The sequence below is a fragment of the Gordionus sp. m RMFG-2023 genome, chromosome 3, assembly GCF_954871325.1.
Source record: "Gordionus sp. m RMFG-2023 chromosome 3, tfGorSpeb1-WG-v2, whole genome shotgun sequence".
Taxonomy (NCBI): domain Eukaryota; kingdom Metazoa; phylum Nematomorpha; class Gordioida; order Chordodea; family Parachordodidae; genus Gordionus; species Gordionus sp. m RMFG-2023.
The window spans coordinates 18,542,163-18,686,341 of NC_088777.1; the positions used below are offsets into that span (position 1 = coordinate 18,542,163).

The 144,179-nt window shown below is 26.3% G+C and overlaps 4 protein-coding genes across 10 annotated transcripts; 3 read left to right on the top strand and 1 right to left on the bottom strand.

The window, feature by feature from the left end:
• The first annotated feature begins 6,739 nt into the window (after nucleotides 1-6,739).
• LOC135925883 (lateral signaling target protein 2-like) lies at nucleotides 6,740-37,375 on the top strand. Of its 2 annotated transcripts, none has more exons than XM_065461439.1 (14): nucleotides 6,740-6,837; nucleotides 22,499-23,071; nucleotides 23,997-24,149; nucleotides 29,879-29,931; nucleotides 30,635-30,724; nucleotides 30,807-30,896; nucleotides 32,010-32,111; nucleotides 34,635-35,278; nucleotides 35,456-35,673; nucleotides 36,078-36,239; nucleotides 36,423-36,483; nucleotides 36,640-36,746; nucleotides 36,793-36,908; nucleotides 37,255-37,375. In XM_065461439.1, coding segments are annotated over exons 1-14 (2,406 nt in total). In that variant the 5' UTR covers nucleotides 6,740-6,801; the 3' UTR covers nucleotides 37,256-37,375. The 2 variants fall into 2 exon arrangements, with proteins under 2 accessions (XP_065317511.1, XP_065317510.1); XM_065461438.1 differs by having other exon boundaries at nucleotides 36,793-36,841; nucleotides 37,255-37,352.
• Nucleotides 37,376-41,702: 4,327 nt separating this feature from the next.
• Nucleotides 41,703-73,653, top strand: LOC135927698 (lysyl oxidase homolog 3-like). Of its 4 annotated transcripts, none has more exons than XM_065463867.1 (10): nucleotides 41,703-41,840; nucleotides 50,757-51,441; nucleotides 61,319-61,497; nucleotides 61,754-61,843; nucleotides 63,902-64,096; nucleotides 64,388-64,547; nucleotides 67,987-68,127; nucleotides 69,480-69,597; nucleotides 71,874-72,126; nucleotides 72,431-73,651. In XM_065463867.1, exons 2-10 carry the CDS (start codon nucleotides 50,814-50,816, stop codon nucleotides 72,551-72,553), a joined length of 1,887 nt encoding a protein of 628 aa, XP_065319939.1. In that variant the 5' UTR covers nucleotides 41,703-41,840; nucleotides 50,757-50,813; the 3' UTR covers nucleotides 72,554-73,651. The 4 variants fall into 4 exon arrangements, with proteins under 4 accessions (XP_065319939.1, XP_065319936.1, XP_065319938.1 ...); XM_065463864.1 differs by lacking the exon at nucleotides 41,703-41,840 and adding an exon at nucleotides 42,481-42,522 and having other exon boundaries at nucleotides 72,431-73,653; XM_065463866.1 differs by lacking the exon at nucleotides 41,703-41,840 and adding an exon at nucleotides 47,788-47,805 and having other exon boundaries at nucleotides 72,431-73,653.
• Nucleotides 73,654-81,996: 8,343 nt separating this feature from the next.
• Nucleotides 81,997-120,506, top strand: LOC135927163 (probable global transcription activator SNF2L2). Of its 3 annotated transcripts, none has more exons than XM_065463109.1 (28): nucleotides 81,997-82,105; nucleotides 82,149-82,302; nucleotides 82,343-83,398; nucleotides 90,050-90,241; nucleotides 94,723-94,987; nucleotides 97,168-97,486; nucleotides 99,407-99,580; nucleotides 100,683-100,928; nucleotides 101,366-101,586; nucleotides 102,482-102,663; nucleotides 103,790-103,907; nucleotides 104,954-105,174; nucleotides 107,097-107,238; nucleotides 107,559-107,682; nucleotides 108,354-108,482; nucleotides 109,758-109,967; nucleotides 110,266-110,391; nucleotides 110,576-110,709; nucleotides 110,957-111,099; nucleotides 111,332-111,519; nucleotides 111,644-111,890; nucleotides 112,281-112,384; nucleotides 113,936-114,052; nucleotides 114,462-114,572; nucleotides 116,296-116,491; nucleotides 117,773-117,896; nucleotides 119,389-119,596; nucleotides 120,083-120,506. In XM_065463109.1, the coding sequence occupies exons 1-28, from the start codon at nucleotides 82,055-82,057 to the stop codon at nucleotides 120,332-120,334; spliced, it is 5,754 nt and encodes a 1,917-aa protein (XP_065319181.1). In that variant the 5' UTR covers nucleotides 81,997-82,054; the 3' UTR covers nucleotides 120,335-120,506. The 3 variants fall into 3 exon arrangements, with proteins under 3 accessions (XP_065319181.1, XP_065319182.1, XP_065319183.1); XM_065463110.1 differs by having other exon boundaries at nucleotides 82,149-82,245; XM_065463111.1 differs by lacking the exon at nucleotides 90,050-90,241.
• A 16,975-nt stretch (nucleotides 120,507-137,481) lies between these two features.
• Nucleotides 137,482-138,598, bottom strand: LOC135926781 (clarin-3-like). The gene is made up of 3 exons (XM_065462713.1): nucleotides 138,256-138,598; nucleotides 138,030-138,215; nucleotides 137,482-137,989 (listed from the first exon to the last, which is right to left on the bottom strand). The coding sequence occupies exons 1-3, from the start codon at nucleotides 138,596-138,598 to the stop codon at nucleotides 137,670-137,672; spliced, it is 849 nt and encodes a 282-aa protein (XP_065318785.1). The 3' UTR covers nucleotides 137,482-137,669.
• Nucleotides 138,599-144,179: the final 5,581 nt, after the last annotated feature.

Genomic DNA, 144,179 nt, shown 5'->3' on the forward strand with positions numbered 1-144,179 from the left:
TAATTGCAGTGTTTGAAATTATTATTTTGTTTTTTTTCCTAAATCTCTATAGCCAACTAAAATTTTTAAAAATTGTAGATTGTTATTTAAAACTATTTCTTCAAATGTTTAGCTGTAAATTATATCCTTTTCTAGAATGATAAGGCCACCAGGCTGCAATTTTCTTCCCCATCTGTGTAACCCAAATTTATAATGCTGCCTTTGTTTTTGGGAAGTTACATTTCTTGATTTTCTTAGTTGCGTGTTGTTAATTTGTAAGGTATTGTGATAATATGGCTCTTTTATTTGATTCCGTTTTATAAATTGTAGAAATATGGCAATAAAATTTTACTATTTTCGTCGATGTTACCAATTTATCAAAATAATTATCTTATCTAGCACGTTGGTCATAGACCTGCCCTAAATGAGCGAACGTGAATTTTATGAAGGCCCACCCTTCATAAAATTATGCCGATTTTTTTTTCTCAAGGATACCAACAAACCTTGTACCCAGTTGTAGTTTAACTAAATGAGTGGAACTTACCCTTTCCGATATTGTAATAGTAATTTAATAATTAATGTTATATAGAAATATATATCTTATCTGTTTTTTAGTCTTGAATAATTATATTCATGATAAGGAGTGAGTTAAGAATATTTGAATCCATAGACATCAAAATTTCATTTCATTTGTTAGGTTATATTCTTCCAAAAGATGAACAGTTACCATCTTGGATTGAAATCAGGTGTTAATAGGAAAAGAAAAAGGAAAGATGTAATCCCAATGGTAAATTTAAAAATAATTTTTTAATAATTTAATGCTAATCTCCAGTTCAAAAATTACCGCTTCGCAATTATCTGATATTTCGTAATTAACTTAAAATTATAAAAATATTTTAACATTATGTCATTGTGGATTTATATAAAATGCAGAATTATTCTCGAAAAAGTGTTAGCACTAAAGCGATATGCTATTAAGCAGTTTTCACTGCATAGCTTAAATTTTACCAACCAATTTATAAAATTTTTAATCGTAAGTAAATAATAATTTACATAGACATAGTAGAAATCTCCATACATTTATTATATAATTATTAATTCAAAATGATTCATGTAGTTAAAAAATTATTTAAAATAGCCTTTAGCACATAAAAATTTATTCGAGACAAAATGAGTAATAATTGATATGGGGATTAATTGATTATCCAATTAATATTTCAATTTGTAAAAGTTGTTTTAAAATTTGATACATGAAGTTTTTATTAAAATAACAAAGTCCATTCATTCATAAACTAAATATTTTGGGTTTTATAAATTAAAAAAATTAATTGCTTTCCTATTTATAAACTTTTAATCACTGAGCTTATCTGGGTTGATAAATTTTAAAGTCTAGGGCTTTCTTAAATATTTTTGTTTCAAGCATATGTCCGTGCGAGCTGGCATAGTGAAAGGTATTTTTACAGGCCTCTCGAAAATTTAAGATATTTTAAAACCTGATTGTTAACCTAATTTTTGTCCTTCCTTATTAAAAAATGGCCCTCAAAAAATATTATACAGGCCGGTGAATAATAATTACAGGCTTCAGAAAATCCAGAAAAAAATTTCTATAAGAATCAAGTTGCAAGTGAAAATTACTCAACCACCTTAATATTATATTTAACCTGAAACTATCTTCAAAAATCGGTAAAAACATTTTAATTTTATATTTTAAAATTTTATTAAATATAAGCGTTTTATTTGATAATTAAAAAAACATTAAATATTAATAATATTTATCAGAAAAACTATGTAATAAAAATGTGTAATTGATTTAAATACAGCCCTAAAAAGTTATAAAAAAGCTTATTTTAAAATGTAAGTTGCAGTTTTTGATATAATAATTGCCTATCTTTGTAATAAAGAAATAATTATATTTTTTTAATTATAATATAAAATTCCAAGTATTTAATAGAGGATAAGGCAAAGTTGCTGCTAGCAATGATAAAGTCATATTGTTATTGATAACCATTTTTAGCCGATTTGGATGTTGACATGAGATTTTATCCTACCGAAATTAGAATTTCTATATAGAATAAATTGTCAATTAAACCAACCAAGGTATGACCTAATATTGATTGATATTTCATAGTATTTATGGTTCTGTCCACAATATATAACGTCTACTGCCCGTTTAATCTTATACTGCAATTCACATCATATTTTGTGGAAATTTCAATGTCCTTTTATAGCAACGAGTACCAAAAGCTTCCGACAGTGGCTTCGCTAGCAGAGGGCGTAGGGGCTCGAGCCCCCTGAAAAATTTGCATAGCCCCTTGAAGAAATTTTTTTTTTAATGACTCATTAATATCCCCTTGAACTAAAAATAAATTTTTTTGATATCTCCCTGAATGATTTCTTTTATAATTCCATTAAGTAATATATAGATTTAATTTTATTATTTAGAAATAATTTTTAAATTTTTATTAAATGAATACTATTTTAATTATTAGATTAGATTAATACATATCAATTATATTTTCACTATGTCAGCTTGCAATCAAATTATGTATTAAAAATATAATATCAATAACTCACTAATTAGTAATTTAGATTTAACATAAGTTTAATTGACTTTTATTATTTAAATTATTTTATAACCCTAATTAAATAAATATAATCATATTATTTGAAAATTAACAAATTTAATATTGTAATTAGCCGAGTTCAAAATGACTAATCAACTGTATATTTATTTTTAAATTAAATTATCATACCTATTCCTAAAAATTTTTTCAATTTCCAAATAAGTATAAGAGATTTCTTTATAAAAAGTAAATAAATAGAGATATAGTTTATAATCCTATATTACACACAGTTAGTTATAAAATATAAACGTATTTGACAGTTATATAATATATTACAGTTAATATTATAGTAAATAATTTTACTAATAAATGGTTTTGATAATAGATATGATATCAATTTGCATTCAAGCATTATACGCCATCTATTTGGTTATATAATAATTTAAAAATTAAACATTTTATTATTCATCCTGCAATAGATGTAAAAAATTTGATATCTTTTCTTCACTTTTTTACGTGTTTTTAGGAAAGCTATTTTTTTCTTTTTCGAAAAACAGTTTTGAGTTATATTTTTAATACAAGTATATTTTTGATATTATTACAAACTACTACTATTTTAAGATATAATATACGTGCTGCGACATAAAATCTTAATTTTTTTATCATATCTCCTTATTTTATAGTTAGAAAATGTTTCATTTCTAATATGGCATTACTGTATAAATAACTCCAGGCTTCAATATATTTGCATAATTATTTCTTCCAAAGATTTTTAGTGTTTATATTTTATCAATTTATCCAACATAATAAATTCTGATATAAGTTTACATCGTGAGTGTCATGGCTATTACTGCAAATTAACCAGTATCTATTATTTGTGTTGCTATGTAATTTAAGATTATTACAACAACGGCTGAGAGCATATAATTGCATATTTTAGATAAACAATAACCGTCAACTGTGTAGTCAAGTCATTTAAATATCATTTAAAATGGAAGATAATCTTTTAGAAATTTAATATCTCACGATTATTTTCTCGATTATTAATCTAACTTCCATGATGTCATCTAAAAGGAAGCTCTAACCACCATATAGTTTTATGATTTTGATTGGTCGTTTATACTCTCTTCTTCAAAAATTGTTGATTTGGTATATCGCTATAAATTTTTCCTTATTAATTTAATATATAAAATATTGTCTAAAATAAACAAAGAGTTATATTAGTTTGATAACCTTTTGTCAATGTAAGTTGCTAAGAATTATATTATTGCATTATGTGGTTTTTAAAACCTATAAAATGAGGCATATGTATGAATTAATTAATCTTTTTTATCACTTGTAATTCTTTAGACGCAAAATTTTTTTTATATCAGCAATCGAAAATACTTTATACAGTAATATATAGATTTTGTATTAAAAAATATTATTTTTAGAAATGTCTTGTATGGTTTTAATTATTTATATGCCAATTTATTTTGTATGCATAATATAATAAACAATGACATTAATACTATAGACTGCCGATGGTAATGCTAAAATCAAATTTGAAGTGGCAAAAATTGAAGTGACTGGTGGCCATTTTGTGTTTGTATCTTTTACGCAATGACATTAATACTATAGACTGCCGATCGTAATGCTAAGATCAAATTTGAAGTGGCAAAAATTGAATTGAGTAGCAGCCATTTTGTGTTTAGAGCTTATACGTAAGAAACATATGAGATTTCATAAATTTCAGGTTTAATTTTATTATATATTATATTTATAATCCTAATTTTTTTACTAGATGAATAAAAAACATTTTTAGAGCTTTATGGTTATACTATTTTGATTATTGCTTAATGTAATCAAAAATTAAAATTAGATTTTAGGCAAAAATTTAACAGAACTGTACTTTTTTAAGGGCATAAATCAAGTATTATAAAATATGTTATTTAACTTAAATATTTATAGGTCAAGGAAAAATTATGGTGATTATTTGTAAGAAAAAACTACACTTTATACCATATACTTTTAGTTATAATAATACATTTATTTTATTAGAAATAAATAATATATATATTATTTGTATTTATTATTGTAAAAATTTATAAGATTATTTTATTTTTCACAATATACATATTGATTAATGATTTTTGTACTTTAGTGAATTAAATTTAAATAAATATATTTAGAAATGGATAGTTATATTTATTAAGGAATAACATAATTCAAAGCAAAAATAAAATATAAAAAGACTCATAAATTATAAAATATAACCTCTTTTTATTTGCTAAAAAAATAAATACAAAAGAAATTATATCTAAATTTTATTTTATATAATTCATTTATCAATAAAATCATATATGTTCAACTTTGTTTTTGGAGTAATTTCTAAAATTCCAAATCACATATTAAATATTTTCATAGCAAAATCTGACATAATAATTTTTACAAGAAAAAATAGGTTATTAATATAAGCTGCATCTTTAGATTTAATTCTGAATATTTAATTTGAGATATCATACTTATGAAAGAAAATTTTACTTCCTGAACAATATTTCTGGTTACAGCCATATGCACTACAATATATTATCATTTTCTTAAAATATAAAAAATATATTAAATTTTATAATAAATTTCAAATCATATATCTTTCCTCACTTTGATTTTTGTTGTTGAATAATATTAAATTAATTCCTATAAAAAATATTCATTCTAACTTGATAAGATATATATTTGAAAAATCTTAAAGATATTAATGAGGTATTAAAGAAAACAAGAAATCCTTACTTCTCTAGATATTACAAAATTTTTAACTATATTCTTATTACTATACAGATTTTATTTTATATTGATTAAATAAAATATTAAAAATATTCATTAAGTAATAAACTGCAAATGTTTATAAAATGTTTTTTATTCATCTAGTAAAAAAATAAGATTTTAAATATAAAATATAATAAAAATAAACCTAAAATTTATGAAATTATCATATGTTTCTTACATAAAAGATCCAAACACAAAATGCCCGCTACTCAATTCAATTTTTGACACTTCAAATACATTAATCGGCAGTCTATAGTTTTAATGTCATTGCTTTTACGAAAGAAGCATATGATAATTTCATAAATTTCAGGTATATTTTTATTATGTTTATATTTATAATATATTTATATCCTAATTAAACACCAATTTATTATTTACCTTATATATTATAGTATATATGAATCAAATAAAGGTCACTACTGAATATTTAACTTGAAATATTTCTGCTCTTTATTAACATTTGTAATTTATTATTTAATAATGAATATCTTTTATAAGAATTCAATTTAATATTTTTTAATTACTAAAAGATTTAAAATGGTAGTATATTGCTGAGGAAGCAAAATTTCCTTTCATAAGTATGATATCTCAAATTAATTATTCTTTTGTAAAAATATTTATGGCAGATTTCCTATGAAAGATAAAATATTATTACAAAAGTGGACCCATGCTGTGAAGAGAGAGAACTTCAATGTAACAAAATATAGTAAATTATGTTCAATTCATTTATTCCATCTGTTACAAATCATGTTCAATTAAGAGAGGGAGCAATACCATCAATTTTTAATTTTCCAAAGCATCTTCTAAAAGTAACAAAATAATGAATAATAAATTATAACATGCAGGTTTCCTAGAAGCCAGATTAATTCAAAAATACATGAATATTTTTTTTTATAGAAATCAATTCTATATTTCTTTTGTATTTTTATAATTATGTCTTTTATGTTTTATTTTTGCTTATAATTATGTTGTTCCTTAATAAATATAAACTATCCATTTCTAAATATATTTCTTTATTTAAATTTAATTCACTAAAGTATATAAATTAATAATGTAAATATATATCATGAAAAATACAAATAATATATATTATGTTATATTTACATCAAATAAAATAATTGTATTATTATAATTAATATGTATCGCGAAAATAAAATATTAATCTTATAAATCAATAATAAATACAAATAATATATATATGTTATATTTTTCGTAAATCAATATTATAATTTAAATAAAGAATAGCATCAAATGAATTGTATATAAAGTACTTAAAGAAATTTAATTAGATTCTTAGTGAATTTTTATTTGTGCCTATTATCCAATATGATAAACCCAATGACAATGTCATTGTTTAAACCATTCTTTGTCACAAGGATTTGTATACCTGTCTAATTTGACAGGTTTGTTACACGTTATCTTTTTTTAATACAAACTTTAGTAAACGGATGAAATGTTTACAATGAAGAAATGGCTTATTAAGCTTAAAGTAAATTTTTAACAAATAATTTATTTATTAGATAATTTTAAAATGATCTAAAAAAATTAACAATTATTTAAATTTGCTGAACATAAAGGGGTAAATAAAAACAAAAACATTGCATGTACCAGTTTGGTATAATTATAGTAATTCTAATATTTCTCTAAGAACACTAGTATTAAACATATGCTGTTGACACTTTAATAAATTGTGCTACAAAATCTTGCTGGACCAAGCTGTGGTAACATAATAAAATATAGACCTGACTTATTGCCCAAAAATATTAATGTATTTTCTTTCCTATACCTCCTTTATTACCTGATTGAATATCACAATATATAAAATCAATAAATAAAAAAAGTTTAAAAAAAATTATTTTCATATCAGATTTTGTAATAAATAGAATAAAATAGATAAATATTGAATTGTCAAAGTTATTGCTCACAACATTAAATTAGAGAAGAAGGTAAAATATTTAAGTTTGTATTTCTTCCTTATCTTTTTTCAAATTTGCTATGGGCAGGCATGTGCTTAAAAAAAATATTGTTTTACTGGTCTCTAGCTGGTGTCTTTGTAAGGTAATTAGCATCATCTCTAGACCTTGCCTAAAAATTCCTACTAGTCTTTAGATGTGTATTGCATTCATAAAACTGATGAGGCAACTACTACCAAGAATATTTATAATCTAACTTTGTTGTTGCATATCCTTTTGAAACATGATATCTTAGATATATAATATAGATAATCAGACATCTATCCACTACTGAAATACAGTCACATTTATGACTATAAAACAGACTAAAAAGACGAAAAATTATTTTTAAATTAAAAATTTTTATATCAAATATAATTTTTTAAAAAGTGAATTTTTAAAAAAAATTACTACCTAATATCCTTTGAAAATAAGTATTACTTATTTATATATTCTTTTATAATATCTTTGTGTGCTTATAAATGCAAAAGAAAATTGCTGAGAATGCTTATAGAAATCTAAGAAGAAACATTAATAATAACCCTTTTATTACTCTAGCTTATGAATTCATATAAAACTAAATGTTGTTCAGTCTAACTCTTTTTAAGAAATATAACATTGTGATTAATATGTCCCTTTTTCTTTTTCTTTTAAATTTTATAATAAAAGTAATTATATATTTTTTAGGGCTGTGCTGATCCACATATTTTTCACTGATCCAATTTGATATTGGTTCAAAACCGATCCAATATTTATACTAATTTTTCACCACCCCCCTTTGAACCAAATATAATTAAGAAATCAATATTTTTTATGCAAAAAATTGAATTATGTTTTATTTAATTTTTTTACTTCTACAATTAAAGACTATAATTTTTATAAAATTACAATATAATAGATAAAAAATATATATAATTTAGTATCAAAATTTTTCCAAATATTTGTTTTATTAAGAATTGCTGATATTGTTGGCTGACATTCAGGGCTATTTTTTTAAAAATTTGATTTGTTTCTTCTAATATTTCTCATTCTTTTTGTATTAGCTTTATGTTTACGGATATTGGTAGTATTAAATGAATATTTTATTATTCCTACCCGTGAAATTAGAATTCCGCAGATAACACATTTGCAAAATTATCTTTGTCTTTTGTAAAATATTTCCATAATTTAGATACCATATTTAAAAAAATTCTTTTATTTAAAGTATAAATAATAAAATTGGCGTTATTATTTAAAAAGATTTAAAATAAATAAAACTTTGGATGTTCCTTTCTATTTTTATAAAAAACTTTAAAAATATTATAAATCTATTTAAAATAAATAAATAACAATTGATTTTCAAAATTTTGATCAGATAAACAAGAGTGCTCAATATCTTACATTGTGCTAAATACATGTTCAACTGGCGAAGATAGGAGGGTTATATTATATTTAATAAATAAAAATTTAATTGAGGGGATTTATTAAAAATTAAAGAATAAACTTTATTTTAAAATAGTTCATCTTCAAAAGATTCTTCATTCAGATCCTCATCAATGTTTTTTTCTCTTTATCAGATAATAATCTGGTATGTGTGTTTTTCTAAAGTAATCAAAGTCTGGTTTTCTTCGTCAAGGTATTTTCTAGTGCTGTAAACATTTCAAAAAAAATCGAACGCGTTCACGTTCATGAACCGTTCAAAATTTTATGATAAATTTTTTTAAAATTTAATTTAAATAAATGTCTTATATTTTATAACACAATATATTAGCCATGTTAAAAAATAATAGTTTTATTTTGATAATATAATTATAAATACAATATAATATAGCGAATAACGACATTTTTATTTATAAAAAATTTTTCTTATTAATTTTTAATAACAATTGTTTTTCAAAATTTTCATGATAGGCAAGAACGCTTGGCAGTTAATACAGCATTAGCTATACTAAAAACGCGCTCTACAGGGGCAGATGTGGGGATTGCAGTATTATACTTAATAAACAATTCTTTTAAAGCGGGGAATTTATTAAAAACATTTAATATTTTCTCTTTTGCTTCAAAAAATTGTGATAAGTAATCATCCTCCAATCTGTCCTCTACTTCCTCGTCAAAAAAGAAGGATATCTCGGAATTAACACTTCTTTAATTTTTATTTTTAGGATTTTCAATGCTTTTTTTCAATAACACTATAAGTCTATTTTTTATCTGTTCGTTCTGCAGGAGTTTTATCCAAATATTTGATGTATAATTGCAGATAGAATATTTTGATCTTCAAATATTTGTTTAAATCTTTAAAAGAAATATATGTAATTAATCTGATAATGATAGGGTTAATACCTTTTATTAATCCCATTTAATATTGCTTCTATCAATGGCTGACCATATTAGGCCACTAATTTTTTTTAACTTTAAAATAACTATCATTTTAGTTGGTGTCAAATAGCCCAAATGCATTTTTTCCTCACTTTCTAAAATAGTGAGCGCTGTTGCAATAGGTTCCCTGATCTTTTTTAATATTTTAAAATTTATAAAAAATTTTATTAGGACTTACCAGGCGCGTGCGAAGGAATTTAGTCGGGGGGGGGGATAATAAATTTTTTTGAGAAATATTATTGTTATTTAAAAATATCAAGCATACATTTATTAGGACTAATAACTATTTCTAATACACAATTTTAAATTATATGAATTATAAAAAAATTATATATATAAACCGGCACATAAAAAATATAAAATAATTGTGAATTAAAAAATATAAAGAGAATATAATCACCACATGAATCACTTAAATGACCCAAAATAGAAATTTGAATTTTTTGAACTTCCAAAATTTATATATAAAGTATAAAAAATTTAAATGTTGGAAATATAAATATTAATACACAAAAAGTTTAGGAATAATTGTATTTTGTATTACATTTACAATGTAAAATCCAATCTTCGTTGGGATTGGGCTAATTTTTCAATTACTCATCCTTGCTTGGCGTCAAATGCCTATAAATATTTAAAAGATCCAAACCATTCAATTCACTTTTAGAAGTTGTACTTCTTAGGTATGTTTTTCAGAGAACTGCAGGTCCGGTTCCCGTGCCGGATCGTATTTTAATTTTTACCCGGGCCGGGTATTTTTTAAAAAAAAACACCCGAGCTGGGCCGAAAAAAATTAAAAAAAAATTTTATATATAATCCTTTTAATACATTGGGAATATAATCTAAAATGTGTTTGAAATTATACAAAGTATCCATAGCATTTTTTTGGACTATATCTTAGTTAATCTTTTAAACCTAGTTATTCAGTTAACAAGGCATCAAACAAATATTATTTTTTTCTATCATCATCTAAAAAGATTGGGAAGGCTTTTGTGAAAGTCTATCAAGTTCATAGAACTATTCGTCCTCTAGTCGACTCAATTATATAATTCTTATTCACGACTCAAGTTCGAAGTCTAAAGTAAAAAAATGTACAAAACAGAACAAATATCTTAATTAATAATGATAACTAGAGGACGAATATTATTTCACGACTTGAGTTCATAACTCGAGTCGACTTAAGTTCGTGACGCGAGTTCATAACTCAAGTCAGTTTGGGTCGATTTTTTTGACCCAAAACAGTTTTCGGCTAAGTCGACTCGACTTAACACTAGTGGAAATAATATCTGCAGCTTGGTAAGTGCTGCATGATGAATTAAAAACCATTCATTTATTTGGATTATAGTTTTATAATACTTTTCTACTGATTTTCTACAAGTCGAGGGAGACAAATATTAAACACGTATAGCTCTCCTTTTGACTCAACAATAACATAAAATTGAAATTCTTCATCAACATTAGCCTTAATTTCCTTGAGTTCTAATAAAATGCTCTCCGCTATTCTCATCTTAATCAAGTCAATGCCATGTTTTTGAAAAGTATTACATAAAATAGTTGTATAATTAAATAATACATTCTAATGAGAAAAAAATTTGAAATAATTATTGAATCCAATAATTTTCTTGCTTCCAAGGAAATATTTCTTTCAGGTCTTTGTGATATATCAGTAATAGCATTAATAATCGGCTTTCCTAACTCCATAAAAGCTGTTACTACTTGATGGCGGAGATTCTATCTCGTTGGACAAGCTTGCACTTTCTTTTTCCCTGTTGGACAAGGAGTTTCAGAAAAATTATTATTTTACTAGAAGATAAATTACGCCACTAGAAATTTGAAAATAATAGGTAAATATTACGCCAATGAAAACTTGAAATCGAAATTAATTGATAAAATAACTTAATAGATGAATGCGTTGTTAGGGAGCGCCGCAACATTTTTTCAAAAACACCTGGAGCTCCCTTTTTAAAATTGGGTAGTGGGAGCTAGCTCTCCTTTAAATTTAAGGTATAAATTAAATTATTTTTTAAATATTAATAATGTTTGTTAATTAAAATTCAATAAAAATGAAATTTTATTTTTAAATTTATCCATTAATAAATGTTGAGGCGAGTTTTATATTGGTTTTTCATCTAATCATTTTAAATATTAAACATCAAGTTTTTCATTTTTCTATTAAAAATTTTTTGGGAAATCTTGTAAGTCATATTATTCATTTTATAATAAAAAATAGTTTTAGATATTATGGATTTAGAGATCATAAAAAATATTTTAAACTTCTAAAAGATATTGATCCAGATGATCAAACAAATTTAACGGCAAAATGCCTTTTGTGGTTAAGTAAAAGTATTTCATTTTCAAAAGCGAGCAGCTTCAAATCTAAAAAAGCATTTTAAAGTAATCTTTCTTTTAAATACAAAATGATAATTATATTTTTTTTATTTTTGAATAATTTTTTTTAAAATGGTTATAATTATTTTTGGGCAATTCATTATAGTTGAGCCTGGGTTGTTAGATATTTCTTTTTTAAATATGTTTTAATATTTATTTTAATTTTCTCATTACTTGTTCAACCTCCTTTTTTATACCTGAATTAAAATATATCTTTATAAAATACAATACCCCGCTTCCCTCTAGTGCTCCTGTGTAGCGCTTATTTAGTATTGCAAAACCGGTATGACTAAATACTGAATTGCTAAAATGAATTGCTAAAAAGCAATTAATCATAATCAATCAAATTTTATTATGTATATTTTATTTAATAAAAATTTTTAAAACTTTTTTTAAAATATACTTAAATTATTTTTTTATTAAATGAAGGATACAGATTAAATATCATATAATATATAATTTTATTTTGAGTTAATATTATTATAAAAGAAATATTTTCATAGCTTATTAAAACATAAATAAATTTTTTTCAATTTTAAAAATTAACAAATATATATCCGTAAGAGGGCGTTATATGCGTAAATATGTAAGTATCATTTTAGGAAACCGGAATGATGATTGGATAGCGCTTTTTTTATATTTGGGTATATATACATATGAAAAACCTAAAAATTAAAAAAAAAATTTAGGTTTCTTTGATGTTTAATTTATGAGTAGGTTTAGAATAGTAAAATAATGGAAATTTTCTAAGGTAAATATTGCTGGCGTTATTTATCAAAATCTCTTAATTTTTGTTTTATTTGTGTATATTTACGTTCTAAGCATTATCCTAAAAAATTTTTGAAAATATTATGATTTGACCGAATGCCGAGCTTAAAACCGACCACTTACTAAATATTCAATTGACCAAATTTACTAGTAATACAATTTGAAAAATGTTGATTTTCGTTTTATATATCTATAAATACGTATAAAACATAATCCCAAAAAATATTATAAAAATATCGCTATTTGGAGGATAACCGACTCGTAACCGAACTGAATTGCTGGCGTTTTAAATCAAAATATCTTAATTTTTGTTTTATATGTGTATATTTACGTGCTAAGCATTATCCTAAAAAAATTTTTGAAAATAATTTGATTCGACCGATTGCCGAGCTCAAAACCGACCACTTACTAAATATTCGATTGACCAAATTTACTAGTAATATAATTTGAAAAATGTTGATTTTCGTTTTATATATCTATAAATACGTATAAAACATAATCCCAAAAAATATTTTTAAAATATCTCTATTTGGCGGATAACCGACTCGTAGCCCACCCAATGACTAAATACTGAATTGCTGGCGTTTTAAATCAAAATATCTTAATTTTTGTTTTATATGTGTATATTTACGTGCTAAGCATTATCCTAAAAAATTTTTTGAAAATAATTTGATTTGACCGATTGCCGAGCTCAAAACCGACCACTTACTAAATATTCGATTGACCAAATTTACTAGTAATATAATTTGAAAAATGTTGATTTTCGTATTATATGTCTATAAATACGTGTAAAACATAATTCTAAAAAATATTTTTAAAATATCTCTATTTGGCGGATAACCGACTCGTAGCCCACCCAATGACTAAATAATGAATTGCTGGCGTTTTAAATCAAAATATCTTAATTTTTGTTTTGTACGTGTATATTTACGTGCTAAGCATTACCCTAAAAAATCTTTTGAAAATAATTTGATTTGACCGATTGTCGAGCTTAAAACCGACCACTTACTAAATATTCGATTGACCAAATTTACTAGTAATATAATTTGAAAAATGTTGATTTTCGTATTATATGTCTATAAATACGTGTAAAACATAATTCTAAAAAATATTTTAAAAATGTCGTGATTTGACGGATAACCGACTCGTAGCCCACCCAATGACTAAATAATGAATTGCTGGCGTTTTAAATCAAAATATCTTAATTTTTGTTTTATATGTGTATATTTACGTGCTAAGCATTATCCTAAAAAATCTTTTGAAAATAATTTGATTTGACCGATTGCCGAGCTTAAAACCGACTACTTACTAAATATTCGATTGACCAAATTTACTAGTAATACAATTTGAAAAATGTTGATTTTCGTTTTATATATCTATAAATACGTATAAAACATAATCCCAAAAAATATTTTTAAAATATCGCTATTTGGCGGATAAACGTTTCCTTTAACCTATAATAAAATTTTAAAATGTATTATTAAATATATATTTTACCAAAATAAAAACTTTGAGAACAGATCAGACATTTTAATAGCAAAAATATGATTTATAATTATAAAACAATTTTAAATTTTAACGGCTATTATTTAAAAGTATTTATTTATTTATTTGTTTATTATTTTTTATATACTTCTAACTAACTCAAATTTTTTTATTTTTAAAATAATGCCAAATATTTTTAAAATATTCAGGAAAATATAATAATTTCGAATATAAATAATAAAGGAAAATAAAAAAATATTAGAAAGAATATAATCATGGGGAGGGGGTTTAAACGCCCCTTTTTTGAATCTCAATTGCTTACTCTTAGATAATTAAAATTATCTGAAATATTTGCACATACACAATTTTAGAGAGTATTATAGATTTTATTTATTATATAAAAATAAAAGTAAAAATACTTTAGCAAATAGTATTGCATAAATTTTAAGTGTTAATACAAAAATTATATAAATGTTATAACTAAGAATTTATAGTAAATTTGGTCAATCGAATATTTAGTAAATGGTCGGTTTTAAGCTCGGCAATCGGTCAAATCAAATTATTTTCAAAAAATTTTTTAGGATAATGCTTAGCACGTAAATATACACATATAAAACAAAAATTAAGAAATTTTGATTTAAAACGCCAGCAATTCATTATTTAGTCATTGGGTGGGCTACGAGTCGGTTATCCGCCAAATAGCGATATTGGATTATGTTTTATACGTATTTATAGATACATAAAACGAAAATCAACATTTTTCAAATTATATTACTAGTAAATTTGGTCAATCGAATATTTAGTAAGTGGTCGGTTTTGAGCTCGGCAATCGGTCAAATCAAATTATTTTCAAAAAATTTTTTAGGATAATGCTTAGCACGTAAATATACACATATAAAACAAAAATTAAGATATTTTGATTTAAAACGCCAGCAATTCAGTATTTAGTCATTGGTCGGTTACGAGTCGGTTATCCGCCAAATAGCGATATTTTAAAAATATTTTTTGGGATTATGTTTTATACGTATTTATAGATATATAAAACGAAAATCAACATTTTTCAAATTGTATTACTAGTAAATTTGGTCAATCGAATATTTAGTAAGTGGTCGGTTTTAAGCTTGGCTTACGGTCAAATCATAATATTTTCAAAAAATTTTTTAGGATAATGCTTAGCACGTAAATATACACATATAAAACAAAAATTAAGAGATTTTGATAAATAACGCCAGCAATATTTACCTTAGAAAATTTCCATTATTTTACTATTCTAAACCTACTCATAAATTAAACATCAAAGAAACCTAAATTTTTTTTTTAATTTTTAGGTTTTTCATATGTATATATACCCAAATATAAAAAAAGCGCTATCCAATCATCATTCCGGTTTCCTAAAATGATACTTACATATTTACGCATATAACGCCCTCTTACGGATATATATTTGTTAATTTTTATAATTAAAAAAAATTTATTTATGTTTTAATAAGCTATGAAAATATTTCTTTTATAATAATATTAACTCAAAATAAAATTATATATTATATGATATTTAATCTGTATCCTTCATTTAATAAAAAAATAATTTAAGTATATTTTAAAAAAAGTTTTAAAAATTTTCATTAAATAAAATATACATAATAAAATTTTGATTGATTATGATTAATTGCTTTTTAGCAATTCATTTTAGCAATTTATTTTAGCAATTCAGTATTTAGTCATACCCTTGCAAAACAGGTCATAGGGGAGAAGCATGGATGTTTTTTAGATTCTAATTTAGAAAATTTATTACTTTTAAAGGCTAATAAATGATTATAAATATTTTGATAGATCATTTAATATAAATTAAACCTTTTGATAAAAAATATTATTTTGTTTCTCGTACTTTCTAAATCAAAGGTGCGGTTATGGAGTGGCGCTCCTATACTTGGAGCGGGAGCTAGCTTCTTTTAAAAATATAGTAGCGGTAGTGGGAGCTAGCTCCTTTTGAGAAGGTAGGAACGGGAGCGGGAGCTAGCTACTTTTTAAAAGGATCGTTAACAACTCTGGATGAATGTGATAAATAAATGTAATGAAATATATATTTAATATGAGATAGGAATAAATATTAACAAATATAAATTTTTTGAAAAATATGTCCGGCAATTGCATTTTTTGGCTTTGGGGGGGGGATTTGTTCCCCTGCCCCCTCCGCTGTGTATGCGCCTGAGACTTACGGTGCAGTATTATTCCAAAAAATATTTATCATTGGTTGAAAGCCTGGTAATCCTCCCATGTCAAATATTTTATCAAACAAATTAGAATTTTCTTTTACTAATGAGTCTATCAATTTCAAAGAATTATAATATGAATTCCATCTTGTAACAATAGGCCTCAGGCTTTGACTATTTTCATAAATATCATTTTAAGCTAATAAAAATTTTACAAATATTTGAATATCAATTTTCCAACATATTATTCAAAAATATTAATAAAATGGAAAAATATTTAGTCAAAGAGATTGAAATCAAATGATAATTTATTTTATTATTATATTAAATTCAATATTAGTAGTGAGTTAGAATTAATAAGTATTTTTAATAATATTTTAATTATTAATATATATCTATAATTTTTTAAATATTTTTTATTTTTACTTCCATTTTGTAGAACAGAAGAAATAAAAATACAAAATTTAAATAAGGCTAAGCATGGTTAAGTGTCATCAGAAGCTATATCATTATTGAATTCAATTGATCAATCAGAGTTGCTGCTAGTTACATCAATAAATTATTTTTAGTTCACTACTTTGTAGAAATTTACAAAAACCAAATTTAGATTTGGTTCAGGTTATTTATTTGGCGGAAAATATACATGAACAGGTAGATACAATAAGAATGAATGTAGATAAATATTTTCATAGTATTTATCTAGACGTTGAATCGAAGGCTAAATTTATGATATAACACTAGTTAAACCTCGTCTATCACCTAGGCCATTATTGAGATGAAAATAAATATTGGCTCAACTGAGGAATATTATAAAATATCCATTTTCATCCAATTCTTAGATACTTTTTTATCGCAAATAAAAGTACGGTTTTTAGATAAAAAACAAGTCTTTAGCAATCTTCAAGTTTTATAACCCAAAGATCCTTCTTCGTTTTCTAATGCCACTATTGATAAAATTAAATATTTAGCAAAATTTTATTCCTATGAGATTGATACTAAAATAAATTTAATCAGTGAATTCGAATTGTGGTATAAATATTTACTACGTTTAGCTATTTTACCTGAGCATGCTATTGATGCGCTCAATTGGTGTAAAGAAACCTTGGCTCAATTTCCTAATATTTTGAATTTGTTTTATATTCATGCATGTTTGCCTATTACAACATGTACGAATCTTTTTCCAACTTGAAAAGGTTGAAAACATATTTACGAAGTACTGAATCTCGGCTAAATGGGGTAGCTCTGTTAAATATCCACATTTTCAATAAAAAAAAATTATATTCTACTTATATTGTATGAGAATTTAAGCTAAGGCCAGTTTTTAAAGCAAATTTTATATAAAGACATTACACTTTATTTCAACTTTACATTTAAAAAAACCATTACATTTAAAAAAACTTTATTAAATATAATATACTTAACTTGAAATAATAAAAAATAGGCTTGTAATAAGCACGAATTAGTAAATAAAAGTTAAAAATAGAAATATAATTATTATTAAATTATGAATAATTTAATAGAATAGCTAAAACATAAGACCCTTTCCCCCTCTATAAGAAAATCCTGGATACGCCATTGATAGGCCTTATAAACAACCTTGATAAATTATTCTTTAAATCAGCATCAAATGATTTAGATTGATTTTGTTTATTCCATAAATTTTTTCACTTATCAAATGCACTTTTTAATATGTTTTTAAAATATAAATTTTCTAATGTTTTTCAGCATCAACACTTGCCACTAAATTAAGATTGTGGCAAGCAAAAAAGTGATGTTTGGGCAGATAAATAAAGTTTTCCTCTCTATTTTGATTTTCAAATACCTCATTTAATGATAATGATACAAATTCATCTTTAGATATTTTAAAATAATCTATAATATTTTTAAAAATTAACAAAAATTAAAATATAGACAATTTATTTATACTTAAAGGCGTAAGAAATTTCTTGCATTATCGTTGACACATAATGTTACCTGTATTTAAAATTTCTTGAGAAGGTTTGAAATTGTTTCTGCTAAATAATCAAATGTATGTTTGCTAGTTAACCGTTGGCAAGCCAAACATGCCGATTTTCTTTCTAAAGTGACTGCATCCAACCAGTGGACAGTCATTTCTAAAAATGAACTAATATTTTGAAAACTAGATTTATAATGCAGATTTCTAAATATAATTTAAATATCAAAATTAAATTTAAAATAAATAAATATATTTTAACAAATTTATAGATTCAAAGAATTCTATAAAAAAATAGCGATGATATGATGACCATGAATCTGCTGTAATACAAAGAATTGTTTGTTTGGTTAAGCATGTTATTATTTTATCTATCATGATATTATAAACTTTAGATATTTTTGCTACAAGGATTGGGCGTGACATAACCTTTTTATTTGGTTGTAAAGTGGTTATCATTTTTAAAAAAGCAGGGTTTTCAACTATATTAAATGGCTCTAGTTCTTCTATCACGAAATTGAGAATTGCATCATCTACTTGTGAATGAATCACGTTTGATTCATTTTTTTTTTAATTTAAGAGGGTTTGTTGTTTAAATTTCTTAATTTTTTATTATTTTTATTACTATAATTTGTTAAATGTTCAATAATTTCTTATACCATTGTATCATGAGAACTCTGTAAAAATAAAGGAATTTTTTGATAAATTATGCTACAGATATATTTTATCGGATTGGTAATAGCAAAGTAAATGACTTAAAAAATAATTTATCTAAAATCAGAGTGGGTGGTACCACTAAAACTTATATCTAAGATACAAGATCCTTTTGTATATCTTGTACTCACTTTTTGACATTTTTAATAAGATAATAGTATCTGTATCTAAGATACTTTATCTTGAAAATAATCTTATCTTGTTCATCTTCTTGACAAAAGATACAGCTTTTTAATATTCAAGTTTAAAATTTTACATATCACAGTATATATCTTATTTTCTACAGGAAACTTGTATTAAATTTAATTTCTATATTTTTTTAGCTTAATATTTTAAATACATTGGCAACCAAAATTAGCTCCCATTAAAAATACCAGTCTCTCTTCCTTATCTATGCTAAAATGAACTAATACTAATATTAAAATGCCTGATTATTATAATTAACTAATCATTAAATATTTTATTAATTATTGTAAGGATTCATTTCAATTTTAATATTTATATTAAAATATTTGCAGATTCTTTTTATTCAATAATCATTATATTTTATTTTAAATATTTTTATAAAAATATTAAATTTATCATTTATAGCAATTTAATAATAAAATTTTATATTACAATATATAAATTTATACTTCAAATTGTGTTAAACAATTAAAATATAAAATCCTTAATAAAAAAAATAGTAATTAGAATTCAAAAAATTAAAAATAAATTCTAATGTATATATATAATATAATGATTTTCACTTAGAATAATTAATAAAATAGATTATTAACTGGCTACTTAGTTATACATATATTATATAAAATAATTAATATTACAATCAAATGTTGTTTTAAATTGGAACTTGAAGATTTTGAAAATATAATACTTTTGGGACACATTTACATTTGATAAGTATTGAATTAGTTCCTTCAATAGGAACTAGCAGTAAAATATTTTTCATATATGGGCCATTGAATTTTCAGAATATGATGATGATAAAATTATAATATCCATGTTTATGCTAACCTATTAAATTATTAAAATATAAGCAATATAAAACTTTAATAATGGAGCTTAAAAACTTGAAATATGAAAAATGAAAAATTAAAAACAGCTGATTAAAAAAATATAAGACTTTTTTCTTAAAAAATTTAAATTTTTAAAATAAATAAAAATATAGTGTTTTTAAAATTGAACGAACGTTAAATTCGAAAGCGTTCGTCAAAAAAAAGGAACGCCGTTCATCAAATTTTCAAAAAAAACGATCTTCGTTCACGAATGCGTATTACAACACTAGTATTTTCTCAAACTGGAAATAAGTTAAGATTTCTATCTTCGTTGACCTATTATTATATCCAGGGCTAATCTAATTTAAGTAGCGGGTGAATTATTGATGATAGTTTATATTCATATTTATAGATCTGTTTGAATCTATTGAAAATAAATATAATCAAAATAAATTGTACTCTGTCCTACAGGATTGCATTAATAAGTGCCTTACAAAACTTGGAATTATTTAAAGCAATTTTTTTAAAGTTTCAATATTATAAAATAGTTATCGCGGGAGTGAGATATCCCTAATTTTCTAAAATCGAAAGAGCCTTAGCATCCATAACATATAAAATCACATTTATATACATATATTTTTTAATTAACACTAACCATACAAAATATATATGAACGACTTGTCATTATCTGAAAATCTGCATTTCGGATTTCAAGATTCGTTAAATTGGTTATTCTCCTTGAATAAGACTATTAATTTCATAGAGTTACAAAAATAGTTCCACCTTGTTATAACCAGTTTAATCAGATACCTTCCCTTTTTTTTCTTTAAAAATGGCTGCACATTTTCGAGACTGCCCATGTTTATTCCACAATTGAGGAAATTGAGTTGGGACACAATTTTATAAAGCCAAGACTTTGTACCCTTAATTTTTTATTGTTATAAAAAATGTTTCATATTGGGGCCAGGGCAGATTATATCATTTTCATCTAAAGAAATATGTACAATTGACATAATATTCTTTATAAATTAAATTATAATATTAGAGAATATAATATAAAATATAAATTAACATATCTTGATTGATTTAATTAGATTAACAATATTGACTGAAAATTTAAAATAAAAATGAAGGAATTTGGGTTGATCTGACTTAAAAACTCAGCTTAAATTATTTACAAAATTAAAAAATGTTTTTTTCAATATTTTTAAGTAATTTAAAGTAACGTTTTGCGTTACCGTTTACCTAAAAAAAGAGACGCGTTACCGTTGTTTGTCTCTAGGAAAAGGCAGAGTTAATTTTGGTAGCGATAGCGTGCTACTTTTTTTCCAATTATTTCTTTTTTTAGCGCGTTCCTTTTTGTAAAAATATAATGAATGTAACTAAAAATATGAAATTTTAAACATGATATCATAATTAATATGATTTATTATTTTATTTTGAGATTGAAATTTATATTTTTAATTTATAAATTCAATTTGCATTATAAACTTAAATCATCTGGTGTAAGTTATTTAAAATGGATATCCAAATCGATATAATTAATATTAATGAAATGGAAGGTACCCTGGAAGAAAATGTTCTTGATAACAATAATACACATTTCCCATCTTCAAAATTTGAAAAATATTTTCAAATTAATGTAAAAACAAAAGGTGGTTACAAATTTTTTTGTTTAAAATATAACAAAATTTATCCTTAAATAAATCTAGTAGCTATAACCTCAAAAAACAAAGGTAATCGTCATTTTTAAATCCTAATAATATTTATTTTATAAGAATGTTCATGCTAACAGTTTAAAAGAGATAAAAAATCTTAATAATTTTAGTTTAGGGGTGACTACATCCAAAAAGACCAATTAAATTCAAATTAAATTTGTTAATATTGCAATATTGCGCATGCCAATGTCCTAGTGTTGAGACATTATTCAGTAAGGCTAAACTTACACTTTCTGATCGTCGCTCTAGACTTGGGGATGATAGTATAGAGATGATTTTATTATTAAAATGCAACTAAATAAATAAAAAATGAATATTACCTTAAATAGTTATTTTTATTACATAAATTATCGTCTTTTTACATAATTTTTTTTATAATCAAAACTAACTATATTTAATTATTTATAAATTACATTATAGGCAAGCGCGCTACTTTTAAAAATAGTGTTTAGCAACTGAAAAAGGTAACGAATGGCTTTCCTTTTCTTCAAAAAAGGTAACGCCATTAGTAACGACGTTACTTTACGTACTAGTTATAATCCATTTAAAAATAAGACAATATTAAATATTGTGATACATACATTTATAACGTTTTTTTTTTAAAAAAATCGTAGCCCAATGATACCAGACCTCTTGCTAAATTTTATTGGGCAGATCAAGAAATGGAAGAAATTTTGAAGGAGTTAGGAAGTTTTGTTGGTAAAAAAGACCCAGATAGATGTTCAAAAGTAGTTAGAGAGATGAGACATAAGCAATGCGATATATTAGGTCATATTGAAGCTATGGTTAGGGAAAATTTTATAAATACAAATGTAAATGACAATGCCTGCAAAAAACACCAAAGCCCACAAAATAAATCAAACGATAGTGATCGACTAAACACTCAAAGTCTAATATCAAATCCCGATTTTGACGGTCGTTTATTTAGAATTAAATACCCTGAAGAATTGAATATGAGACCCTACCTATTCCTTGATAATCTTATAAATTTAACATACGAAGGAGAAAGTTTTAATTCAAACTCTAATTTGTTGCAAGATCCTATTCATGATCATAATACGATTTTAAATGATCGCACAAGTTCGTTTGAATATAGCTCCATTGACTCAATCAACACAAACTCCACTTCACCTAATTTCAATGCAGGATCAACTCTATATCCGGGATTTATTTGGTTTGCAGCTGAGGTATTAGTTTATTACATATTTATTTTTCCACTAAAGTCATTATGATTAAATTAGTATTCCTGAGATGGAAAAACATTTTAAATAAATTAATGCCAAAAGTTATTTGCTCATACCTATAACCCTACCTTAAGATATTTGCGTACATTTGACTTTGACACTTATGAAGAAATTATATTATGTGGGTAGGGGTGATATTAATATAAATATGGTTACCAATTTTTAGGTGTAGGTTCGAATCCCGCTTCCATTATATTTAAATGTTTTGTCAAATGAACTTTAAAAAATATATAAAGTGATCATTTTTTTGTTGTTATAAATTTTCGATTTTTTTTAGCGTGAACTAGAGTTCTGCAATGCTCAGCATGGGCCGGGCCGGGTAACTTCTAAAAATTTTTTATTTAGGTGGGCTAGATAAAAAAATTTATTCCGCTAGATTATTGATGAATTATGAAATTTGATAGAAGTCATAATCCAAAGTGTAATGTTTTTAATCAAATCATTCTTTAATATTATAAATAGTTGTTTATTTTGGTGTTAATTACATATATTTCGGGTTATATATTTTTAAAAACCGGGCTGGGTAGCCTTAGAAAAAAAAATGAAAACGGGCGGGGTAGGATACAAATTTGGCAGGACCTGGCAGAATCTAAATTCCAATAAGACCCTGTCTGAAAATTTTGCCATTTGCATACCTTTAACGTGAACTATCATTTTTAAAAAAAATTTTTTTTCTATTTTTCGGATTTAGAAAGACTCCAGCCAAGCAAGAAAGTAAAAAATAAAATAATTAATGAGAAAATTTTTTAAATAAGTATTTGAGGAATTTATCCTGAACCGATTGTCAAAACTGGACCACAGTCATGATTTTGAAATACTTAAATGATGAATTTATTTATATTTATATTTGTATTATTTATCTTTTAAGTGCTTGGCCTTAGGCTCATTGGCTAGATTGCAAAGGTTGGAAGATATTCAGCATCTTGTTTCTTTGTCAAAATGTTTGATAACAACAATTCAACTTCTCAGAAAATGTCTGAAGACACAAGCCTTAATAGACCCCTCGCATTATCCCGAAACGGTACTTAAATGCTAGAGATCTCCGATTCTCAATATTTTTCACCGATCACTATCAAATTAAATTCGATATTGAATAATTATCTAAAAACCGATCCGGTTTTTTAATTATAAACTTTTGGATTTCATTTTAAATATAAAATCAATCAGAATATTCTTTTATTATTTTTTCTTAGTTTTTCTATTTTAATTCTAAAATGTTTTCTTTTAAATTATAGTAGGTCGATGTTTATGTTCAAATAAAGTAAATAATTTTTTTTTAGAATTTATTTCAGATAATATTAACTCAATCTTACTGCAAACAATGTATAATCGAACTATGATTCATGAATATTTATTTTATATTATAAAATCAAATTCAAAGCTTTTATTTGAATCTCATTCCTATAAAAAATATTAATAACAAATCAACAAAAAAATTTTCATTTTTTTATGAAAATAGGTGTTCCAAGGATAAAATAAAATTTATCACGCAATTTAAAAAAAAAATGTCGGATTGGTTTTTAAATGATATCAGGCCGATTCAATTTTTCTCGAAAATAATCAATATTGGTGTCGATCCGATATATCGGACAGTTCCTACTTAATGTTACTTATTCAATATTAAAATTTCAATCTAAATAAAAAAAATACAGGGTTTCCCATTCAAAAAAAAGTCCCAATCAAAAAAAAGAAAAGTTTCAATCATAAAAGGAAAAGGTCCGATAAAAATAGGAAAAGGGTCAATCATAAATGGAAAATACTTGATCAAAAAAGGAAAAGTGCCAATCAAAAAGGAAAAGTGTCAAACAAAAAAGGAAAAGGTTCATTCAAAAAAGAAAAAGTGTCAATCAAATAAGGAAAATTCCCAAAAGGAACAAAAAAGGAAAATCAAATATTTTTTACAAAAATTATAAATTTTTTTCCTTGTCAATTTTTCTGAAATTTTTATTTATTATTATTATTCTTTCTTATTTTATTTCTAACTTTTTGCAATTCCTTTAAGTCATATTTAATTTCATTTTTCTATATTCAATTTATTTTTCTTCTCATTTTTTATAATTCATTTTTGTCTTTTTAAAAATAATTTATAAATTATTACTGTTATTTTTCTTCACTTCTTCTACTCGACATTTTTTAACAATTTTTTCCTCTTTTTACATTTGACAACAATATTTTGACTTTTTATGATTTTTTCTCCTTATATTGTAATCTTTTACATACATTCCTAACCTTTTCAATCTCTTAAAGTCATTTTTAATCTTTTTTTCAGATCTTTTCTCAATTTTTTTTCTTCATATTTTTGTTAATTCTTTTTTGTAATTATTTTTAATTTTCACTTAATTTTTATTTCTTAATGGTAGACAATTTTTTTATTAGAATTTTTTGCATATCAAATTAAATTAAATTATTCGTTTGGTTATAATGTACCTTTTTAAAATTAAATAAGCTTGAACTATAATACCAAACGATATGTAAATAATAAAATATAATCATATTTAAATTCTTATTTTTAAAATTTTAATATTTATGCAAGAAGTATTCAATACTTTTGAGCAAGTTAATAATTTTTTTGTAATTATCCTTAATACTATATTCTTTGATATATGAATAATTAAATTTAAAAATGTGGTAAATGTTATAATCTAATATTTTAGTCTTTTTTGTCATTCATTCCATTTGTTTAGTATATATTTTAAAAGATTTTTTTTTTGTTTTATAAAATAAAATATGTAGATATAAAAAACAAGGGGAAAAAACATTAACATAAACAAAAGCTCAGATAATTGACACGCTAAAAAGGATAGTATCAAAAATTTAGCATCATTTTTAAAGTAAGCTATAAACCAGTGACAAATATTAAATACTCCTATCTCAAATATTGAATAAAATATAGTTTACCCAAAGGATGTTCACATGTTCCAAGAAATTAAATCAGAACAGGAAGAATATATATAAAATTTTATATATTTGCATTGCACTTTATCCTTAAAAAGATTATGTAAAATGATTAAAGAAAGATATGATGTGAAAATATCAAAAAATACGGTATCAAGGTTACTATCAGGATTTAGGTATAGCTTTAAAAGAGGTATTACTAAGTTCAGTTAGAGAAAATACCTAATCTGTAGATGTAGCCTATATGAAAGAAAAATTTATATTTATCGATGAGAGGGCGTTTTCAATATCATTGAGGCGGTTATATGGATATTCAGAAATAAATAAAAAGACTATTAAAAATGTTTAAGGGACAAACAATAAATTATACTATCATTGAAATACAGGGATTCAAACCTAAACGAATATCGGTTCGGGTTTAGATAAAAATAACGGTTCAAGTTCGGTTCGTAAAAAATTAAAATATCGGTTTGGTTCGAACCTCTAAAAACCGGTTTGAACACTTTTGTATTCAAACCTACATTTGAATTATGTATAGGGAAAATATTTTTTATTTCATCATTAATTTAAAAAACACATGTATAAAACCTTCATTTTTATTAATTGTACATTATAAAATAATATTTAATTTAATTTATAAATATAAAAATATATATCAACGATTAATTTTTATATGAACAATATTTAATTTTTTTCTTAAATTTTTTTTTATTAAGCCGCACAATTAATATATTTTCAAAATTCGTCTAACCCAAATTACATCTATAAGGAGAAGTATAAATTTTATTGTTGAAAAACATCTTTCCACACTCTGCCAATATGATGATATCAGATTTGATGTGTCATTTATAATAATATTTTGGATTAAATTTTTCTCTAAGCATTATAATTTATAAGCTTAAAATATTTAAAAAATGTTGTAAAATGACAATATACTAAAATTTATAAAAATTATGACCGACACTTATCAATCAAATGTGATTGATGATAATCTTTAAAATAATTCGAATATAATTGAAATTTTTTTAATTTACCAATAATAACTTACATATTATTTTATAAGCATAAAATCACGAGGCTCGCTCGAACCGGTTCAGAGGCATTTTAGCGGTTTAGGTTCAGCTAGAATTTTTTTAGCGGTTTAGGTTTGATAAAAATAGCGGTTTAACGGTTCAGGTTCGGTTTGGATCCCTGGTGAAATATCAAATCATTTTGAAGAAGGTAACATGATGAATATGATTTTTATGAATGGATAAAGTTCCATTTCATCTTAACCATACAATTAGGGAATATATAGAAAGAAGAGAACATATAATAAAATATTTACCACCACAGTCCTTATCTTAATCTTATTGAAAATGTGTTTTTTCAATGGAAGGATTTATGTCAGAAATCAAAATCCCAATAACGAGAAGTAATTAATTCGTTTTATAGAGCATGAAGAGAGAGGAATATCTGAGGAGAATGCAAAGAATTATTTTAGAAATATGGAATTCTAAATTCCAAAATGTTGAAGAGGAGAAATTATTAATGATTAATACAAATTTTTGTTTCTTACTACATATTGTAATTAAATAATTTTATATGCAAAAAATTCTAATAAATAAATTGTCTGCCATTGAGAAATAAAATTTAGTGAAAATTAAAAATAATTACAATAAAGAATTATCAAAAATTAAAAATGACTTAGAGAGATTGAAAGGTTAGAAATGTATGTGAAAGATTACAATATAAGGAGAAAAATCGTAAAAAGTCAAAATATTGTTATGGGATGAAAAGAGAGCAAATTATTAAAAAATGGAGTAGAAGAAGTGAAGAAAAATAACAGGAAAAATTTATAAATTTTTTTTAAAAAAACAAAGATGAAATATCAAAAGTGAGAAGAAAAATAAATTGAGAAAAGATAGTAAGAAAAATAAAAATTAAAAATGTAAGGAAATCGCAAAAAGTTAGAAATTAAATAAGAAGGAATAATAAAAATTTAAGAATTTTTTTTAAAAAAATTACGATTTTCCTTTTTTGAATGGGAATTTCCCTTTTTTTGATTTACACTTTTCCTTTTAAGAATTTTCCTTTTTTGATTGAACCGTTTCCTTTTTTGTTTGACACTTTTCCTTTTTGATTGGCACTTTTTCTTTTTTGATCAAGCCTTTTCCTTTTTTGATTGAACCTTTTCCTTTTTCGATCGGGCCTTTTCCTTTTATGATTAAAACATCTCCTTTTTTGATGGGACTTTTCCTTTTTTGAATGGGAAACCCTGTAATTTAAAATATTTTTGTTAAATTCGATTTATTTTATGATTATGAATTATTTAATCTAAATAAAGTTATGACTACATAATACATTTGCATGGTTTAGTTTAAAATGTAAAATTCAAGTTTAACTGGCTAGGGTAATGGCTCCCTCAAAATATTATTCCCTTTCACTACTCTGGGCCTACCCTCGTTTGGCAATACCTATTTCCTCATATCATTCACCACGACTAGAGGTCTGCATTGGGCGGGATTTCAGTCAGCCCGCCCATCTAAGTGAGCGGGCGGCTGGGCAGGTAATAATTTTTTTGAAAATGGGCAGGCGGGCGGTTTATTTGAAACTATAGGCGGGCGGGTGGGTAGGCGAATTAAGAAATTTAAACAATGGGCGGGCGGGTTAAGGAAAAAAATTTTTGTTAAAAACAAACTAAAGAAAAATTGTGGTCTGTTCAAATTTTAAATTTTCGTCCACACAAAAAGTTATGAGATATTTCTACGCCGTTTATTATTTCTTTTGCTTCTTTGTCTATTGTAAAATAATTCTTTAGCGTCTTGTAAAATTCTTAAGGTATAAGCTATTTGAAATTCGTTACCAATATCATATTTTTGCATGTATACAGCTCCAAATACTAGGTTAGATACATCTGTTTCTAATATTAACTCGAGGTCTGGTTTATAAAACTGTATAGTATTTTGTTCTGTTACTATTCCGAATAGCATGATACGAAAATTGCACGGTATTTTATTTTGGAATGGTAGATTAATCTTCATAATTACTTCAAAAAAGAGTTTTACATATATTGTATACGGGACATCCGGATCCCACTTGAGGAAGTGGATATACTTCAGACGGATATCCTACTTTGGTGGAAATGACAAGAGATTTGCCAAAGCTATCACGATTAGCAAGAAAAATATTGGCAATTCCTGCAACTAGTGCCTGAACGAGGATTTAGCATTGCTGGAAGGTTTTTAGAACAAAGAAGAACGTGTTTGAATCCAGAAAATGTCGATTCATTATTATTTTTGCATTATAATTACATATAATATCAATTTTATATTTATATTTATTTCATAAATAATCTATTTAATCAAATAAATTGTTCATAATTTAAATTGAATATCTTTTTTATGCTTAGTAGAGGTGTAATGCTGAAATATTTTTATTAGGTGCTTAAAAAATTTTGGCCATTTTTAAATTTTATAAGTGGACTTGGGTTAAAATTTTTTATAAATAATGGGCGGGCGGGTAAAAATTTTAAGCTAATGGGCGGGCGGGCGTTCGGGTAAAAAATTTTAGACAAATGGGCGGAACGGGCGGGTATATTTTTTTTGAAAACTATGGGCGGGTTGGGCGGGCGAGTTAAAAATCATTGGGCTGGCAGGCTTTTGGTCCAAAAACCCGCCCAATACAGATCTCTAATCACGACTACCGTCTATATATTCAGTCTCCCACAGGACTTCCATGTTCATTTTTTGCTTAATCCCCTGAATTTCTTTTAATACGTCCAAGAATCATCTTTATTTTCAGTAAGAAGTGAAGCATATAAAAATAATTTCCATTTCAGATTACCTTTAATGATATATCATATAAATCTTTTAGGTTAAAAACGCGCTTTTGATATTCGATAAAATCTTCGCGAAATTTGAATTCATGTAAGAAAAATATAGTTTTCCTTTTTACTATAAAGTTTCTGTTTTAAAATCAATATTATTTTTTTTTATTTATAATTTATATGCACCTATTTATAATTGTTATTAGTGAAGGACAACTCGATTGATAGACTGGTCTTTTTTTCGAGGACCGCGGTTCTGATGAGTTTTTAATTCTTTCTCAGTCCGGACCGATCTTTTATTAATATTTAAGCTTGTATTATCCAATTCATATAATTTTTGTGTATATTTTATTTTATATTACTTTCCTAGAGGAGTTACTCTAGTTTTGCTGATTCTTTTTCTTTTTTAGTTGAGAAAACGAAAAGTTTGTCAAAAAAGCTTTTTACTTTTAAATTATATTTTTATATTATTAATTATATTATTCATAATTGATTTGATATTGCTAACATAAAATACTTTTATATTTAATAAAATGGTAAAACAAGAATTAACTTAGGTAATAACAAAATAAATTAAAATACCGGTTTTTTTATTTAGGACCACACTCGTGACCGGTATTTTATTTGAGGACGATGGTGCATTCTGTGTATATCGATCCGGACCGGGATCTTCACTAATTGTTGTGATATCATATCTACACTTCCCAATTCTAATCTCTAAGATTTATTTAAACTTAATAGGCTTGACTAAATTACTCGCTTATTATATGTCTTATTAATTTTTTTATACACCTTAATTTTAGATATATCAGTAATATGGTGCCTGTTAAAACTGTAAAGGAATACAATTTTCTTCAAGACGTTATAGTTTTGTTTTCGGAAACATTAGAAAAGTTATTATAACATAAATAATATAAATCATTTTAAAAGAAATAATCACATTATAATATTATAAATTTATTTAACTAAAATCAGAGCTATAAATAAGGGATACATCAATCTAGAACAAATAGAAGCATACGATCCAACGATTATGTTCACATTACCTCGCCTTTCGATTATCAAGTAAAATTTTTTTCTATGGATCTTTAATAATTTCCGCATTGTTTAAAATCAGGTTAAAATATTTTTTTTGACTTTATAATATTTCGATGTTGTAAGTAGTTTATAAAGGTTTCTAAAGGGTCATTTCATGTCAAATCTACCACCGAAATTTCGTATGCAATCATGGTTCTTATAACTTATACTTTAGCAATAATTTAGCCTCCTGGTTTTTATTTAAAAATACCAGGAGTGAGAGCATAAAATATACTCGTGTCAGTTAAATGATTGAAAATACGCAATAGTAAATAATAAATTTAATATAATAATATATATGCTCTATTTATATGTAAAATATGATTTTATAATTTTTTGGTCATCTCTTACCTAGAACAGAATTTAAAACACTTACAAAGAATACAGGTTATTTTGATTTTTATGGAATAACATTAATATTACCATTGTATGTGAGTACAATAATAATTGGAGGTAAGCCTTTATGACCCTCGACAAAAATTTAAAAGTTCCATCAAAAAATGAAACGGATCAATTAAATAAGGAAAATGTCAATCAAAAAAGGAATAGGTTTGATCTAATCAATAAAAGGAAAAGCTCCACAAGAAAAAGAAAATTCTCATTCAAAAAAAAGAAAAGTTACTTTTGTGTATTTTAAAAATATTTTTCATTTTTCATTTTTAGTTATTTTTTATTTTTCTAATTTGAGATCTCTTTATGTCACTTTAATCTTTTTTGTCACCTTTCTTCAATTCTCTATTTTTTTGTAATATTTAACGACTCTTTTTTTCACCTGAACAAGTCTTTTTATCATTTTTGATCATTCTTTTATTTCTTCAATTTTTATTTTTTAAATTTCTATCAATTTTTTACTTGCTTTGGCAATCAAATCTTTTTTATTAAAAATTTCTCATACAATATATAAGTTAAGGGAGCTGAAATTTTGTTTTTATTATCTTATAAAATCCATTTAAATTTTTATACAAACTGAAAGGGGCCCGGAATCCTTTGCTCATTTGACATGGAATGCCCCCAATTAATTTCCCAGATATCCTATAAATTTTATATCAATGTGGCCACTTTAATATATTTATAATATTCTATTAATATTTATTTGTTAAGCGGTTTAAAGATGTCTCCAGACGGGCCCTTAAATTTGGATGAAAATTTGGGAGAATTGGCTGGCATGTTCAAACCTTTTCGTAACTTATTATCAAGAATAAAGTTATATTATAATATAATACAGTAGATTTAAATTAGTGACTTCCATAGGTCAAATCTTTAAGCTCTAGGATTGTTAAATATGTAATATATAAAACTTTTTTGATCAATTAAATATTTTTATCCCTTATTTTGAATTAAAGGAATAAACACAAATTTGAAACGCTATGCTATAATTAATGCAGTATTGTAATTCATCTAATGTGAAATATTGTTATTTTAATGATAGGGAAAAATGGTATGGGACTAATTTCTCTCAATTGGTCAAAATGGGTATATTTATGATATATACCTTACATAAATTCATTTATCAGATAAAACAATCCAATAAAATATATTTTAAAAAATTGTTTTTAGTACCTCTCTTAGAAAAAACATTTTACATTTTTTTTATTTTTTGAAAAAATTACTAAATTATAGATATTTTATATAAATATTATCCTTAGACATTTAACTTTATTCTATTCACACAAAAATCAGAGCTTACAATAATATACATATAAGGGCATTTAATGATGATAGAAAGGTTAGTATTGACCAATATTCATACATTAATATTGAAATGAAAAGCTTAGGCAAGACAACATTTGGTGAAAATGCAAATGATGAACAAATTCAATTGGCAATTGATGATATAATCATTAGTAAAAATTCCACACTATCAGTATTAATAAAATTTTATATTCCTCGAACAACTTTAGAGTAATACAGAAATATAAAGAGGCATTCTAATTTCCCCATATGAGATAAAATGCAACTAGATTAATATTCACCAAACCTCGGGGAAATTTCAAAATATTATATAATACAAGCTAGCAAATCATTCAAATAGTTAAAACTTATAAATATGTTAAAGCATTTTTTAATAATATTATTTACATATTAGAATTATCTGTTAGATAATTAGTTGTAGATTGATTAATTATATAAATATTTGGAGCATTTTTTAATGATATTAATATATATTATTAATTTTTAGATAATTAGTTATCATAGATTTAATAATGTAAATTTTTATATTTTTTTTTTAAAATCATTCATTTTTAGATAAGAATATTTGCACATGATTTAACAAAAAAATATGAGTTAAAGTTTTCTAAATTTAAAGAATAAGGATGACTGGCTATGCCTTATATGCAAGAAGAAATATTCAAAGAGCAAGAAATGGGAATACTGAATTAGTGCAGGCATTGTGAAGAATGGCTCATGTTCAATGTGTCAATAATGATGATTTATTTGTTTGTTATTTATGTAAATACACATTATAATGTTCTCATTTATATTAACAAAATAACTGATTGTTGTTGTGTTGTGTATTTATAATATATTATAATTATGTATAATTAAGTTTATTAAATATTATTAATTTTATAAATTGATGAATGGTTAAATGGTTAAATTATTGAAATAAGCATCTTATCTTGTAAATAATTAAGTTAATAATTTATAAAATTATTAAATAGTTGAGTTTTTAATTTTATATTGAAATACGCCTTTTAGCATACAGGTAATTAAGTTAATAATATATAAAATGTTATCATTAAATAGATGAGTCTGATGATAAATTGAGATGTTAAAATTAATTAAAGTGTATAATTAGGTTTTTAAATATAAAAAATGAAGAAATATTAAAATTGGTCCTTTTACAAGTATTTTATATTATAAAATATTATGGACAGTTAACATAGTATATGAACCATTAAAAACATACCATGTTTAGACTGGCCAGAAAAACAACTTTCACATAACCTCATCTAGCTCAAAAACTATTATAGATAGAGTTTTGATTCAAATCATATTTTAAAGATTAGGGGTTGGGTTGAGCTACACATTGATATTAAATTTGTTTGATAAAGCTAAATTTTTATTCCCTTTTTTTGGAAAAAGCAAAATCATGGCCAGTCACCACTTCTCCTTTATATTTCAGATTTGAAAAAAAATTCCCTATTTCACTTGGCCCGGATATTTTTTTTTGCCCAGACCGAGCCTTCTCTATTTTTCCTTCCTATATTTTTGAATTCATTATTTTATGCCCCGGATTATTGATTTTAAATAATCTTGTAAATTGTGAAAATTGCGATTAATTTTTTTAAAATTATCTACTAAATAATTTTCCCAACTGATTAATCAATATAATTCATAATTATTTTTAAAAAATCGGCTCGGCCTGGATTTTGTAAAACAAAGTAGCCTGGACCCGATTTTGAAATGATACAATTTTGCAGCTCGGACCGGGTGCAAATGTCTGATTTAGATAATATAATTAAAAATTAATTGAATTAGAATTAATCTTTATTTTTTAAAGTTATATACTATAAATAATAATATATAAATTAGACACTCAAAAAAATTAAAAATATACACTAAAATTTTTAAATAATATTGACATTTAGTTCTTTACATAAAGCCATTTTAAAAATATGAAATATTTTATTAACATGAATTAAGTGACATTTATCTATCATTATTGAAAGATTGTTCTGACTATATCCAAAATTCATTAAACCGCTTAATTTTATTTTGTAGAGAATTTATAGAAATCCTTTCGGATGAGGAATTGAAGTCTTTGGAGTTGAAAGTTAGCGATAATCAACAGGATTCATTTGCAGATTTCAGCGAGAAAAAGGAAGAATGTATCGATCGTAACAATGAATTAATGTTAAAGCAGTCTCGCGTTCTCTTGAGGAGTGCCAATGGAACGAGAAACAATCGTAAACCTATCAGGATAATTTTATGTTATAATTCTAGACAGAAGAGGGGATTTTCTAACCTTAATAATCGATCATCGCGCAATCATAGGGGAAAAGAGCCCGATTTTTTGCTTGATGAAAGCTTTATTAAAGATGGTAGAAGGATTGATGTTAATAGTAAGAACACGATTAACAGTGAAATAGTTACCGATAATAACAATAAAACACACGTCGACATTAAAAGCGATAATTTGAAATTTGTATTACGGATAGGTCGGCGGAATCAACACAAAATCAGAAAAGTTTTTAAATTACATAGAGATAATAGGAGGCTTACAAAGTCTATGATGAATTTTATGAATCAAAATGAAAAAATGAATAAATCGCAAAATGGGGAGCTATCCAAATCTTTATCTGATTATGAATGTGTGCTCAAAACGAGGAAAGAAATGTTGCACATGCTCTTTGTTTGCATATCTGGTAATTGCTACATTTTCGAATAATCTCTTTTTTAAGCTTAGCCTATAATTATTGTAGATTTTTAAAATTTGTTATTATTTATAATTTGATTTTTTGGGCTATAAAAATGTAATTTATTTATTTTATATTTTATGATGAATACCCATTTATTTTCATAAATGTCACATTTCTGCCCAGGCGTTGCCGATCAATTACAAACCAATTTCGCTCCTGATTTTCGGTACATTCTAAAAATCGTTTTCGATATACATACTAAAGAATCGAATATTGATCTTCCGAGTCATAACAATGAAAAAGTTGGATACGTTCAATCCCCATCAACCAGCATTACTTTCGAAAATATAGAAAGCGATGATATAGTTCATGAATCGAGTCGAAATTTCCCTGCTGAAAATGTGCGAATAAATTTATTTATCTAATGATTTAATTTCAGATAGCAATATATAACAATATCAAGAGGAAGATATAAAAAATTCCAACCGGTATAACTTTTTAAAGATTCGGATGATAAAATTTTTAACGGTTTAGATTGGGTTTAAGTTCTGTAAATAGTTTAGATCTCTGTAAACTGAGTAAATGATTTACGAATCTAGGAAAATAATTCCCTGGAAAAAAAATTTCCTATAAATATATATATCCACGAAATAAAAATTCCCAAATAAAATACTTAAAAATTTTGAGAAAATCAATTCCGGTGAATTATTTTCCGCTTACCATGATTTACGGTAATTTTTATAATGTTATTATTACAGGTTAATAACAAATATCAAATTTCATTTTCTATTTAACTAATTTTTAGAGAAACACTGCTAAATTTTGCCAATTTCCTACAGGAAATAACGAGATTTCCAACATACAACAAGACTTATTTGACACATTATTGCCCACCTTTTATATTGACGAATCAACTCAAAATAGGAATTTCTTGATACCCCAAAACCAATATATCTGTACTGATAATGTAACATATTTTATTAACTACCTTTATGCTGATTATTTTATACTCTACTATCTCTACCAATTTAAGCCTGTTTAACTCTTTCATTTTCACGACAATATTAACGCTATATTTATTATTTGAATTTATGATATATAATATTATAATAAAAATTTACTATTCATTTTTTTTATTCATTAACTACAGAACAACCAACATGATGATGCCACTGAAAGCGGTAGGATTCATAAAATTTCAGATCAAAAATGTAATGTATAACATTACTTTTTATTATAATAGTTACTTTAGTAGTGTTGTGAACATTTTTCGAGAAAATAATTACTCAGTTGTTTATACTATTTTTGCAACTTTGAGTATTCGTAGATAAAAAATTTAATTTTTAAACAAATATATGATTTTATAGCAAAACCACCCTTATGGATGCCCGATTACGTTTGCGATTCTTGTCACTCTTGCAAATCGAAATTCACTATATTACGAAGGAGACATCATTGTAGAAATTGTGGAAAGGTTTACTTTTATTATAATACATGATAAAATGGTTATTTATTTTTAGATTTTTTGCTCCAAATGTTCCGACAATTTCATATCTCTTCCTCATTACGGTATAAATGAATCAGTTCGAACATGTTTAGCATGTTATCCTGACCTCAAATCGTCAATAATTAATTAGTTCTTTATAATATATAATATATATAACTTTATAATATTAACATAAATCTTAAGTTTGCGAGGTATTAATTAATTTAAATGCAATATTATATAATATATTTTTATATCCGACCGGTTTTTTTAAAGTATAAATTTATTATAAATTATTTATTGATATGACCGATTACTTTTTTGTACTAATATTATATTATATAAATAGTATTTCTTTAAAAAAAGTTTCATTGGCATAACTAAAGAAAGGGAGGGGTTAAGCAGAAAATCCTACCTTTAGGGAATTTGCTAGTTTTTGAAAATTCCATTTTAACTAATATGTATTAATAAAAAATATATTTTATCCGGCCCTAAGGATCTCAAAGAGGGCACAAATTTTTCAATCAATTCAAAAGTCTCCTTCCCTTACGAAAATTCTGTATACACTGATGAAAGTGCTCAATTATTATAATTTGAGAAATATTTTATTCATTTTGTATGACAAATGAGATACAATAAAATTATTATAAAGTAACTATTTAAAAATGGTGTATTTGTGACCATTTAATTAGGTTGGGAAATACAAATAATATATCATATTTGAGTAAATTGATATCTTTGAGCTGGCCTGAAAAGAGCCTGGAGGGGTTATTTTATTTATAATATTTTTGATTAAGTAATAATATAATTGACCTTGGAGTTGAAAATTAACAATACAAAAGAAAATAAAGCACAATATATTTTAAAATAAGTTGGGTTCAATAAAATTTATAGTAACGAATTTATAATGAATCATTTCTTCCTTTTGAATTTATGTTTTTCAACACATTTTTTAAATTATATAATATTTATTTGTTTTAAGAATATATAATAACAGTTATTTTTTCGTAAAATATATTTTGAAATGTATATTAATTTATTTTATTTTAACGCTTAATATTAAAAGCAGGTTTTAATGTATCGATGTTTATTTAAGAATATACCACCTTATTTACTTAAGTTAATCGTATTCACGAAATAATATCGTGTTTATGTTAATTCTTTTTACAAATTCGTAGATATGGTTGGTTGGTCAAGGCAACATTATAGATACAAAAATGCATTATATTTAAATATAAGAAAAATCCTTGAAAGTAATTAGGATTCGTTTTTTAGCCGCCTTTTTTTATATTAATTAGGCTAAGATAATTAAAAACGCTTTATGAAAAAAAAATCATCCATTCCTTATCTACTATCATATTCTTTGATTGGATTTTTTTTTATAAGGATAAAATGAATTTTAAAAAAAAGAAGTTAATACCATTATTCTATCGTATAACCAATGTTTTGATTAATATATATCCCAAATTTAATTTATATCCTATGATATATAAAATACCATAATCAAAGTTTGAACTCAAAACTGTTTAGGTTTATAGAATAAAAAGTAAATTAGTAGATGGAACACTCGAAACTAGGACAAATCTATAAACCAGAACCTAGTAACCACTTTTAAATTTGTAAAAGCCAGAACCCTTTTTAGTTCACCGAACACCAATGACTATTTGATCTACCATTTGAGTTGGGTATATAAAATACATCTGGATGACAGGGAGTCTGATTAAAAAATCTCGATTACTCATCTTCTCAGCATGAATCAAGATTATACGATTGGTTTTTCTTAGATGAAAATCGTCGTGCCTCGTTTTTGGGAATAATGTGTATTTGGCTCCTATCTGTTTTTTTCATTTCCTTATTAAGGCTTTAACATCGACGGATAATAAATAATCTATGACAAACCTATAAGTTTTCTTTCAACAATGTTAGATGTATTCTCTCTTGAATTTTTTAAATAATTTATTGTATTTTTCCCCTTTATCATATTTTCAATATTATTCTCAGCCTTGAATTTACGTATGGTCATTTCACAAAGTCATTCTATGATTTGTTTGCATCGCTATAATTTGATACCTGCAAGGTTATTTTATTAATTCAGAAATATAGCTTAAAATTCAAATATTTCTAAAGATCCTTTAGGACCTTTATTACGTCAATTTAGCGATCTGAATATTTCTTTATTCAAATAATAATCACGAGTATTAGGATTATTTGAATAAATTATACGTATAGAATATTATTCGATTTGTTCGTACAAATTCTTATTTGAACGAATACATTTTAATAAAATATGATTGCTATAATTCTAAGAATTTTGAAATACTAGTATAATTAACAATTTATTAGAAAATATTTTAATGCTGATAGAGTTGAGTAATCTAAGAATGTGGTTACAGATTTTTATAAAAAAATGTATCTTAGATTGAGATGGTATTTTGATAATTAAGCGTACTGCACAAGTAGCCATTTAGTCGATAAAGATATCAAACAAAAAATTATAGCTTCCTTTTAACTATAGTAAAGGAATGTATAAGTTAAAATTGAGAATGTATAAACTAACTAACAGAAATACCATATAAAATGTTGATTGTTTCAACGAGCTAAAAGATAAATAACTCGAAATTATATGGTGTGTTCCAGTGTAAACTATCCCAAAATATTTAAAATTGTCGAAAACCCTAGCAAACATTCTACGATTAAAATATTCTCAGAAAAATTTTAAATATAATCAAAACGAAATCGCCTAAATATTACTATTTTAACCAAGTATACTGGTCAAAAGGGCAATCCGAAATGTTAGTGAAATAAAAATAAATATATTTTATTCCACCTTATAAAATAAATGATCGTTAAATACAATGATTAATATAAATATGGATAAGAAATCATATAATTGACTTATTTAATTTGCATAAAACAATTCTGGTAGGCCAAAATATAAAATATTAAACTAAAATATAGAGATAGGAATGAAAGAAAAACAACAAAATAAATGCAAGAATCCGCGGAAAAAAGTATAAAAAGTGAACATTTAAATTAAAATTTTTAGACTAAAATAAAAATGTATATCATTTTGTCAAAAAAAAATCAAGATTATTTTGAATACAAATTATCTTAGGTTATCTTATTAAAAATGTCAAAAAGATACAAAGTGATCTTGTATCGTAGATACAAGTAACACGGTACTGCCCAACTCTGATTGTTTTTTCTAAAAATAATAAACATACATTTTTATAGAAATTAGCACATAAAGTTAAATATAAAAATAAATTACGCAAATAAGCAACAATGGTAATTATTATTAGATTGTGCGCGAGTCGACTGTACTATTTTTATTTTTTTCTTTGGCATTTGTCATCACACCTATGTTAGCCGCTTCCTAATATATTGATGGCGAGCTCTGCTGTGGCGCATATTTTAATTTTTTAAATATTATTATCATTTATAACAATGTAACTTTCCTTTATTCGAGTAGTGTAAGCTCAATCATTGGTAAAGAGGTCTTTCCGTGCCCCTCCCATCTAAATTTATGTATTCCTCGTTCTCCGAAAATAGATTTCTGATAAAATATTTATTAAAGTAATGCCTTTTTACTCATGTTATAATTAAAATATCAAACTTATAATTTAAGCTATAATTTATATAAAATAGAGCTTAGGAGTAGCGGGGGGAAGGGATTTATGCACGTTTTTGCCTGCTTTTGATCGGGTTACATTTTTTAAAGACACTATTTTCTGAAAAATGTCCATTACAAGCATTATTTTAAAAAACGATTAACTTATCTCATAGATTAACCCGGACCTTCACCTTCATACCTATGTTCTGAATCCATAAAAATCTGGACCCAAATATATATAGGTTTATGAATCCAAACTGAGTCTAATTTTTTTGAACATGGGGGGAATATTAGTTATTATATGATTGATTCTAATATTTTTTACTAGTAAAATTTTTAGATGTATTAAAAATGGCAATTGAAAGCTTTTTTTTCAACTCTAATTTTTATAAAATAAATTTATATACCTCACTCTACTCGATCGAAGGTTTGGGTAATAAAATAGTAATTTTTATTTAAACTCCCGAATCTAAGTTCAGCTTATCCGGACTAAACTCTATTTTTTTTTAATTTTGGACCTATACCAAACCCCGATAAAATTTTGTCGGGTCCAAATCCTTGACTTTTTAATATAATTTTTTTTTAAGCATTATTATAAAAAATGTGGTATTTTATTCATTAGGAAGGTCTAAGAAGATAATTTTAGGAGCTAGCCATGAGAGGATCTTCAGTTCCCCCTTTTGATACGCCTATGAACCAGTAAATCCTTTCAAAATTAAAAGTAGGCATTAAATATTTCGCTAATTTTCTCAAAAAATATATACTTGTAATTTTAAAAATAAAAAATTGACTATATACACTAATAAATCTTTTATGATAATTTAACATTTTAAAAGTAATATTTATTTCTAAAATCGTGAACATCAAAATAAAATTATACTAATATTAACAATAGAATAGCAAAAAACATTATTCGAAAGCTCGAGTTAATTAATTTCTTCGTCGGAGTTGAGCTATATTTCTAGCAAAGAAGTCCGAAGTTAAAGTTATAGTTTTCGGCTGACAACTATGTTTATCCGACTAAAAATATGGAAATTTAACTATAAAGACCATGGTTGTAGGGGATGGACTTAATCAGAATTACAAAGAGTAAATATAATTTGTAACATGATGCTTCATTATTTTTACATTAACAATAAAATAATTTATAACGTTAAAAATTTTTTAAATTTGTTCAAAAAGTAATTATGATTTATTATATTATAAAAACAGTATCTTGGAAACCATATATACATAACCTTTTAGATAGTGTGTTTTTCAAATTAGCTTCTGAAAATAATTTTTAAATATAAATGTATAATTGAATGCCAAGATAATGTACTTAAGGATAAATCAATTCTTGGCATTGAAAGTAAAAAAAAGGTCGTCGTGACTATATTTGAAGACCAAATGTAATATTAGAATATTTTCTCTATAACCATATAGAAATTCAAATCGATTTTACTGTCATTGGAATCAGGACTGAATTGGTAAGTAATAGATGTAATTGTTATTTTTAATTATGGCCTAAACGATTCAAAACTGAAAAATATTGAAATTTATTATTCGATTATTATATTTTTAATCACCAAATGATACATTTTAAATTAATTTTTACATGATTAAACGAATAAATATTTCCTAACTAAAAACATAAGAAAGAGAATTGAAATAATTAAAGAATAAATATTTATATAAATGTTTGCATTTTCATATTAAATCTTGGAATAAAAAATATAAAATAAAATAGGATTGCACCAAAAAAATTGTAAAAATTTATTCAAAAATTGAGATAGTTTTTTGTGATTGAAACTCCAGAAGATAAAATAGAGAATCCAATTTAAATCATACCACAATGTAAAGGAATCAATTTTTGTTTTAATATTTTATTCAAAAAATATCGAAATATTAATTATGTAGATAAGCATTTTATAATTAAATTAAAAGTACTGGAAGGGGGGATTCGAGTCTTTTTTTTAAAAAAAGGAGGCAATAATAGGTGTTAAGATTTATGATTAAATATTTCTTTGAATGCTTTATTATAAAATTAAACTGATCTAAGTGAATGATTGATTTTAGCTGAAACTAGGCATGGAATAAAGTCTAACGTGGGCTAGTATCTGTCTGATTATACCAAAACAATGTATGGACGAAAGCTTGATGTTGGGTAGGGTTAGTTATATTAATATATAAATCCGATTTTTAGAGGGGGGGGGTTCAAAAACTGGGAATCTTTTCTAATCATAAAAGTATATTTGTTTTTACAGTTTTTTAAATAAAAAAAAACAGTGATTCTTCTCTTGTAGATTATATAGTATGTGATTATATATATTATTTAAAAATTTTAATTGCATTATTTTTTTTTAAATATCAAGGATATTCGTTAATGATAAACACAATTTAAAATCACGTAACTAATCTTCTCCATAATGTATTTTTTTGTAATTAAAAGTAAAAACAAATTAAAAAATTCTGAGAATAAGGAGGAATTATTTAATTTTTTTTTATATTAAATTCTTAATTTACAACTATACCTTTGTTCTTTAGCAATCACTAATATGGAACTACACAAGCGTCTCTTCATTCCCCAAACATTAATATTAATAAGCTAACCCAATCAAAAACAAAAAAGATCAATAAATACAAAAATCTCAACAATTTCCTATTTATTGCAATAGTGGTTTTCACAATTGGCCATTTTTCGCCATTTACCTATAAGTTTTAAAAAAAATATTGGCAGCAAAGTTCTCATATTACAAACGAAGCCAGAGAATTTTTATATATACATTATAAAATTCAAAAAGAAAACTTAGATTTAATTATGGTTCCTTTTGGGAACACAATTATGAAATTTTTATTTTAATAGGGTTTAATTTTATAGTGTTTTAAATATTATGATATTAAAATAAATTTTCGATAATTGGTTAAAAAGGTATTCCTGAGCACGGAAGTAACTTAACAGAAGGAATATTTTTTAATATATTTAATTTTATGCCCATCCTTAACCAAATAACTTAAGCCTCTCTAGAAAAAAATCCATATTTTTTTTTCTGAGAAATGCCATGGTTATTTTTAATTTTTTTTAAAAAAGATTATTAGGGAAATTTTTTCCGAAGAATTATCTACAGTGATATTAATATATGGAGGAAAAATGTACCCTTCCTTTTTCAAAGTTAATTAATTGAAGACCCTTTATCAGATTCAGATGATTTTAAAATGTTTATTAGTATTATTTCTTTAAGAAAACACATTACCATTTTAAATTGACGCTATTCCTAATACGATTCATGGCCTATTACTATCGAATGAGGACTAGAGAGTGACAATATGTTTTGGGTGCCAATATATGTCTTTCCCATATATGTAAAAGTGGCGGAAAAGAGTTCAACTCTAAGGGTAGAAATAGCTTCTCATTTTTGTGTTCTATAATAATTTAAAATCTTGAATAAACTTGATTTGATAAAATTACTTCAATCGTTTTGAATCACTCTATCTATCATTATCCTTTAGTATAAGGGCAGAAGATTCAGTGGCATTGTTAGGGAGACAGGATGCCTAAGTCTCCCGAAAACCATTACATTTTATATTTTTTGATAAATTCTTAAAATGGGATTCGTGAATAAGCAGTTATAAATATGAATCCGGTAATGTATGGTATATAATATAGGAAATATAAATAATTCGAACAAATGACTGAATTAGGTAGTATTAGTTGTTAAATATCAATTTATATCATGTTAAACTGGACACAAAAAAAAATACCAAAATACATCAAACGTTTAATTATATTTATATTAGTGTACTACAAATTAATATATTATAATCAGAGGTACCATTTGCACGGCCCGGCCCCTATTAAAAAAATTTCAGCCCGGCTCGGATTTTTTTTTCAAAAATTTTTTACGGCCCGGCCCAGGTTTAAAAATTTTAGGCCCGGCCCGGATTTTTTAAAAAATAAATTTTCTAAGCAAGGCTCGGAATTTTTTAAAATTATATTCGACGTGGTATATACAAAAAATTCACCTATTCGGTATTTAATCATATTTTTCGGCGAGTATTATCATTTAATAAGCAAGCATATTAGCTAATATTTTTAAGCGGCTCGTTTTGAACCGATTTTTAATAATGGCTAACTAACTCAATATTTTCGCCAGAAAAATATTGATTAAGCCTCGAAATTTGGATGTTATATGTCTAGACCTTTGCTCCTTCTATGAGCAAAATTTTCAGGCTTGCACAATATTTTTCTGTATAAAACACTGAGTTAGCCGTTTTTAAAAATAGGCTCAAAACGAGCCGTTTAACACATATTTTATTTTATTTTATTCTAAACAGATATTTAGTATATTACAAATTGATAATATTAAAAATTTGTGTAAATAATATTTTAAGAATATATTACATTAATTGTATTTATAAAAAAAAATGAAACTGATATTTTAATTAATAAAAAATATAACATATATATAATAATGTATTTAATTCTTTGCATATTTATTCCATGGCAGGAAAACTATAATTATATTATGTAATAGATACTATGAGTGTTAGCTAGTGTTAACTTTCACCAAACATTATATTAATCATAACTATATATAATCATTATAACCATATCTAATTGACGAATATAATAATTCATGTTGTATAAATTTAAAAAAAAATACGGCCTGGGTATTTTAAAGGGTATTTTAAAAAATTTAAAATACGGCCCGGCCCTGGTACCCGGGTTGGGCTTAGGGCTGGGCCTGCAGGTCTCTGATCCATATCAAAGTATTATGTGTCAAAGAAGTAATAAAATTATTTTTTTAACTTTTGTATATTTTACTTATTATTGTGCGGGAGCTTGAATCTGTCGTCCCCTTGTTTTAAAGATGGTAATTTTTTCTATAGATATATTATTTTTTTTCTAGAAATATAATTCTTACATTTTATTTCTGCATCGATTTAAAGAAATAAAATTTATTTAAAAAAATTGTATTAATTGTTTATTAATTACTTATATATTTTTTTAATTAAATTTTTGATACTCTTATAAGTAAAGTGATTAAATTTAAAATCGATTAAATTTAAAATGAATAAATTTAAATGATTTATATTAAAAGTGTTATATTTTAGGAGGCTGATCTAATGTCCCATCGTAGTTTCGTCACTTCCCATTGTTTAAAGGAAATCATTTTATTAGGGTTATCATCCTTGTTTCCCAGATTTCCTACAACCAAAATATATCTTCAAGTGTTGTCAAAAACTTCTATTTAAGCGCTTTTAAAAAAGGGATAAATCAAAATTAGAGCCTAAACATAAGAAAGCCTCGAGATTTGGTTAAAAGAAGCCCTCTGCCATCTATATGCGAAACCGCAAGGCATATGAAATATTTTTGGTGAAATTTTTAATTTAGCCGTTTTTTTAAAGCTCTTAAATTAAGTTTTTGACAACACTAGATAGCAATATAATGATCTCTTAAATTTTCATTTCACTAATTTAGTTATTTCAACAAATGAGTCCTTAGATCTCAAATCTATTAATTCCTTAAAAATTTATTATAAAAAATAGAATTTAAAATATTCTAAAAATGCCAAAAACATTTTAAAAATATGTTTTATAAGTAAAACTTTTGTAATTTTCATGCATAAAAAAAATCTTTCAAGATGATAACAAAATTTTTTTTAAAGAATCTTAAAATATTTTGAGCAACAATCTTTGAGGAAAGGAGAAAAATTTATAATTAATTTTACCTAAAAATGCCCAAATCTTTGTAAATTTTTATAAGTAAATCTTTTGTAATTTTCATGCATAAAAATCTTTCATGAAATCACAAATGTTTTTAAAAAAAAATCACAAGTTTTTAATTTTTATCCAAATTAATACAAAAAAATAATATTAAAATTTAAAAAAATAAAATAAGTGATTAAAACTAAAGCTATAAGTCCTTGATTAGGCTGTGAAATTATAACAACAACGATATGCGTTCTGTATAAAACCTGTATCCGCAGTCTAGGCCACTACCCTCTATTGTTGTTTTACAAAAGAAGACTAAACCAGCATTATGTAATCAATTCAATTATCAGAAATTTAAGAGCCCTAAAAATATTCATTTTTTACTGGAAACTTCTGGTAAGTCCCGACGATCAAATTAGACCCGATGATGGGATGCCCCTATTCCCTCGAAAAACCAACAAATACAGTGGCCTAAACAATCTTACTTTGGTTCCCATATTTTCTGTTACGATTTGACTATTCGGACATCAAACCTTCAAAATATTTTAAATTATCAAGTAGAATTTGCGGCATAGGATATGAATTGAAATTTTCAAAAATGTAACAAAAAGCATGCCGATTCAAATTCTAAAAGGTCTGTCAATAGCGATGGAAATCTAAATGTATACGATATAAAGTTTCGATACAAATTATTTTAAGGTTAAATTATTAATTATTAACAAATCCACAGGGCTAAGGAAGTATCGCAAATTCTTGTATCCTTCGTGCATTTTGGAAAAAGTATTTTATATCCATATCTTAAATACTTTTTTATGAGTATCTATATCTTTAACTATTTAATATGCCAAAGATATAGATACTTTTAGTTTTTAAATATATTTAAATGTTTATTTAATTAAAAAGGTTAAATATTTAATTTAAACCCGAGTTAAACTATTAAACATTTTTTTAAAAATTTCCCACCAATAACTATTAACATCCTAATGATGTCTTCCCCAAATAGTAATTTGTTAAAAAAAATTTAAGGTAATATATTAATATTAAACAAATAGATCTCAATAAATGTTTATCGTTCTGCTTCAATTCAGCACCAATAAAAGCTTAAAGAATTATTCTGAGGAATATACTAAAACAATGTATCCCTTGGTACGCAAGGTCGTTGAATAAAAGATTTAGAAATATTTTAAATTTAATTATGAAAATATAATGAACTTTTAGCCACCCTTTAAATCATTTTTTTAAAATAGATAGGTTGATAAAGTTAATATAAATTTTTTTTGTAAAGTCTGTTGCTTGATAAAACACATGCTATTTTTAAGGACAAGGTTAATGCATTTGGCAAGCCTACAAATTCATCCTCTTTTATTGAAGAGGATGATTATTTTTGTTTTAATAATATCTCTACTAAAGTTAATTAAGCTAATGAAATTGAACTGGAAATATTAAATTATATTATAGATGAGTCTAAATACCAATAACTTATATAAATATAAGCATATCCAATAATATTTTTAAAAGCATGACACTATTTTGTCCTCTTAAGCCCAGGTCGAAGGTCTATTTAGCTTTGACCTTGTCAATAGGTCAAATAGGCATAGATTGTCATATAAATTATTTGAGAAATTATTTATAAAATTTTTAATGTGGTTTAGGTATTTTTTATACTGAGTATCACATTGTCCTAATAATCTATAAACAAAATTTTTTCATATATAGGAGAGACCTGCATCGAATGACATGGTAACAATGCTAACGCGAATAACTTTTTAACCCGTGATGACCTTAAATTTGGTGTGAAGATATATTATTGTATCTAATTTTATACCAATGTTCATCGTTTGAAAAACTTTCCTGGTTTGACATTTTGCCAAGAACCCATATTTTACCCAAAAATTATAAAAATTACCCTCTAGTTTATTTTGCTTTTAGCTAAATATATTATTTCAAAATTTGAATATAAGTAAAGTGATAACTATAAAATAAAGCTTATCGAAGTTTAGTTCTTAATTAGATGTCAGGAGTAAATTTGTTGGGTAAAAAAAAGGTTAAAATGTTCCATCTGATTAAAGCTGTAACAAGATAATTATTAAATATTGATGTCTACACTATATAAAAAAATATTTTTGAGTAAAAAGGAACATTAACAAATGGTTTGTATGTTATTTGGAATAAAATTTTAAAAATAATAGCAAATGGGAAGAATATTGAAATGTATACATGCCTTAAATGGACACGCTTAAAATGTGATATTTTTGATAAAATAATTTACTTACCGTATTGTATTGATTAGTTTATAAATATAAGTGATGAATAAGTCAAAATGGCAACATTTTATTCAATAAAACAATAATGTTATGTTCAATTTTATTTTAACCATTTTACCCTGGCGCTTAATCATTTTACAAAAGGGCACACTTCGCATAATTAATTATAGCTCCTACAGTATTATAGGCAGAAAGCTATACAAATTTTGTAGATGAAGATTTTGGCACATATAAATCTAAAATTTGTTTCAATTTTTGTTTCCAAATTATATGTCAAAAAATGCAAAATCATGTGGGGGATATATAGTTAATCTATTCAATTCTAATTCTTCACCGGCTATTCTTTCTAACTTAATTATAAGTTCTATAACGGTTGATTAACTAGTGTACTATCCTGTTGCTCTTCGGATATTATTGTAAAATCCTAGTTGGCCTGCTGAAAAGCAGCAAAAAATCCTTAGTTACGATACATTTTAAAATTTCGGTTAGTAGGAAAAAAAATATTTTCTAAGATTTTCTTTTTGAAATGGCATATTTGGTAATACCTGATTTAAATCAGTTGTAAAATATTTGTAATGTAAGAATAATAAAAAATCTAACCTCTCCTTTTGGAAGCACAACATTTTCCTTATTCTGAATTTTGGCACCTTGATAATTTTCCTTTCACCCACCAAATTAATATATTTGCATTTTCTTCTTGTTCCTAATTACAATATTGGTGCGGTTAGCGCTATTAGGTATTTCAGCAGACATAAATAGTTTTTTTAATATCTAATGGTTTGAACAGCAGTTATTTCTCTCCCCATTACCTTCTTATAAAAAATATTTTCCATGAACCAAAAGAATTTTAAAAAAAAATTTTTGGAGGTGGGGGGAGGGCAGGTGCGAAATTTTTAGGGAACCCGCTCCCCCCCCCCCCAAATGGGCCTAGAATCGGAACTGTAAGAAAGATAAAAACCTATAAATACCATCAGAATAAGTAAGTTGGTAATTATAAATATACCTATTAATTTTGTTTTTTAAGTTTTAATTTTACGTATTTTTTTAAAAAAAAAAGATGTGTTCAAGGTGAGTTGTTGTTTTTACAAAAATTTAAAAACAAAAAATAAAGTGATGATAATAATGTCATGTCACATAAATATTGTTGTATTTGTAACTATTTTTAAAATTTTATTTTATTTATAATAAATAAAGTTTTAAGTATATATATTAATATTTCGAACGACCTTTTTCAAATAAAATGTTTGCACAATTTAATTTAAATTTTTTTTGAAGAATAGATTAAAAATAATTAATTAATAACATGTATATTTTAAAAATTGTTTATTGTTTCAAGTGTAAATAAAATCATTTATGAAATCGACAAAATGAATTCATATAATATTAAATCAGTGTACAAATTCTATACGCTTAAAAGTGTGGTGTCGCTAGCTTTTTAACTTGTAAAAAGAGAGGGGACACCTACACTGTAAAAAAATAGAAATTTATTTTTTTAAATTGGCCTGAAAAGGGAAATTCCAACTAACATTTCTAAAATATTCGCAAAAAAGGAAATTCTATCTAAAATTAAACAAACAAACAAAAAAATAAATCCATATATCTTAACGGTACCACTGAAATTTTAAGCCTAGCCCGGATTTTTGTTTCATGTCCAGTTTAGCCCCTTTTTTGATGCCGCCTGGCCATCAGGATTTTTAAATTTGTAATTTTAAGTAATTTACTATTTTATAACTTGCTCCAAGCCGGTACTTAAGATCGCTGGTTTATATAAAAGTGATGATTTCTCTCTCAACTCAATGAAAGATTTTTTTAAATAAAAATTTCCAGATATTTAGCAAACAACCTAGAAAACTTTTATCACAAAAATATAATTTCATTTTTATATTTTTTTTTTTAAATTTCAGGGAATTAAAAGAAAAAAAATTATATTTCAGATGTTAAATTAGAGTTTTTATGACGAATAAATAAAATACAAATTTTAACTTTTGTTTTTTTTAAATTTAATATTTAAAAAAGATATAAAATGATAACACTTAAATAAAAAAAATAATATAAAAAGCTACAAAAAAAAATACTTTTTGAAATGTTTTAATTTTTTTAAAAAATTCCCAAAATTTTAAACTTCGAAATAAATATCAATTGAATGAATACTGTTATTATTTAAAATTAATAATATAAAAATATAAAAATTACGAAAAAATATCTATATCTATAATAAAATTTATAGGTAATTTAAATATTTTCTGAAATTGTTAATTTCAATCATAAGGTGTCTTTTAATAATAAAAATTCTATTTAAAAAAATATTTTAGCATGATTAAAAAAGATTTCAAAATTAATTATAAATATCTATAAAGTTAGGTAACAAAAATTGTTTTTATTAAACGGCTTACACTTCCTATTTAGTAATCAAATATAATTCCAAAGATAGGTAATTTGAGTACCAATAACAATTACCCTCACGAGCCTACACCAATTAATTCCATGGCATTTAGGAGTGATGGGGATGTGCTAATATTGTACGATAGAATCAAGATCTCAAAAAGTCATAAACGGTCAACAACATTCTCTAATAAAATGAATCATTCACAATCCACATCCAGCCTTCCGCACAAATATTCTCCTCATTCCTTATTCCTTCCATATATCACGAACACAATGACTCAATTTATATCATTCTTATGTACACTCGCACATATAACTAGGACACATATGAAATACAATGCTACTCCCAGTTGTACAGTGCTTTTAAATAAAAATTTATTTTTACTTTTAATTGTCAATGCACTATCCATAACTTATATCTTTGCTCAAGGCGATAGGTCTGAATATTCCAGGAATAATAGGGGTCCCGGATCCTATTTTAGGCCACAAATTTCTGAAGGATTTTCTAATATTGAATCAAATGATGTTCAGGGATCTGAAGGTGGTATTAGATTAACTGGTTCTAGAAGTCAATATTCAGGTAACTTAGAGGTTTATCACATGGGCAGGTGGGGCTCTATTTGTGATGACGATTGGGATATAAAAGAAGCCACCGTAGTTTGTCGACAACTAGGATATCCATCTGCAAGGAGGGCTACACATGATTCAGAATTTGGAAAAGCGTCAGGTATAATCAATATGATCAATAAATTGTGAAAATTTTTACTTTTTTCAAATGTAAATAGATTATTTAACCTTGACATAATTATCAGAGACAAGCGGGCCCGGCTTGGCACCGGGCGAATTTAATTTTTTAAATATATCCGGGCCGGGCATTAATTTTTTTTAAAAATACCCCGGCCGGGCCATATATTTTAAAACCAAATATTTTTAATCGCTATTATTAGCTATAAAATTTAAAAATAAATAAAATATATTTTAAAATCCGGGCCGTGATAAATATAATCAATGATTTTATATACCTTTAAAAAAATTTCGTGTCTCTATTTTCCATGATTTTATATAATATAAATATCTATGATTACAACATTATATATCTTAATTTATAATTGTTAATTACTTAATTTTTAAGAATATAATTTAGACCATTATGAATGTGATTTTAACATATTTCTGACATAAGTATGTGAAGTTAGGTGAAATTTTGATGTACACAGGCATAGCCAAAGGGAGAGAGTGGGAGCCCCGTGGCAAATTTATAAATTTCTTAAATATTATTTTAAGCACAGGCTTTTTCTTCAAACCAAAAATGAATAAAATAAGTTTATTGTAAACAATTTTTTTTAGAAGTTAATAACTTTTATTTTTTTTTAAAATTTAAAAAAAAAAGCATAAAACCGACATATTATATAAAAGTAAAAGATAACTGTAGTTTGGGGTAAAAAGCTGACATAAGGCTCACTAATAAAATGTATATTAATCCACCTCTATGAAAATATTGCCTACGTCTTTTGTGATTTAGTGTTTTAAAAGGGTTTTTCTTAGATAAAAAATATTACATTTTAATTACTAATAAAACATTTATAAGTATAAAGTCAATTATACTAAAAATTTTAATCATCTCCATTCAAAATGAATATAATAACATTAAAAAAAATCATAAAATTAAAGTCTATAATTTTGCATTTCTCCATTATTCAAAAGCCCGAAATTATAGCTGTATATTCATTTCAGCTAGCATTTTTTGATAACAATCAATATTTTTTTTACTATATTGAGCAATTTCTTACTGAAAAATTTGAGTATTATTTTATCCTTCCCCCAGAAAAAAAAATGAAAGATATACAATATATTATATCCTAAATCATTTTATCCATATAAAATATATAATTTTTTTAAATTTTTATTTTAATGTTTATATGAGTAGTTTATGTCCATATTTAAAATTTTTCAAGTAAAAAATATTTAAACTCAAGGCTTTATATGGATGGGATTACTAGACTTAAATTATTTTTTGCTTTGATCTTACATAAAGAGCAGTAGTGTTTAGGGTTATGTTTTTCTATAAAATACTTTGTTGTTTAAATTGTAGTGAATTTCAATTTGAACTTTGAAGAATATAGGTTTGGGTTTGTATAAAAATAACGGTTTATGATTTAGGGGTAAAAAGTAATATTAATTTGGTCTTTTCACGTACATACTTGTTAGAATATATAGAAAGAAGCATATTTTTTAAAAAAAATTTATCACACCATATATAAAGAAACTATTATCTATTTTATTATTATTATATATAAATATCAGTGATGGGCCAATAAAAATTGATTGATAATTATCTATAAAACAGTTATATCAAAATATTCAAACCAGTTTGCATGCCTTTTAGAAGTCCGGTTTGGATCCCTGAGAATTTTTTTAAAATTAAATTTTTTAAAACAAAAATACTTTTATACCAATTTATACGTTTACATCTAAAATTCTTTATTTGAATTAAAACGCAAAACGCTCCAATCTGTAAGCAGTTATTCATTTTGGACAAGTGTTATAAATTTAATAATCTTTTAAAAATATACCGCTTACAAACTATAATTACCCGAAATTGTATTTCTTATAGAAACTTTCTTTTGATTATTACTTTGAATAAAATAATGACCTTAGGTCATGAATCAGGAGAATAAATAAAATATTATTTAATCCCTATAAATTTTTATAATAATATTAATTTTTATAATTATAAATTGAAACTGAAACTAATATTGTGAAGATTCAAATTCGACAAATATATTGGAATGGATTTTTTGGATTTAGAAATTTATTATTTATTTATTAAATGCAATAAATTATAACTATTGCAATTAATCAAAGAACATATGTTTTTTTATTTATATATTTATTTTTAAAGATTTATAATATTTTAAAACGAGTTTTATAAAAATTAAGTATATTATTAAATTAAGACAACTTAATAATTTATAATTAATAATTAATTTTGAACATTGGATAATTTTTTAGTATAATAATAAGTATAATTTATACATATTTAACCTCGAACTTGACCCTGATGCAATTCTTAATCCATTAAATTTAAAAAGATTTTTAGCATGGCTAATTAATAAATTGGATATATCAAAGATTTATAGTTAAATTAAATTAAATTAGAAGAGCTATTTTTAAAAGCCAGATATGAGCCCCAGTTACAAGCTAGAATTAAAACAACCATTCCACGTTATTTTCGATTCGTAAATCTTTTCTTTATATTAATATAATAAACGAGTGTTTTTAAATTATATTCATACTCAGTATTATAGTGTTTACAAATTTTGCATTTTTTAGCGCAATCGTTTACCAATTGTCACGTTGCCATTTAAAATATAAGAACTATTATTGTACGTAGCCCTTGCAAGTTTAATATATAAATAACTGTCCTAAAATTGATTCGCCCATAAGGAAAATAAATTAGATGCTTTATTAACCCTTCTTAGCTTTCTATACTAAGGATCGGTACGGATAGATTTCACCCAGGCCCTACCCGAAATTTTTGGTCCGGCCCTTATAATCATTTACCCGGGCTGGCCGAATGATATAAAATTTGACCAGTTCGTAATAATTCTTATGAAGGAAAAATTATGAATTTGCATTATATAATAACGGTTAAAAACTATAAGAAAATAAATTTCTCCACAAATTTACCTGTCCGGTCCGAAAATTATTTTACCCAAGCGCATCGGGTTTTTTGGGAATCTACAAAAATGTTTGGCCCTATAGCTGAACTAATAAGCATTGGATATAGTGTTGTTAAGCGGCTCGATTGGAGCCAATTTTTAAAAACGGCAAACTCAATATTTTATTCAGAAAAATATTACGTAAGCCTAAAGATTTTGTTCATATATGTCACAAAGGTTTGGACATCTATTAGCGAAATCTCTAGGCTTAGGCAATATTTTTCTGGCTAAAATATTGAGTTAGCCTTTTTTAAAAATCGGTTAAAAACGAGCATTTTAGCAACACTAATTGGATATTCAAATATTGTTTTAATAAAATGAGAAAAAAACCTAATGTTCATTATAATATGATTTCCCTGATTCAAAAAAAGGAAGTTGTATATTACCCATGCCCAATATCATTCAAAAATTTTGTTGAAAGAGTAGGGATAATGAAATGTGTAAAATAATTTATTTTTTAAGACGTATATGTTCTTGACTTCCCCCCTAATGTTGATTTATAATAAAAAATTAATTGATTTTAAAAGCCAATATATATATGTGACAACAACCTTACACTTTTTATGAAATTCTTTATTTTATAACCTATTTTTCTAAAAAATGTATTAATTAATTACATCATACAATCATAAAAATATATAATAATAAAATGACCTTTACAAAATGTAAAAATAAATTGAAAAAAAAACACACACAAAAAACAATTTCCCTTTCAAAATCAACGAAAAAAAGAACTATTGCGGTTGAGTGTCGATAAATATTTTATTTTTTGTAAAACCTCGAAGAAATTGATAAAACAAATTTATACTAGTTTAAGATCAAATAATTATAAAATATCATTAAAAAATTTTAAATAAATTTTTTTTGTTATGTTCAGTTCAACCTTCTTCTTTTGCCTTATTACGAAGCAACAATGTTTCATTCGGTTAATTAATTATAAGGTCATCTTTTTTTAAGAACTAATAATATCGCTTTGCCAATAGATAATCATTTTTTGTTTATAAAATATATATTTTATCTATTGATTTGATCATATCTTTTTCGACATTTTATAATGATCAAATGGTTAAAAGTTTTCAATGTTAGATAAGTTTTTATATTTTTTAAAAAATTATAATTATTTTTGCACCACAAATCTGCAAATGTCAATCATTTAAGCCCTGTCTAGCCTGGATTTTATTTTTTATTTTATGTCCAGCCTGGACTTAAATTTTTTTAACCCAGCTCGTATTTTTTTTATTTTTTAGACCCAGCCGCCATCCTAGTATTTTAAAAATTTTGACCATTTCGCAGTTAAATAATTTTAGTGTATTGTATTAAAAAATTTTTTTATTGTTTTATAAAGGAATTGCAAATTTGAAAATATATGAATTTCAAACTGGTTAATTTATATTATTTAAATTATTTTCAAAAAATTTTGCCTGGCTCGTTTTGATTTAAGTTTCACCTGAATTTTTAAAATCATACAATTTTACGGCCAGTTGCTGATATATAACGTAGTATGGTGTGATCTTTTAATAAATTATTTTTATAATTTAGGCCAAATTTTAATAAAAGTTTAAAAAGTAACGCGGTAAACAAGTCTGTTAGTTTACAAAACTAGCTAAAAATAATTTTTGCTTTGTGAATTTCTTTTAAATAAGATTTTTGAGTATTTTATGATTTTATTTTTACTTTATATTTCCCCATTTGTTGAGTATTTTTATGATTTTTATCAGAGACCTGCAGAGGTACCATTTGCACTGTCCGGCCCGGATTTTTTAAGCCCGGCTCGGAATTTTTTAAAATTATATTCGACCTGGTATATACAAAAAATTCATCTATTCGGTATTTTATCATATTTTTGGCTAGTATTATCATTTAATAAACAAGCATATTAGCTAATGTTGTTAAACGGCTCCCTTTGAGCCGATTTTTAAAAATGGCTAACTCAATATTTTCGCCAGAAAAATATTGACTAAGCCTCGAAATTTCGATACTATATATCTAGACCTTTGCTCCTTCTATGAACAAAATTTTCAGGATTGCGTAATATTTTTCTGGATAAAATACTGAGTTAGCCGTTTTTAAAAGGATCAAAACGAGCCTTTTAACAACACTACATATTACATATTTTATTTATTTTTTTATTCTAAACAGATATTTAGTATATTATAAATTGATCTATAAAAAATTTGTGTAAATATTTTGAGAATATACTATATTAATTCTATTTATACAAAAAATAAAACTGATATTTTAAATAATAAAAAATATAACATATCTAATATATATAATCTCCATAATCAAAACATGATCGTTTTCGTATCTTCCTAAAGTATTTAAAATTTAAGGAGACTATATAGTGTAATGTTATTTTTTTGCTCTCTACGAGAGTGTAACACAAACCTCCCGTTACAAAGTTGTACGTTTTAAGCATGCACCAACTTGAATATAATCAAATTTAAAATATTAGTTATATATATATTAATTAATAGCTGATTTTAAAATTCTGCCGTTTATTACCATACTAGCTGACGCGGTTGAAGGGTGATTATTTAGTTTGTGTGTATGGTACTAAATATACTTTATTAATAAATTTTATATAAATATTAAAATTTAGGAGAAAAAGAGGTAAAATTGTTGCAATGTATACCGTAATCATGTAATAGAAATATCAAAATTTAATTTGTGATGGAAATCATATTGGATAAAATTTAAACTAGAGATGCTTTAAGATTGTTGAATTTTAAATATGGGTTATACATTGGCCTGAATTTTTTTTTTTGCAGATATAGTTAGGCCTGATCAAAAAACCAAATTCCATGCAACTTTCATAAAATTTTGCCATTTATTTTTATTGTTATTTAATAAAAATGTCTTAAATTTAATTTTATATTTAGAATAAAATTTAGATTTGTGATAGAAATCATATTGTGTAAAATATAAAATAGAAATGCTTGAAAATTTTGTAATTTTAAATATGGGCTAGACATTGACCTGAAAATTTTTTTTGCAGAAATTGCCAGGCCTGATTGAAAAACCAAGCCCATGCAACTTTCATATTCTGATTTTATTTTTATATGACTTTTATATATTTTATCTCAACTAACAAAATTATAATTGTCTTTAGTTAGCTTGATAAAATTTTCCCAACAATATGGTTTTCAGAGATTTACCTATCTCCAGGATTGGGAAAAAATTACAAAATTATTATGGGTTGGCCAGGTTTTAGAAAAAAAATTTCAGGCCAATGTCTGCTCCATATTTAAAATTAAAAAATTTTCAAGCATATCTATTTTAAATTTTACCCAATATGATTTCTATCACAAATTAAAATTTTATTCTAAATATAAAATTTAATTTAAGATATTGTTATTAAATAATAGAAATAAATGAAATATAAAATTAAATTTAAGACATTGTTATAAATTACAATAGAAATAAATGGCAAAATTTTATGAAAGTTGCATGGGATTTGGTTTTTTGATCAGGCCTGGCTATGTCTGCCAAAAAAATTTCAGGCCAATGTCTACCCCATATTTAAAATTAAAAAATTTCCAAGCATCTCTATTTTAAATTTTATTCAATATGATTTCTATCACAAATTTAAATTTTCCTCTAAATATAAAATTAAATTTAAGACATTATTATTAAATTACAATAGAAATAAATGGCAAAATTGTGGGGAAGTTGCATGGGACGTGGTTTTTTGATCAGGCCTAGCTGTGTCTGCATAACAAAATTTTGAGGCCAAAAGCATATTTAAAATTCAAAAATTTTGTAGAATCTCTATTTTTAATTTTACCCATGATTTCTATCACAAATTTAAATTTTGATATTTCTAATACCATTAATGCTCACGGGTTACATTGCAACAATTTTATCTTTTTCTCCTAAATTTTAATATAAAGCATATTTAGTACCATATACACAAACTAAGTAATTACCCCGTCATTCTTGACGGGCTATTAACTAGTAATATATATAAAAGCCGTGTCATAGTCACAGTCACAATTTATAATATATAAAAAATCGTCAACTTTGAAAAGCGTCTGTGGCCTAATCGGCAAGAGCATCGCTCACGAAGCTGATGGCTTTGGGTTCGAATCCTAGCAATCCATTTTTTTTGTTAATCTAACTTAGTATACTTTTTTTTTAATTATATAGATTCCTTATTTTTTTTAATTTTTATTATTTATGTACTCAATAAAAAATTTAATTTTGCCAGATGAGGGTTTTGTATATTGTTATCATGGAAACATATTTCGGATTTGGACTTATTAGAATGAGTCTTTTAAAATTTGCTTCAAGAAATTGAAAATCAATTATTTTAGGAAGAGCATCTAGATTGTTCCATCATCATGATGCCAAATAATTATATCCAAATCAAATTTAGATTTAAGATAATGGATGTGATAATGAATACCTAGGAAAAAAAACGAGGACGTTTTCCCTCTGCTGGATCCTTTTGTCAGAATCTATGACATGTGGGCTGAATAAAGAAGTTTTAATTTTGCAGTATGTCTCTAGGAATTTTGAATAAACAGGAAATTTGGGATAAAAACAATTTATGAAATGTTCACAAAATTTGCTATTGAAAGCATTTTTAAAGTCTACTTTGATAAATACCCATGCTAGGAGGAGGATTTTGGAATACAAATAGCATGTGAAGCTATGCCTTCTCCCTTAACACCAAATCCTAATTTATAAGTATACTTAATAAGTTAAGACCCTGGGTTTTGACCCATGGCAATTATTTTTGCTAATAATCTTCTAAATAGCCCATTGCTATGGGGTGGATACCACCACGGTGTTTGTGAGATAATCAGGTTTGCCCCCGTGATTGATTCGAATCTATTATGGCAAGTCTTTTTTTAAAAGAGTATTTAGGAACGTTTTAAAAGCATTTAAATGATTCTTTGAGAAGAATGTAGATTTTATACGAAGTGAGAGAGCAAAAACCATTGCGTCTGGATGTGGAAAATTTCTTAAAAGAATTGATAAATATTATAATTCACAACATAATTTTTTTTCCATATTTTTTATAATATATTTGGCCTTTTCTCTAAAAATTTATAGAAATATTGGAAGGATGAATACGGATAATCTATTCCTCTCATTTGACTATTATTCTGATTCATCCATCGTCAAATGAAGGTAAAATTTATTATTTATCCATACGGAAAAAATTCTGATTATCCTTCATTCTTGACGGGCTATCAGCTATTATTATATAATAATGTATATTACCTATTATACTTTGCGTATTTATTCCATGGCAGGAAAACTATAATTATATTATGTAATAGATACTATGAGTGTCAAGTGTTAACTTTCACCCAACATTATATTAATCATAACTATATATAATCACTATAACCATATCTAATTGACGAATATAATAATTCATGTTGTGTAAATTTTTTAAAAAAATTTTCAGGCCCGGCCCGGCCCGTGTATATTTTAAAAATTTAAAATACGGTCTCTGATTTTTAACTTGTTCGATTTCTGTTATTTTTGTATTTTTTATTCCCTCCAATTTTTAAGTATATTTTATAATTCCTAATTTTACCCCTTTTTCGCTTAATTTTGTATTTTTTTTCATTTTATTATTTCTTAAATTTCTCATTTCCATCTACCTTTGTAATTTTTCCGCAAATTTTTGAGTATATGATATTTAATTATTTTTTAAAATTTGAATTTGATTGTTCCTCATTTTCGAGTACCTTTTGTTTTTTTTCCATCCATTTTCTTCTTTAACTTGTTTATTAGCTAAACACCCGCTATTCTATCTGATATTTTTCTAGTTGTGAACTATAAAAATCTAAACTGAAGTATTCATATTATTTGTCCTAATCAACCCATCCCACCCTTCTATAGCCTCTGAAAAAGGCATAAAACATCATGTTAAACGTTGAATTTAATACTTTTATTTTGTAATAGAATATAACGTGTATAAATATAAGAGAATGGTATTGCAGTGTTATATTTGCTGAATAAGGGTCTTATTTCTGAAAATATTTGATGCTATATTTTTTTATTTCAAAAATTTTGATAGGCAATCATCTTAAATTTTCCAAATTTTTAAAAAAGAGATATCAGAATAGATACTTTGTTCTAAAACTTATACATTTTGATTTTCTACGAATTTCTTTAAATATGATACTAGTTTATTTTTTATTATTTCAGTCTGTGAAAGCCTTATCCAAGGTCATTCGAGTTTAAAAACCAAATGTATTATGGAGAAAATAATACACTTATCTTCATATATATATATATATGCTAGATTCTAAAAAAATTAAGATAGTTCAAATAGCTCAAGTGCAACCTTCACTTTTTATAGTGATAAATGCGATGGCTTTGAAACACCTATTGAAATTAGCCATGGCAAAGTATATTATCCAAGCTCAACTATTATATATATATATATATATATCTCTAAAATAATTTTATAAACTTAAACATTATAAAATATAAACCATATTAGTGTAAAGACATTAATCAGAAAGGAAAGTGTTTTGAAAAATATTTGAAGGAAAACAGCTCAGTTAGAAAACGAAATCTTTTATTAAAAAATAAATAAAATTTTTAACTTTTTAAATGAATTAACTTAAAAAACGAACATGTTCATCAAAAAAAATGAATATTTTTATATTCAAAATTCATCTAAAATAAAAGTAATGCCATTCACCTTTAGAATTTTTTTTTTATTCAAGAACTACTTCTTCACTTTAGACGAGTTTGTTTAATTTGATGAAAATGAAAGTTATAAAATAAGAATATCGACATATCTCCTTCCCTCCTTCCATAATTTATAAAAAAAGTTTCATAATTCAACAGCTCTATTAAATAAATGTTTTACATATGAATCTTTTTTTTTTAAATTTATTAATTTTGAAGAAAGGTATTGGCTAGACAATGTTAACTGCCAAGGAAATGAAAATTTTATTCACGAATGTTCCTCCAACGGCTGGGGTCTCCACGATTGTTCTATAGCCGAGGCCGCTGGGGTAGAATGCGTTAATTACCCAACCGAATCGCATAATACCAACAATGATGGAAGAGTCGTGACTCCAAGGGTTTTATTATAATATAAATTAGATATTTAGCTCAAAAGAGGTTAGTTAGATATTTAAAATAGAGGGTAAATAGAGTTTACTTATATAGACATAATATTAAAAATTTTGTCTATAATTTTATTTTATTTGTTTTGATTTTTAGTTAAATTTTTTCTTCTCAAAATGCAAAATATACATATATCGATATTTAGTATTTTAATTTAAAAGTCAACCAACCATACTAATGATTATGCATATAATTTTTTAAAAAATTCAGATTTCTTCCGCTTCGAGAGGACATTTAGGGTTAAACGATGAAGGGAGTGGCGATAACGACTTCGCTCATGCTCCTAGGCGAAGAATCTCGGTAAATTGTTTTCCATGTTCAATATCATCTTTGTGTCGTATTTTAATTAATAATGAACAAAAATTACATTGGTTAACCTTATATTTAGACAAATTCCAATATGTGAGAACCCTTTTTGTCTCTCAGCCTTCGAAGGCGATTTTAGCCTATCACTCTCTTGACCATGAAAATTTAAAATTTATTTAATTTTTATATAGTTAGTTCTTGGGAGTATAATTATTTATAACATCAGAAGAAACCATAAAAGATCGGGATTACCCCACAAAAACATTTGATAATAAATACAACTTGTAAAATCTTAAAAACATATTTTAGTCATAATTTTTTAAAAAGATTATTTTATATATATTATCAATTTTTTTGAAGAGGCATTGAATACCTAAAACCCTATATAAATTAATGCATATAAAGAGGTTTATACAATTGAAAAGGTATAATAGGAAAACATTTTACAAATTTTATCATTTGGTGGAAAAGAAGAAAAGGAAATAAAGAACCACGACTTTCATGATTTTATGTGGTAATATATAAATTAAAAAAATTTGATTACTGTCTTACTTAATCTTAACAAGAGGTGGCCTAAAACAAGGGCAGGCGAAACAGCTACTTAATGAAAATCTTTTAAAATATTTAATTTAACTTCAGTTTCAGTTTTTTTTTTTATTTTTTTTTGAAAATGCATTAGATTTTAATTATGTATCAAATCAAAATCATATTAAATCTCGTAAAATTTCTCTTTGCATTCATTCCAAAATTATTCCCTCTCTTTTTCAAAGGTCATATTAAATTAATTTAAATTTTTTGTTTTCCATAACTAGCTAAATTAGGGGATCTTTTTTATTCATAATTATCGTATTAACTATATAATTTTAAAAAAAGAAAAGATTTTGCTAAAAGGGGGAAAAAATTAAATATCATCTTTCCTTCTCTGGGCCGGGCCTGGTAACTTATAAAAAAATTTTATTTGGGCAGGTCCGGGCAAAAAAATTAACGGGAGCAGGCAAAAATTAAAAATGCCCGACACGCTTATTAGAGATCAGAAATAATGTTATTCTGTTATAATAATATATATTTTATTTGCTTGTAATTTTAATGATTAAATGACCTGTTACTATGATCATTCATTCATAAAAATAATTTCCTTTCCTACATTTTGTGTTTAGTGCTTAATATGAAAATCATAAAATCGAAATCCTCATCATTATTGATTATTTTAGGGTATATTTCTGGATTTAAAAAAAGCAAGCAGAGCCGGCCAGGGTACAAAATTGGGTTGGCCGTACAAAAACAAAAATTCCAATCGGGCCTGGCCTGAAAGTTTTGTCATTTGCAGACCTCTAGTATATATATATATATATCGTAGGATATTAAGGAATTTAGTGTGCAGTTGGGTTCTTTAGAGTTCCTAATAGATATTTGATTTCTATAATAAGTAAATGTTTTAAAATAATAATGAAAGCTTGAAATTATTTATGATAATAATACTAATAACATTTGTCAAATCCTATAAACAATAATTTTTAAAACTAAAATTTAAATATTTGTAAGATTTTAGTAATCTTTTTTAGTTGTTATTCTTTAATTACATAATGATTCATTTATGCCAGTGCTGTCAGCTACAGTCACCCCACCTTAAGTTACAGCATGAGGCACCATATTCATTTTTTAAACAGTCTTTATTTATTTTAAATTATATTTTTTTTAAAAATTATTTTATATGATTTTTGTTTTATCCATTTTAAAATCTTGCAGATTAGAAGAAATCGTTTAACTCAGCATCTTTTTGATGCCTCATAATTATATAATAAGATATGTTATCGACAATATGCGTAATCAAACAATACCAGAGCTGTAGTCAAGAGGACGCGTAAGGCTCTTGGCAATATGACAAATTTTTAGCATTTCCAAAAAAAAATCAAAAATAAGGGGCAAAACCTTCAATTTGTTATGGATTTTTTGCATATTTTTAATCTTTCTTTTTATACAATGCAATAAAAGTATATTCTATTACGAAAATAGCAACATTTACACAAATCATTATACTTTTTAATTGAATAGGATATTGTTCGCGATAGGACCCAAATGAAAATAAGACTAGTGGGTGGGCGTTCCTCTTCACATGAAGGAAGGGTTGAAGTGGATATGTTTGGTAATAATCGTTGGGGGCTTATATGCGGAGATGGATGGATGCTTATGGAAGCCAATGTAACTTGCACTCAATTGGGATTTGGGTTCGCTAAAGCGGCTCCTCAGGTCTAATATATGATATATATAATCACATTATCATTGAATCGATAGAAATTTTGTACTTGCACTTAAAGTCCTAATACTCATTTAGATAAATGAGAATCCATTAATGGGAGCGCTAAATCCTTAATCAAAATTGTCTTATCTTCAAAACTTTTAACTCGAAATTTTTTAATAGTAGAATTATATTTTGTACCGATTTTTATCAAATTATTTTTATTTTATTTATTTAACAGTTTTATTAGTGAAAATATTATACTCAATTTTTTTTACCTATAATTATTCAATTATCTATAGACACATGTATTTGGTGGTCGAAGAGAAGACATTATTTTAAACGGTGTAACTTGCAGAGGGACCGAAAGAGATTTAAGCGAATGCGAATTCAAGGAGGTAGCTGAATCAAATTTGCAGTGTCCGGGAGGCAATGACTTCGCAGGAGTTGTATGTGGAGAAGGTTTAAGAATTTTTTAATTTGAGGTATATTATTATAAGTTATTTTTGCTAAGCCAAAATAGTCACTTATATAAATTGGCAAGAGCCTAATAACAAAGCCTCTTTATGGGATATAAAGGAGATTTTGCTTTGGAAATTTAAAAGTCATCCTTTTTAATTAATTTAAAAAAAAATACTGTCTAAAAAAAATTATATTATATTATAAATAATTTTTTTTTAAAGAATTGAGGGTCTATTCAAATTTATAATTAAGCTTAAATGACGCTAATAACTAAAAATCATATAATCCACCCATTTGAACGGCAATCGATCAATCGCTTTACAAATATTTTCAGGACACAAATCTTCCATAATAAAATAATGAAAAGAAAAACCCCTCGGCCAAATTTTTTTTAAAATAAATAAGCGAATAGTTTTATATTATAAACATTATTAATTGATATTATATAATTTATCTATATATATATATATACTATTTTAGTTCGTTCGCAGTAAATATTTAGTAAAGACCTATTACAGGCCGGTATACTAGTTTCCCTAAGACTTTAACGTTATTTTTTGAAACCGGGACATATCTGGATTAAAATCTACTTTAAAATCTTAGGTCAACTAGGCTGCAGAATATAAAAATCGAGTCAATAAAATTATCAAAAAATTAAATTTTATTAACTATGGCTTGGCAGGGCTAATGTTGTTTTAATTATCCATACCAGGCTTGTGCAAAACTTATATCGACGGGGGGAGGCCTATGGCGCAGATTGTGATTGAAATTGGAAGAGGGTAAGTAGTCACGACGTCGCTATCCTTATTTAAATAAAATATTTATTTTCTTAATGATAATTTATATTTGGATTTTTTTTTGCTAATTTCGATTTGGTAGATGGTGTTAGGGGGGGGGTTTGGAGATAGATAGGGAGTAAAGTTTTGACGAGGTAATATCGTATTTGTTTAGGAAGATGTAAAGTCTCTGTTTTGTATTTGGATACCTCTACAGATCTCTAATTTTTATTATTAAAACCGGAGTAGGGGAAGATGATGGCTTTTTCTATATGATAAATAAAAATTGTTATTTCGAAATAATTATTTATAATTTTTTTAGAGATAATGTTGTGGAATATAATATATACCATTTGGGTAGCTATCTCTTCGATGAAAGAAAATTTCTGAGCGAGAGTATCATTCTGAATATCGCTAATGTCGTCATCATTATTTTCGGCTTACTATTTATCCATGCTAGCCTTTCAGTGGATTGACACGTATTTCGTAGATGGTTGGATGATTATAAGTAGTTTACTAGTTCACCGACTTAACTAACTTAAGTACAGTCATTTGATGCCATATTATGGAGGGACGTAAGTAAGATTGTATAAAGAAAAAGTAGATTTAATTCTTATCTTTTGAACGCCTATATATGTATCTAAGTCAACTTGTTTGAGAACGTCAAGAATCGAGAAGTTTATTCTCTTATGACCCATGTTTCTGATCCATATAAGAGTTGAATAACTAGTTTTTATATAATATATTGCATGACAAATCAACAAGAGTTTGGCCTGACTCCCTCAGATTTAAATTTTTTTTATTATTATTATAACCATTTTTTGGGATCCTATAATATCGTAAAACATAAAGATTTTAAAAATGAGAGTTCAACTTTCAGTAACTCTTGATAGAAAATAACTCTTGAGCCATTGTTTATTTTTTAACTTAGTGGTACTATTTTCCCCCACCATGTTTGTGGATTAACGACCAGGGGTCTTTAATTTGACTGACAATCTGCTTCTTTAGGTTTTTGGATTTTTTTTAAAAAATAATATATTTTGTCCGTTTTGTATCTCTCTTCTAATTTATCAGTTACCTTCATCAAGTAGCTTTTACCGGCGTTGGTAGTACGATATAATGATTTAGTTTTGCCCTCCCATTCTTGATGTGAAAAGTTTTGTGAGATGACTCTTTCTTTTGCTCTGAAATTTGAGATGTTTTTTATCGATGATTTTAGTTAAGTTTGCATAAGGCTAGAGAATCTTGTTTTTGCAGTAACTTCTTGTGGTTTATTATTTAAGCGAAATATATTTTTGGGCCGAAGAGTTTGTCCCAATCAAAATGTTTATATTTTAATAAATTAGGACATCTTAGACATAAATTTATTTTGTTGATTATGATTTTATTCATAAGTTCTTTAGAGTGATGAGCTCTATAATTCATCGAGTTTGGCCATTTTCCAGTGATAGTTGTTTAGATATAAATAGTAGCAGTGTCTACATCCTTGAGGAAATCAAATTTAAGAATATCTCAGATTGCAGGACTCTAAGTAATCACAATAACGAAATTTTCAATTTTAAAATTTACCAATTCTAGCGTTAGAACTTCCTAGAATAGTCGTGAGGTTTGTAAGAGCATACTGTGTCTGGCACCTCTGTCAATTTATTAAGTAATTTAATACTTGAGATTGACCTCAAGTACTCTTTGGTCGATGTATATTTAGCGTTTTTATCAACGAAATGGGACCACGAGTGAATATGAAATTATTGATGAAAAGGATATTCTACAAGCTGGTATACTTATTTTTAAGGATTTCACAATAACCGATGATCGGCTGAACTTGGTTGAAAAATATGCGCAGATAAAATTCCGAGATGATGGGCCACTTGCCTAAGGTATGATGGTTAAATCAGTCCTCTTACCACAGTTAGGAATATTTGGGTTTTTTTAAGATGAAAATGCTAGTAGCTAATATATGTCTGGAATGCCAGAGAAAATCTACAAAGTAGAGAATAATATTCCTTGACTGCCAAATGGGTTGCCCACAATCTACACAATCTGGCTAGAATCGCAACTGAGTCAGAAAACTATTACTAATCTGGGTTGCTCTGTGGAAAGTTCCAAAACAAGATTTGAGCTTTGGATAATTTCGGACATTCATATCCTGAATTGGAGGTAAAAATGAAATAGTTTGCTTCCTCTTGCTCACTCAATTAAATGTAAGTAGGAATGGGAAACTAAGAGAGTATCCCAGACGTTTTGTATTAGAAATAGAATTTCATTCCATTTTTTAAGAACTAGAGTCAAATCTGTATGTTTATTACTAATGGGGTCATGGGTTGAGCAGCTAGTCCTCATAATATAAAGGCCAATGAGGATAATAATAATGGAGAGAGAAAGGATAGTAACATTGGAAAAATATTTAGGATTACTTGATAAATGGAAGAAATACTTTACTTATTTCTAAGAACTACTCTTGGATTTTAGATTTAAGATTAACACTTAAATTGAACTAAAAGATTTAAACAAAAATTATACCTGAGTAAACGTTTGCGGATTCATTTCCAGGTATTTGAACCATCCCTTTTTGACATTTTTCTTTTAAATATATTTTTTTAAACAAAGATTATATACTATACTTAGACTTTTCTAATTGATCAACCTATATAAATTTTTTGAAGGTTTGCCCGATTTAGTGCCCGATCCTGAACTTCTCAAGTCCACAGCTTATATTGAAGATAGACAGATGTTTTTTTTGCGATGTGCCATGGAGGAAAATTGCTTAGCTAGAACAGCATATGCGTTGGATTCGACTGATTATAGTAATGGATACATTAAATTCCCTCTTTCCAAGTTTAATTGAGTGTTTTAAAATTACTTTTCAAAAGTAATTTGTTACATTAAGAAGTTACCTTATCCAAAAAGTAAATAGGTACATAGCATGGTTGATTTACTTGAAATGTAATTAGTTATAGTTACTCAAATCTAGTAGTTACATGATAGTTATATTATAGTTACCTTATTTTTTTTTAAAAGATGATGATATCTATATGTCTTACTAAATGCATTAAATAAAAGCAGCTTTAAGAAGAAAAAATGATATTATTTATTGAATATGGGATAGAAGTTTAGCAAATTCAGGGCTATGCTTTATTGGCAATGATTATAAGCAGATTTTTAAAATTTAAATCACCAACGCACCTTTTTTCTTAAATTTAAAAGACCTAATTTTTTCCGGAATCGTATTCCAGGATGTTTAAAAGCTTTATTTATAAAAAACAATTAAAAATGGCCAAATTACGATTTTTGCCAAACAATTATTACCTAATCCTCAAAATTTTATCCAAAAAAGGGCCAAACCTCTCTCCCATCATTTGGCAATTTTGATACGAAATATTTGTTTGTCTAAAATCCTGATTTAGCCGTTTATAAAAAATTTAATTTTATCAAGGTTTTTAACAACAATAGCAAACCTATCCTGTGAATTTCATACAATTTCGCCAATTTATTTTGTTTATTACATGAAAAAAAAATTAAATGTAGATTTAAGGTTCATGAGAAAATTGTCAGATATTAGCAGGGGCAAGCACTCTATTGTATGTTGGAATCAATATCATATAATGCTTATATTGACTGCTGGTGATTCATCAATGTGCATTAACTCTAATTTTTATTTTAAAGAAATTTTTTTCTTAAAATTTTAATGAAAATTATATATATGAGAAACTAAAATAGCTTGCCATCAACTGATTTGTATTGATACACATTTAAATGAATGAACCCGTAGTTTAGGTATTATTATATGTCATTGGTTCGATTACACGAATTAGGTCATTCAATATGCGGTGATAAATAATTTAAGATTTAAAGATTTGCTAAATACACAGATTTACTAAACCCCTACACTACAATCTATCATATATAAACAGAATCTCTTTAATATATGCTCTATTATATGGTTAGTGAAATTTACAAACAATTTAAGAAGTTTGATAAGCTTAAATCTAAAATATAAATGTTTTTCAGATTATGTAATTAAATCGAATCCCCTACTATTTATGTTTTATTTTTACTTAAATTTTAAATGATAACTATGTTAGTTTTTTTATATTGTATATGAGTTATTCTATACATATTATATAATAGAATCAAAATTTAATTTATCGAAAAAAAGTGTGGCCATATATGACTAGACGTCTTTTGCGCTTTACCAGCAGAATTGTTAACTTGGGAACATCTGATTTTAGGCCTCATTTACCAAAATACCTATGGGAATGGCATTCTTGCCACATGTATATATTTTTTATTAAATCTAATTATCTTTTATAAATATTTGCATTTCTCAATGTTATAGTGAAGCTATGCATTTAAAAAAAATGAGATATCATTAGGATTTGATGATAAATATTACTTAGATCATTAAGCTTATAAAATAATGGGTAATAGAGATAATTTAATTGTCCCAACCATCAGTGTATTTTGCGATTTCTATTGTATCTTATATGTAAAAAAATATTGTAACCTTTAACCTTATATCATTTTAAAAAATATTATAAAAATATTATAGAAATATCACTCTAACAATAGTATTATATACAGTCATACCTGCTTAATTTGACCAGCGTTGGGATTAAGATTTTATCCAACTTAAACAATTGTCCCATTTATTAAAACTTTTTACTTTTTTAAAATTTTTATCATCAGGTTTAGCAAAAAGTGAGATTAGTTCAAACATTTTCTATTAATTATTTTATTTTATTAATTCTTCAAAATCATGTGTAAAATTATATATGTGTGTTAGCGGCAATGTGTGATTTTTTTAACTTTAAATCATTTTTTTGAGTGCGTTTTTTTTAAAATTCAAAGATCTAATGTTACCGAAATTATTCCATGTTTATAATACCTATATTATAAATTGTAGACAATTTTGCTGTTAACCTTTGAGTCATTTATAATTTATATAAAAAATCTATGGAAAAACTAATATAAATTCATGACAAAATTATCTGAAATTTTTAGAGTAGGTATTCCAAACATGATAGAATATATTTCCGATAAAATCAAAGTTTTATATTTAATAAACGTGCTCAAAAATTATTTAAAGTTGAAAAAATAACATTGCCGGAAAAAACACATTGATACTAACATATATATAAACTAAAACAAAATAAAAATAATTATAAAATGGCTAAATAATAAATTAACAATAAAAATATAAAATTAATTTTCCTTGTTTTCAAAGATAATCTATTGTTAAATGGCTTGATTTGAGCCGTTTTTAAAAACGGCTAACTTAATATTAGAGCCAGAAAAATATTCCCTAAGCTTTGAAATTTAGCTTGCGTAATATTTTTCTAGACAAAATATTGTGTTAGCAATTTCTACTTTCTTTCTTTGGCTCAAATCGACCCGTTTAACAACACTAAATGTTATCTTTGATTGTTTATTTGCTATACAACATGTTTTATTTGCATGGCATTTAATAATGTCTTCTTTGGATTTATGAATATTGCGAACAGTTTCTTTTATAAATTAAATATTAAATCTTTTAGCACATTCTTTTTGAGTATTGTGATATAGAAATTAACTTAAATTTTTAATAATTTTTTATATTTGTTCTTTATTAATTATTTTATTTATGAATATTTAAAAAGATGGTAAACTCTTAAAATATAAACGAATGAATGCAACAAAATACAATAAATACTCACTTTATAGAGGTCTTATGCAAATGGACAAAAAACAATCTACTTATTTCTCAAAGTAGACATGTCCAATTTATCAAGGCCTTTTTTAATAGTATTTAATAAGAATTTGATTGGGATTTAAAATTTTGGTCAAATTAGGGAACTGCCCAAATTATTAAGAGCCCAAATCAGACAGGTATGACTGTACTTTTATGATTTAATGGGTATAAATTTTATTTAAACCAGCGATTCGCCGATGTTCATATCATAATATCGACTATTTTTAAAAAATATAAAATAACTTTAAAAGTTGTCACTCTCGTGCTTTCCGGGTTTTTTCAAACCGTTATAAAATGTTTTCAATGCTTTTTCAAGAAATAAATTTTTTATTAATCTTAAATTGATTATTTATTTTTTATTAAGATTTTTTTTAAATTTTAATACTTTATATACTTGTAATACAATATCATTTATTATATTGATTTATAAGTAATGGTGCCAGGTAGAGTTTGAAAAAAATTTTCAAAAAATTTTTGAACAAAAAACAAGATTATTTTTTAAAAAATTTGATTCCATTGCATGAAAATATATTATATACAAAAAGTATTTACCATTTTTAGGCAAAATTTGATCAAAAATATTTGGTAAAAATTTTTGAAGAATTTTTTCAAACTCTGGTACTAGGAATCTATAAGATATCGGTCCAAAACCCGGCAGTATCTGTATCTTCAAAAATGTAACGATGGATGAGATCCATCTGATACTTAACCCATACATGATACTAAATAAAACACTTTCAATTAACAATTACAAAATACAATTTACAATTTTACAAGGATATGTTAATACTATATATAAATAACTATCCATCAACCATATAGGCACTATCATAGCATGGATGTCTTTAGCCATTACGATTTGACTGATAGACGTGGCAGAAAAGTAGCCCAGGGTCATAAAGCCAGTTTTTGCCTTGAAGACAATGAATGCTCAGGCAATTCTAGGCATAAATATAGGTGTCAAAATTTTGGAGATCAAGGTATATCCACAGGATGTTCTGATGTTTATGAACACAACATAGATTGCCAATGGATAGATATAACTGATGTGAATCCTGGATTTTATTACTTTAAGGTTTGGCAAATATTTATTTTTATTTTGTTTATTTCTTATCTTATTCTGTTAAAACAAAACATCATGTTATAATGAGCGAAAGCCTGATTTGAAATATTGAATTTCGATAAGAATTTAAACATTTTTTTTTCCAAAGTTTAACATATCATTGCTGATTTTAAAAATATTAATTTTGATAAGGATTTTAACATATTTTTTTCTTTTAGAAGGTATGACATATTTTTTGATAAATAATTAATTCTATTCATAAACATTCCTCGTCTAAATTTCGTTTTTATTTAAATATTTTGTTTATTTTATGCAGGTAACTATTAATCCAGAGTTCAAAGTAGCTGAAATGTCCTTTTCTAACAATGCTATTAGATGTGATTTATTGTACACCGGTTTATATGTCAATGTTGATAACTGTACCCTTGGTGCACCTTAAAAATCTAAGTCAATATTTTTATGAGAGAAAAGAAAAAAAAACTAATTCACAAAATATTTTAAAATTTAAAACACAATATTGGAATGCAATCATATAATATGTTATTTATTTATTTTTACAGAAATTTATTATTGATAAACGATATTAGTATATTATTTACGATTTTATAAAATATATTTATATCTTTTTATCTGCTATAATATAAAGATCCTTAATCAAATTTTGAAAAAAAGGATGATGATTAATTCATAAATTAAAATTAAGCACGTTAAAACTTTTAATTCAAAAGGAGTCAGGCCTACATAAAATTGTTATGATTCTGGGCCTTGTTATTCTTTATTGTAATGCAAAATAATATATTTAGAAAAATGTTATCTTTCATAAAAGATTAATTTTAATTTCTTTTCTTTTTTATTATCAAATCACTACATTTATTTTTATAATTTTGCTTTTCTATTATTTATCGCTTTCACTGCTACTCATTTGTGCTTCATTTTTTAAAAAAAGATCCCTCTCGTTCCGAAATAACCGCCCGTCCATTGTAATTTGTTGTTGCCTATAAATAAGCGTGTATATTATATACATCTTTTTTTAAAATTTCACCTGACTTAAAAGTCAACATTTATATATAAAATTTGGACAGCCTATAAAGCTTTTAATAGTCTTTTGATAAAATAAAATTGGCTATCTGGCTTTGCAGCAGAAATTTAAAAAATATCCCCGACCAGAAGGGTCTGTTTAAAAAAAATTTATAATAATGTTTTTGTATAATGTAAAATGTTATTTTTAATTTTCCCTTGTTTAAATATAATTATCTTGACTAGTCATTTAAAAAAAGGAGAGAATACTAAATTTAAAAGGAAGTACCTTAGGCGGCCATTAGTGTAAATTTACCCCACTACCCGTTTTTAATATTTAAAATTTCTCGCAAAATTGGTAAAAATGTATTTGTCTAATCAATTGAAGATCCAATCCACTGAGCCCTCTTCAATTTTTTTTTAAATTTGCATGATTATAGTATTCGTATGAACTAATAAAGATATAAAATTTCAATTTCCAATTTGGCTCACTTCCTGAGACATTGTCACCTTTAAAAACTCAAAAATCTCAAAATACACTCTTAATTTTAATTTTTTTTCAAAAAAATTATATGGATAGAAAATATACTATCTTATTTTTGTTAAAAAATCGTAGATTGTGACAAGTATACTCGCCTAAGAGTTATTAAGCTTAAAAATTGATTGTCGAATGGCTAAAATCGTATTTAAATATATTATGTATATTTAAAATATGTAATAATTTTTTCAAATTTATATTAAAATAAATAGAAAGCTTAAATCCATAAATAAAAGGTGAATGAATAATGTGGGGTATTTAATACCTAAGTTTAGGATTTCATTTTATTTGGTGCTATTGTCATCGATTAAATCTAATCATTGTTAAATTATGCCAATCTATAAAAGAACTAAGAAATGTTTTAGGAATATTAGAAGAGATTCACATGTATTTCAATAGTGTTAAAAGATATGCAATGCTCTAAGCATGTCAGAGTGATGTACTGACAAAATCGCAACAATATTTACACATCAAGAAACTCGATATTATCTTATTGGTTTAGATTTAAAATGTTTATTTTATATTTATAGAAGCTGGCTATCATCAAATAAAGCTATTGTAACGTTTTTCCTACTATAAGCTTTAGCTTTGACAAATTTAAAGGATTCTGTTGCTTTTACCATGGCTAATGCTATTCTATTGTATTTAGAATAGAAACTCTTTATTTTATTTTTTCGCTTTGTGTTTTGGATAAAATACTGTCGATAACAAGCTTGGGTTGACAAATTTGCAAACCATTTCGAAGGATATAAGGTTTGTAATCAAATTCAATTGGCAAAAGATTGCCTGGTATTTGAGAAGTATAATTTAAATTATAGTCTTGAATTATTTTTAATCCTAATAAATAATAACACTGAAGAAGATTTACTTTTTGATTTTGAAAAATCTAGACTTCAAACATTACAATTCAAAAATATACTTTCCTTATAAAATAAGTTTTATTTTAGCTATAAAATCAGTTATGCTGCATTTATTTGATCATTATGCAGTTTAATGATAGATTTAATGATGAATTGAAAATATAAAATCGAAATCATTTTTCACACTAAAGAGAATGAGTGAAAAAGACATTCGTTAAGAATGATATTAAGGATATCTGTATTTTACCATTTAAATTCAAGTCAAGATTTTGAAAAAATATTAAAGTTTCTAAATATATTTTTTTTTCTCTTTAGCTTCCACCTTTTCTGGTGGTAAGCTCCTTCAACATCTCTCTCCACTTTATGTTATTCATACAATCTCTTTTATCTATTTTATACTTCTTTATATTGGCTCTAACTTTATGGCCCCATTGAAGTTTTGGCCTTCCTCTTTTACGTTTGCCCATCACTTCCAAACTTTCAACTTTATTTCCTATGTGTCACAACGACAAGATGTCATTGTGGATCAAAACCTAAATATAAAAATAGAAAACAAATATATATATATAAAAGGAAATTAATAATAATTAGGAATTACGAAATCATAAAATCAACTTTAATTCTTTATTCAAAATTATAATAGTAACAATCATAATAAAATAAAATAAAATAAAATATAATTAAAAAAATTAATAATTTAAAAAAAAACAAAGATTGTTTATCTCGTAAAAATTTGCCTTTTTATACTCTTTTATAACTATTCAAATATAATCTTTTTATCACGCGTTATAACAATAAATCCACAAAAATTCTTTATGCAAATTACATAAAGTACAACAAAATCCAAAAGAAATCTTTATGCAAATTCTAACATTCACAACACCTCCCTACTTAAATTAGACCCAACATTCTGCGAATGATCAATCTTCTTTCGATCTCGACTTATTCTTCTTAATTTTTGCTGTCTTCTAAGTTCTAACGAAGGCTTTGTCGCTTGAAATTTTTGAACTCTATCTGTGCTTGTCACCCTGGGAAATGATCAGCTTTTTATCTCTGTAGGCCACTGACGAACTTGATAAACGCTTGTTTTCCACGATCCACTCTTGATGAACGATTATCGATGCCATCCAGTTTCATCGTAGCTTGCTTGTTTTCTATCATTCTCTTGTAATCCACGATTAGCTTTTTATCTCGAAAAACGATTGGTCTGCGATAAACGATGGTTTTCACGAATTCTTGTTCCTATGATTGTCGATTTCCATATCTTAGACTCAAGTCTCGATAATAATTGGCTATTATTGATCCGCGATTAACGATTGTAGCATAACGTTTTCACCCTCTTTTCTATCAATTTGCTTGTTTTCCCCCTTTCTCTTGTAATTGCTTGGTTGTTGCCTCTAATTCTTGTAATCGTATCTATCTTTCAGACTTTTGGGTCTTCTACGACAGTTTGCCCTTGCTGAGATATCGGGTAATCACATCTAATCTACTTCTACCTAAAATAATCTATTTAAATAACTTCTGAAATATTTTATCACTTTCTTATATTTATTCTCAAATATAAACTACCTAATACAAATATACTAATAAAATATATAATTATACCAACCTTATCCTAATGTCTACATTTATCTCCTCTAAACTAATTCTGCCTTTAATAAATGGCGTAAATTATACTAAATCTTAAATTACGTAGCAAAATATAATAAATTATATAAATATATCAAATTCTATCACCCCTCTCCCCTTAATGAAGCCTAGACCCATATTTTCATTGAAAAATTTACTTGTACTCCTCCTTTAGCTATTGATCCTCATCTTCTTTTCAGCCATGTTACTAAATTTATATCTAAAAATCCTATTCTAATATATATCAAATTCTTTCTTTTACTCAAGTTTTTTTAAAAAAAAAACTGCTGAAATATATAAATCTCTTTTCATACATACGTTGTTGAGAAATCAATGACATCTAATCATATAAGTTTTCATACTTACGTTTATGAACAACCTCTTAACTCTAATCACTATGGTTTTCACCCCACGTCTTTGAAGAACTTATGAAATCTAATCATTATAATTTTTCGCACAACCGTTGTTGAAAACTGATATGTATATTTCTAAAGCATGTTTTTCTTTCTGTTATTATTAAAATAATGTTGCATAATTGTCTCAAATCTTATTTATGATTCAAAAAAATAAAAATCCGATCTCAAATTGAGCTCGATTGCGGCATAAATTTTCTAATGACGAAAAGCCGATTCTCTCTATGAAGATTTTTTGGTTAATCTACAACCTAATATACTAATTCATCCTTGAGGCTGTTTGATCTCTCGCAGCCTTTAAAATAAAAGTTAAACGTAAATCTTCAATAAGAATAAAATCAACTATTTCCTAACAATAGATAATAATTCTAAAATCTAAAATATCATAGTCTTTATTAGTTTCAAAATTCCATTGGTTTTTAGTTTACCAGTAACTTCTAAATATAAAATTCCTAATTATCACCTTTAAATAACTAAACACAATTATCTCTATCTACTATGAATGTTACCTTTGTCTTTAATTTTAGATTTTATATCCTACATAAACATAATCTTAACAACATAATATTTCCTTTTCATCTTTATTTATATATTTTTCTTACGTTCTTCTGGAATTTTTTTTTTTTTGTATTAGAATACAGTTTGACACATCTCCTTGTTGCCGGTCACAGACTGAAGGTTATTAAGGGCCGGTCTCCTCCGCTCTTCGGCACCATTGTCACAACGACAGTATTTGTCATTGTGCATCAAAACCTAAATATAAAAATAGAAAACAAATATATATATATAAAAGGAAATTAATAATAATTAGGAATTACGAAATCATAAAATCAACTTTAATTCTTTATTCAAAATTATAATAGTAACAATCATAATAAAATAAAATATAATTAAAAAAATTAATAATTTTAAAAAAAACAAAGATTGTTTATCTCGTAAAAATTTGCCTTTTTATACTCTTTTATAACTATTCAAATATAATCTTTTTATCACGCGTTATAACAATAAATCCACAAAAATTCTTTATGCAAATTACATAAAGTACAACAAAATCCAAAAGAAATCTTTATGCAAATTCTAACATTCACAACACTATGTAGTTCATAGGCCTTCTCATTGTGTGCCCATACCACCTAAGTCTGTTTACCATTAACTTAGTCTTAATGGGCACTACCTTTAAACTATTTAGTATTCTTGTACTGCGCACCTTATCCTTTCTTGTTACCCCAGCAATCATCCTCAGCATTCTCATCTCCATAGTTTGTAGACTTCTCTCGTCTGATTCTTTGGTTGGCCATGTTTCCGAACTATATAGAATAGTTGGTTGTACTATGGAACTGTAGATTTTTCCCTTTGATTTGTGTGGGATTCTTTTGTCAAATAGCACTCCAGATAAAGATCTCCACTTTAACCACCCTTGATTAATCTTATTCTTTATCTCTTTTTCTATTGTGCCGTTTGTTTGTATAGTGGAGCCCAAATATTTGCAGCTTTCAAATGCGGATATCTGCCAATAATTTATATCAATACTCTCCGTTTCATCTCCTCCTATCACCATATACTCCGTCTTTTCTCTATTTACTTTTAATCCGTGCGTTTCTAGGATATTTATCCAATTCACTAACCTTTCTTTCATTTCATCCTTGGATCAAGTATCACAATATCATCTGCAAATATCATATTCCACGGGACTGTTTGAGGTATAGACTGTGCTAATACATCTATTACTGTAAAAGAGAAGTAGGCTAAGAGCCGACCCTTGATGAACTCCTTCGGCCATTGTGAAGCCTGCTGAAGTACCTGTTGTGCTACGGACCATTGTTGTATGTCCCATATACATATCCTGTATTATTCTTATATATTTTTCGGGAACTTTTTTGTGGCGTAGCGCCCACCAGATAAGTTTTCTTGGGATTCTATCGAAGGCCTTTTCTAGATCGAGAAAGACCATGTGTAGCTTTTTGTTCTTTTCCCTGTATTTTTCACTCATTTGCCTAATTGCATGGATAGCATCGGTTGTTGATCTTCCAGGCATAAAGCCAAACTGTGTCTCTCCTATTTCGATTATATCTCTTAATCTTTTTTCTATTATTTTTTCGTATAGTTTTAGACAGTGTGACATTAGTTTTATGCCCCTGTAATTTTGACAATTGTGTGGATCCCCTTTATTTTTGAAGATAGGAACTAGATAGCTCTGCCTCCATTTTTGGGGAACCTCTTCATTTCCAAGTATTTTATTGTACAGATTTGTGAGGAGATGTATTCCATCATCTCCTAGTGCTTTAAAGCTTTCTATTGGAATATCGTCTGGACCCCTAGCTTTGTTGTTTTTCATATGCTTGAGGCATGTGATTATTTCTTGTTCTGTTATAGGTTGTACAAGGTTTTGACAAGGGGAGTGTTCATCGAGATGCAATATGTGGGAATTAAAGTTGAGAAGCTCCTGAAAATATTCTTTCCATCTATTCATTATTTCTTTTTCCTTTATTATCAATTTCCCATCTTTATTTTTGATTACATTCGGAGCTCCGTTTATATCCCTAGAGTTCTTTTCTCGCTGTTTGGCTAATCTGTATATTTTATTTTGCCCTTCTTTGGTATGTAGATCTTCGTACATGTCATCGTATGCCATAGATTTGGCCCTAGCCACCGCCTTTGTAGCTAATCTCTTGGATTTTTTGTATCTTGACTTGTCATCTGCATTTTTGGATTTGTACCATATTTTATAAAGGGCTTTTTTCTCCTGTATAGTGGTTTGTACCTCTTGATTCCACCACCATAGTTCTTTGTGTGATTTGTTGCCTCCTCTTGTCAAGCCTAGCGTCGATTTTGCAGTGTCTATTAATCTGGATGAAAGGTCTGTCCAGATTTTTTCACTGACTTGTGAGCAATTTATTGTTTCAATGTTTGCATTGATTGCAAAGGCGTCTGTCATTGTTTTTAATTTGCCCCATTTGATGCATGGTTCCAGTTTTATCTTATTTTGAGTGGATTTATTTGAGATTTGTAAATCCATGATTAGTAGCTTGTGTTGCGCGGCGATATCTTCTCCTGGGATGACTTTGCAGTCTATTACATCTTTTAATCTTCTGCGAGAGATTAGCATGTAATCTATCTGTGTTTTCCTAGTACCACTTTCATATGTTATTAAATGACTATCTTTTTTCCTATAGTAGGTGTTGGTTAAGGCAAGGTCGAAGGCTTGCGCAAATTTCAGTACGTGCTCTCCTTCATCATTTCTTTCTCCGTATCCAAAACCACCATGATGCCTTTTGTAGCTATCTCTTGCTTTCCCCACATGCGCATTTAAGTCACCACTAATTATGACTAGGTCATCCTTAGGGATTTCCATTACAGCTTCATCAAGGATAGCTCTAAAGTCATCTTTCTCTTCTTCCTTGCAACCCGTTTGAGGAGCATATACTGATAGGATGTGTAGTATTGATTGACCAATGCAGAGTTTTATCTTCATTAGTCTATCAAAGATCCTGTTGACTTCTACTACTGAAGAGGTTAGGTCTTGGCTGAGGATGATGCCAACACCGTTCCTATTGCTAACAAGTCCATCATAGTACAATTTATACCCATCTCCAATCATCAAAGTTTTCTGTCCTTTCCATTTCGTTTCTTGTATGCACGCTATATCAACTTTTCTCTTGTTCAACATTGATGCCAATTCTCTCGTCTTACCTTTAAGCGTCCCAATATTCAAACTTGTTAATCTTGTCTTCTTAGCTTTGACCTTACTTTACTTTTCACAGGATGGAGGTCTACACCCAGCGCGTCGCATGGAGGGAACGCCCTAGCTTTCATATTCATATTTTCATTTGTGTCCTTCATTTTTGTTTATTGGACAGGTATCCTTAGCACCCGGCTGTCCAGGCCTGTCAGTGACAGGGGTGTCATCTCTAAGCTCCGAAATTTATCATACCATATGTCTTTACACATCAGTCATCGAAGAAAAACTTGAAAGTGTTTATGGTTCATACCAGGATTGAACCCGCGTCCTTGTTCATACTCGTGTTTCCAAGCCTACATCTTACCCATTTCTAAATATATTATGGCTAAAATGAGGAATGTAATTAAACCTAAGATCTGGAGATAATAAAGATTTATCAGATTCTAAGAATTTTAAATTTATTTTATTAAATATTTATATTAATACAATATTTAGCTCTTCTGATCAAGATAATTCTGAGACTTATAATTCAGACTGGAATTTATTTATTTTACCATCGTTTACTTTAAACATTTTCTGCTTTCTACCTCATGTACTGCCGAAAGCATGTTAAAAACATAATTCACTGTTTTTCGGAAAGAGGGGGAGGGGGTACTTTTCAGAGGGGTAATCTGCCTCTATCGTTCAAAAAGTGTAAGGGCCACTGATTTGTGCTAATATTTATTTCCAGACTAGTTAATATAATATATTGAATACATTTTAATAGATTATATCATTTTTTATGAAATATAAAAATAACGTGTTAATAAAGCCCGATTCGGATCGATTTTTAAAAACGATTATAGCCAAAACAGTCTGGAGACTTTGCTCATAGGAAATAGAAAGTTTGGAAATCTATTTGCCAAATTTTCAGGCTTGTAATATTATTATTTTAGCTGAAATATTAATCGAACCCTTTTAAAAATCTTACCCAAATTGAGCTTTTTAACAGCACTACATCTGGAAATATATTTTTTGAAATATGTACATAAAAATATTTTATAACTTTTTAAATAGCGAAATATAATATTTTATTTTTTAATTGAAATGCTATGCTAGAAACTATTGAAAAAATATACAAAAAATTTCTTTTCAATTTACTCTAAGCAAATTTTAGGACTACAGCAATATCACTAATATAAACGGTTCTATCTTGTTTGACATGGAACTGCAAGCTGTTCTATAATCTCCTCTATCCTTTCACTGCCTGAACAAGAGCGAAAAATTTACCTATGCCTGTAGTTATAGTTTTAACAAGGACGGTCAAAGAAACTTTTCCATACCCGTTTTCTACGGGTCAATATGGCAAGACAATATCCCATCTTGATCTACTGTATGTAATATAAATAAAGTATATATTCTTATTAATTCCTTTATATGGTTTATTTTTTGTTTTATAAAGCATATGATTATAAAAATTACTGCTTATCATAACTATCAGTTAAGAGCACCATAGAAGGTTATATATATATATATATATAAATAATAAATTTTTTATATACCATATTAAATTGGTTAAAAAAATTCTGTACATTTAAAATTTTATTTTACCTAGTAAATTTTTATTAAATTTTTTTTAGAATTTATGATCATTTTTAAATTTGTAAAATTTTATTATATTTAATACTATTCCTTATGAAATTAAAATCTTGAAAATATTTTAAATTTTGAGGCATTCTTTTTCAATTTTATTATTTAAAAACACATGATTAATAAAACTTTCAGGCGATACTACTAAACTATATTTTAGTTATTTGTATTGAATATGGATAGACCGCTTGAACATGAGAGAAAAGAGCTCGAAGATAGTAGAAAAGTAAATAATTTTACAATTAAACTGATATATAAGTACTCTATAGGTTTATGATCAATCCAATATGAATAATTATCCCGAGAATATAAATTATCAGAATATTAATCAAGTTGCATATCAATTTAATCGAAACTATCCACCTAGTAATGAAAATTATATTAGAATAAATCCACATATCAATAATCCGAATATTTATCCAGGTAATATATTTTTTTTATGAAATGATATAAACAATTATAGGTTCATATGGTAATCAACATCAAAATCCTCCTCATATGGTACATGGCATTGAAAAAGCAAATATGAATGATATTATGCCAGGTATGATAAATTCTCCAAATGTGAACATTGATTATATAAAACGCCCTAATTCCCAAAATACCTATAACAATTTTGCTTATAATAATGCTACAAATTCAAATAATTATAATAATATGCAAAATATGGGATATAATCCAAGAATTATTAATGTAACTCACTACGATGCATTTCCAAGACCACAGCATATCTACACAAATGATGCATACCCTATAAATAATGGTCCAGAAAAAACTAATTGGAATGTGCAGTCACATAATTACAATAGGTATCCATATTCAAATCAATATCAAAATTCTCCAAATTTAAATAATATGCATGGCAATTATAATTATTATCCTAAGCAAAATGTTCATCCTGGTAATGTTAATCAACCTATAAGACCTCAACATCAATTTAATGTTAATAATCCAAATGCTTATTCAAATCCTCACATTGAAAATCCCAAAATTAATTTTCATTTAGGTTCAATTGATAATCGTGTTAATCCACATTCACCCCAGGTTTATAATACTCATACAATGTCACATTCAACATCTCAATCTCAAATTGTTCCATCTAATGTATCCATGCATTCTGTGAATAATTTTGATAATCAAAATTTAAATAGTATGTTGACATCTCTACCCACCTTTGATAATTATAATGAACATAAGACTCCAACTTTAAATATTGAAGTTAACAAAATTGAAAATAATATACAAGAGCATATGTTCGATAATGAAATAAAAGATTTAAAGGTAACAAAAACAGATATAAGCAATTTAGTAAACCAACAATGTAATAATCCTAATCTTCAAAATTCTGTTAATGTCAATAATCCAAATGTTAATTTTTCAAATGGCCAATTACATTTATTGCGAGCTCAAATTATGGCTTACAAACTTTTAGCTAGAAACCAACCAGTACCAGATAGTATCATGAATTTTTTTTCTCAGAATTTGCCATTTACCAGAGCACCTCCTCCATCTTTAATAGGTATTTTTATTCACAAACTTTTTATTTAACTTATTTTAATATAATGTAAAATTCATAAAAAATAAGATCTTCACACAGAATATTGAAATTGCGACCCTACTATTTTAATTTTATATGTAACAATTAAACAATAATCAAATTTTATATTTAAGATTATTAGTATGCCAATATATTTAGTCACATTTAGAGCCTATCTTATATCTTATTTATAAATTATATTTTATACTCTCAAAATATATATAACATGAAACATATCTAGTAACTAATATTTGGTAGATTTTTTTATTAGGATTATTATACAAGAGAGTCCTGCAAATTGGGAACCTTATCCCTACCTGGCATAAAATATGATTTTAATTAGAGGTGCATTTTTACCACCTTTTTAGAATACCCTTACCAATAAACATGGTATTGGTTGATACCACCGATTATAGTTTGGCATAGCCCAGCAAAGCTTGATTCATGGGCTGGTATGGAAAATAGATTTATATGCCAAGCTGGACAACTTCGGCAGAATATATTTTAGGGGTCAGAACAGGGTTGCCATGTCTCCCCCATCAGTGGGAGTCTCCCACAATTTTTTAGTTTACCCACATACATCTCACTCTCACAAAACTCCCACAATTAGAAATCTCCCACAAAAAGCTCCCACAATTTTTTAATTTCTCCCACAATTTTTTTTTTTAGCATTTAAATGTTTTTAATATAAATAATAATTTTGAGAGACAGTATTTGATTATTTTTATATTTTTAAAATAAATTTTAAATATTTATTCGAAAAATATGTCTAGTTCTTTTATTTTATTTTTCCGCTCTAAAATATATTTTTTATTTAATTCTCCAATTCTCCACTTGACATTTTCAAAATTTTTGTGTTAGAAAGAATAGAAGTTAAAACAGTGTGTATAATTATTATAAATATATTTTAAATTACTTAATATATTTTATATCGTTATCTAGAATTGCAGTGCTCCACTCGACATTTTCGAAATTTTTGTGTTAGAAGAATAGAACTTTTAGAAGTGGATATTATATCCCATATACCAAACAGATTTAAGTAATAAAATGTTCTATTTTGCTAAAAAAAAATTTCGAGGATGAAATTTCAGAAGCATATTTGGGATTAGTTTCACATGTAGGAAATCTACTTCATGTAGTTAATATTCAGTTGCAATCAGAAGATTCTTTATTGATAAAGATTCACAAAATTATGCTACAGCTCTGTTCATCTCTACAGTTAAAAATAGATAATAAATTTTATGGCGCGCATATCATATTAAAATGTTCAAATATTACTATAATTAACGTATTTTTAAATGAAGCAAATATTTTTATTAATACAATTTTGGAATATTTACAATCAAGATTTGATTTTAATAACTCTATTTACAAGTGTATAAATATTATAACATTGGAACAGAAACCATCATTTGATGGTTTTTGTAATTTAATAAATATATTAAAATTACCGATAGAAAATGAAGCCTTGTTTGAAGAGATTGTAATTTTTTCCATTTTTTATGATTCGCCAGAATACTTAAAGTTAGATGGTCTAAAAGCAGAGGAGAAATGGGTGGAATTTTTTCGTAATAACGATAAATCCCCATGCTTGGAAAAAATTTGCGAGTATGTTTTCTCCTTACCTCATTCTAATGCCTCATCGGAGCGCATTTTTAGCCTGATGAGGACTGCCTGGAGAAAGGAGAGAAATCGAATTGCTTTAACAACATTAGAGGCCGAGTTAATGGTTAAACAAAATTATAAAATGTCATGCCAGGAATTTTATAAATATCTTAATAACGACGGTAAACGTTTAGTTCCATTATTTAAATCTCAAATAAAATATAATTAACTATAACTATTTGACTTTCTATATTTTATAAAATCTTATTTATACATTTGCATAAAATCAAATAAATTTATTTTTTACATTGTAAAATTAATATTTTGAATATTTTGGCAAATCATAAAAATAAAGAAGCATTACAATCTCCTCAAACATGACATCATATTAAATCTTATTAATAATTATCCGATAATAGTTATAATATTCTTATTTTGGTATTTCTGCAGCATAATTTAGTGATCCTTTATTAAATTATATTCTTATGATTGCAACTGCATATTAACAGCATATAGTAGATTTCCTATATGTAAAATTCCTAAATATACTTCGGCCATTTATTTTTGAAATTTTTTTTCAAAATATTAGGACAGCTTTTATAATATAAATATTTTTTAAAGGTTTGTAAAATTTTAAAATTCTACGATGGCGCGTATTAGGAGGAACCTGTCAACCAACATTATGCTGACTCAATTCTGTAAATACACTTTGGTTTTTGCAAATTCACTGAGGAATTATCAGATCAGAAAGCTGCCATGCAATTCATTGGTAATGCCAAATCTGCCATATTTACCATTATATATGGTTAGCTATGTCTTTGGATATTTCATATCTGGAGAAAATTTTTTTAATAGTTTTATTGAAATGACATTAATTTTGTTGAAATAGGGGAGGATCAAGGGAAATGTTTTGATATCTCCTTATTAGATGCATCTGTTAGAATTGCATATGTTTGCACATCTTTCAAATCGTCAGGAATTGACCTTCTGGATTTATATCCTAAAACATTGATGATAGCCTTGCTCATTTGTGTTCTACAAAGTATACTTTTCATTTATATTAGTCTTTAAATATTATGGGGAAAGATTCTACCAACATTGTGATGTTAAGTAGCTCTCTGAATGTTGTACTGCATGATAGGTATTTACCATTTCCGCAACTGTAGTTGCATCTGTATTATTTCTTATTTTTGAAGAATATTTTTGTTTTGCAATAGATGTTGATAGACTGCCTTGTACTGATTTATGCTTTGATTTTTGATGCCTCAAATTATCATATTCCCTTCCCCCATTGTATTAATTAAATACTGTAGAACAACTTCCCCGTGATTATAATTATTTTTTACATTGTAAATTTAAAATTGTTTGTTTTTTTATAAAATCTTATTTATACATTAACATTAGCATAAAATATATTTTTTTACATTGTAAAATTAGAATTTTTTTGTAAAATTACAATTTTTTTATAAAATTTTATCTTGTTTGCATTCTTTTGTATTTAAAAAAGATCGTTGGTTATTATTTTTAAACAAAATTAATATATTATAATAAATCAATATGTTATTTTAATAATAAAGATAGTATTTAAGAAATTTTGTGTCGTACTATAATTACCTATTTTGAAAAATAGTTGCGTATTTTATTTTGGAAAATAGTTACCTATTTTATTTTGAAAAAGAGTTGGATATTTTATTTTGAAAAATAGTTGGCTATTTTATTTTGAAAAATAGTTGGCTATTTTATTTTGAAAAATAATTACCTATTTTATTTTGGGAAATAGATTCGATTTTATATTTATAAAAAATAATAAGCGGATAACTAAGTCAATTCTAAATCCCGGCCGCAGGCCGGTCCTTTGCGGGCCTTCGGCCCCTAAATTTTTTTTTATAGCAATTTTCATTTTTCTCCCACAATTTTTATATTACTCGCACAAAATACCGAATTTCTCCCACAATTTGAAAATGTTGACCTGGCAACCCTGGGTCAGAATAGTAAATAATAATTATGGGTTAAGCTAAAAAAAACCAATAACTTTCACAGACTGGGCCACCTCATGCCAACATCTACCACCAATACCAAAAATAATAATTTACATTTATTGAAAAAAAGTAACGACATAATTAAGTAATATTTATAATTAATTTATGAAATCATAAAATTAAATTGTAAGAAGTAAAGATTAATAGCACCTTCTTTTTATTTTTTTATGGGTTTTGCAATTTTTATATGTAAGGGGAATTTTTTTGAGTATTATCAAGTGAAAATTAAAGTATCCCTATACCATGAGTATCATTCTAATACTGATACAATTAATGGCAGAGTTAGCAAGTTGGTCAATTAACTGGTCAAATTTTGATTGACCAGAGGAAATATGGTCAAATACTCTAAAAAATATGTTTGAAAAAAAACGAAATACATGTGACAAAGTTGCTTATTTATTGGGTACCCAATATCAATGGGAGCATCTTACTAATAGCAAAATGATTGAAGAATACAAGAATAGGCATTTTACAATGTGGTGATCAAAATATTTTAAGTGATAAAAATTTCAGAAGTAAAAGCTTTATATTAATAGAAAACTATGTGGAAAACAGTAACTTCCATAAGAAACAATCAGATTTCTGCCTCAAATTCATGGAATGGGCATTGTCCACCATTATATTTAAAGAAGTGACATTTTACCAACAATTGTATGTTTTACTTATTCTTCACAAAGAAATTGTTGATTTGAGTTAATATTCTTACTAAAACAAAAATCGACTGAATATCTCGACAATAGGAAAATTAATTAAAAATAAGAGAATGATAATATTAAATAGAACAAAACTCTGCCATGGAGAGCTGGAATTTATTGAATGACAATGAATTTGAAAAATATTATAGATTCATTTTACTATTATATACAAAATAATCTTACATTTATTTAAATGACCATATTTGATGGTCACATATTGATTAATTGACTGATTCATATTTGATCAGTCAAATACACAACTCTGATATGATATTGGCACATCTCATATTTTAATAATTCAGGCAGGTTTTAGGCCCACCTCAAACTAAGCAAAATCAACACCAATGTGTGAACTGATATTTCCCAATCACTGTGAGTTTAATATCATTTTTAGAATTAGAGTTTATTCTTATGTTGGCCAAGGTAAGCAGGTTAATTACCATTAGTTTAGGCTTTAATCAAAAGAAAATACCAACCCACCTATTTTTAAAAGCAATGTAAATAATTATTCACATGATAAATCTTTTAACCCTCTTATTGTTTATGGAATATTTGTCACAAACTACAAAAACAAAATTTATTTTGAAATTAGTGAAGATCTTGGTTTTGTGCAATTTTCAAAACCCAAACCATAAGTCACAATGCAAGGCCCAAACTTAACCATATACCATAAAATAAAGTGGTGGTCAAGACTAATTTTTTTTCGTTTTGTATCCATATAAAACAAAGTAACATTTTAATAATGAAATATTTTATTTATTTGCGAATATAAATAAATTTAGATGAGTTTAATTGCCGCAATATTATCACATACTTATAACAAAACAAAATACCTTTTTTATCGGCATTGCAATCATTAAAAAGCTAAATTTTTAATAAGTCCCCCCCCCCTCCCCAATAAAAATATTCAGTGATGCCTCTGGTAGCAATTCATATATTTATATTCAAATGTTAATAAGATCAGCCTCACTAGGACTAAAAATTTTCTTTGTTAAATATTCCATTTTTATAAGCTAGTACTATCACACATGATACATTTTATATTTCTTGATAATCTTAATTTTCTACTAAACATGGTGGGGAAATTAATGTCTCTACAAGTCTGTCCAAAGCCCAATTAAAAAATAATTCCGGCCAGGCTTTTACCTAATTTTAAAAAAAATCGCCCAAGTTTATGGCTTGAAAAATATCTAAAAGTTAACATACGAAAATGGTTTTCTTATCTTTTTCAAAATAAAGTGCTATTTATCTGAAGGAAATAACAATTTTTAGCTTCATAAAAATGCTTTTAATTTATATTTTAATAAAATTTTGGCTTCGGATAATAAATAAAAAATTTAGCGCTTTAAAATTAGTACAAACTTTGCAGGCTCTGGGAAAAAATTAATTTGCATGGGTATAATAATGATTCAGGGAAGTTAATAAAGGAACAGACCGAAAAGATCGATTGCAAATTCCGAACCAGACCGATTCCTAAGATCAAAACATGATCCAAATTGAGAAAAGCGAATCACTTTCCTTCGCTAGTAAAAAAAAATTTGGAAATTATTTTGAAATGGATATTATTTAGGGATGAACGATTATTTTAAAGTTTTTTTAAAATTAATACTACAATCCCTTATGGAAAATATATTCTGCCAATATTTCATTTTCATCTTAATATTTAATCTTATTTTTAAGGTTTGTTTTAGCACCGTTTTTCCCCATTGTTTATGTTTTGGAAAAAAATTTTTATATTGTTATACATCCTTAATATTATTGGAGAACTCATAAAATATTTAATTACTATTTGGATTATGCACCTTCGAAAATTTTATTTTTCCAGAATCGTCTTTTGAAATAGCTAGAATTTTTATTTTTAAAATGCTATATTTTTAGAATTATATTTATAACTAGCAGATAAAGGCAGAGTATTACTGATACTAACAGAGTATTGGTGATACGATGACCAAAGATAATAATGCATATTTATTTATCATAATTAATTTATGAAATTTATAAAATAAAATTAAAATTAAAAAAAATTAGGAAATTAAAACAGCATTTATTTTTTTAAAAATTTGTATGATTTTTTAAATAAATTTTTTTTAAAAATTTATGAAAATTAATTAGAAATTTTGTTATCATTGCACCTCGAGATAAAGGTGGGGAAAATTTAAGTTTTTGAAACTTTATTTATTTGCTATAAGCTATATTAAAAAAATTTGGGCCAGATTGGTTAATGGGAATTTGCTCAAATCCAAGCCAGGCCTTAAAATATAGGAAAGTCTCTGTTATACCATCAATTATTTTAGGTAGTACATCATCCCAACTCAAAATGGGACCTGTTTCTAGTATGGCACCAAGACTGCATAACAACTTGCTTTATTCATCCTTAACATCTAACATTTCTACTTATCAACCATCTACCAATTTGAATAAAATTAACACTTCATCTATAAAAAATGAAAACATGAGCTATGAAGGGGAATCAGCTATGATACCAAGTAAATATTATTAATTTAGCATTCACACATTCAAGAATTAAGGAATACCTTGTTGAGTTGAGATTTGTAATTTCTGTTTATTTTTATATTTACAATGTAATAGCAATTCGATAAAATAAAGATTTTTTGCAAATATAATATATTTTACAAAATATTTTTGCAAATCGTCGCCTTAGAATTATATTCCAACTTTACAGGATAACAATTTTAAACATTCCTTATCTGTATTTTGAATAGAAAGGCTTTCCTAATTTTATTTATTTTAATTTTAGGATGTGTATATTTATTAGTTCCTCATCACCTAATTATATAAAATACCAATACCATGATATATTTCTCAAAAAGTGTTTTTTTTATTCTAAAACTGTAGATAGAATAAATACCAAATTTTATTTTTATTATTTTAAAAATATTATTGAATAATAATTACTGATGTAAACAAGACAAAAGACTAAAATTTTAAAAAATTTAAATATAATATTTTAATGGAATGGATAAAATTAATGTATATTAGGTGTTCCGTTTTGGAGGCCGATCTGATATTCCCGATATTAAATTGATATCGGCCTATTACCAATCCAATATCTTATCTAATTTTGTATTCTGTAAAGATACCAATGGCTTTAATTTTTAATATACTTTTTATTAGTATAACATCTATAATTTAATTATACCATAACATATGTCATTTAAATATATTATAATGATCAGTTATAGTTTATATTCAATTCAATTGCTTCTATAAGTATATAAAATATTTTTATTGAAAATCACTTATTTATATAAGTAATAACATTAATCTAGTTATAATAAGTAATAAACAAATATATTATGAAATTTGAAATAAATATTTAAATTATATTTAAAATTAATATATCGAAGATTTCTTTTTAGAAATACCAAAATTTCTAATTTATCAGAAGTCAATCTGCGGTGATGAGGACTGTAAATATCACTAGCTTCACTAAAAACAGATTCTGAAGAAATTATTGCACACTTTTATAAACAGAATGTGAACAAAAATAACAATATGGCGTGGGTCATTCCATGTCAAATGAGCAAAAAAATCAAGATTTTCGGCCGACCCCTTTCAATTTTGATAAAAAGTTGTAGACTGGTTATATATGTTTCCATTAGATTATAAACAAAATTTTAGCGCATTAGCAACTATATTAGCGGAGATAATCGGGGTTAAAGGTCCAAAAAACGCCTTTTTTTCCTTTTTACTGATGTTAAATAATTAATTTTTAATTTAAAACTAATTATGATCTAATATTGAATCTAATATCAATAGCTAAGTTAATAATTGATAATTATGGCGAAAACATCAAAAATAATTTTTTTTTAAATATGGGTCATCTTATGGTCAGTTGAAAATTTGAAATTAATATTTCGAAATGTATATGATCTCCGATTTTTAATTTTTTTAAGAAATATTATCCGTTTACTATTTTTTTAATAATTTCTTTAACAATTAGCATGGCTGGATATTTATTTAAAAAAATATTGCGATTTTTATACTTTAAAAAAAATAGATGGCGCTATATATAATAGTTTTAATATGTTAAAATTCATTTTTTTTATTGATTATAAATATTTTAATGTATAATATATCATAAAATTCGATCATATAACTTTGTAAACCTTATTCCCCTGAGATATTCGCAGGATAAAAAATTTTAATAATTTTTTTAATATTTCAATGTAAATTAAAATAATTAAAGAATCGGACTAGCACACGAACAAAAAAGCAGGATTAAAGGGGTGCAGGAAAATTATTAAGGGAAAAATCGAAAATCACATTAATTATTAGGCCTACCCCCAACCCTCCCCCCCCCCCCAGACTAAATCATACTCATCAAGACCAATAATGTTATGAAATTGTCATTATCTTACATTATTAAAATAACCAGAGATAAAGATAATTTCAAAGATTTTGAAAATTTTTTTAAGCAATAAAAATAACAAAATTATAGTTCTGATGAAATAAGCCGACTCATGCCAGGAATAAAAGATTGTGTATCTGTTAAAGGCGAGAAAGAATCAGCAAAGGTTTATATTAAATAATCTTAAAGAAATATTCAAGATGTTTAAGGAAGAATACCCAAGTATATCAATTGGATTCCCTAAATTTGCCGAACTTAGACCAAAAAACTGAATTTTAGTTGGATGGCACACACACTGTTTGTGTCTGCGCCATTCATCAGAATGTGAAATTAATGACAAATGTAATAGCTGAAATTACAGCAGGAGAAGATTACTGTATAAATTCTTATAACAATCTTTTGGCGCAAATTATTTGTAATCCATCTCAGCCAAAATGTTATTTAACAAATTGTGATCAATGCCCTTGTATAGAATCTCTTATGTGCCAATTATACCAATTGTTTCAGAGAAATCGTTTAGAATATGTCACGTTTAAACAATGGATCACGGTGGATAGAGCAAATCTTGAAACTATTATAAAGTCCATTGATGGTTTCATCGAATTCACTCGTTTATAGCTAAACACAAAGTTTATTTTTGAAGAATTCCAAAGAAAATTTAAAAGATGAGGAATTTTTAACAATTCTGGATTATTCTGAAAATTATTTTCTTATTTTACAAGATGAAGTTCAGGGATTTCATTGGAACAATGTGCAGGCCACTATACATCCATTTGTAGCATATTATAAATCTGGAGAAGAATTAAAAAATATAAATTTTGTTATTTTGTCCGAATCATTAAGCCATAATACTAGTGCAGTCCAACTTTATCAAAAAAAATTCATTAAATTCTTAACAGCCAAATTTAATTCTAAACCAGAAAAAATAATATATTTTTCGAATGAAGCCGCGTCTCAATACAAGAATCGCAAAAATTTTCTGAACATATGCCTTCATAAATACGATTTTAATTCCTGCCGAATGGCATTTCTTTGTCACTGCTCACGGCAAAAATGCATGTGACGGTATCGGAGGAACTGTCAAAAGATTAGTTGCCAGAGCTAGTCTTCAAAGGCCAAATAAAAATCAAATCCTAACCCCATTAGAATTATATAATTATGCTAAAGAAAATATTAATATTCAATTTGAATATGTATCCAATCAAGAATATATCGAAGAGGAATTAGCTCTTCGTAAAAGATTTAATTCTGCACTGCCCATACATGGGACCCAAAAAATTCACGGGATTATTCCCATTGATCAAAATAAACTAAAAACCAAAATATATTCTAATTCCAAAAAATATAATATAAAACAAGTTCCGTTTTTAAATGAGAAAATTATATTTTAAAATATTAATGGATATATAACATGTGTATATGATGATAAATGGTGGTTAGGATATATAATCGATAAAATTTATACAAATGAAGAAGTAAAAATCCGATTTTTACACCCTCGTGGACCTTCAGTCTCATTTAAATTTCCTTTGAAAGATAATATTTTAGTGTTGCCTAAATCTCATATTCTCTCGCTGGTCAATCCTTCTACTTCCACCAGTCGAACATATATATTATCTCCTGAAGAATCTCACAAGCTAGCCAGGCTTTGTATTCCTTTAGATAAAGTAAGATTTAATTAATTTATAAACTATCTTAATTAGGTAAAATTTGTGAAGATTTTAAAAATTTATGATCTGAATTACAAATAAATATATATAATGCACATTGTAATCGATTTAGTATGATATATATACATTAAAATATTTTTAATCAATAAAATGTATTTTAACATATTAAAACTATTATATATAGCGCCATCTATTTTTTAAAAGTATAAAAATCGCAATATTTTTTTAAATAAATATCCAGCCATGCTAATTGTTGAAGAAATTATTAAAAAAATAGTAAACGGATAATATTTCTTAAAAAAATTAAAAATCGGAGATCATATACATTTCGAAATATTAATTTCAAGTTTTCAACTGACCATAAGATGACCCATATTTTATCAAAAATCAATTTTGATGTTTTAGCCATAATTATAAATTATTAACTTAGCTATTGATATTAGATTCAATATTTGATCATATTTAGTTTTAAATTAAAAACTAATTATTTAATATCAGTAAAAAGCAAAAAAAGACGTTTTTTGGACCTTTAACCCCGAATATCTCCGCTAATATAGTTTCTAATGCGCTAAAATTTTGTTTATAATCTAATAAGAACATATATAACCAGCCTACGAATTTTTATCGAAATCGAAAGGGGTCGGCCGAAAAGTGATTGATTTGACATGGAATGACCCCAGTATGTTTATACCAATTAAACATAAAAGTGGATTTCGATTTTATTTATAAAAATAAATAGTTTTTTAGATATAACTTTTTTTTGAATTTTATAATATTTTATTTTTGTTAAAAACGCCATATTTTATCGGATCGGATCGGAAAATGTTAAAAAAATCATTTTTGACAAAAATGGATAGAATAACATAATTCTCAGGACGAAATATAATATGTTTTAATAATTTTATTATTTTACTTTTAATTAAAGGCAAACCTGAAATGCAACCAATGTCCATGCCAACTTCTTTAACTTCCAAATCTATTCAACCACCACCCATCTCACAACAATACAATTTCAATAATCAAAACACACCCATTTCCTCAAGTCACAATGTTAATGCTGATCATAGATTGAATATTTTGGCCCAACTTGTGGGAGCTCAACAACATCAACAAAAGGTGAACAGATTAGCTCCAGTCTCTAAGCCATCCGGTCTAGACCCAGAGATTATACTGAATGAAAGAGAAAATAGGTTTATAGATTATAATAGAAGTTTAACCCACAAATTTGAGTTGTATTTTTACTAAACTATGAAGCTAATAAATATGATATTGTCCGTATTTATATTTGAAAGATTTTAGGTTGCAGTTTTGTATATTATTTTTAAAAATATTGAAAATGTCAATCATTTTCCCACTCAGAAAAAAAGAAATAAAAATAAAGACCATTGGTTGGATTTTATACAAATAAAGTATAAAAAAAATATATTCCCTTGTTCTCCGAACAAAAAATATATTCCAGCTTTTCTTTAACATATTTCAACTTTAAAAAAAAATTAAATGATGGTTTACAGCCATCATCTGGAGAGTATTCCAAACCTAGGAATCGTTTAGAAAAACTAGTTTTCTTTTAAAGAATTAAATTCAAATACCAATGTCGAGGATATGAATAATGCTTGTGATTGTTAATCTATTATTATTATTAAAATGATTTATTAATTTAACAAACTAATTATTTTTTTTATTGTAAAGAGAATAGCACTACTTTAACAACATAATAAAAATTTTTAGTTTAATATATGTTTGGGTTTTACATTTGGAATATTAAATCTACATTGTGAATATAATTATACAATTAACTATTATTTTATACATTATGTCAAAAATTGAAACAATGAAAATTAAAATAAATCAAGTAATTTCATATTATCTAAATAAGTAATAACTGTGCTTGTAGAAGTATTTTTCATATAAAAATTATTTAATTCTATAATCTAAATCCTTGCCTTTCATATAATAATTAAGTATTTAATCAAATTTATTAAATTGATTTTTATTGACCAACTCTAATAAATGGCTAACTAAAGTTATTTTAGTCATTTTCAGGGCTGGCCTTGTTGGAATTCAGCTTTTGCTATCCCTCTAAATTTGTACTGGCTCGTTTAAATTTTTTTTAACAAGGTTCCCCAGCTCGATTTTTTTAAATATAGGACCTAATCCGAAATATATTAGCTGAACACCAACATAAATAACTATTTATAATATTGTGGAGTGGTTAAATTAAAAACACTACACTTTATGGATAATCACTTCTATCAAATATCAGAATTCATCAATAATCCAACCCAATAATTTTTTTTGTCCAGCCCTAAATTTTTTTAGAGGGGCAGGTATTGCGCCGCACATTGCAGACCTTTAATGCACACAACCTATATTTTAATGTGCCTTGTTCAGACTGTGTTAATTAAATTCCAATTGTTTTAATTTATTCAAAAAAATACTGCCAATTTATTTTGGATATATATTATTATAGTCTGTTAATGAATTGAGAGTTATTTTTAACTCATTCATAGAAAAAACAGATTAAAACAGTGACGAATATCGGTTTGATTCAGGTTTAGATGAAAGGTTCGGTTCGTAAAAAATAATATTGGTTTGGGTTGTACCTATAAAGACCGCTTCAAATCTTTTCACATACAAGGTATTATATTATGTAAAGAAAAGAACATTTTTTAAATTTTATCACTAAAAATAATTTTGAAGATATTTTCAAGATTCCTTATCTATAAGAAGGAAGAATAAATTTTATTACTAAGAACACCTCCATATGCAAATTTGGGTAGCTGGCACTGTAAAATATCATTATACAAAATATCTAAAAATAATTAGTCAAAACTGATTATTAATCATCTAAAAGAGTTAAATATCAAAAGGTTCAAAACGGTTTACAAGGCATTTTAAGAGGTTCAGATTCGGGTGACAAATTTTTTTACGGTTCATGTTCTGTTTAGGCTCGGTAAATAATAGCGGCTAATACCGGTTTAACGGTTAAGTTTGAATCTCAAAACCTTGAATTTTTAATAATGTGATCTTAAAAATATAAAATAACAAAATCAATAAAAACCACACCATTCTATCAAATTATTTTTAATAGGGGCTTGAGAATTTTTATCCAACACTTTATGTGGGTGGGTTTATATTTTTAAACGATAGCTGAGCGAGTTTATGAAAGCCGCTCGCTTGCAGGCTTTATTATTTACATATTTTTATGTTCCTTTCATAATAAGCTCACTTTCAATGTTTTCTTTTCATTCTATAAAATTTTTAAAATGTTAATTCATCAGACATTCTTTATTTTTTTATTGTTTCTTTCCCATATCTCTTGCCTCTTTTATTTTAATTTTTATTTGTCTACTCATTACAACCCTCCCAGAATATCTTCTAGAATGGCCCGTCGTGTTCAAGACTTGGAAAATCTACCCCTGGATATTCCGGCTGACCTACGTACTAAAGCATTGATAGAATTAAAGGCCCTTCGTTTACTCAATTATCAGAGGCAATTGAGGAGAGACATACGTGATTGCCTGAGGAAGGAGCCTCCTTTCGATATAAAGGACCCTTACAGTGTGAGCCTGAACCTAAAGGCTTATAAAAGGGCCAAAAGATTGACTCTTAGGGAAGCCAGAACAACCGAAAGGCTTGAAAAGCAGCACAAAATGGAACAGGAAAAAAAGAGACGTCAAAAACATCAAGTAGCAATAAATATTATATACTAAAAAATTCTAGAGAAATTAATTCTATGAAAACTGTTGCCATTTTTAATCTATTTTAAAAAGATTGCATGTAGTAATATAAAAAAAAGACTTTATTTTTTACTAAGTTAATTAATTACCAGAGCTGTTAAAGTAGCGCGCTAACTTTTTTGGTAGCTATAGCTAATAGTGGCTACTTTTTTTGAAATTATTAAATTTTTTAGCGTGCTACTTTTTTTGAAAGTAGCTAAGTAGCCGCTACTTCGCTACTTTTAAAAAATATAATGAAGGTAAGTATAATATAATATCATAATTAATTATAATTTTTATGATATATTATTTAATTTTGAAATTAAAATATAATTTAAATTTGTAATTTATATTTTCATTTGTATTATAAACCTAAATCACGTGTTAATAATTTAAAATGTCATCGCCTATGGATATCCAAATCGTTGAAAGTGATTCACACAATGATATTAATGAAATGGAAGATACCAAGGGAAGAAAATGTTCTTAATAGCTATAATACAAATTTCCCCTACCCTAGATTTGAAAATTTTTTTAAATAAATATATAACCAAAACTGGTTTCAAATTTATTTGTTTAAAATGTAAAAAAAAATATTTCCCTAATCAATCCAGTAGCTATAACCTCAAGAAACACCTAAAGGTAAATTGCCATTTTTACATTCTAATAATATTTATTTTATAAGACTGTTCATGAGTTTTAAGGAAATGGAGAAACATCTAAATAATTTTGGTATAGGCGACTCTACATCCAAAAAGACTAATTCAATCCAAACCAAATTAATTAATAATGCAAATGACAATATTTCTCAGAAATTGGGTGATAAAGTTATTGTTGATTTTATTACAGTTCAGCCAATGTCCTTAGTTGATAATCCATCATTTACCATGATGATTAAAACTCTATCCCCCTGGTACAACAATTTTATGCCGCCAGACACTAATGAATAAAATAGCAGATAACTTTAAAATGATGAAAGATGCTCTAATAGTAGAGTTATCAGAGATATCATATATATGTACCATGGGAGATAGTTGAACACATAACAGAAGGTAAAAACTTATTTATATTTATAAATTGATCTGATTAAATATTTTTGAGCTTATTTGGGAATCACAGGCCATTGACTAGACCCTAGAACTTTAAAAGAAGATCTGTGGCATTAGCCCTCATAATGATAATAGGATGCCAGACATACGATGCACTTGCAAAAAAAATTATTGATAATCTATCTTATATTAAAAATATGTATATAAGATTAAATACGCCCTTACCCTCAAGTGCTAGTGTCGAGATTATTTAATAAGCAAAACTTATACTTTCTGATCGTCGCTCTAGACTTGGGGATGATAATATTAAAATGATTTTATTATTAAAATGCAACAAATTACCATAAATATTTATTTTTATTACATAAAATTTTTTATAATCAAAACTAACTATATTTTAATATTTATAAATGTTGATTTTTATATATTTACTATACAATAATATTATAAGCAAAAAATAAAAATTTTTTTGTAAATTTTTTTATAAAAAGTAGCTTAACAAGTAGCTAAAGCTACTTTTAAAAAATAGTAGCTAATAGCGTACTTTTTTTGACAAATAGCAATAGCGGTAGCGCGCTACTTTTTTTAACAAATAGCGATGGCGGTAGCGCGCTACTTTTAAAAGTAGCGTTTAACAACTCTGTTAATTACTAAGATGAATGTATGATTTAGAAGTAAATTTAATAAGAATAGTGATTTTGACGTTAATAAGACTATCAATCGGATTCTTTCCGATATTTGACATAACATCAATTCGATACTGATATTTAAATTTATATATTATTGCTATTTAAATTTCGAATTATGAAAATTTAAATAATTGCTCAAATACATGATTTAGGACTTTTTAAATTCCGTGATGCAACACGCCAAAGATTTTAAAGATTACCATAAACTGGTGGCTCAAAAGATGTATAAATTGAACAAGACAATCATTACTTATCACGCAAATACCGAAAGAGAACAGAAAAAGGAACAGGAGCGAATCGAAAAAGAACGGCTAAGGAGATTGATGGTAAAAATTTTTTAATTTTACAGACTCTTTTCATTTTTTTTTTCGTTATTTTCCTCTTTAATTCACATTGCAACCGATTTAAAGGAGTATTATAAATTTATTGTTTCGTTCATCCTTACTCCAGGTAAAACTATCTTTAAAGTATAAATTCAAATTTCATTTTGATATCTTCTCCCATATATTTATTCCAGAGTTTGGAACCGAACCCAGGAACACTCGGAACAATTCTAGCACTCAGAATCTAGAATCCTTTCTTAAAATTGAAAGGAACCGAAACTAGATTCAATTTTTAAATTGACAAAATGCAACCAGGGTTAGGCAAATTTTTTAAAAAAATGCATTTGAATACAAATACAGTTAAAATGAATAATAATATTAAATACCCATAAAAACTTTTAAAAAAAGTGTACTATATACAAAATACTAATTTATGAAGGCTAATTATCATTTTAAGTATCGGTAGAATTTAAGATATCGACCGATACTCCGATATAGTGTCAATCAATACCTGCAGTTTGGATAAATTTTCATAATGGAAGGGATGCCAAATAGATCGATTTAGCGCAAATTAAGGATAAACCGCACAAATAGAAAGATCAGCAGATTTCTTTTAAATTATTAGCTACGATATACTATCGCATGATGATGATTTTTTTTTTATAAGGAACTGCTCCAATAAAAACATTCTAAATCGATTATAAGAGTGCTGAATTCAGTCTAGAACATGTGACCACCATATTGGAATAAAAATTATATTATTAAATCTTTATTACATGGATATAATAGTCTATGTAGGAGCAAAATGATAGTCAATTTATTTGAAGGAATATGGAATTATTTATAAGTATATTGTTACTAATAGCCGATTTATTTGGAGGAATGTGGTCACTGAAACTATATATATTATTATTTAATATAAAAAAATATCAGATGTACATAAAATGTTTAAAATATGAGGCATTTAAATGTATTCTTAAAGAACTCTTCAATGATAGAAATAGGCCCCTTTATTTCCCCGCGTATTTTTATATGTTAATATTCCCTTCCACTCATAGCGTTTTATTTATTAATCTTTAACCCTTCTATTTTTAATACGGAATAGGCTGAAGATGAAGAAGGTTATCGCAAGTTAATCGACCAGCAAAAGGACAAACGCTTGGCCTACCTATTGAAACAAACCGATGAGTACATCGAAAACCTGATTAGCATGGTCCAGCAACACAGATACGAAATAGAGGAGGTCAAAAGGACCAACAAAGAAAAAAAACGCAGACGCAGGTTGTTGCTGGCTTTACTAGCCCAGAAAAAGAAGGAAAGGAAACAGGCTAGGAAGGAAGAAAAGAGAAAGGTATGATTTTATTTTTATTTAATAAACCTTCAAACTCCCTTTTATGGTATGCATCTCTTTACTAAAGTAACCTTTAAGTCCCCAAACCACACAAAAATCTTCTATACATTAAGCTAAGTGGACATAAACGAGCCACCCTTATAATTATGGATATTTTGCAGTAATACATTTCGCGTATTAAAATTGATAACATAGTATATTTTTAAAAAAAATTGATACATTTGCAAGGGATTCAGGTGGATGGTTACCATAAAATAAAATTTCTCCTTTTGAAAAAATTCTTAATCTTTTATTACATTGTAAGAATAAAGGCTGTCATGATTATATTCTTAAAATTTGTCCACACAAAATAATAAATAATAATAATTGATTGACCACTTTTCTTTGTTTGACATTGTTAACATAAAAGTTTCGGTTGAATTTACAATAAAAATTAGGAATCAACTTTCGATTCATCCTCCTTGAATTTTGAATCGACTGTCGCGTTTGACGTAAAAAATGTTATGAATAGTCTTTTGAATCAAGTCGCCAAAGATGCCCAGGCTACCACCAACGGAAAGATTTATCAAGTTAGGCATAGAGTTAGGATGGAAGAGACCAAAGATGTTACCTCCATGAATGCAGCTCAAATTGAAGAATGGTTATCAATCAATACTGAGTAATTGACTATATAAATATATGTCCAAATTGAAGAATGGTTATCAATCAATACTGAGTAATTGACTATATAAATATATGCCCGTCTCAATCAATTTTCTAAAATTTTAGAATACTTTGTGGATTTTTTTTAAGGAAAAATGTTTGACTCGTTTCGACCATACAAAATTTCTTGTTGAATATTATATTCCACTTAAAGTAATCCCCTCTATTTAAAATAATCAGCATTGGGATTTATTTTTTAAGTCTACCAATTTCTAAGACATGGATAGTGTATTTATTGTTATTGGAATGTTATTTTTTGATTTAATAAATTGATTATTTTTATAGTGAAAAAAAATTGAAAACATTACATTAACAAATTTAAAAATGTTAAGTTTAATATTAGATTAGTTTTTATATTTTAAATTTAGAATAATAAATAATTTCTCAGTTCATTGATGAAATTATTAAATTAACAATTATTTTGAATAGAAATCAAAATGAATAAAGTAATTTTTTTTTATCTAATTAGTAATGATTAATAGCACAATTTAGTATTCTTGATTTATTTTGTAATAAGCAAGTCTTTGTATTTCACTATTTAATAAGTAATTTGATCAAATTTAGTAAATAATATACTTAAAATATTGAGCGAAGATTTTTATTTGCCAATCCTAAAAAATTACTTAGCAAAATTTTAAGGATATCTCCTGGTTTGGCTTTTCACTAAACAGCCTAAAAAGTAAGAGAAAGAAAAAAAGATGAAAAATAGCAATGCCCTTAAAACAAACTAAATAAGTATTTTTAATTCTGAGCATAACGAAAAAAATACAAGCGTTTAAGTTTTTATTCTGAGCGAAATATATATCATAAATGAATATTTATTTTCGCTAAAACATTCACATTCCCTTAAGATACGAATTAGTGATTGATAAAGGATCCACCACTCTTGAACCTGATGCAAACGAATCGGAATCCGATTTATCGGATGAGGAAGCAGACGAAATAAATATGGACGAAATCGATCTGGACGAAGCTGAACTCTTATTGGCTAACAGCAAGGCTGAATCCGAGGAGGACAGTCAATCGGAAGAAGGTTTGATAAATAAATGTGCGACGAAAAATCAAAAAATTTTATGATTAATTTTTTTTAAACGCTTTTTGATATGTTTATTCAAAATCATTTGAGTTTGGAATACGAGGAATAATTTTGGCAAAATTTTATTAAGTTGCAATTTTCGTTAATGCATGGTCTAAAACCTTGATCAGGAAATCGACTTGTTAAAATTGTTTAGGATTAGGAATTCAATCCGAAAATAAATTCCACCCCGCCCCCTTAATGTCTATCATAATTTTTAAACCTTCGAAAGAAATCGTAATTTTATTGGCATTATATTTAAATAAAGGGATAGAGTAAATTTAGTTAAAAAACAAAATACTCATCTTAATACATTTATAAAAAACTTTGAGTAGCATTTAAAAACATTTTTAAAACTATAATAATACCATTTGGTGTTCAAATATATGAGTCGATAACAATAAATATTATACCTATTTATCCCTCCCTATTTTAGTTTAGGGGTACTTGTCTATTTTGAACATCAAATTACTTGATTTTACCAACTAATTATAGGCTAAGGTAGAACCCTACACAGATCTGTCAATCCGACCAAAGTAGGATCGGCTGGACAGACATTCTCTCGGACATGTAAACCAAACCTTGATTTTAAAATTTTTATTCAGAACGGATTCAGATTTAGACAATTTTTTAAAATTCTTATTTAAATATTATATTCTTTTTTAAAAAAAATACCAATTTTTATTTTATTTTCCTATGGCCCTCCTTTTTCCTCGCTTTTCTAAATCGTACTATTTCTTCAATTCAGTCCTTAATATTTTTTTTCCAAACCGGACATGCAGTAGACGCAATGCCACAAGATTTAACAGCTGATGAAGTTTGTAAAAATTTTTTAATAAGATACTAATCAGATGTTGAATCACATCCACTGTGAGTACAACCTTGTGGAATGAAGAGTTCTAGGAAAACATACCAATTTAATTTTGAGCTTTGATAAAATATTTTAAACGTATTTATATTTTGGTATACTGATAGATATTTTAAATAATTATATCTTGAAGCCATATTGAAAAAACCATATCGTTTTTTATAAAATGACTAAAGGGAAATTTTATAAAAATCTTGTTTATATAATATATTTTAGAAGATGGCGATTCGCGATCAGCTGATCATCATCGTCCCGTGATCGATGTGAACGTTAAACAAATAGATGATCATGGAGATCTGGCTGAGACTGAGGATGCCAAAGCTATTATCAACAAGTATATGTTTAATAAGTTGATTTTTTGCTTGTGTGTTTATTCGAGTAAGAATTTCGTTCGTTTCAGATCCAATCATTTTATTTTATTATTTTCAACCATAAAAGGTTAAAATTCTGATTTTGGTATCTATAATTTACTGCGTACTTCTTAAAATTTTTATCTTAAAGAAAGTAATCTGCCCATGCTGAAAATGGGCATATACAAAGCATAAGATTTAGTCGATATGAAAGACATGATCGATGGCTTAACCTATATTTTTGAGGAGGGGCCCATAAAAATTTTTCTTAGGCTTCAAAATTTTGCATTTATATTCGAATTTAAATAAATAAATTTCTTGTATTTCATAATTTTATTTAAATAAATTATATCAAATAAATTCAGATGCAAACAAAAATCACAAGGGCAAAATAATATATAAATTTATTTATAAGTTTTATTTTAAAAAAATCTATATTTTTATTACACTAATTAATATGGCGTTAAGGAGCAAAATTCCGAATAATAAAAAATGTTTAAATATACCCATTTCAACTACTGATGAACAAATCACAATATATTAACTTATATGGGCCGGAATGCCCGTTTTTCTGTTGGCATAAGATTCTTATTTCAATGGAGAAAAAAAAATTAGATTTCAAATTGTAGACAGATTGAGCCTAATTAACTAGCAAATCAATCCCGACAATTTAGTATTCGTATTCTGTAAAATTTTAACAATGTGCTGAGCTTATATATGTTCCAATGTTTAAAAATAGGGAATTTAGTATAATAAAATTCTAGAATAGAAATTTTTGATGGTCAATTTTTTGCACATGCCTCTGAGTAAAGAAATATTTGATGAAACATTTGCCATTGTTTATCAAAAAATAAACACTTAAAAACATAAAAATTTACTATTCCTCTAACAATGCCTTAGATTAATTCAATTTAGTTGTAAAAAAGAGATTTCGTCATTTCCAGTGTTACTCATCTTTTTCATAATATTTGCTTTTCTATTTATTTAACAATTAAATTTATCAATATAAATACTTAATTAATAAAAAAAGAAGTCAACACGTAGATGACGAGTACATATGTAAACCCAGCGAAAGTGGGGAAGGCAAAAATTATTACCAAATAGCTCATTATGTCCAAGAAAAGGTGACAGAACAAGCTACCATATTAGTGAATGGTAGCCTCAAGGAGTATCAGGTCAAAGGGCTTGAATGGATGGTAAGTTTGCATAATAATAAGTTGAATGGAATTCTTGCCGACGAAATGGGATTAGGTATTTTTCTTTTCTTCTTCATTTTCTTATTACATTAAATATACTACTAAAGACTATAGTTGAGTAATAGTCTATTTATTTTGGCTTGGCCTGAGCTGATTTATATTGACTAAGGCTAAGCTTAGGTCGATTTTAATTGGCGAAGCTTAAGCCGATTTTGCCTAGACTTTGATTGGTTAAGGCTAATGTTAAGCCTATTTTGTTAGGCTAAGGTTGAGCTTAAGCTGATTTTGACTGGAATAACGCTCTGTTTTAGTGAAAATTTAATAACAATGCAATTCAGAAGTGTGTCAATTCGTCATTTTAAAACTTTTCCAATATTTTTTAATGAAATTTATATATGGATATTTTAAATCTGATTCAATAATAATATAAGTATTAAGGGTGATAATTGTCTTGTCATATTCGCAATCTTAAAAACTTACCAATCTTTAAAATAGGTAAAAATGTATATTTTTCTATGAAAATTTAATAATAATGAAATTCATCAGGATAAAAATTGTCATCTTTGGGTAAAGCTTACAAAAGTATAAATTAAAATTTTTATTGCACTCCAATATAATAAGAAATAATTCAAATATAATATTAGGAAAACTATCAGAGTTTTTTTGCAGTACAAGAATATGTACAAATACTTTGAATTGAACCAAGTAATATAGGTTAATTTAATTATATTTATTAATTAAAAAAATCATACTTTATCAATGATATAATTAATGAGATATGCCTATATGAAACATCATTTGGATCATCTATTTACATTAAACATTGGAAAAGTTTTAAAATGATGAAGATACCAATTGTCACCCATGAATTTATTATTAAATTTTCACAATAACAGATATAAAATATTCATTCTTACATATTCTCTTTAAAAATAAAGCTATAAAAATGACGAATATGACAATTGTCACCTTTATAAACTTACATCATTATTAATGAATTTACACTATAAAATATTCATTTATACATATTTTAATTAAAAAAAGATTGGAATTGTCACCCTTCTGATTTACATTGTTACTGAATTTTTACCATAACAGATTTAAAATATTCATTATATTACCCATTTTCATTAAAAAAAACATTGGAAAAGTTTTATAATGACGAATATGAAAATTATATTGAATTTCCATTAAAACAGATTTAAAATATTTATTTTCAATTAAAAATCATCGAATTTTTAAAATAACAAATATGACTATTGTTACCCTTCTGAATCAAATTATTATTAAATTTACAGTAAAGCAGAGTATTTGCCGATCAAAATCTGCTTAAACTTAGCCAAAATAAATCGGCTCAGACTTAGCCTTTGCCAAAAAAAATAGGCTTAGTCTTAGCCCAAATCGGCTAGACTAAGCCGAATACCCAACTATACAAAAGACCGATAAATCAATTTTTTTTCGCCATCTTAAATTAATATTTTTTGTATTAAAGAAAAATATAAAATATCTTTTAATTTTGTTATTTATTGTGAGTATAAAATTTAAAATGCACTAAATTACAGTTTATTTTTTTTATAATAAAAATTCATTCCTTAAAACAAAATTTGATAAGAATTAATACGAATGTAAGAACTTATAAGCTTTTTATTCTAAAAAATTTTTTTAAGTTAATAATTTCCCACCTTTCATAGATAATTATAAAATTGTGTATTTAATTTCCATCTATTAGTCGGCATTCACATATTTTCATTATAGTAAATAATTTTATACAATTTAAATATCAATTTATTGAAATGAGTGATATAACATAATCATACAAAAGCTAATGAAATTTTTTTTTAAAACATGGATTTCAATAAAGTTATATTTAAATTAGTGAATTATTAAAAATTATATTTCTGAATTGCACCAGTTACCTAATATATAACACTTTGACATATTTCCTGACGCCCTATATTAAAAAACATAATTTCCAAGGTAAAACGATCCAAACGATAGCCCTTGTAACTTACCTCATGGAACGTAAACATATTAACGGTCCTTTCCTTATTATAGTCCCTCTCTCCACTCTTTCTAATTGGAATTACGAGTTCGATAAATGGGCACCATCTGTAATTAGGTTTGTCTTAATAGTTCTCTTTTATATACCTTTATTGACTCTTTGAGGTGACCATCATTATCGTGACCCCATATAGTTTGGTACCTCATTGTATTATTGAAATCTAAATGTTCCTATTTTTATTCATATTCTCCTTAATGTTGATAAAAAATTTAACAACCTTGAATGGTCACTACCGAGATTTCATTTGTTGTTATTTATTGACCCTCAACCTACCCTTATTTTTTTAAATATATTTTTTGTAAATTTCGCTCCAAAATTTTTTCATAAACAAATATTGCATAATTAAATACATTTTAACAATATATTAAATTAATTAGGCTCATTTACAAAGGATCCCCTTACGCACGTAAATGCTTGGTTCAGCCCCTCAAGGCGGCCAAATTCAACGTTTTACTCACAACTTACGAATATATTATCAAAGATAAGCACGTGCTCTCCAAAGTAATTCATAGTTTTGGTATTGTTACTACTTAATAACTAATTACATAATATAATATCTTCACTTTATTATTGGATTGATCATACCCCATATTTCTAGCCAAGATTTTAAAGTGTTTTTAAAAATTAATATCAAATGAATGAATCAAATAATAAGAAACAGAGAAAAAAATATATGCAAACCATCTTGCCTTGATACATGAAATGAAGAATTTTTGAATAATAATTAAACTTGTGTGCCGCTCATTTTTGGCACTTTTATTATTTTATTTAGAAATTATCGGCGATGGGTACGCCACGATCAAATTTTCAATTGGTGGTGTGCTTATCTGGTTTCCTTCGAAGATATGTTGTAATCTATCTATTATAATGATTATTTAGAGTTGGTAGAAATAGCAATGTATATTGTTTTTTTCCCATTCTTTTCTCTTTAACATGATTGGCTTGATAATCATGTTTTAATCAATTAAGAATCTGACTTTATAATTTTTATTATTATGATACGAGTCTTTTTAAATTTTATTAAATAAAAAATTATGGTGAAAGGTCCCAATACTAGTGTTATAACTTGACATATATTTTATTCATTATTTTATTGCAACTTATTAAATTAAAATATTTAACCAAGTTTATTTTAGATATTTTTTAATCGATACTACAAAAATAATCCTAAGATTAAATGGAAGTACATGATAATAGACGAAGGTCATCGCATGAAAAATCATCATTGCAAGTTGACCCAAACTCTCAATTCCCATTACATTGCGCCACATAGAATTTTATTGACGGGCACTCCGTTACAAGTAAATATGAACTATAACAATTATTAAAATTTTTGAAATTTCATACAAATCAACAAAAAAACACGATTTTTATCCCCGGGCTTAGGGCGGGGTCTGCAGGTCTCTGATATATTATAACTAAGAAAAAAAATTAAATTTTAGTTTCCAACTTCAAACAGTGGCTAAGATACTGGCTCTAAATGTCGAGAAAATGGAGCATTTTGGGCAAAATTCACTCCTTTTAATTATAAATATCTTTAGATACAATTAAACGAGAAGTTTTATTTAAATTTAAAAATTTGAAATGTCAAAAACCGAAAATGATCATTTTCTCTATATTTTTTTTTATAAATAGCTATAAGATTAATGAATAAATATGCAAAATAAGTAATCTTTATGGCGTCGGGTTCAAACTCATGTTGATTTGTCATGGAATTCACCATATATTTATTATATATAATATCTGATTTAAATAATTATCATTCAGTCTTCAATTTTTTAATTAATGATGATATTATTTATTTATCAAGATATGCAGATTAGGAAACCAGACATTTGACACTCCTGAAATATATATTTTTTATTTATAAATGGGAATAAATATATTAAATATAAATTACTATTTATTTCTTATCTCCTCTATTTATGTGGTATTTCGTGGTGGATTTTTTTCAAATTTAGGTTAGGATTAAGTAGGACTCCAGAAAATCAAATCATTAAATATTCATATTCGAGTACTAAATTTTGAATCAAATAATGATTCGTAATAGGAATAATTTTTTTTTACATTTTATAGCAAAATTCACAATCATGCGTAAATTATTTATAATTTCAAAATAAATTTTTAAAAAAGGCATAACGCTTTTCTAATGGTTTCTTCTTTTAGAGACATGTTATTTTTAGTAATCCATAAGTATGAATGACTATACAAAATTCATGACTTGTAAAAAAAGCACTATTATTTCCTCTCTTATTGGTTAAATGTTTTTAAAATTTAATTAGTTTCAAGGAATTTTAAACAAGAAATCAGCACTATAATATCAAGGAAAATTAATATAAATATAATATTTGATTAGAATGGCATTAATTTAAAATTACTATTATTTGCAAATAATTCTTATATTAACGAATTTCGTTATTTATTAAAAAATGATTTGTATCCGATTTGAAAATTAATATCACGACGTTCATTTTAATCTAGATAGGTTATGATAGAATTAACAATCCCAAATCATTTATACAACTAATTTTATTACAATCTAATAATTGTTTTTTATTATTTCTTTTACTTGATAGAATAAACTTCCCGAATTATGGGCTTTATTAAATTTTCTCCTCCCAAACATTTTCAAATGTTGTTCCACGTTCGAACAGTGGTTTAACGCTCCTTTCGCGCTGACAGGAGAAAAGGTTGAATTGAATGAGGAAGAAACCATACTAATTATAAGGCGTCTGCACAAAGTTCTGAGACCTTTTTTGCTTAGAAGACTCAAGAAGGAAGTGGAGGTAACTTAATATATATTTTTTTCAAAGAGTAGAGATGCACAGAATTTAATTTTTTTTAAATTACGCGGCTGGGTCCGATATTCATATTGAATTCTATAAAAAAAAATTTTTTTACTGTTTCAAGGAACCATAAATTAAAAGCAGTAAAAGTTGCGTTAAAAAGAATTTTTATTTGTTTATATTGCATAACATGGTTCTATATACAATGGCCAAGTCTTTATAAAATGTCACCCAATTAAATTGCCTTTATCAAGGATCTTAATAATTTATTCTTTTTTTGTTATTTAACAATATTCAGAGTCAACTTCCAGATAAGATTGAATACGTTGTGAAATGCGAAATGTCGGCGCTTCAAAGATGTTTGTACAGACACATGCAAGCAAGGGGAGTCCTTCTCACTGATGGGTCTGAAAGAGATAAAAAAGTTATATATTTTTTAAAAATCTGTCATTGACATAATTATAATAAATGTTCAGTATGTAATTGGAGGTAGATAATTTAAATATATTTATTTAGAAAGTTTGGTAACAATAAGCGATTTATTGTTTATTACCTAAATTTTAATATATTTAATCGTAATTTAATATGCTATTTTCCTTATTTTTAAGGGCAAAGGCGGTACAAGAACCCTCATGAATACATTGATGCAATTAAGGAAAATATGCAATCACCCCTTCATGTTCAACCATATTGAAGAAACCTTCGCTGAACACATAGGACAACCTAATGGCATTGTACAAGGGTAATTATTATAAATTTTTTTAATTATATTATTTAAAAATTTTTTATTTTTTATACCTTTCAAGAATTTATGTATTTTCTTAAATTATATTATAAAACCTTTCGTTGACAGTTTTTCTATTAAGAAGATTATTCTTTACTGGATATGTGATTTTTTAAATGAACTTTATAGAAGGCGTATTGTCAGCATGCCTCCTTTTTAAATTCTGGTGTCAATATTATACTATCTTTACATTTTTAATCTCAAGAATTGACCTATTTAGAGCAGCTGGAAAATTTGAACTTCTGGACAGAATGTTGCCTAAATTAAGGACATCTGGCCATCGAGTACTACTATTTTGTCAAATGACAGGATTGATGACTATAATGGAAGATTACTTTAACTTTAGAGGTAACTTAATTTATTTTCCATCATTATATTTTGTTATAAAGTAAGATATTAACCATACATTATAATTATTGTTAGAAGTAATTTCAATATCTTTGGTTTCATTTTAATTATATAGATGAAGATTATGATAATTTAATTTGAATAATTCTTTTATAACTCATTCTTATTCAAGATTAACCTATCAAGAGCTTAATATATTATTTATTTCCATCATCTTTCTCACACAAAAAAGGTTTCAAATATCTTAGACTGGACGGCTCAACAAAATCAGATGACAGGGGTATATTGCTCCAAAAATTCAACGATACAGAACTGAATATATTTTGTTTCCTGCTCAGTACAAGAGCAGGTGGACTTGGTCTTAATCTTCAAGCTGCTGATACAGTCGTTATATTCGATTCTGATTGGAACCCGCATCAGGTATTATAAGATATAAAAGGTTATATTAATTTTTTAACAGACCTGGTTTCTTATATTAAGTCAGATTTGCAAAAATATTGAATACCATATTTTTTATCAGAATATTTAAAGTATTTTTTTAAAGGATCTTCAAGCCTCTGACCGGGCTCACAGAATCGGCCAAAAAAACGAAGTCCGTGTATTTCGACTAGTAACCGTCAATAGTGTAGAAGAAAAAATATTAGCAGCTGCCCGATTTAAATTAAATGTGGATGAGAAAGTCATACAAGCTGGCATGTTTGACCAAAAATCGACTAGTAACGATAGAAGAAAATTTTTGCAAGCCATTCTCACAACTCCAGGTACCACAGGAGGCGGTTCTGCTACTCATGGTTAGTTTGTTTTAATTTTTTTCTAAACCTGAACGACTACTCCCTGTCAAAAATATGCATTTTTTATTTGCGTTAGTATTAAATAAATCAATTTTCATTGATTGCAAATATCTATCATCATTTTTTTTAAAGTTTCACTTAGCCAAAAAAATTAAACAGTTATACAAACATTGTTAAGTACCTGAATTTTTAATGCAAATATTAGTTAGATGAATGTTTTCAAATTTATTCAGATCAATGAACTGTAAGTATCGGCTTCATTTTACAGTTACTATATAAAGACCCGATCTATAAGATGATGACTAAACTACGGCTAGTGATTAATATTCATTGATAAATTTTTTTTTCTTAGATTAAATTTATCCTATTTAAAATTTTTATCAAATATAGGAGATGGTGGCTTAGACGAGACTGTCAATGAAGATGAAACACCCGACGATGAGACTCTTAACCAAATGCTGGCACGATCCGAGGAAGAATTCGAATTGTTTCAAGTTAGTCACATTTTTTTTGTTATAGTAAAAAATTCCAAATAGTCTTGAATAAAAAAATAAATGATTTTATCTATGGAGATACTTTTTGCTTTTTTGAAATCATGAAGTTTCTTAGGGATAAAATCAATAACTTAATTTAAATCAGCAAAAGATAAAAAAAAATTAATTTCACAATTTTTATTAGTCTGTTTTATGTTATTATTGAAATTCGAATTTCCGCAAAATAGTCATTCTAAAGTAAAGGCCAATCTTAATTATTTTTTTCATGAGCATGGCCTGGCCTGTATTTGAATAATTTGGGTCTTAGCCCAGTGTGCCCTCGTAAGTTTAATACTGTTATATTAATAATATATTATTCCCATTTGCTTTAAATTATTTGGGGACCAATTTATTATTACAAATAATAAACATAAGCAATATATTACATTTATCGCTTCAAATAGTTTGGGGGCCATTTTAGAATAATGTAAATCTAAATACTCATGATAAAATTAATATTTTAAATAATACTTATGATGATAGTAATATCATTATATTCATTGCTTCAAATATTAATGGAATATTTAGCATAGAAAATATAAGCTCAAGTAAAATTATGTGCTCGATATGTATTAATGCAATATAGAATTAATTATTTTAAAAGGTTAGGGTTAGGGTTGAATGTAAAATTAGGGTTAATATATACTAAAAATGGGTGTTATTGTATTTTAATAAATATATTATTAACAAGGCTTAAAATTTTGTTTCATTCTGTATATGTATTAATGCACAAATGAATTATAAATTTAACATGAATATATTATATTACATTTAGCCAATAAAATAGCTTGAATTATTAAAATGTAAAGTTATATTACATTTATCTCTTCAAATAATTTTGTGACTATTTTATCATTACAAAATGTAAAATTATTAAATAATTTTATATGTTAATTCATGTTTACTTAATCTTATGTATATATTAGTTGTTGTAATTGTAGTGAAGGTTTTATAAAAATGTTAATTGATTATACTATATTTGAAGGATTTTTATAGTATGCAAATTTTAATTATTAAAGTTAGCGAAATTTATAGTAAAAAGATTTTTTTAAAAAAAAAGTTTGTTAAATTGATATGTAAATTTTAGTGTTTTAAAGTTATATAAATAGGGAGATCGAAAATGTAATAATTTAGGAAAAAAAGAAAAGTATTATAATTTATATTTTTGCTTTTTGATTTTTTTAATTTTATTATATAAATTGATTAACTGTATATTTAAATAAATAAATTTGCTGTCCTCATTTCCTGATCTTTATAGAGTGGAAATGATTTTTTTACATTTTTCAGTCCATATCTTTTATCACTATTACTTTTTTCACAGTATATCTTGTGCAATGCTATAAGATCATAGTTTTTATAATAACATTTCTATGAGGTTAAGTGAATTATTAATTACTATTTGCTTTAACAGAGCTTTAATCGTTATATTATTAATTGATAAAAAAAATCAATTATTGTGAATAATATTTAATGGAATGAACTTATCTGTAATATCGCTTTAATAAAAATTAGCAAATGGATATTGAACGGAACAGAGAGACGTTGGCTCATACATATACGACTAGAATGCTGACAGAAGAAGAGCTACCTACTTGGATGATAAAAAATGATGCAGAGGTCAAACATATGGTATGTTTTTTTTACGTAACTAATCATTTCTAATTTTATATAGATTCAGAAGATATAATTAAAATGAAACATGTTTTAAACAAAAAACAAATTTAGTTTTTGAACATGTAAAAATTAAAAAAAAAATTTAAATAAAAATTCATATTTCTATTTGTTTATTTTACATCCTTTATAAATCATAAACATATAATGATTAATTTAATACTATTTGAGATAATTTTTGGATTACAAATATCACCATCAATTAAAGATAAATGGTTTGTATAAAAATTCCTACTTCAATTCAATAAAATTATTGCAATTATAATATGCGGCCATAACCTTTATACTTATATAATCTTTTTAATAGTTTAGTAATGTAAAAACTTAAGGTTTTAGCCATTTATGTTTTTTATATTTGGTATATAAGGTCGAACGTTTAACTTGCGAGGATGACGAAGATAAAATATTTGGTCGCGGCAATCGCCAACGTAAAGAAATCGATTATTCGGATGCTCTCAGTGATAAACAATGGCTCAAGGTTTAAATTTGATATTTTAAAATATTTTTATTCTTCGCATTTGTATGAATTGTTTGTTTTTTTAACTTAATTATAGAAGGTCTTATAATAATCTTAACTCTTTCATGCACAGAAATTGAAAATTGAGTCCAATTTTGCGCAGGTAAAATTTTTTATTGAAAATAATGAAAATATATAGTAAAAATCTCATATAATTTCGTTATAATTTTATTTTTAAAAATATATAAATATTTCATAAGATATTAAAAAATTAAAGTGAGGCATCTCACTGTGCAAATAAACATATTTATGATTTATTATTCATGATACTGTTTAAAACAGTTTCGTTTTTTGGAGAGACATAACGCCACATCACATACTGAGCATGTCCAATCTGAACGATGTTCATTAACAACTGTTTAAATGAGCACATCTTCTCCTTTGCACTGTTCTTACTGATAAATGTGAGGCGGCACATCACTTAATCTCCAAGGACACTTTTTTTTTATTAGTGTTGGATGGCTGGGCTCTGCTGGTAAGCTGTAAACTATTCTTTCTGCCAATACCAGTTATTAATTCCGTTTAAAAGTTTTTCATAGGCATATGGCATGGTTTATCAATCATTTTATATATTGCATATGAGTTAACTATGGCTAAAAGATAATTTAGTGTAATTTTGATAAAATAATAATACCTGCATCAATGAAATAATAGATTATTTTTTTATACTACTTGTTACTTTCATTTCATAATATGATTTTAATTGATCAAAAATATCAACACAATTCATATCTCGATTATAATCATATATAGCTTTGGGACAGTTTATTTTAATAATATTGCATCTTTCTGTTTCCTTTCAATCTCCACGTCATCAGCTGGGTTATGATAATTCAAGAGAAGCTAAACAGATCGTTTATCCATTTAATGGCAACGATGTCATCTTCATTTATCACCCAAAACATGCTCGCCTGTAACCATTTTTTTCTGCTTTCAAGGTGGGTAGACTTTTCGTCTTAATTTACTGTGCCACATGCATAAATCATTCTCTGCCCTAATTTTTAAAATAAATTAATGCCAGTGAAAATTTACAAGAGGCATATTATCTTCTGAGTCAAAGGATTCATCAATATAATCGGAACTATTATCACTTTCATCCTTGACGACATTCTGCATAGTGTGATTATTTTAAAAAAAATGATATACATATATAAATTAATATATAAGCTTTATATATATAATATTAACTTACCGAATACTTTTAGAAATATGAATTTTTAAAATATCCATTTGGGAAAAATCTGGAAAAATACTAATAAAAATCTCAATATGTCGAATTTTAAAGAGACTTTTTTATTTATTTTATAAAAAAAAATGAAATAAATCCATTTTAAAAGTGGGCTAAATTTTGTATTATTGTGCAAAATTTTATAAAAATTGGTGGGTTATATTTTAGCCTAGCGCGAATGCAAGGGTTAATTTAAAATTCTATCATTATTAATGGTTTAAAATTTCGCTTACGCAAGCATATTTTTTAATTTCTTATGGTTTCGATAAGCCCCAATGTGTGCAAGACCGAAATTACTGGGGCCATCCCAAATTTGAAAAATTTAACTACTATTAATAGAGAAGTTTTAACAATTCCCCCTTCCTCTCACATCAGTGAACTTAGTTAGGAGTTGTAAGGAGTTTTAAAAGATCTATAATCATTATTACACATGCTGTTTTCCAAATTTAAAAAAAGGTATTAGAAGCGGAATCTGACGATGGCCAAGATGAAGAGGGCGAAGAGGATATCGATAGAACATCCGAGTCTCGCAATCGCAGAGCTATGGAAAGAAAACAAACTCAAGAGAATGAGAAAAATGGAATAGGCGTAGCCACAAGCGTTGGTGGTACTAGTAGTAGTCATAAAAAGAAAATCAGTTTTGATGAATCAAGTTGAGTATTTACCGTTTTTGAATTTCATTTTTAGTTGTTATTTCCCAAGATATCGCATCACTTTGTATTAATTTTTTTGAAGAATAATAAATTTAAATTATTTTATTATTCTTAAAAGCGAACATTTTAATAAAATTGAATTATTAATTTTAGAATTATATGCAAATAGGGTAATTAATTAAATTTTTTTTGTAATTTGCAGTATTAATTTTTTTTTGATTGTAAAAGTGACTTCTTGTTTAAAATTTTATAAAACAAATTAATATTTAGGTAATTATTATATTTTATAGCTCTTTCATTATTTTTAAAATGTTTGCATTATTCTTGAATTATATTTTTAAGATGTAAAGAAAGCAACTTATCATATAATTTTATCACAAGTATCACTGAATAAATAATCCTTTTTGCTTGAGATGTAAGAAATGCCGGGCAGAAATTCATCAACCGTCAGTTAAGGATTGATTAGAATTTTCAAGATCTCGAATTTTAGCGGGAATCGTACTATTGATTTGTTGTGAGTTGTGCTTTCATCTTTTTTATTATAGGATCGGTGAGTCATAAAAGAAAAAGGGAAAGAGATGAAAGCACAACAAATCAATAGTACCAACTCCCACTCTAATTCGAGATCTTGATAACTAATCAATCCCTAACTGAAGGTGGATGAATATCTGCCAGGCACTTATATATCACGTAAAGAGGATTATTTACTCAATGCTACTTGTAATATACCTTCTTCACATCTTTAAAATATAATTTAAGAATAAGACAAACATTTTAAAAAAATATTGAAAAGGCTATAAAATATAGTAATTATCTAAATATTAATCTGGTTTTATGAAATTTTAAACAAGAAGTCATTATAACAATCAAAAAAATTTAATTACCAATAATTTTATATAATTCTAAAATCAATAACTCTAATATTTTATTAAAATAAACACTTTTTAGAATATTACAAATAATAAATTTATTATCCTTCAAAAAAAAATTTGCGAATCGAATAATTTTCTATTAGCCTATTCAAATAATCTTTTCAGAAAGTTAGTGATATGAAAACAGAGTGTTTTTCCCCCTCTCTATTAAAAAAGTCATTATATTTATGAAAAGGATGGAAGCTTTGTATCTTTAATAGTAAATTATCTTTTTTTTAAAAAAATATATAAAACATCATTTTATAATCAGTGAATTATAAGTAAACTCATTGCAAAATAATATTATTTTACAAATTTCAATTAAACGACAAAACTTTAAATTAAAAAATATATGCATTATTACAAAAGCCGGTAGTAGCGATAGGAAGAAAAAGCGCGGGCGCCCTCCTTTGGAAAAACTGGCACCTAACAATAAAAAGGTTGAGAAGTCACTAAGGATTATACTGGATTTGATTCTCAATTATACAGATGAGTATGTGTTTTTCTTCCCTTAAAAACTATTATTTTGAGTCTACTTCTTTAAACTTATCAATTATTATGGTTGAATCTAAAATATTAATTCAAGTTTTGATTAGACGTTTGATATATGACATTGTTATATTAGAGGTATGGATTTCGGGTAGGGCCATGTTTGATATTCTTCGTATTAAAATCATTTTTTTAAAGTCTAAATTTTATTAATTTAATAAATATTTTTTTATTACATAATTTTATATAAACTAATAATCGTACTTTCTTAAATATATATAAGATTATTCTTAATTTGAAATGTAAATTATGGGAATTGATCAGGGAATTAGGATAAATTGGGGAAATAATGACAAAAAATATGATGAGCATTTATGCCTACCTATTTTAGAAACGTTTCTGGAAAAATAAAGATTGTTAATTTTATTATTCAGCAACTTTTATTCATTGCTCTTTATAGGTACGTTCAAACCTGGTTACTCATAATAAATATTACTGATCAATTACTCCATGTGTCCAATACAATAATAATTACGCCAATCACATTTTTCCGATAAATTAGTTTAAATAATTTTTAAAGTTTAATTAGATTAAACCAAATAATTAAATATATAATGTATTCCTCCTGTAAAAGCCATGAGATCATTGGGATCATGTATAACAAATCTCTAAATAATAGAATTTAAATATAAATAAAGTTTATTTTCATAATAAAGTATTTTTAATTAGGGAGCAGCCCCCACTCCTGTTATTCATATTGCCTAAATAGAGATTGGAATTTTCTTCTAAGTTTAGTGAAGTGGGATCTAACTTCATTACCTATAATTAAATATATACAAATTTATAATTAATCAAAAAAAATTTGCCGATATTTTCAACAGCTAACGATCGAATATTAATAAGATAAAGTACGAGTAAGAAGAAATTGATCCATGTAAAGCATAATTTACTCTCATAAAATTTCACGCGTAAATAAGTTGGTAAGTAAAAAATAACTTGTGAACGGTTGTAATTCATTACATTAGGGTAAAAAAAAATTACGAGTAATCAGGTTTGGTATAGCCTGGTGTAAAGATACTATTTCACTAATTGATATTTTCTTTATAAGATTCATTTATATGTGCGATGATTTTTGTATAAATTTATGCCAATAACAACACTAACTTTGATTCCTTGACCAGAAACTATCAATTTAGCGTCTGTTTTCCTAGTTTTTATACTCAAAATTGAGAAATTATAATTTAACTTTGAAGAAAGCCTATATTAATTAACTCACGCCTCAATGCATAGCCAATTTTCTCGACATGTGGATTGAGCCGAATTAGTCCATTTTTTGAAATTACTTAACTCTGAGGATACAAAATTTGATTATACCTCGATTCAATTTTTTATGGATATAACGCCTGTCTTTGTTTAGTAGGATTCCATTTTTACTAAAATATTCGTTATTTTTATTATTACAACTCGTTAACTACAATATTTAACTCTAATATTAGGAATGGCATAGTTTTGAGCTCTGCGTTCATGCAATTGCCTTCTAAAAAGGAAAGACCCGATTATTACGAGGTTATAAAGGAACCGATGGATTTGAAGAGAATCAAACTTAAAATTCAAGAAAATAGGTACAGAACTATGTCCGATATGTGTAAAGATTTGGAACTCATGTGTAACAACGCCCAGATATATAATATAGAAGGATCTATGGTAATTACAATAATGTATTATTTGCGTTAATAAAATTCGAGCGACAAAAAATGGCACGCATAAATCGCCAAATTATCGATTTAAAAAAAATTAATAAATCTAATTTTGACCTTATTAAATACATTGATAAATAAAGCTTATATTTACTAGCTTCGATCTCATTTATTGAAAAATGAGTGTAAAGTTTATTCTTAATGTATAAAATTAATAAAAGATTTTACTATGTATATTTTCAATTTTAATATTTATCAGCTACGTTAATATTTAAAAGAAACAGATAATTTTCTTATAAAATTTGCATAATATAAATAAGCTTTGTTGTACCACGATATTTTTTTGCATGTTTCATATTCTCAATTTTTGGCCTCTATTAAAAAGAGTGAATATTATAGTTTTAAAGTATAATACATTATCCAATTGATGATTATAATCTTAACGGAAAAATTGTAAACATTTTTTTCCCCTACTTTTATATTATAAAAATAGATTTATGAACACTCAGTTATACTCCAACGCGTGTTTAGGGATGCCAAAGACAAAATAGCCAACAATGTTTATGACGATTCGACCTCTAATAGTATTAACTCATTTGGTAAAACGTCAAATTTGATACCTAAAAATATCAGAGGAACCAGTGATAATTACGGTTCTAGTTATCAAATGAACATCAATGAGACGGAAAGAGATATTAGTCGAGTTGGTTTTGGTAGCGCCAGGAGTCGATCTGACGATTTGTAATGAAAATCAGCTATTATGAATTTATTTATTAACCAATATTTGATTCTTTTCCATATTTTATATTTAAAAAAAAATTTATCCTTTTTTTTATTCATGATCTGAGTAAGAATTTATATCTTAAAAATAGATGCTATGTTATATTTTACTACCACATTATATTTTACTATTTATATTATAATGATTACATTTGTGTTTTTTGTCTTATTCTAAAATATGACACCAAATTTAAATTTTTATGTTTACCTATTTGTTTTTTGTAAATATAATATTTATAACAACGCTCTTTTAAAAAGGAGCTAGCTTCCGCTCCTAATTTTGGTTAAGATGATCGTAAATTTTAGAAAAATGGGTCGTGAGTGGGCATGAATATGATTATAAATATTCCATCAATTTCCACTTCTTCGGAAAGAGTTTTCTTCTCTCAATATGATTTTTCCTAAACTTAAGAAGGTCAAGGATGATCCCAAAAAATGTAGATTATTTATTATTTTATATTTTTTGGATACTTTTGCGTTTTTTTTCCCAAATATGGCTTAAGCCAAAAGCCGTAAAAATTATTAACAAATAAATCCGGACTGGGCCTAAATTTTTTTTTATAAACGCTGGGCAGATTTAAAAATTATATCAATTAATCAGTTGGGAAATTTTAGTAATTACTACTCACATTTTCAATTTTCTTTTGAAAAAATTTACACCAATTAAAAAAATTTTTAAAAATCAGGGCAAGGCCATAAAATGATATGATTAAAAATATTTTTTTAAATATTATAAAATAATTCATAGAAAATATTTTGTTATTGTTTATCGTACCAATATTAATATAGGGTTAGTGGAAGAATACTATAAAATAAATTTATCCCCTTCTTAAATATTTTTATGACTCAAATGAATGTCCAGTTCTTGATTAATAAGCAAATTCTTATAAATCTGCAAATATTATTACCGCAGTATCCTTCCGAATCTAATCCACATCTTGATAGAAAAAATTAAATATTTGGCAATGCAAAATATTTATGGTTGATAATGTTCTAAAAAATTCTATCTATAAATAATTTAAATTTTAACGTAAAATTTCGTAGCTGATTTGTTTTATCAAAAAAGCCTTCGAAGTTATTTTAAGGCTCTTTTGGCTGATTCATTTGACTATGGATTTAGCCTGTTTTCGGAATGAACAGTTTATTAATACCACGTTTGGGAAGAATATAAAATATTGCCTAAGCTTTCAGATTTCGCTAAGATGTACAAACCTGCCATCTATGAGCTAATTTTCAGTCTTGCGTAATGTTTTTCTGGATAAAATATTGAGTCGACCGTTCTTTAAAATCCAAATCGAGCCTTAACAACACTACTGTTAAATATTAACTGAAAATAATTGAATGGGTTAGTTTTTCTTAATATACATAGGTAGTTGACACCAATCACTGATGAATATTGAAAAATTAGCTCGATCCTAAATGATTAAATTTCACATTGCAAATTTATAATATGCTTCTTAACCCTTCAATACTCTGGTGGGATATATGAAACCCTAGGCATGCTAGAAATGATATTACATAAAAACGGTTAAATATTATGATCTGGATTCTTCAGTAGCTTCATCAAATATATCTTAGAACCTATATTCCAAATTTCATATATTTCGGTTGAGTAGTTTTTAAGATATAATCATTTTGTGACTGATTGGGGTTTGTGAGACCCTACCAGAATAAATTAGTAATTTTTAAGAAATTTTTTTTTTAATTTTTAAAATTATAAATACTACTTTATTATAAAATTTATTAAAACAAAATTTAAGTATCTTATTTTGATTGAGATATATGAAAAAGAAAACTTAAATATTTTTTTTGGTGGAGTTATTTTATTCTTATTTTAACCATATGGCTCATTTTTCAAATTATTTTTATCATATACTATGCTTTTTGCAGATTCTGATAGTAAATAAAATTATTTAAGATGTAATATAATTTATTTTAGGTTATTATGAGTATGTAATTATAGTTAAGATGAAGATTATATATATGATAGTGAACATGATACACAATCTGAATTAGATGAAGAAGATATGCTAGATGAGCCAATAAATTTAAATATTATTTAGGTAAATATGAAATTATTTATCATATTTATTTCTCTGTAAAATTAGCTAAAAATAAGGTGACTCAATTATGGAAATCTGATGGGTTTTGTATTGAGATATTTAGAGCAACAATGACACTCAAAAGATTCAGAGTTCTAATTCATACAATAAGATTTGATGACATATTAACAAGAGAAGAGAGAAAAATGGTAGACAAAGCAACTCACATTATAAATATTTTTCAAGAATTTGTTGATAACTGCTACATATCTTATACAATATCAGAATATGCAACCCTAATGCCCATTCAGGCTATACATGCCAAATAAACCATCAAAATATGGCATAAAACTATACTCCTTATAAAAAAAACAAAATATTTTTGTCAAATATGTAAAATAAATTTATGTTTGTAACACATTATTATTTTCTGTAATAAATGTTTTGCATGTCAAATTTAGCATATTTCAATGTTCTATATTTTTTATATATTAGAATGTATTAGTGTAATTTTTTTTTATATTTAAGAATAAAGATCCATATTATGAATTATCATGATAGATGGATAAGTTATTTTTTTAATTTTGTATTTGAAATTTAAAAAAAAGTATTTGGCACAAATTATAATTATCCTCATCATCTTTAATCTAGGCTTAAGAAATAAAAATATTTTATCAAGCTTAAGGTTAGATCTATCTTATATCCAAATATCAAATGAAAATAATGAATATAACGGAGATATATACATTTGAAATTGGGGTCTATTAAACCCCACCTGAGTGATAACGTCATTTTTTTCACCGGAGTATTGAGGGGTTAATTATATTTTTCCCCCATTATTAATTTTCATAAATAATTTGTAATTTTATATACATGTAATAATTCATGAGTATTTTTTAAAATGTTTTTTAATTTTTTAACGAGACATTTATTTTATGATTTATACGCCGATTATATAAATTTATTAATACTTAGAATACTCTTAAATAACTATTAGAAAATTAAAAAAAAATAATTAATTATCCTCCCTTACAATGAATTCCAACGTATATTATGTTGAAATATTTTCTAGTTATTTTTGCAATATATAAGCTTGATGTTTGAGCTTTATCTATAATTTGTCCTTTCCTGTATTTAATCCATGATAATAGTTAAATTCTTAATTAAAAATTGAAATGGTGCAAAATTTGTTTCAAAACATTTGTGATAATCTTCAGATTTTGAAATTTTAGACCACGTTTTTATTTAATAATTTAATATAAATTATATTCATCTGATTTTCCATTTTTTTCACCAATTATTTTCTTTCTTCAAAATTGTTTACAGAAGTATCACACATAACTGTTTTTATTATTAAAGAGCGTTGTTATTTCCTGGTTATAAACAGGGTATTTTGATCTGTTTAAGTTTTTTATAATTTATTTTATAAGTGAATGAATGGAACTGAAAAGAATATAGATATATTTAAATTAAATTTAAGGCAGGTACCACCGTGACATTAAAAATTGCCAGAATTACAAGTTGGGGCGGCTTCACAGTTATATTATATATTTTGATGATTTACAATAGTTATCGATTTAGATAATAAATTCCAAAAAATAAAATGAAATGTTAGCAAAAAAATCATAAAGTGTTTAATTTGGTTCACTTGCATTTTAATTTTATTAAATATATTGCATATGAATTTTTTATGCAACATTTAATAGTAGCATTATAAATTACTTCTCAATTTTTTTACTTAAATTGATCGATAAGTTTTTCTATTAAAATCGTTTTCCCCAAAATTCTGGGCACTATGTCTATAAAAAATCTTCTTAATTTCGAGTAGGTTTTTCTTTATTAAAGTCTATATATATTTAAATATTGGTTTATCTTCTATTATTTTTACCTTGGTTTTTTTTTTCGCTGTTAGTTTTTTATATCAAACAATATCCTAAAGTTTTTGTTAAAATAAAACTAATAATGATTTTATTTTTTAATTTTCACACAATATATATATCTCGAATAATTAAAAATAATATTTATATCAATAACACTGTGACAAATTTCGACTTGATTTTTTGGGAGAAAATAAAATAAACATGTTTTAAGACAGTTTTTTATGCATATTCTAAATCCGCTGTCAGTTTTTTTCTAGCACGTCAGGTTTTTTATTTATTTTAGGTTAAAGTGGCCAAAAAGGTCATTTTTAGCACTTTTTGAAGGTTTATAACTTCGGTTCTAATGATACCTACAACTAAAAAAATATCTTAATTTTTACAGCAAACCTTCCTTATTATTATATATTTTTTATATAAAATCCTTACCCAATTTTTAAACAACCTATAATTTTTAAATTTCCCTTTATTTATAAAATCTATTTTAATATAGCTTACTTTACGCGATTTTTTTCAAGAACGTTTTGACGATCCTCCCATTCAGATACTGTATAATGTTTTAGAGTTTCTCTGGAATTCCAGAGACAAAGAAAGCACGAATGCTTGGTGTAGCCTAACTGAAGGCCCGTCAGGATTGCGATCATTTTGAGATCACAACATATCTTAAATTCGTAAATGGAATAATTTATTTTTGACAATAAATATTTCATATGATTTTTTTAACTGGTTGGAATAGGCAATGGGAATTGATGGCTTAGAATTTCCGTTATAAAGCAAAACTGCTTTCAAGCTGTTTTTGCTTGAATCGATGAACAAGCGCCATTCATCGGGCACCAATTCAATATTAAGTTGTAAAAAAGTTGACCTAGATTGTTGGAATAGTATAAAAAAATTTCGTAAGAGAATAAATTTTTAAACGGTGCTCCACGGAATCGGTATGAAGTTCGAACTCCATTTTTTTAAATTTTAAAATCGTTAAGCCTTGAGGCTAAAAATTCGGACTTTCTTTATGAAAGTTGTAAATTTCTGGTTATGTCATTTAGTTGCTCTTATGACATAAATGGCGAATCCTCTTCGGGATGATACTCAAGATCAATATTGTCATTGTCCTGGCAATGTAATTTTTCCCGCTGCGAACTATTAAAAAAAGGAACTGTTGTATGCATATTATATTTTACCGGATAAACAACCGACGAAATTTCAGGATAACGAATTTTCTTCTTATTTTTTTTGTTAAACCCAAATGTACTAATCGAGCAAAAATAACAATCCCACGAATAATTTCTTGCTACGTGCCAAAATGCAGGTTTCGAATAAGGCAAATATGATTGTTTTCCATTTACCCATGAATTAAAAGAATTATAACAGGTTTTACATATGTAATTAGGGGCAAATGATTTATCCAAATCGCAGAGTGGAATATTGTAATAAATTTCATAAATCCTTTGAATGATTGGAGAAATTGGACATTTTTTAGCCCGCACAGATGTAACAAAATTTAAAAACACACTTTAAACAAGGGGACTTCGGCATTAATTTTTTGTAGAATATTATATAAGGAGGGAAATTTGAATAATATTTAAAATCCAATTTTAAAAAAAAATTAATGAAAGAAATTAAATTTTTATGAAAAGTTAAGCGCGAAAAAAAATAATTCTCCTTTCTTCCTACTCGTTATTTGGCATTATTATTTATTGCCCATACTACGGGTTCAAGGTACTTTATTGGAAAATCATATATTTTAATACATATTGATTAAAAAAACAAATATTCTTAAATACATCTAAAAAAGATAAATATTTTAAAAAAAATTATTAATTATTGCATTTTAAAATGAATTTTGCTTCAAAAATGCTCAATTCAAAAAGAGTACAAATTGAAAAAGTGGGTACAGATATCTGATTTTGGTATAAATTGATCATAAATGCATAAAATTTTACTAAATACAACTAAAAAAGATAAATATTACCTTAATTTTGCTTTAAAAATGCTTTATGCAGAGAAAATTTAATAAAAGTGTACAAATTAAAAAGTTCGAAAATATCTGTACCGACTTTTTTAATTTATAGATTTTGGTTGAATTTACATGGCATAGAGTACTTTTGAAACATAATTAGAATTAATATACAATCTTGAGCACATTTGAAGCAAAATTATATAAAATTTATCTTCTAAAGTTAATAATATTGATAGTAATTTAAATTGAAAACTTAAGACCCCCAAAACAAAATTCTTTACCATTTTTCTCAAAAACCAATCGATAAAAAATTATAAAATTTAGTAAATTTATAAAGAAATATAAGTTCACCAATTTTCAGGGATTTTTATTCGATACTTTTTAAAATATATCCGTATAAAAACCTAAATTTTACCATTCTTGAGATTTCGAAAAGTTGTCTTTATACGGTGACATTTTTAAAACTTCACGTGTAGGGAAAATTTAGAAAACGGATTCGAACTCAGCGTCAAATTCTGCACCAAAACTTGTTTTTATTTTCTTCTCCCATTTTTCTTGTCACACAGTGTAATCAAAGAAAAACATGACGAATAATTAAAAATAATATAAACAAGAATAATTTTTAAAAAATTTTTTTTGCGATAAGCTATTAACCAAAAAAAAACAATAAATAAATAAACATATATAATCTATAAAAAAAATAACACAAAGGCCAAAAGGCAGATTATAGTTAGCGCAAAGAGGCGGATTCATATTAAAGCCAAAAGGGAAGATTTATATTAGCGCAGAGAGACAGATTTATATTGAAGCCAAAAGGGCAGATTTATTTTAGCGCAACGAGGCGGATTCATATTAAGGCCAAAAGGGGGCAGATTTATATTAGCTTAAAGAGTCAGATTTATTTGAGGCCAAAAGGACGGATTTATATGTAATAAGCAGAGTCCTCTTATTTGTAAGACACATCCGCGCTAATATTTTACTAAAAAGCTGAATTAAACGAAAGTGCCGCCCATTTTTTTAAAATTCTCAGGGGTCTGTTACGTGCACATTTTTTCAGAGGTCTGTACATAGAAGCGCTGCCCATTTTTTTAGTTGAAAAAATCGTCGTGTACGGGGGTTTTATAATTTAAAGACGTAAATTTGACATCTTATCGGAAATAGGTTTATTTTTTTATAAATTGTTGATGTATATGTGTATTGTTGGATTATTTACTATATTAATAATAACATATCTTTTAACCTTACAAGTAGTTAAAATATTCATTTTAAAAGTGATAGTTAATTTTTTATAAAGAGACATGGAAACATTGAAATTTGTAAAATACTGGGAGATTGGAGATTCAATATAATATTTTTGAAGCGTTAGTAATATGGATATGTAGTTTGATTTGGGCCAGGAAAATGAAAAGGAGTCCAGTGTAAATATAGGGCAGACTTTGACCATTGAGGGGCATAATGGAGAAGAAGATTGATGGGTAAAGTAACATGGTTACCGGTTCAGGAGTTAATTAAGGGGTGGACGGATAGTGATGTAAGCAGATACGTATATGGTTCTGATAAGCAATATTTTGATAATAATCAGGCGTTGAGACCATAATGAGAGCCAAGAGAGAACTCAGCGAAGGAGAATAGAAATAAGACAGAATTTTGAGTCTCGAGGGAGGGGAGGGGAGGGATAAGTTCTTATAATTGCGATAAACCAGGTCATATGCTCCGAGATTGCCGTGAGACTAAATGTTTTGGTTGTGGAAAATTTGGACATATAGTCACTTATTGTCCCATGAAACCAGAGAAATTAAGATGAGCAGGATGTGGCCGTTTTGGTCATAGTAAGGAAGAATGTAATATGAATAATTACAAAAAAAGTGGTTTTCCACAGAGAGGGCTGAGCCAGAATGCTTCAAAATCAAATGTGACTATTGAGCGAGAGAAAATGGAAGGGGTGAGTGCGGGGGATAAAAATTTGGAATGCTTAAAATGCCAAAAGGTTGAACATGTGGCGAGTGACTGTGAGAATTTGTGACTATATGATGGTAAAAAAAACTTCAATACAGGTCGAGGCGAGGCGGTTAAAAGTGATAAAGGGAGGGCTTCTCATGGGAAAATAAATAAAGAGGGATGCGTAAATATGCTAAAAGAAGGGGCAGTACATGATATTTGTCCTAGAGTCATGATAAATATAAATCCTTGTTTGATACAGGAGCAGCTATTTCAGTAAATGGATATAATAGATATCAGAATATTTGGCCGGGGGAAATGATAGGGAATGAGGGGTTAAGATTAAGATAATTTGATGGAACCCTGTTGGCTGCCATGGGTATGGTGGAAATTGTAGCAAAATTGGGGAGAGAATTGAGGCAGCGTTTACATGAGCGGGTGTGGTTAAAAAAAGTTTGCATCTAATTTTTTTGAGGGGGTTAGGCGGCTTTAATGGGCGTAGGATAAATATTTGGGGGGTTATCTATTGAATTTTGAGATAAAATAGGACAAAATTTATTGCTGTAAAAATTAATACTTTTATTATAGAACTATTATAATCTATATATTGCAAACAATCATACACATTGTTTTCCAAATAAAACTTTCTGCTATCCTTTTAAATTACATTAAAAAGGTTTAGATATTTCAACAAGCACATAAAGTTATTATAATGAATTCATTGTAAATAATGAAGGATTTAATTGAATTTATTATCTAAAAAATAAATCCTTTATATTCACAAAATATCGATAGATGGTAGTAGAGATAGATTAATTTAAGTTATCCTTTATAAATTCTCTGAAAAGAGTATCATTATAATTAAAAAGGTGAAAATAAAAATGGGGAAATATCGCCGCCGAAGGTGGTGGTGATTTTTAGAGGGGGGGTAGGCAAAGGTTTTTGAAGGAGGTTTGCATCCAGTGAAAATCCTGTCATGTAGACACTGGGTTGAGGTATTAAATTTATAGATCATTAATCACAATACAGAAGCTGTGTTGGAGTGGGAATGGATCACTAGGGTCCATGGTATAATTTTTGGGGAGTATTTTCATAGTGAGGTGTATTTGTACTAATAACTAGTGAGGAATATGACGTTGAGTGAGAATGTGTTGCTGAGAGTTGCGACCTTTTTAATTGTGAAATAATGAGGAATAATTCTAGGAGTGAAATAGGGGAAAATAATTCTAGGAGCGAAGGAGGAATAATTCTAAGAGCGAATAATTCTAGGAGCAAATCAAGGGGGAATAGTTCTAGGAGCAAAGAGGAAATAGTTTTAGGAGCGTAGGGATAAAATAGATAAAAAATTAAGCCGGGAAGGACTGGTTGGGAAATTTCGTGATATTACTGTCCTAGTATGTTATTTTAAAAACGTATAACGTCAATCAGATGGATTGAATACATCTGATTGGGGGAAAAATTATTATTATTTAATGTAAAAAAATAATAATTATTATAATAATATATTTTTTTTAATTATTCATTATTAAAGTTTTGAAATTTAAAAAGAAAAAATATAATTATTATGAATTTATTTTTTTCGATATATATTTTTTTTGGAAATACATTTTTTATGGATTTTGATTGATTCTTTTTTTTTGATGATGAAAATAAAAGTTTTGAAATTTGAAGAAAAAAATTATTTTATAAAGTACTATACGTCAAAAATTACAAGGGAGGAGAAAGGAAAGACTGGAAAAAGGGATGTATGGAAGCCTCAAGAAATTAGAGGGGTGATGAATGCGGAGACTCTGCACAGTGAAGAGGAGTTGCTACTTATAGAAGAAGATGGAGGGAAATTGGAGATGACCAAAGTGCAAGAGGGAGTGGTGCCTGCGAGATTATGAAGTGGATATTAAATTAAAGGATGGTTGTGTTCCAAAATTTTGTGCTTTACGACGGACATTATTTGAATGGAGAAAGGAAGTAGAAATGGAATTGAATCAATGGGTTCAAAAAGGCAAAGTATGTCTAGTGGAATACAGTGAATGGGCGAGACCCCACTGGTGCTGTGAGAAAGCCAATGGCCTGCTCCGTTTATGCGTAGATTTTCGAGTCACATTAAATCCGTGGTTTGTGGAGGTCAAATATCCGTTGTCGCGAATTGAAGAAATATTGGCTATTTAAAGGGAAGTATTTATTTTTCAAAGGTTGATTTTGCGAATGCATATCTGCAGTTTTTGATGCCGGAGATAAAAAAATTATTAACTATCACTACGCCTAAGGGATTATTTGCATTTTGTAGATTGCAATTTGGACTTAGTTTATCTGCTTCTATTTTTCAACGAACAATGGTGGCCGTTTTCCAGGGAATGAAGGGGGTTTTCTACTATATGGACGATTTGCTGGTGACTGGAGGAACTCCCGAAGAATATGAACTAGAGGTCTGCATTGGGTGGGGTTTCGCTCACCCGCCTACGCCCGCCTATCAAAATGGGCGGGCAAAAAATTTTTTAAAAACTGGCAGGCGAGCGGTTTAAAAATTTTCTTAAACTTTAGGCGGGTGGCTTGGTGGGTTAAGAAATTTAAACAATGGGCGGGTGGGTTAAAAAAAATTTTAAATCATTTATGTAAATATTAGTAAAAATTGTACTTTTTTGGTTATTAAAAATTAAAATGTCCTTTTTTGGTATCATAAATACCTTTTTCTTAAAATAAATAAACTTTTTATATATTTTAAAACTACTTTGGTCTAAACGACAAGGAAGAGATTTGCCAAAGATATCAAGATTAGCAAGAGAAATATTGGCAAGCCCTGCACTAGTGCTTCTTCTGAAAGAGGATTTAGTATTGCTGGAAGGTTTTTAGAAGTAAGAAGAACGTATTTGAATCCAGAAAATGTCGATTCATTATTATTTTTGCATTATAATTACATATAATATCAATTTTATATTTATATTTATATTTTTTTCATAATTATTTATTTGATCAAATGATATCCATAATTTAAATTGAATATTATTTACTTATATAGTAATTCCTTAAATTATAAAACTTTTTATGGAGATGTAATGCTGAATTTTTTTTTATTAGCTGCTTAAAAAATGGAGAGAATGGCCATTATTAAATTTTATAATAGCGGGATTGGGTTAAAAATATTTTATAAATAATGGGTGGGCGGGTATACTAAGGGGCGGGCGGATGGGTAAAAAATTTTAGAATAAGGGGCGGGCGGGCATTTTTTTTTTGAAAATTATGAGAGGACTGGGCGGGCGGGTTAAATTTTTTCTAAAACATTGGGTGGGCGGGCGTATGGTCTATAAATCTACCCAATGCAGACCTAAAGTATGAATGGAGATTGGAAGAAGTATTTCGGAGAATAAAAGAAAAAGGATTGCGGGTCAGTGCAGAGAAAAGTCTGTTGGAAGTGATGGAGGTTTGGGCGCAAAATTGGAAAAGGATGTGAGGTCCTTGGACAAGAATATGACAGAAATTACCAATATTACGAGACCTAGTAATAATGCAGAAGTGCAAGCCTTTTTGGGAGGGTCAACTAATACCATCGGTTCATGGAGGGATTTGCTCAGATAGCAGCGATTTTAGATCAATTACTGAAGAAAGATGAGAAATCTGAATAGACAGATGGACAAGAGGCGGCATTTAAAGAGTTGATATGCAGAATTGGAAAGAGCATATTTTAGTGTGCTTTGATAATGAATTGGAGGTATTATTAGCTGTGGACGCGTCTAATAAGGTGTAGGAGGAGCTTTGATGTATTGATGAATTAGAAAGGCCAGTGTTATTTTTCTCAAGGATATTTAGAGCAGCAGAGACCAGGTATTCAGTGATTGAGCAAGTAGCGCTAAGCGTCATTTTTGGATTAACATGCCTAGACTATCTAATTGGAATCAGGTTTGTTATTTACACGGATCATAAACCGCTCGTACATCTATTCAAAAGGACAACAAGGAATTAATGCTATCACCTTGTTTACAAAGATGGTTATTGCTAATGGGGAGTTTTGACTTACAAGTGAAATATCGCCAAGGGAAAGAAAATTATTTACCGGATATCTAGATATGGAGCTGGGGAAAATATCGGGGATAAATAACAGGAAGAACAAGACGAGAAAAACGAGAAAATAATGATCAGAACGATGGCCGGAATATCCAGAGTGTGCCGGTGACATGTAAGGAAATTTAAAGGGCTACATTAAAAGATCGGGAATTAAGACGAATCAAAGTGGGCCTAAAGGGGTGGAAAATGTGGCAAGATGGAGAAAAAACGTTTAAATATATAGAGAAGGAGTTGGCGATAATAGATAAATGTCTGGTGCTACGATACAAATTAAATTAAGGGAAGCAGTGATGGCAATGATTCTTGCTGGACATCAGGGAATGGAGAGAATAAAACAATGTGGACGGAAATATATGTGGTAGCCGGGAATGAATAAAGATATTGAAAACATCAGCCGAGCATGGGTCAGATGTAATTCTTGGGATCCGATTCCTCGAAAAGACAAAGAAAATGTGTGTCCGAAATCAACTCAGCCTTGGGAGCGCATACACATGGATTTCTTTGACTTGGAAAGCAAAGTTTATATACTCGTGGTGGATGCCTATTCAAAGTGAGTGGAATATGAGGAAGTAAGAGAATTAACAACTCAAGTAGTAATCAAAACATTGAATCTATGGGCTAAATTCGGAGTCACTACAACAATAGTATCGGATGGAGATCCAGCTTTTATTAGTAACAATTAAAGGTCTTTTGTGCGGAAACTGGAGCAGAACACATTTTGTCGCCACCGTATCCCACGAGTTCAAATGGGCAGACGGAGAGGATTGTAGCTGTGGTCAAGAATTGGTTGAGTAAATCAAAAGATGGTGGCGGATAGATATGTTAAGCTAAGATGTATTACAATAACAGTAAAAAGGGGGAGGAGCCATCGCTAGCGGAGAAGTTTTCAGGAAGGAGAACCAGAATTTGGTTGGACTCGCTTAGACCAGCAGTGCAAAGAAGGGCTGACCGAAACAACAGAGGAATCTGGATTTATGGTAGGACAGACAGTATGGGCAAGAGTATTTGGGGGTAACAAAAAATGGGAGTCAGGGGTGATTTTAGAAAATAGTAGGCGCAAACTAAATAGAGTAGAATTTGTGGGCGGAAGAGAAGGTCTTAGACACATGGATCAGCTCCGCAGAAGTATAGAGCCCGAAAGGTTGAGAAGGGTTTCAAGGGATGTGAGCGGTCAAATTTCATCAATATATGGTAATAAAAAGGAAAAAGAAAAGGTATAAGAGGATGTATATATTATTAGTAATTAGTTAATAAATGAATAATTTTTCCTCAGGGCTAGTATTATCCATATTGGCCTATCATAATGGGAACATTTTGAGAGTGTTATCAGAGTTTTTTATTTTAAAAAAGAAAAGTGAAAACGTTTTTTTTTGTTTTTGCAAATTTATTGTTAGGTAATAGGGTTTTAAAATTGGTGAGATTAAGCGGGAATTAGGAGGTACATCTATTTGGAAATTCTTAGACTAATGTGTGTTTGTCTTTGAAATTTGCATACAAATTGAAGGGGTATTTAATATGTATGTTTAATATATATTTAAATAAAAGGGAGATTATGAATGTGCTTTCAAATTGGGTTAGTACTGAATAAATAATGAGGGGCAAGCTTGCATAGAGAAGGGGAAAAAGTAAATATGAGAAAGTTTTTGTTTAAAAAAAAAAATTTTTATTAAATGAGTTAAGAAGAGTCAATTTGATTTTATTAATTTCGTAAATATAATCAATTTTAAATATTAGAATAAATTTGACAAGATGGAATTGGGCCAACGAGGAATGGGAAAGAAAGAGGTAATAAATCATAGAAGTAGGGAAAAGGAAGGGAGTTAAGATATAATTAGGTTCGGGAAAATGAGGATGATACTTATTTTAAAAAAGTATAAAAGGACGAGAGAAAGAGTTTTTTTGAAAAAATTAAAAAGTTATAACGTTCTGGGACATTCTAATATAAAAGAAAATAAAAAGGTAAAAATGATGTTGAATTTTTTTTGAATAATTAATTGAGTTCAAATTGTATTAAGAAATAATTGTTAAAATTTTGTTTTATCATGATTATAAAAGTAAAATTTTTAGAATGTTAGGTATAAAAGTAAAAATATTTTTGTTGTACCGATTGAATTTTTGGAGCTGTTATTTTTTTTAAAAAAAGGAGAGGGGAATTCAAGGGTTATAAGGTTAGGGTTAAAGATTATTGAGTGTAAACTTAAAAAAGTGTAGGATTTGCGACAATGAGGAAAAGTCGGGTTTTCGAACACGTGGAAATACATTTCATAATAGCCCTTCGGCAAACGCCCTTATATACGTTCTCACCACAAAGAGCACCGCGACTCCAGCAGGATAGAGGACGGGTATAGCCGACGATCCAGAGTGGAATACCGCCAATGTTTTGGATGCGGGGAGCGGAGGTATTTACGACGCTGGTGTCCCCGAGATAGTCCAGAGAGGGAAACCGTTCTGGGTCAACTGGGCCGGTGATGGTTGAGGTATATCATGGCGAGAGAGGCTGCCTAATCAAAATGAGGAAAGGTGAGGTTAGCCAACTTTAAAGGAATTCGTGTGGCCAACAGCCGATATGACCAGAGATGCGATAGTGCTGGAACGAAGGGAAACTGCAAGGACTGGGGAAGAAGATTCCAGGAACAGGAGGATGCTGATGAGACGACCTTGTGGCAGAATTTGGCGGGAGTGGACTGGAACGAGGAGGAGTTGACGGGAGCGCGAACTGAGAGGACGGAGGAGAGAGATGAGTAGGCCAGAGCAAATTGGTCAGGAGAATTAGATGACCTATTAGAGTATATATTATCGGATTCGGAAAGGGAAGAGAGTGGGATTTTTTAAGTTAGAGCTTTGTTATCTTGGTTATATTTTTTTTAACGATTAAATATGTTTATTTATTTATAGTTTTTTTAGTTAATAGATTATCGCGAAAAAAAAAATAAGATATATTTTTAATAAGATTTTTTTTTTTGATTATTCTGGTTTATATTATTATTAATTATTCTACATGGTTTTTTTTGATTATTGATATAGATATTATTTAATTATTAGAGATATATATATTGTGTGAAAATTAAAAAATAAAATCATTATTAGTTTTGACAAAAACTTTAGGATATTGTTTGATATAAGAAAACTAACAACGAAAAAAAAAGTATGTGAATTTTGTATACCTTATTTTAGAATTTGGAAACTATTATATCTGCTATATTAGATCTTAGTGCGTACCTCTGTCTTATAATATCAACATTACAAACTATATTAAATAATTTTAAGAAAATTTTCGATGATTATAAAATAAAATGATGCATCAGTCAACCATTAATACAATCAAATATGGCAGTTTTTTTTAAACAGAATGTCTTGTTAATTTCTGAGTTGAAACATATTTAAAAGCCAGAATCACGCCGAATAAAAATCCACTAGAATGGTGGAAACTAGAGATCTGCAAAAGTAGGCCGGGCTTATTTTAAGAAATCGGGTTCGGGCTGGGCCAGGCCTATTGGAAATTTTTTTAATATATCTAAATTTATTAATTTTATGTTTAATTTTTAATGTAAAATAAAAATTTTTGATTTTATTATAGAAACTAGACGCCATATAACATGTATTTTTTATTTTGAGTAACTATAAAAATTAATTTCTATATTTAAATAAATTCGGGCCGGACAATTAAATTTTTATTTCGGGTTCGGGTCTGCAAAACTTTTTAAAAATATTTCGGGTTCGGGTGGGGCTTGCAATTTTTTTTTTATAAAATATCGGGCTGGGCTTGAAAAATTAGGCCCGGTGCAGATCACTGGAAACTACACGGAGATAGTTTCCCCGTTTTATCTAAAATGGCGAGACATATTATCAATATAAGGATCTTCAAACCCATGTGAGCGACTTTTTTTTGTTGGAGCGCATATGGTTCCCAAATATAGAATGTCGTTTAAAGAGGATACAATCCAAAAAACTTTGTGTTTAAAATATTGGTTGTCAGATTTGTCTTCTACATGATATAATATTATATTGATTTTTCTACATTTTATATAAATATTCTATATGCGTATGCTTCTATTTTATCTTAATAATAAAATTTATAAATTTTTAATTTATGGTTAAATAAAATTTTCAAATCGAATAATCATTTTATTATTCGTACGAATAATGAATTATTCGATTCGAATTACGAATAATGCAACTATTCGATAAGATTCGTATTTTTATAGGTAAATACTAAATATAATTATTCAGAAAAAAAAAATATTCAATTTATGATGATAAAATTAAATCCCACTAGAAATTGAACAATTAAGAAGACACGTTCAATTTAGGAGTATTTTTGTATCTTATTAATATTCAATTTAAAGTTTTACTATAAAAGACTATCATGAATTCTTTATAAGGGATTATGAAAACGTTAGTGATATTTTTTAAAAATATTATTTCATCAATATTAAAATTTATTGACTTATACCTTTAAGTTTCTTATGCAATCTGCTTTACCTCCTTGCATGAATTAATGCATTATCATGCCTGTAAGTTTCTTATCAAATTCTGTTCTCTCGATATATAATCATTTATCTGAAATAAATCCTTGGTGTTAATATTTGTTTTGGTCTGATGAGTAATAACCATAATTAAACTGATTTAAAAAAGATCCAAATTGAGATTTTAGGCAAACAAATATAGAGCTCCAAGTTTTGGAAAAAATGTCCTTCATCTGACAAAATTTTGAGATATATTTGTTTAGCTGAAATATTTTGTCATTCTTTAAAAATAAGTTAATGCAAAGTTTTTAACAACATTTGTCCTGTCTAGTTTCAGATAAAATTTTATTTTATACCTCAATATATGATTACAAGATGTCATATCTTCCAGTAAGACAAATAACAATGAGACAAAATGTGGCCTTGAGAGTTGAAACCAAGATTATTAAAAATAACAGTTTTTATATGAAATAAATATTTTCAATATAAATCTAGGCATAACAGACCTAATGGGCTGGACCTTGCTGGGAAATTTTTGGCAACTTAATCAGGGGGGTGGAACTATTAAGTGGAATTTTTCTCCATAAATATTATTGGAGATCTTTAGGTCCACTTATTGCATACCTTTAGCCATGCTACTGGACCTAAAAAAAGATAACAAAAATGAATATAATGAAATGAATAATAATAAATTTGTGGTATCCAAAAATAAGTTATTTATTATAAAAATAAATTAATTTATCAAAATCAATAAATATTAGTTTATAGCACAGGTAATATAATTTGTTGTAAAAATTCATTTCTAGTAAATATAAAAAAATAAAAATGGCACAAGATTTATAAAAATTTGGGTAAAAATTTTTGAAATTATAAAAATATGAGCAGATTAATAAATGCAATTATGATTTAATAAAGTTTATATTACATTTAAAATAATTTTGCATTGTTAAAAACATATAAAAAATTAATATAATATAACAGTTTGTTCGGGTTTACAAATATCTTTATTATACATCCCATATTTGTTTAGATAAAAGTCATTATTAATACTTCCATTTTGAGTATTCTTTTTGCAACATTTTAGTTCAGATAAAAATATATTTATAATGTTAATTATAAAACAAAGCATAGCTCCAAACATTAACCAATATGACCAACCAAATTGAGTTCTATTTCCATCTGCTTCAAAACCAGATCTTTTCTCTTCTAAAACCAGTACATTTTGTCTTATATCTCCAAAATATAATATAGTGAACAATAGAGTAGATAAGAATGTAAAAGCCACTAAAGAAACAATCATTTAAGTTTATAAATATAATCTTACATGACAATGCATTCCATAAATATAGTCCCATTGTGCCTGCCATTTTATCAATAGGATATATAATTGAGTTGATAAGGGCAAAAAATACAGAAATTATAGCCCATATCATGGCAATTATTAGTAATACTATTGAAGAAAGCCATAATTCATATGTAAATATTCTTGTATCAATATATCTTGGTATAACTATAATTGCTAATATAAAATTATAAATCAATTTTATTACCTTTTATTTCGTTAGTTCGCCCTTCTGTACTAAATCCAGCGTCTAGTGTTTTTTCACCCCTCCATAGTCCAAAATTAATTTTGCTATTCTCATATATAAAGCTATTATTTGGCGTATTTACAACTCTAATCGGTCTAGATATAATCCAGTAATTAGTGCCAAATGATAATCCCAATAAAAATATGGAAACGATGCCAATAATGAAAGACAAAAAAATACATGCTCTTCGTTTCTTAACCATAGAAATTAAAAAAACGTTTAAAGGTTTTACACACCTTAAGCTATTATTACAAAATGTCAATTCAAAATAAAAAAATATTTTGACTGGTATAAAATTTGACATGACAGATATAATGTCAATCAATAAAACTAATTTTATAAATTTGGTTTTAAATCAGCTGTATACATGATAAAAAATATTAACAAAATCGCCGTTTTAAATTTATATAAAACTATATTGAAAGCAGCTAAAATTTGGAGACAAGATGAATACCTAAATATGAATTTGCAAAATATCATAATAAATGAAAGAGAATATATAAAAACTGAAGCCCATAAATTATTTAAGTATCATAAAAATATAATTGATAACAATGAAATAAACGAGAGAATTAAGGAAGGCAAAGCTCGTTTAGATATAGCATTGCATTACAAAAATCCATATCCAAGAATTGTTTATCTCCCTGCAAATTCTACCTCATATATTAAAATTTGTAAATCAAACATTAAAATCAAAAAATATATCAAGCAAATAAATCAAGAAAAGCTTAGTAAACCTATATACATAAAATCATATGTAGATGATAAAGATTAAATATTTGAAGGTACTCTATAAAGGTTGAGATATATTTTATAGATAAAATAATGATGTTATTTACATTCAAAGAAATAAGTCATGTGAATGATCTTTCACAAATAATATAATAAAGTATTCTAACAGATACATTTAATTTTAAAATAGTTTTACCATAAAACGCCTAATTTTAGCCAAAATTATATAACAATATATATCACATCTTTTTTCTGATTATTTAGTATTTTATTATTTCAGCATACCCAACAATTAAATGTACAACTTATTCAGGTGGATTAATTTATTGCAATTCTATAGCAAGACATTTGAATTTAAAAGATATACATCCATATATAATCTTAGGCCTGACAATATATGATACCATAATGATAAAGCTATATAATTAATTTATTAACAAACTAGCTAATTTTAAAAAACGTTTTCCCATTGAAGGATGCCAAGATATTAATTATAAAAGAGGTGTGCTGGGCATTTCACTGATCTGATATTCACACAAGCCAATACCTATCTCATTTATATTTATATTGATTTTTTATTTTCTATCAGCCAACATAATAAAAAAAAATAATATTTTCTTTGCTAAAAATAACTAACTATAAACTATAGGCAAATTAAAAAAAAATTCTCATGGCCCAGTCAATATTTGGATCATTATCACAAATTTCACCAAAAGTCAATCATCTCATTTAAAATATGGGAAATGCTTAATGGCTAAATATATTGCATAAGATATTTTTAAATAATATTTTTGTTGCAATTAATATAACATAAATAAATTTTTAGCTACTATTTCTTTTTGAATATTTCAATAAAATAAATTGAATTTAAATATAATTATATTGACAAACAAATCATAAAATAACTAACAACAATATTTAATTGGATCAGATTTTTTTAAAAAAAGCTTATTATCAATATTTAATATTGTCACATCCTTTATTAGAATTATTATATTCATATTTTCAAGGGCACATAATTTGTTTTTATGAATTTTTAAAAAAATCTTAGTATTTTAAGAAATGGCCTTACCAGAATTGTCTGCTGTGGGGGGGGGGGCAACCAATTTACTTAGGGGGGTATAATATTTTTTTTGAATTAAAATAAATATAATTAAGCATTCACAAATTTTTTGCTATTTTTATTTGTAAATGTGAATATGAATACAAAATAATACTCGACAATCTTTTTTTTAAATTTTAACATAAATGAATTAAGTACTAAATTCGGGCATGACTAAAATACACACCCCCTAAAACTACGCGCCTTTTTTTATTTAAAAAAAATGGTAACATAGTAAAATTTAAAAAAATTAATTTTTTTACATGATTAAAATACACTACCTCTATTAAAGAAGCTTAATTTATAAAAAAAATGAACGTAGAATCACATAGAGCTTATTAAGTGTAAAAAAATGTTAATATCATATTTTAAAACTTTTTATAACTTAGTAAGCTTTTGAAAAAACAAATTATTTTTGACTAAACTACGCGCCCCCTATCAAAGAAGCTTATTTCATAAAAAATTTAAGCATAATCCTATTAATCTCATTAAGAGGAATCAAAAAATGTTAATATTAAGTTTATAAATAATTTATAACTTATTGAGATTTGGAAAAAACACTTAATTTCTTCTTTTTTTGATTAAACTACGCGCCCCCTTTAAATATACATTATTTTTAAAAAATGAATACAGAATCATGTATAACTTTTCAAGTAGATTCAGAAAATGGTATTATTTATTTTTTAAAAATATTATTATTATCAAAAAAAAATTTTTGATTAAACTACGCGCCCCCTATCAAAGAAGCTTATTTTATAAAAAATTAAAGCATAATCGTATTAAGCTCATTAGGAGGAATCAAAAAATGTTAATATTAAGTTTATAAATAATTTAAAACTTGAGATTTGGAAAAAACACTTAATTTCTTCTTTTTTTACTAAACTACGCGCCCCCGTTAAATATACATTATTTTTAAAAAATGAATACAGAATCATGTGTAACTTTTCAAGGAGATTCAGAAAATGGTATTATTTATTTTATTTTTAAAAATATTTTTATTATCAAAAAAAAAATTTTTTGACTAAACTACGCGCCCCTTTAAAAGAAGCTTATTTCATAAAAAATTTAAGCATAATCGTATTAAGCTCATTAGGAGGAATCAAAAAATGTTAATATTAAGTTTATAAATAATTTAAAACTTGAGATTTGGAAAAAACACTTAATTTCTTCTTTTTTTACTAAACTACGCGCCCCCGTTAAATATACATTATTTTTAAAAAATGAATACAGAATCATGTGTAACTTTTCAAGGAGATTCAGAAAATGGTATTATTTATTTTATTTTTAAAAATATTTTTATTATCAAAAAAAAATTTTTTTGACTAAACTACGCGCCCCTTTAAAAGAAGCTTATTTCATAAAAAATTTAAGCATAATCGTATTAAGCTCATTAGGAGGAATCAAAAAATGTTAATATTAAGTTTATAAATAATTTAAAACTTGAGATTTGGAAAAAACACTTAATTTCTTCTTTTTTTACTAAACTACGCGCCCCCGTTAAATATACATTATTTTTAAAAAATGAATACAGAATCATGTGTAACTTTTCAAGGAGATTCAGAAAATGGTATTATTTATTTTATTTTTAAAAATATTTTTATTATCAAAAAAAAATTTTTTTGACTAAACTACCCGCTCCTTTAAAAGAAGCTTATTTCATAAAAAATTTAAGCATAATCGTATTAAGCTCATTAGGAGGAATCAAAAAATGTTAATATTAAGTTTATAAATAATTTAAAACTTGAGATTTGGAAAAAACACTTAATTTCTTCTTTTTTTACTAAACTACGCGCCCCCGTTAAATATACATTATTTTTAAAAAATGAATACAGAATCATGTGTAACTTTTCAAGGAGATTCAGAAAATGGTATTATTTATTTTATTTTTAAAAATATTTTTATATCAAAAAAAAATTTTTTGACTAAACTACGCGCCCCTTTAAAAGAAGCTTATTTCATAAAAAATTTAAGCATAATCGTATTAAGCTCATTAGGAGGAATCAAAAAATGTTAATATTAAGTTTATAAATAATTTAAAACTTGAGATTTGGAAAAAACACTTAATTTCTTCTTTTTTTACTAAACTAAGCGCCCCCGTTAAATATACATTATTTTTAAAAAATGAATACAGAATCATGTGTAACTTTTCAAGGAGATTCAGAAAATGGTATTATTTATTTTATTTTTAAAAATATTTTTATTATCAAAAAAAATTTTTTTTGACTAAACTACGCGCCCCTTTAAAAGAAGTTTATTTCATAAAAAATTAAAGCATAATCGTATTAAGCTCATTAGGAGGAATCAAAAAATGTTAATATTAAGTTTATTAATAATTTAAAACTTGAGATTTGGAAAAAACACTTAATTTCTTCTTTTTTTGATTAAACTACGCGCCCCCGTTAAATATACATTATTTTTAAAAAATGAATACAAAATCATGTATAACTTTTCAAGTAGATTCAGAAAATGGTATTATTTATTTATTTTTTAAAAATATTTTTATTATCAAAAAAAATTTTTTTGATTAAACTACGCGCCCCCTATCAAAGAAGCTTATTTCATAAAAAATTAAAGCATAATCGTATTAAGCTCATTAGGAGGAATCAAAAAATGTTAATATTAAGTTTATAAATAATTTAAAACTTGAGATTTGGAAAAAACACTTAATTTCTTCTTTTTTTACTAAACTACGCGCCCCCGTTAAATATACATTATTTTTAAAAAATGAATACAGAATCATGTGTAACTTTTCAAGGAGATTCAGAAAATGGTATTATTTATTTTATTTTTAAAAATATTTTTATTATCAAAAAAAAATTTTTTTGACTAAACTACGCGCCCCTTTAAAAGAAGCTTATTTCATAAAAAATTTAAGCATAATCGTATTAAGCTCATTAGGAGGAATCAAAAAATGTTAATATTAAGTTTATAAATAATTTATAACTTATTGAGATTTGGAAAAAAACACAATTTCTTCTTTTTTTGATTAAACTACGCGCCCCCGTTAGATATACATTATTTTAAAAAAATGAATACAGAATCATGTATAACTTTTCAAGGAGATTCAGAAAATGGTATTTTTTATTTTTTTAAAAAAATACGCGTCCTCTATGAAAGAAGCTTAAATTAATTTATATTAATATAGAATCCTCTTTAACTTCAAAAGATAAGTCAGAAGATGTTTTTTTTTATTTTAAAAAAAATGGTAACATAGTAAAATTTAAAAAAATTAATTTTTTTACATTTAAAATAGGTGCCCCTACGCGCTCCCTATTAAAGAAGCTTAATTTATAAAAAATGAACGTAGAATCACATAGAGCTTATTAAAAGGTGTAAAAAAATGTTAATATCATAAAACATAAATTTTATATAAACTATTGTAAAACAATTTATAAATAAGAAAATATAAATATTCATGGTATTTATTTGATATAGTCACTTAGGTTTTTGAACGTATAATCTAAAAAATTTGCTCTAGGGGGGGGGGGTGAGTCCGACCCCCCCCTCCCCATTTTTCTTATATTTTTATAAGAATGAGATTCAAATAACTAGAATAGGAAAATCAAAAGCTAAATTATAAATTGAACAGCTAATGTACCGGATGAGTTGGCTCATATTTATTTTGAATAGGTTTGCTATTATTATTACTCCACGACGAAATATTTAAAAAATAATGAAGTCATCGAGACGACTCTGAAAACGACACATAAGCTATTCATACGGCTCATTGAGTAGCTCAATTTGGAAAAAGTTTTACGACTCATAACTTGAGTAGAATTTTGCCTAAGTCGACTCGGCTTGGCCAATTAACAACACTACCGATGATGTAAAATTATAAATTGTATACAAGTATTTTTATGCTAAAATATTATTTTTCTTTAACTTACAATCTCCTTTAAATCTATTCAAAGATGAGGACATGAAAACATACACAAAACAACTTATGGCCATTTATAAATAAATTTAATAATTTAATATATATTTTTGATAGTAGTTTATAAATAAATGCTGTTTTTAAATAATAATATTTTGTTTAATTTGCAAGGAGTGT

Coding starts and splice junctions, on each gene's coding strand:
- LOC135925883 (XM_065461438.1), top strand. CDS start 6,802: ATGTTTACAATGAAGAAATGGCTTATTAAGCTTAAA. Junction 24,150..29,878: donor CCTCGCATTATCCCGAAACG/GTACTTAAATGC, acceptor TAAATCTTTTAG/GTTAAAAACGCGCTTTTGAT. Junction 36,484..36,639: donor TAAAATTTCAGATCAAAAAT/GTAATGTATAAC, acceptor ATGATTTTATAG/CAAAACCACCCTTATGGATG.
- LOC135927698 (XM_065463864.1), top strand. CDS start 42,496: ATGGACGAAAGCTTGATGTTGGGTAGG. Junction 64,548..67,986: donor AGGAGTTGTATGTGGAGAAG/GTTTAAGAATTT, acceptor AATTTTTTGAAG/GTTTGCCCGATTTAGTGCCC. Junction 69,598..71,873: donor GAATGGCATTCTTGCCACAT/GTATATATTTTT, acceptor TCAACCATATAG/GCACTATCATAGCATGGATG.
- LOC135927163 (XM_065463109.1), top strand. CDS start 82,055: ATGGATAGACCGCTTGAACATGAGAGAAAAGAGCTCGAAGATAGTAGA. Junction 82,303..82,342: donor TAATCCGAATATTTATCCAG/GTAATATATTTT, acceptor AAACAATTATAG/GTTCATATGGTAATCAACAT. Junction 108,483..109,757: donor TGACGGGCACTCCGTTACAA/GTAAATATGAAC, acceptor TTTACTTGATAG/AATAAACTTCCCGAATTATG.
- LOC135926781 (XM_065462713.1), bottom strand. CDS start 138,598: ATGTCAAATTTTATACCAGTCAAAATATTTTTTTATTTTGAATTGACA. Junction 138,216..138,255: donor GCGAACTAACGAAATAAAAG/GTAATAAAATTG, acceptor TAGCAATTATAG/TTATACCAAGATATATTGAT. Junction 137,990..138,029: donor TTTATGGAATGCATTGTCAT/GTAAGATTATAT, acceptor TTGTTTCTTTAG/TGGCTTTTACATTCTTATCT.